Here is a 121,050-nt window from a genome sequence, read left to right as displayed (position 1 = left end):
TGCCCTTGAAGGAGCCACTGCCTCCCTCTGGGCCTTACCTCCCCAGCTACACAGAGGCAGCTGGAACCCCTGGCTCTGAGGTTTGGTGAGCCAGGGAGGAGGCCACAGCTGGAGACTCCTGCCCTCCACCCTCTTGCAATCCCCAGAACTCTAGCCAGGCTTCCCTGCACTCAGCTATTGCCCACTCCCCTTGGTCCTGGTCAGTTTATTACACCAAAGCCCATCTGAGCTCCTTACCTTCGGGTGCCCAGGCTTACTGTGAGGGTAATTGTGCTGCAGTGCTGATCTGAGGGGTTCAGGCATGGTGAGGGCAGCTAGGAGCCCACTTGGCTATATAAGGGGGTGAGGGACCCCCTCTCCCATGTACTCTCCCTTCCTGACACCTCAGCAGTCTGACACACAGGGGTGTGTAGTGCTCGCACAGTGATGTACCCTCAGCCCTGTATCCTCCCGCCTGGCGGGGATGAGGGAGATTTGCCTCTTACTTCTATCGCTAGCAATTTTTGTTTGTTCAACCGGCTAGTGGATTTTCAAAATGACTTTCAATGATTTAATAAAAAAATAATAAAAAAATTATTACCACTCAAAGTGACTTTCAGACTGTATTTATACATTTGTATTTGCATTTCCATTTTTGTGATATGCATGGGCCTCTATACCTCAAAGCCTAAGCCCCTTATGCCTAGATCTCAGAGTGGCTCTGATTGGGTAGAAATCTGAGCCTTGCACAGATGCCACGGGGAGGAATACTGTGACCAAGCTACCAGTAGGATGCCCTCATAGACTGAAGGTGACCTGGGACTCTGTCAGTCTCCTGCCTCCAGAACATAGGTGCACTCTGGGTGGGGAAAAGCCCTGAATTGTCTGATTATTCAGTTAAGGGGAAAATCCCTGAACTGAACAGTCAGGCCTCTCAGCAACAGAAGTTAAGCATTAAGGATACTCTTCTGTGCCCATGGGTACACCCACATGGTGCAACCCAGCTATCTTTCCAACCTGAGCCTGCGTCCCAGGTCTCTGCAGTGAGCACCTGCCATTCTGCTGTGATGGATGGAGCAGCAAAGCCCCCTCTGGCTGGAAGCTTCACTCCCTTTTTTGAGTGGGGGTTAAAAACAGATCCCCATTGTGCAGGACCGTGACATTTCATGTGTAACAGAGTTCTGCATCCTGCCCACCTGCTGCCACTGCACAGTCCTCTCCCACCCAACTCACCTGAAAGTAGGTTACTCCTCAGATCATATATTTTTGGCTATGAGTGTAAATGCAGGCTCAGCTCTGCATATACAGGTGAGCATGGCTTGTAGGAATGTGTGCATGTGTGTGCCCACACAAGGAACTTCATGAAATTAAATCAGATAGCTGAGTGAAGACCCATCAAGTTCCACAGGCCCATCACCCTCTGAGTCAAGGTGTGCATTCCTTCCAATGAGGACGACAATAGTTAGTCTGTTGGTAGGCTGTGTTTAGTGCTCTGAGCCATGAGACTCTCACCCTGTTTTTTTCAGTATCTGTTAGTGTCTTGGTGTAAGTGGTCCCTCAGGCTGAACGGTGAGGGGGAGGGCTGTCAGGGGTTGGGGAGAACTGGGCCACCCAAAGCAAATATGAGCCCTTACTCAGATCTCATCGCAAAGACCATCACTGGGTCTATCCATGCAGACATCAGGTCAGAAGCACTCAGGCTTTGGGATCTGCAGCCTCCTGGCTGGGCTGATCTTGAGTAAGTTACGTCACTTCCCTGCGTCTCATTTATTTCACCTGTCAATTAGGGATAATGATCCACTCTCCTAGCACATTAGATTGGCGTGAGAATTAGTCGAGATGCTGGGTGGGAAGCACTGAAGCACCAAGCATGGGGGCTGGCTCAACATGGGGGTGGCAGTGATCCTTAGTGTTAGGATGTAAGTCTCCTCAGTATGAGAATGCCACACCCTGGGAGAGTGGAGAGCAGGGCGTCCCCAGGAAGGAGAGGACCTGGACAGTAACCAAAGTTGCTTTGTGTTGGAAATAATTGTTGGGGAGTTCTTTGTTCTCTTTCTTATCCCATGAAGCTATTCTCATTTACATCCCTTATGATCTTTAAACTTCACATAAACAACGTAAGAGTTGAGAAAATTTCAGGCCTTTTAATCTCCTCAAATCTCCATTCTCCACCCTACTCCCTTCCTCCCCAGCATGTTGGTCACAGGAGACCTTTGTTAGTTGGAGCAGCAGAATGGTTTCTACTGAACCTGGGGAGGATGGGTGCAGGGGGAGAAGGCAGGACAGAGGGAGAGGGCAGCTTATACCAAATGATGTGTGTCCAGCCTCCAGGTGGGGTGACTTCAGTCACGGCACTGGTCGCCTCACCCCTTGCGGTCTGCCATGCACACCAGCCTTGCTGACCCTGCCTTCCTCAGGTTCCCTGAAGCTCTCTTGTCAAAATTGGCAGACACTTTTTGCTCAGTCTTGACCAACTGGCCCTCTTGGTGTCTCTGGTGCCTTCCTTCTTCCTCAGACTCCCCTTGGATTCACGGTCCTTTCCTTGCTGGGTCTTCCTGTTACTTGAGCTGCACCTTCTCAGTCACCTCCACCGCGCTCTCATCCTGGCTGTGTCCAGGTCCTGTCCCTGGTCCCCACCTTCCTCACTCCACACATTCTCCATCCTTTCCAGCCTCCAGCCTGCCCAACTTCCCAGCTCTAGACCTGCTATCTGCTAGCCTCAGGACAGTGCCACCGGGATGTCCCTATGCCCCTCAAACTCAGCCTGTCCAGAAAAGGTCTGGCAAGACCCAGGCCTGCTCCTGCCTCCTCCTTGTTCAAACTCCTCCATCTACAAACATTTTGGAAAATAATTTGGCATCCCCTATTAAAGTGGAATCTGTGTACACTCTCTGACCCAGCAAGTCTACCTGACAGACATGTGCATGTATGTGTACCAAAAGGTGTGTCCAAAAATTTCTTCCCATCCTAACTGAGAGTGAGGTCCCATCTCTACTAAAAATATTGATAGAAAAATTAGTAGGGTGTTGTGGTGGGTGGGTGCCTATAGTCCTAGCTACTCGGGAAGCTGAGGTAGGAGGATTGCTCGAGCGTAGGAGTTTGAGGTTGCTGTGAGCGAGGCTGATGCCACAGCACTCTAGCCTGGGCAACAGAGCAAGACTGTCTAAAAACAAAAAATTCTTCCAACTTGTATCTCCTTTTCTTTCTTTTTTTTTTTTTTTTTTGTGGTTTTTGGCTGGGGCTGGGTTTGAACCCACCACCTCCGGCACATGGGACTGGTGCCCTACTTCTTGAGCCACAGGCGCCACCCCAACCAACTTGTATCTCCTAAACCTATTAAAAATTTTAAAAGGAAAGAAGACAAAAAAAAAAAAAAAAAAAAAAAGAAAAGAAAGAAAGAAAGAAAGGAAAAAGCCTATCTCCCATGGTCCATTATATATTTATCTATTAGATCAATCTGGCTGTGTGCATTCACTATCCATCACCTCTACAACCCTCTCTTCACCTTTACCAGAACGTAATACCTGCTCTGGGAAATCCCTACATGTGGAAAGCCTTCTTTCAGCTTCAGCTTCAAAATCCCACCAGGAATTTTCTCCACAGGGACAATTTTATTACCTTATTCAGACTCTACACCTTAACCAAAGTGACCAGTCCCCACCCCGCGCTGTGTAGAGGCCTTATTACTCTCCTTGAGCTAAACATATTGCCCAGCCTAGCGTGACTACCCTCCTAACACTGACACCCAACCCCAAGCCAGTCCGCGGGCAAATGTTCTCTTTACGCTGTACTATGGTTTGAATGTTTGTGTTCCTCTAAAATTCATATCTAATCTCCAAAGTAATAGCAATAAAAGACACTTAGGAGGTGATTATGTCAGAGGGCTCCTCCCTTGTAGACTTAATGAAGGCCCTTGTGAAATGAAGGTCACATAGCTTTTTTTTTTCAAATGTGCATACTTTATTTTTTTTTTTTATTAAATCATAGCTGTGTACATTGATATGATCATGGGGCATCATTCACTAGCTTTACAGACCATTTACCAAGTTTCACATATACCCTTGTAAGATGCACCGCTGGTGTAATCCCACCAATCCCCTTCCCTCTACCCACCTCCCCCCTCCCTCCCCTCCCTTTCCCCCTTCCCCCTATTCTTAGGTTGTAACTGGGTTATAGCTTTCATGTGAAAACCCTAAATTAGTCTCATAGTAGGGCTGAGTACATTGGGTACTTTTTCTTCCATTCTTGAGATACTTTACTAAGAAGAATATGTTCCAGCTCCATCCATGTAAACATGAAAGAGGTAAAGTCTCCATCTTTCTTTAAGGCTGCATAATATTCCATGGTGTACATGTACCACAATTTATTAATCCATTCGTGGATCGATGGGCACTTGGGCTTCTTCCATGACTTAGTAATTATGAATTGAGCTGCAATAAACATTCTGGTACAAATATCTTTGTTATGATGTGATTTTTGGTCTTCTGGGTATATGCCCAGTAGAGGGATTACAGGATTGAATGGCAGATCTATTTTTAGATCTCTACTTGTTCTCCATATCTCTTTCCAAAAGGAATGTATTAGTTTGCATTCCCACCAGCAGTGCAAAAGTGTTCTGTTTTCTCCACATCCGCGCCAACATCTCTGGTCTTGGGATTTTGTGATATAGGCTAGTGTCACTGGAGTTAGATGGTATCTCGAGGTGTCACATAGCTTTTGACCCTCTTTTGCCCTTCCACCTTCTGCCAGGTCAGGACACAGCAATAAGTCACCACCTTGGGAGCAGATATTAGCTCTCGCCAGACATTGAAGTTGCTGGTACCTTGTTCTTAGACTTCCCAGTCTCCAGAAATAGGAAATACATTTCTGTTCTTTATAAATAAAAAAAAAAGAATGTTCACAGCACTCTGCATAATTAATAGCCACGAATTGGTGATCACCCAAACTCCATAAACGTCTGTGGATTCCCACAATAGCACAGAAAAACTACACATACAGAAAAACTCACATACAGCTACTGCCATTGCAGCGGTATCAAGGGATCTTTCAGACTGGGGGACAGCAAGAAAGACAGCAGAGTTCCTATTGGAAAATGCTACTTATATAAAATTCAAAACAGGCAAAATACATCTGTGCTACTAAAAGACAGGATAGTGTCCACCTTGGCAGCAGGAAACCGTGGGGGCTTCTGGATCCTGGACATGTTCCATATTTTGATCTGGATGCTGGTTCCATGAGTGTGTTACTTGTGAAAATTCATGAAGACGTATACTTAGGATATGTGAGATTTTCTGTATGTGTATGAATGAAATCTTCCATGGGTTTTGACTGCATTCAAGATAAGACCCACCAATGGCTTTCAAGAATGGTAAACACAAGTCCCTTCATGACCTGGCCTCTGCCTTCCTGCCTTCCTTCCTCCCACGACCCCCGCCTCTTCTCTGCTCTCACAGTCCCAGGGTATTTGGTGTTCGCCCAAGGCCAGATGCTGCCAGCTTCCAGGCTTTTGCACACTACTCCATCTGTCTGGAATGTTTTTGGCAGTTTATTCCATCTGGTGATACCCAGAGACTCCCCAACCTCTGCAGGCATCTGGTTACCTGCCTCAGCTGACTCCATAGTGCTCTCTTTACACCTGTAGTCCAGCATTTGCTCCTCTGCTGAGTATGGTTGTTACCACCTGTCCTCCCCTGTGAGCTCCATCTTGAAGGGACCAGGTCTTTGCTCTTGTGTCTCCAGCACTAGCTTACAGCCTAGGACAAGGTTAACTGTTGAAAAGGCATAAAAATCAAACCATATGTAATTACACACTTAACAAGTCATTTAACTGAGAAGAACAGAATAACAAAAAGGGAGTGTAGACTTTGGCTATATAGCTATTGGTCAGTGTCATATTTTAATATTTAGAATCAAGATGTTCCTGGAAAACCTGGAAGTCTGGTTGCCATGGATCTTGTCGTTTATAAGCTAATTCATACTATAGCACAAAGAGGTGAATACAAGGTCTGACAATTAAGTTTGCAAACTCACCCTAGAAAAAGTGCTACATACCCCATTGCTGGTATCACTGTGGTCACCACTGAAGTTCTCCCCTTGGCCATCTGGTGACTGTAGTGATATTCAGCAGTGAGGTATGTAGCACTTTTTCTAGCATGAGTTTGCAAGCTTACTTGTCAGACCTCATACAAAAATAGCTCTGATGGCCATTCTGGAAAAAGAGTTCCAAAATTGCTTGGCAGGGCGGATTATTTCCTAAGGGTAGCCCTTCACAGGTGACTGTTGGAGTGATATTCAGCAATGAGGTATATAGCACTTTTTATAGAATGAGTTTGCAAACTTAGTTGTCCAACCTCGGATGTCTACATTTTAAAAGAAGGGCCCTGGAAAGGCAACGTTGAACACAGTGGAATGGACATGTGGTGGCACTTCAGGCACAGTGGCTCCTTAGAGAGCACCTCCCTGCTTACAATGGTGCTGTTCTGAATGTCCATATCACCTTGGTTGTCACTCTGGAATACAGATGGGCAGTGGGTTAAGCCATGTTTTCCTGAATGAGAACAGTTACAGGCAGAAAATCACCTTGGAATCTCTGCCTGTGGCCTTCTTTACAATGTTACAAGCCTCTGTTGTCCTAGCAGAGTGAGGGGTCCCTGGGAGCAGCGGGTGGTGGGTCAGGGTTCTTGAGAAGGCAGACCCTGGAAGCGTGGGCTCTGGGGTTGCCTGAGAATGAAAACTAGCAAGGGTACTCCTAATTGCTGCAACGCCACATCCTTGGGGTATCGGGCACAAGGAGCTAAGGGGGAGTGAGGCTGATGCTGGAGGATTCATAGTCTCAAGTCGTAGGAAACACAGCTACCTTTTGAAAGGGGTGGGCAGGGAAGCAGGGAGAAGAGCCACCCTCGGGTGGGGATAGCGAAAGGAAGCACAGTTAAGAGTGGAATTGGGGTGTTTGTGGGCTGAAAGGAAAAGCTTCTAGAACCCTGAGGTGACCCAGAAGACGAGAGGGGACAGAAGTAAAGTGTTATCTTGAAGAGGATGGTGGTGCCAACTTCCATGGCAGGGGCCACGTGGGCAGAGCTGCCAGGTGAGGAGACCAGGTGCTATGCACCCTTATCTGAGCTTGCAGCAGCAGCAGTGGGATGCCCTTTGGAGGACGGTGATGGTGTGGCACAGGGCCCTGCTTCAGGTGACAGATTGCAGAAGACCAAGTTTCCATGCTGTGCTGCCAGCTGCCAGGAGCGATGGTTCCGGGGTTTCTTGGACACGAGTGCTAGCTCATTGGCTGGGAAAATCCCCTTTCTCACTGTGTAGGGTATTTTGGGGTCCTCTCCCTGAGAGAAATACCAGATTAGAGATCTGAGCAAATTTTAATTTAGGAAAAATAAAACACAGCGGCCCTAAATAGTAAGTTTGCTGTGTGTTTGACCACATATCAATTAGGAACTTCTTTGAATAAGAGACAGAATAATGTTAAAATACAAGTGATGAATCAAGAGAAATCTTTGCCACATATGTAAAAAGAGATCAATGTCTGGAAAATTGGAAGAACTCCTATAAATCAATAAGAGAGAGTGGACAACTCAACAGAAAACTGGGCAAAGTGTTTGAGTAGGAAAGTCAAAAAGAATAAAAAGAATTCATACGTGCAAAGATGCCCTCCTTTTTGGTCATCAGGGAAATGAAAATTTAAAAGGAACACTGATTGGGGAATGAGTCGTCACCTATAAGCCTGAGAAAGTTTGAAAATGTGAATGATGCTCAATGTTTATAAGAATTACTGGCCAGGTAACTTCATGCAGCTGTTTTGGAGGCCACCTGACAGACTCTATCAGAACTTAAAATACCCATACCTTTTTTTTGACTAGTGGATCTGAAAAAACAAAAAGCACATACCTTTTATTTATTTATTGTTTGTTTGTTTTTGGAGACAGAGTCTTATTTTGTCACCCTCGGTAGAGTACCATGGTGTCACAGCTCACAGCAACCTCAAACTCTTGGGCGTAAGCAATTCTCTTGCCTCAGCCTCCCAAGTAGCTGGGACTACAGGTGCCGGCCACAATGCCTGGTGCAGTTGTTTTTGTTGCAGTTGTCATTGTTGTTTAGTTGGCCCGGGCCGGATTTGAATCTGCCAGCCTCAGTGTATGTGGCTGACGCCGTAATCATTGAAAGCACATACCTTTATGTATGTGGCCCAGTGATTCGCCTCTTGCTATCTACCCCAGAGAAACACCTGCGTATGTGCACAAAGAAGAAAAGTACAAGGATGTTTATGGAAGCATTATTCATGATAGTGAAATATAGGAGGAAAATTCAAGAACAGAGATGGTTAAAGACGCTGATACTCTCACACTGTGGAATCCCATAGGGCACCACAGCTCTGTGAACTCACACTGACGATGTGCTCAGGAGAGGGAGGCCTGAGCATTTGCTTTCCTGGGCTGGCTTATGTCTTAAGGGACCTAGAGGCTGAATTGAGGACAGTGAACAGGTAGGACCAGAAGGGTAAAGGGCCCCCAGGCAGCGGGCTAGGTGGGGAATAGGGTGGAGACTATGGTTCTGCAGGTACCAGAGCCCAAGTGCAGTCAGATCAGTCAGGGTCACCCCTGAAGCCATGACCTGAGTTCAAGGAAAACCCCAAGTTCATTAGCTAGAGATCCCATGTGAAGAGCTCAAGAATTGGGTGGGCATAGGATGGCCCTGAACAGGCAGATGGCATCAACTGATATATGTCCACTCAGGGTGATCCTTTATGGAGGGGTTCCCCTCCTCTGAACCCCCATCTAGCTGAGAGGCAGGTGGAGGCAGAAACTGTCTGAGGGATGGAGCATTTTTATACAAGACAGACTGGAATTACCTTTGTTTGAATGATTAGATCAGACCAAACTTTGAACCAAATTAGATGATGTTTTGAAATTTTTTCTAGCTAACAAACAAGGTAGTTGGGGTGGGGGGATTTGGGGAGGGAAGTCAGATTAGTAACAAGCAAAATAATCCCAGCTTTCCTGAGTGCTGGAGAGCACCATGAGCTGAATTTTGTGACCCCAATGCAACCCATTTTGTTCATTCTGGTTCCTCTGCCCGGCAGGCTCTCCCTCCCTATTCCTTCTGGTTGGTTCCTACTCATCTTTCAATTTAGCCCTGGATCTGAGCTCAGGGAGCTGCCTTTGAACCCCCAGACTGACTTCCACACCCCTGAGGACCCCTTTGTCGTGGCACTTGGCACACTGTGTTGTCATGACTGCCTCCTCCATCAGACTGTGGGCTCCAAAGGGCAGAGACCATCTAATACTCACCCATTTCTCCTTAGTGTTAAGCACAGTATTTAGTTAATATTTGTTGACTCGATGAGTGCATAAATGAATGAATAAACAAGAAAACCGGAAAACTGTGTGACCTTGGGCCAGGCATTTCCCCTCCCTGAACCTCTGTTTTCCATCTGTGAAGCAGTGGGGGTGGGGAAGTTGGCCTTCTATCTGGCACTCCTGACCACCTGTCCTTCTGTCACAGAGCCCGACCATGGACCCAGAGTTGTCCCCACTGGGTCCATGGTCTCAGGAAATCAAAGAATGAATTCATGGGCCAGGAAAGTGAGCAGCCAGAAGCAGGTGTTTATTGATAAAAGAGAAATCCTCCAGCACAGTGCAGGGGTCCAGAGTGGGTTGCCGTTGTTGGCTTGAGGTGTTGGGGTTTTTCTACCTCCCCCTAGGGTCCCTCTCATTGGCTTGTGTCATTTTCATCCTGGGCCTTGACTGGTCCCCTCTTTCTTGGCAGCAGTCTTTTCACCCCTATACTTAGCAACTCCGGTCTCCCCAGTGAGGGACAGGGGCACGTCTCTCCTTACCTACTTCCTTTATAGGTACAGCTCACACCGCCAGCCACTGTGTTCTTGGCTGGGCTCCAAGTTTCCATGTGATTTTAAGTGGGCATCAGGTAAAGAGAAGTTAAGGGAACAAGAGTGGCTAGGGAAGGAGGGAAGTTAGGAGGAGTATGGGAAGCCTGCTACTCCTGGTACTTCCCTTTCTGCCCCAGCCACTCTTGTTCCCTTACCTTCTCTTTTCTTTCCCTGACTCCCTGACTGTGGTTCCCCTCACTTTTCCCCCTGAAAAGAAGAGAATTCAGCCTACTGTAACCTCCCTGCCCCCTCTGCCCACTCAGGCCTCCATGAAATCCGGCCATTTCCTCTCTGTAGACATGGCTTGTGTGTCCTCCTTGCACCCTCATCCCCAAGGGACCTGACAGTTTCCATGTGAGTTTCCACATGGGTGCGGTCACCACCTCCTTCCTAGTCCAGCAGACAGGCAGGCAAACTCCAGCTGAGGAGCTGCCCAGCCTAGTCCCCTTCTCAGACTCTCCTCTGGGTGTGGTTCTGCTCTATTCCTCTCTCCTTTGTCTGCGTTTCTGGCTGTTTCACGCATCTGGTTTTGTCTTTACTGCCTTTGTTCCCTCTGTCTCTCCACTTGCTCTGTGTATCTGTCCCTCTCTCCTTGTCTTTATTGTCCTGTGTCCTTCTCTCCTCTTTCCTCTCTCTGTCTAGACTCCTATTCAACCCCAGGAGCCCCCTTCCCCTCCACAGGCCTTATCCTCTCTGAGCTTGGCTGTGGGGAGGTCTCAGTTTCTCTGACGCCCCTTCCTGTCTTGTGACTCAGGCCCTGACAAGCCTGAATTCTCTCCCCACCTCCCACCCCTGTGGGGTGGTGCTCCAGGACAGCCCAGGGAGTGCAATGTATGCACACGTCCTCCTCTGAGGGGGAGAAGGGAATGGCTGTGACCCAGGGCCAAGGTCATCTTGGCCTTTACCTGGCTTAGATCCTTCCCACCCTGCCCTGCATGAAGCAGCCTGGGCCCTTTCTCTCTCTGACTGCTCTGGTGCCCTGGCCGGGAACAGCCCCCCAAACAAGGGCTGCACTCTTAGGCATCCAGGTGCTGCCTGCCTCCTGCCAGTCTGGGATATTAGCTATTTCAGCTGCTTCATTTGAGAGAAATTAGGCCCCAGACCCCAGCCTGAGGGATGTAAGAAAGTGGAATCATGAGATGGAGAGGCACAGGAAGAGAGAATAGAATGTGAAACCCAAGGCAGGAATCAAACACCTAAGATTCGGCTCTGCCCCTGGCCAGGGTTGGCCTTAGGAAAACTACTGCCTATTTTGGAGCCTCTTTTTTTTTTCCTTCCTGTAAAATGGGACAACAGATTCCCTCCTCATGCACTGTTATGGGAATTAATTTTTTTTTTTAGGGTATACAAGTAAGCAAGGATACCTGAGAAGGGTGAGGTCTAAGAGAACAGGTCTTCTCAAGGAGACCACAAGGTTACAACTGCAGGGTCCTCTCCACGGTGACTCAGCTCTCGGGAATTTGTAAACTTAACTTGGAAATTTCCACTTCTGTGAAATCCTGTAGTTCTGTAGGGGCGGGAATAGCATCTCCCATTTGATTCAAACTGGCCAATGAGAAGGTACCTGTGGGTTGGAACTTTTTGACTGGAGATAAAAAGGGAAAGACCAAGCCAGTCAGGGAGCATAGCCATTTGGAATTCTTCTATGCCATAAGCTCCCGGCCGGTGAATAAAGCCCTTCCTCTTATAAACGTGGTGTTTGGGTGCTCTTTCTCTCTCTGTTGGGCCTCATCTTCCTGCAACACAAGTATAAGTTTACTTTATATTAGAGGGAAGGAAAATAGTAGGGAAATTAAATGTTAAGACATGGATAAAATCTTTAACACTGAAAGATTTTATTATAAATGTTATTTGAGAGGGAATCTGACTTTTTAAAAACTTTATTTAAATTAATATGAGGGTACAATATTTAGGTTACATTGTGGAATCTGACTTTTTGGCAAAGGAGTAAGCTAGGAGTCAGGGGAGCTGTGTTCAAATTTCATCTATGCCTCCAGGGCTGCCCCAGGGGATGCTTAAAACAGATCCACAAATAGTGCAGGGATGAGGGGATGAAAGTGGAATCTCAGTCACTGATCACTGGTGGTCTTGGATACATCACAGTTCCTCAGTAAAACAGAAATATAAAACTTACCTTGCAAAGTTGTTAGGAAAATGAAATTAAATAAAGAATGTAAAGGTGCATAGCTGGTGCAATAAATATTAGCCCTTAAATTAAATTACAGTAATAAAAAACAAAACAAAACAAATTATGATAATCATAGTACAAGAATTAAAATGAAAAATGCAGCCAGGCAGAGTGGCTCACACCTGTAATCTCAGCACTTGGGAGGCTGAGGCAGGTGGATTGCCTGAGCTCACAGGTTCGAGACCAGCCTGAGCCAGAGTGAGACCCTGTCTCTAAAAATATCTGGGTGTTGTGGTGGGCGCCTGTAGTCCTAGCCACTTGGGAGGCTGAGGCAAGAGAATTGCTTAAGCCCAGGAGTTTGAGGTTGCTGTGAGTTATGACACTAGAGCACTCTACCAAGGGTGACAAAGTGAGACTCTGTCTCAAAAAAAAAAAATAAATAAAAGAAAGAAAAAGTATAGCGAGCTGGCTGTAGATTGCAGGGCCCTCACAACCTGGGGAACATTCAGAGAATGAACCCCCAACTGCTTCTCCTCCGTTCCTAAAACAGCCGTATTCCTTTCTTCATGCTCCGTTTGCCAGAAGTCATGTAGCCCTTTCTTTGGTTAACTATGCAGAGATCCTTGAAATCTCTAACTTCTTTCTCCTTGTCATATGCTAGCAAAGTTAAGTAGTAACCACTAAGTCACATAGTTTTTCGTTTGTTTTTGTTAACTATGCTGGGATCATTGTGATTTTTCCCTTCTTGCTTCTTGTCATATAATGAAATTGAGTAGAAACCATTAACAAGATGATTTGCCTTTGTTAAAGTCATTTACATTTTCCTATTGTACTGTAAGACCAAAACTGTGTCTTTTGTTTATGCTATTTCCCCATTTTATCTATGCTCCTCCCTCACCCCCCGACCCCAGCCCCACAACCCTATACAGATACTATAAAATAAAACTGATTTTACGCTTTGGAACTGACTGTAGCCATCAGCTCAATCAGTCCTCCCAGTCTCATTCTTGGTTTCCGAGGCTTTTCTTGTGCTGTATTTTCCTCATTCCCCACCAATTCCACTCTGGTTCACTCCCCTTCCCACACTGGTTTGCAACAAAAAAGAAAAGAAAAATTCACTATATAGGGATCAATTCTTACACAAAATGCTGGAATATTTATTTGTCCTATTTAAGCCCAAACTACTAAGGAGCATGGAAAAAGGATCTGGCTTGCTTTTTAGTGGCCCTCAGGCCCACCACAGATTGCGTGAAGGTACCTGGATATTATTTTTGCAGGTTCTAGACTAAATGGCCAGGGTGGCTGCTGAGGAGCTTGACATCCAAACCTAGAGAAACTGCAGCCTGCAGCAGGCCTAAGGAGGTCAGGGTCAGAGGCCAGTCCTGCCAGTGTAGGCCCAGGGGTGAGGCTGTTTCCATGACTACAGGCTCCACTCCTTTCTCCACGGTGAGCCTGGCACACCCTATCCCCAGGCTGGGCACCAGACTCCTGGGCCACCTAAGCATGGGCCAAAGTGGCATGCCAGACAGACCTGCCATTCCTGATTCTGAATGTCCTTGAACACATCTCACATGCCATCATGTCTGTGCCTTGACTCCACTGTTCCTGTCACTTGGGATGTGCAGCCCGGCCTTCTCTTCCATTAACATCCTGCCCATCCTTCAACTCTGTTGCAAGTCCCCAAGACCCTCAGAGTCAAAATGACTCACACGTCAACCTGATCTTGTCAGCTTGCCTGACTTAATGAACCTCAGTTTACTTGCTTGCAAATAGTGCTGTTCATACTGGCCTGTGGATCTTATGAGCATTTAGTGCAAAAACTCATATGAAAGTGCCCAGTATGATTTTGGCACCTAAATTCTTTCCTTATCTCCACACTTTTTCTCCAATAAAAAATTTGTCTTGCTTTCTGCCTCATGTTAGTTGGCATGTATTCTTGAATACCGAATTATTTCTGTCCCCCATACCTAACACAAGACCTGACTCACCACAACACCTGCAGAGGGGGGTGGCCATGGGCCTGACCCTCACAAGATAAATAGAGCCATGTTCTCTGAGCCTCATGCCATCCAATATGGGGAGCATTCTCTGTGCTTTATTCAATCATTTAACAAATACTTAGTGAGCATCTACCATGTGTCAAGTTCTGCCTGTGACACTTGGGTGACGTCAGTGAACATGTCACAAATCCTGTCCTCGTGGAGCTTGTTTTCTAGCAGAGGTAGCAGATGATAAACAGCAAACATAGTGAATGGTAGAAGGTGGCAAGTGCTATGGATGAAAATAGAGCAGTGCGAGGGCAGAGTGGGGAAGGGGTGGGATTATAATTTTAAATCACAGTGGTCACTGTAGGCCTCCTTAAAAGGACAGGTGAGTCAAGTTTTGGAAGTGGTAAGGGAGTTCACCATACAGACATCTGTAAGGAGTGTGTTCTTGGCCAAGGAACAGCCAGGACAAAGGCCTTAAGGTGGAGCCTACCTGGCTCCTTAGGGCGGAGGGGAACAGCAGGGCATCAGGGCATGAGGGTACTGGTTACTGTGGCAGTTCACCAGGACCTTATAGGCTGTCATAAGGACTTTGACTTAGGCCCCAAGTGACTTAAGGAGTCACTGGAGGTTTTGAGCAGGGAAGTGACATGATTTTACTTATGTTCTAAAACAGTGGTTCTCAACCTTCCTAATGCCTCCTAATGCCGTGAGTCTTTAATACAGTTCTTCATGTTGTGGTGATCCCCAACTGTGAAATTATTTTCGTTGCTACTTCATAACTGTAATTTTGCCTCTGTTATGAATTGTAACGACCCACAGATTGAGAATCGCTGTTGCAAAAGGATCACTCCTCATGGCTATTCTATGGGTTCAAATCCCAGCTCCACATCTTTGTAGCTGCATCACTGGCAAGCCAACTCACCACTCAGCTTCACTTTCCTCCATAAGAAAGTAGATTAATAATATGTGTCTAACAGATCCTTGGCAGAAATGTCTGTCTGCTTTGAGCCCTAAGAATAGCAGTCCTTCTGAGCAGTTGGTCTGTTTCAATCACATGAACACCACCGCTGTGTTTCTCACGCTTACTGGCTGCTGGGAAATTGAAAGTAAAGTGTCTGCTCTACCCAGAGCTAATGCAGTGGTCTTTAGGCTGTTCCAGCTTTATTCCTGCATTTATTTCTTTCACGTCTACTTTAAAATTTTGTCTTAAATGCTATGCCCTTTAAATAATTCCTTTGAAATAATTTGTCATCATTACAAAAATAATACATGTTAATGTTATTTTGGGAAATGTATGGAAAAGGACCATGAAGAAAATACATGTGTCTCAAGGATAACCAATTTTTATCTTTTTTTGTAGTGAAAAAGTATTTCTCTTCAAGCAATCATATAAAATAGTTGGGTATTTTGGGCAGGGCACAGTGGCTCACGCCTGTAATCCTAGCACTCTGGGAGGCCAAGGCATGTGGATCGCCTGGGCTCAGAAGTTTGAGACTAACCTGAGCAAGAGCAAGACCCCCATCTCTAAAAAATAGCCAGGTGTTGTGGTGGACAACTGTAGTCCCAGCTACTAGGGAGGCTGAGACAAGAGAATGGCTTGAACCCAGGAGTTTGAGGTTTCTGTGAACTATGACACCACCGCACTCTACAGTGGGTGACAAGGTGAGGTTCTGCCTCAAAAAAGCAAGGTTGGCTATTGCACACGAACTTTATGGACACCGTGTGTGTGTGTATGTGTGTATGTGTGTGTATATACATGTGTGCATATGGGCAGAAATGAAATTGAGCAATTAAACATTTCCCCCCTTCCTTCATGGTTCTCTTAACTCCATAACCTTGTCTTCACAGGTGGAACAGACAATAAAACTTTTGCTTTTGTGGTTCAAGCATAAGTAAACGACATATTTGGAAGAATTGATGAAGAGTCCATCTTCCCAGATTTCAGACCAGGCAAAGATATTCTGATGGAAGAAAAAGAGAATTGAAGGGAAGATGAGGGACTGTGGGTGCTCAAAAGGGGCCCTGCATTATTTGCCTTCTCCAGCTTTGTCCCAGGAGGAGGGTGCATGGGGACCAGCCACATTGAGGCAGAGGGCCACTGTGGAATCCAAGATCAGGGAGGACCTGTGCCCTCCATCTCTGCAGAGCCTGGGGTGGGGGGAAGGGTACTTGAGTTCCTTGCAGAGCACAGATATCTGAGAACAGCCCAGGCAGATGGGTTAGAGAGAGCTTTGCAGAATGTTCCTCAGCCCTGGAGAGGCTCAGGGGCAGGAGAGGGAGTCCTGGGCCCCTGGGGGTCGTGAGAAGTGATGGAGAGCCATGGGGAGCCTTGGAGAGCACAGCACCCAGGGGAAAACCTGGGTTCACACACCCAACAGGAATGATCACAGCATACCTGTGTGTGTAGCTGGATCAGTTTCCATGGCTGCAGTAACAAATAACCACGAACTGGGTGGCTTAGAACAGCAGAAAGGTATTCTCTCTCAGTTCAGAGGCTGAGATCAGTTTCCTTGTGCTGAAATTAACATATGGGCAGGGCCATCCTACTTCTGGAGGCTCTAGGGGAGAATCTCTTCCTCATCTCTTTCAGTGTCTGGTCTGCTGCATCTTTCTCTGTTCCACCTTCACTAATCCATTTTTGTCTTTTCCATTTCTGTCTAACCTCTCTGTGCCTCACTTTGCTCTCATAAGGACACAAGTGATTACATTTAGGACCCATCCAGATAACACATGGTAATTGTCTTAAGCACAGATTTTGCCATATAAGGTAATACAGTCTCACAGGTTCTTGGGATTAGGAAGTGAATATATTTTGGGAAAGGGGGTGCATTTTTATGACTATCACAGGGACCCTGCAGTAGCCAAGAAAGCTGCCTGACACTGAAGGGCTGTGTGGCTGGGGAGAAAACTTGACCAGGCAGTGACTAGTGAGGACTGCTGGCCAGGGCTCAGACAGCTGATGTGATGTCTCCGGGGATGCCACTGTAGACAGATGGCACTGGAGGACCTACCTATGGGAATAGGGAGAATGAGATGTGAGTGGGGGGTCCAGAAATGACTGAGATTAAGTTTCCACTTGACAGAGTGGTGCTTTGTAATAGAAACTAAATTTAGTTAGAGAAATAAAATGACCACATTTTTTGCACATCTGAGTGCTCTGCAATTGGAATCCATTACATATACCCATGGTCATACATACTCCCCAAAAGAGCTCTCATTCATAAATACTATTTTGTAGGCTAACTTTTTAACTTCATACAATGCAGCAACAGATTTTCATGTCATTAAATATTCTTCTACATCATTGTTTTTATGACTTGCCTTTAATATTCCATTTATTGACTATACAATCTAGTGTTTTCACGAAATTTTATAAGCTCCCTTAAATCCTTTATTTCTTTTTTGACACGATGGGAAATCGGTATACTTAGGAATATCTCACAAGGTAGGATTATGTATAATATATGCAAAATTTGAAATTGTAATTCATTAAAATCTGAAGTCATTTTCTTTGCCAAATTCCCTTCTCCATGATTTCTTATCACAGTAAAGGTATTGTTGGAATGAGAAACCTGGGTGTCACCCTCGCCTCCTCCCTCTGTCTCACACCCCCACCCACTCTACCCCCACCCGCACCCCGTATCTAATCAGCCTACAGGTCCCACCCATTCTGCCATTGAACCACTTCTGGGATCAGCTAGTTCCCTCCACCCTCGTTGATCCTCTCTCGGGTCAGGCCTGTACCGTCTCTCCTCTGCACTGTCCCATCAGCCTCCTCTGTGGCTGTCTTTGTGGTCAGCCGAAGCAGACCCTGAGACAAGGACTTGGTCAAGGAGTTTATTTGGGGGGTGATCCTAGGAGCAAATCCAGCAGTGGGGAAAGTGGGGAGAAATAAAACAGGAAGTGTGTGAGAGAAGTGAGCTCCACCCTACTGGGGACCCCAAGGTGTCTGTAAGGCTGTGCAGGCCCCTAGGAAAGCCCTTCTCTTTTTGGGCAGAGAAGCAGAGAGAGGGTGGCACTTGAGGCAGACAGCTGTCAGAGCTGTTTCTTGTGGCTGGGGTGTTCTTGGGCATGTAGAGCAGGGCATCGTGATATCTGTGATAATGGTCTCCCTCCTCAGTCACTCTCTCTCCTGCCCATCTCTGCCCGTCTCTGCCCTGCAGCTAGAGGACTATTTCTGAGACACAGTGTCTCAGGCTGCACAGGTGTGACCATGTGGAAGAAGGCAGAGGGGTGGGGAGACAGACTGGATCCCCCCGGGGCTCATTGAAGAGCTGCGGCTTGGTTCACCCTCAAGCCGAGCTGGACTGGGCTGGACTGGGTTGCAACAGGCCAGAGGTATGCAAGCAAACCTCAGGCCATCAGATTTTATTTGGTTCAGGGCAACGTTAGCTGTGAGTGAGGAAGGAAGGTAGCTCAGGATACCCAGGGCAGCCACTGGGAGTCCACACAGGCCATGGACAATCCACATGCCGATCCCTGGAGTTTACCTGTGCTTTCTGGCTAAGATATGAATGGTATGAAGATATATTTAACTCAGCATTAATGCCAATTAATATCCTCATACATGTCTGCAGAAAAAAATGCACTTTTGGAACATTGTCAATATTGGAAAATGAATGAACAAATGAGAATCTCGTGTGTATCATGAGATCAGCTGAGAATGCAGCTGCCTGGATGCTCATGACTTTCCCCAACAGCCCTGTGACTCACTTTACTCATGGGACTCTCAAAGAAGCTAGGCAACTCAGTTACCAGTCTAACTGGGAACAGGTTGTGGGGCTTGCAGCCATAGAAGACCCTTCTGTGTCCTCTTGAAGTCTAACTATACGCTGATTAAATAACTAGTCTGGCAGTCATTTCCTGGTGCCTGCATTGGGCCAGGCCCTAGGCTGGGACCTGGGACCCAGAGGTGGTTGAGACATAACTTCTGCTCTCAGAGGCCTTATAGTCAGGAGTGGCTAAGATGGGAGGAAGAGATCAGGGTTGTGATGGAGGGAAGCACAGAGGCCCCCAGGCGACTTGAGTCAAGGGAGACTTCCTAGAGGAGGTGACTATGAGGTCTTGATGAACAAGTAGAAATTTGCTGGGTAGGCACGATAGGGTACGGGAGAGAAGAGAGCATTCCTTCGACTCTATGTATAGAGTACGTACTCTACATATCACCCTCCCAGCCAGGTATTAGATGTATCAAAATGTTAACACAGGAGCTCTGCTACTGAGGACACTGGGTCCAGAGAGGCAAAGTGGCATGCCCAGAGCCACATAGTACATCAGGGGCAGAGTAAGGACTCAGACTCTCTAAGTCTGAACCTTCTGCCACCCTTCCTGGGCACAACTCTAGGGGACACACCAGGCAGCTGTAGAGGACACAGCTCCTACTCTGAGTGTGCCCATGAGGGTTTGTTGAGGTCACCCCTTTACCTCTGACTCCCCAGCACAAACAAATGTTGGATATGCCTTAATTTCTGTGTTATTTATTTATTTATTTATTTTGCCTCACCCCCCTCTCTCAGGTTGAGGACTCCGAAAGTGTCTATCCCCAAGGAGGGTCAAGGCAGCTGTCCAGGCGGGGTGGACCTGGAGGAAGGTTTTGCTGAGACAGCTGGAGAAAGCTAAGCCCAAGCAAACATGAGCAGCCCAGACATAGTGAAGCAATTGAAGACTGAGCCAGAAAGCAGCTGTGTCCCCTGCACAGGGCGGGTTGAGTTGGGGGAGGACAAAGCCAGAAGCAGGGATGGAGGCTAAAGTATATGGCGTTTTTTTAAACCTAGCTTTAGAAGTCACACAGCATCCTTCTGGTACACTGTTGTGCAAGGCAGTCACAAGCACCTGCCCAGGTTCTAGGGAAGAGGACATAAACTCTACCTTTTTCTGTAAACTCTACCTCTTTCTGCGGAGTGGCCAGGTTCTGAAGGGCATGTGCGATGAGAATTATTGTTGCAGACATCTTGGCCAAATTTGTGACACCACTTTGCAGTTTGTAGTTTCACTTAACAGTATGTTTTGATGAACAGAAGTTCTAAACTCACAGTAGTCAAATTTATTGCACGTCCCCATTTATGTTTATGTTTTTAATGGCTTAAGAATCTTTTCTTAGCGTAAGTTCATAAAGGAATGTTCTTATGTTTTCTCCTAAAATTAGCAAAAAAGTTGGCTCTCACATGTGAAACCCTTAATCCATCTGAAATTGATTTTTGTGTGTGGTTTAAAGTGCAGGTCACGTGTCATTTTTTCCAGAACTATCAGCACCATCCGGTGACTAGTTCTTTCTTCATCTGTAATGCAGCTGTCATTTATCAGGTTTCCATATGTGCAGAGGCCTATTTCTGGGGTCTCTATTCTGTTCCATAGCTCCATTTGTTTACTACTTCTGCCAGGAACCATGCTTTCTTAATTTCTATGATTTTATAATAAGTCTCTGGTAAGTAGCTGGTAAGACAGGTCCCCTCGCCTTACTTTTCTTTTTGGGGAGTATCATGGCCTTTTGGACATCTATGAAAAAAATGTTAGGACTGATTTGCAAAATTCCCCGAGAGATCCTTTGGACTTTTGGGTGGCGTGATATGGAATCTATAAATTAATTGTTTGATACTGATAATTGATTTTTTTTTTTTTTTTTGGAGTCAGAGCCTTAAGCTGTCACCTTGGGTAGAGTGCTGTGGCATCACAGCTCACAGCAACCTCCAACTCCTGGGCTCAAGCAATTCTCCTGTCTCCGCCTCCCAAGTAGCTGGGATTACAGGCGCCCGCCACAACGCCCAGCTATTTGTTTTGGTTGTAGCCATCCTTGTTGTTTGGCAGGCCCGGGCTGGATTTGAACCCGCCAGCTCAGGTGTATGTGGCTGGTGCCTTAGCCATTTGAGCCACAGGTGCTGAGCCTGATAATTGATTTTTTAAATTCATGAATCTAAAAGATGTTCCCACTTACTTTTTAAAGGTTTTTTTTGTTTGTTTGTTTTGAGATAGGCACCTGCCACAACACCCGGCTATTTTTTGGTTGTGGTTGTCATTGTTGTTTGGCAGGCCCAGGCTGGGTTTGAACCTGCCAGCTCTGGCGTATGTGGCTGGTGCCCTAACCACTGAGCTACAGGTACTGAGCCATAAAGGTCTTCTTTAATGTTTTTCAATAAAGTTTACAATCTTTTTCCATAAAAGCTTACATATCTTTCGTTAAATTTGTCTCAAAGTGCATACTAATTTTTGTTATTGTAGATGCATCTTTTTAAAAATTACATATTTGAACTTTATGTTGTATTATAGAAAGAGACGACTGCTTTTTAATTTATTATTTTCAGAATGTTATGGGGGTACAAACATTTGGTTCCATAAATTGCTTTTGTACAGTTTGAGTCAAAGCTGTAAGTATGCCCATGATTCAGAGAGTATGTGTTATACCTGTTAGGTGTGAATTTACTCATCTCCTCTCCCATCACACCTGCTTGATTTCCAGTGAGGGTTATTTATATGTGTACATAAGTGTGGATCAATTAGTTCCAGTTTAATAGTGAGTACATGTGGTGTTTTAGTCTTCATTCTTGTAATACTTCACTTAGAAGAATGTTTTCCAGTTCCATCCAGGTTAATACAAGAGGTATCAGTTCACCATTTTTTTAAATGGCTGAGTTGTAGTCCCTGGTGTACATATCCCACATTTTATTAATCCACTCATGTATTAATTGGCACTTAGGTTTTCTTCTACATCTTTATGATTGTGAGTTGTGTTGCAATAAATATTCGAGTGGTGCAGGTGTCTTTTTTTTATAAAATGTCTTTTTCCCTTTTGGCAAATACCCAGTAATTGGGTTGCTGGATCAAATGGTAGGTCTACTTTTACTTTTATGATATATCTCCATACACCTTTCCAGAGAGGTTGTACTAGTTTGCAGTCCCATCAATAGCGTATAAAGATCCCTATCTCGCCACATACACACCAGCATTTGTTGTTTTGGACTTTTTGATAAAAGCCATTCTCCCTGGAGTTAGATAATATCTCACTGTGGTTCTGATTTGCATTTGCCTGATAATTGAGACATTGACCATTTTTTCATATGTTTCTTGGCCATTAGTATTTCTTCTTTGGCAAAGTTTCTGTTCATGTCTTTGGCCTACTTTTTTAATGAGTTATATATATATATATATATATTTTTTTTTTTTGGCCGGGGCTGGGTTTGAACCCGCCATCTCTGGCGTATGGGACCGGTGCCCTACCCGCTGAGCCACAGGCGCCGCCCATTATTTATATTTTTTTCTTGCTGAATTGGTTGAGCTCTTTATAGATTCTGGTTATCAGCCCTTTATAGCATGTAAATATTTTCTCCCATCCTTGAGATTGTCCATTCACTCTATGAATTGTTTGCCATATATGGCTTTTATAATTTTGAGGTATCTTCTACCTATGCCTATTTTGTTAGGAGTTCTTATCACGAAAGGGTGCTGTATTTTGTCAAATGCTTTTTCTGCATCTATTGAGAGGATCATATGGTTTTTGGTTTTGCTTCTATTTATGTGGTGAATCACATTTATAGATTTACATATGTTGAACCATCCTGTGTTTCCGGGATGGGATGAAGCCCCCCTGGTGGTGGTGAATTTTTTTTATGGGCAGCTGCGTATGGACTCTTGGATTTTATTGAGAATGTTTGTATCTATAACCCTAAGGGATATTTGTCTGTAGTTTTCTTTTTATTGTTGTGTCCTTTCCTGCCTTTGATGTCAAGGTGATTTTGGCTTCATAGAATGAGATGGGGGAAGATACCTTCCTTCTCAATGTTATAAAGTAATTTCTGCAGTATAGGTGCCAGTTTTTCTTTGTAGGTCTAATAAAATTTGGCTGTGAAATCATGGGTCCAGGACGTTTTTGTTGGAAGACTTTTTTATTGCTGCTTCAATTTCATTGCTTGATAGTGGTCTGTTCAGGAGTTCTACTTAATTCTTATTGAGCCTAGGGAGGATGTGTAATTCCAATACTTTATTCATTTCCTCAGTGTTTTCAAGTTTATGTGCATAAATATTTTTATAGTACTCAGACATGATATCTTGTATTTCTGTGGTACTTGTTGTAATATCTCTTTTTTCATTTCTGATTGAGCTTATTAGGGTCCTTTCTTTTCTTTTTCTAGTTAATCTAGCAAGAGACCTGTTGAATTTTGTCTATTTTTTCAAAGAACCAAATTTCTGTTTTATTAATCTTCTGTATAATTCTTTTGGAATGATTTCACTTAGTTCTGCTCTGACCTTAGTAATTTTCTTTTCTGGTTTTTGTTTTGTTTTTTTGGGCTGGGGCTGTTTTTGAACCCACCACCTCCGGTATATGGGGCTAGTGCCTTACTCCTTTGAGCCACAGGTGCTGCCCATTAATTTTCTTTTCTTTTACTAAGTTTGGGATTGGTTTGCTCTTCCTTCACCAATTCTTTGAGATGATTCATTAGATTGCTGCTGGGTGATCATTCTGTCTTTTAGACATAGGCATTTAAGGCTTTGAATTTTCCTCTTAGGATTGCTTTTGCAGCATCCCACAGATTTCGGTAACTTGTATCCCCTTTGTCATTTAGTTTGAAGAATCTTTTGATTTCCATCTTTCCTCCTTTACCAAGGAGGTTCAGCAGTAGGTTGCCTAATTTCTATGACATTGAGTGTTTCTGTTGGAATTGATTGAATTTTATTCTACTGTGGTCTGAGAAGATACATAGTATAATTGCTATTTTTTAAGATTTTTTCAGAGATATTTTGTGGCCTAGGAAGTGATCAATCTTAGAGAATGTTATGTGAGCTGATGAGAAGAATGTATATTCAGTAGTTTTAGGGAATAATGTTCCGTAAAGGTCTGTTAGCCTCATTTGTTCAAGAGTCTTATTTAAATCTACTGTTCCTTTGTTTTCTATTTGGTGTTGAGATCCCTGGCTATTAAAATGCTGCTGTTTATCATTTTGTTTAAGTCAAGTAGGATTTGCTATATGAATTTGGGTGCACCTGTGTTAGTTGCATAGATATTTAAGATTGTCATGTCTTCTTGTTGAATTGTTCCCTTCACTAATATAAAATTATCATCTTTGTCTTTCTTTACTTTTGTTGATTTGACATCTATGTTATCTGATATGAGAATGGCAAAATCAGCTTTCTTTTGGTTTCCATTTGCATGTAATATTGCTTTCCATTGCTTCACCTTGAATCTAAATGAGTCTTTGTGGGTGAGATGCATTTCCTGAACAGAGTAGATACTTGGATTGTGTTTTTCTCAATCCATTCAGCCAGCTTGTGTCTCTTTAGTGGGGATTTCAAACCATTCACACTTATTGAGAGAATTGATAAGTGGGGTGGATTTCTGGTCATACTGTTGCATAGAACTTTAGTGCTTTGTTTTACCTTTTAAACCATTGTAGTATTTGAGCACTCAACTTTAGCATTTGGATCAGCACTGGTGGGCGCTGATCAGATATAATACAGATCTGAATACTTTCTATAGGTCAGGTCTGGTTTTAACAAATCCCTCAAAGTTTGCTTGTCTAAGAAAAATCTTTATTTCTCTCATATTTAAGAAACTTAGTTTTGCAAGATATAAAATTCTAGACTGGCCATTGCTCTGTTTGAAAAGACTGAGAATGGGGCTCAGTCCCTTCTGACTTTTTTTTTTTTTTGAGGCAGAGTTTCACTATGTCGCCCTTGATAGAGTGCCGTGCCATCACAGCTCACAGCAACCTCAAATTCTTGGGCTTAAGCAATTATCTTGCCCCAGCCTCCCAAGTAGCTGGGACTACAGGCGCCCATCACAATGCCTGGCTATTTTTTTTTTGTTGTTGTTATTGTCGTTTAGCAGGCCTGGGCTGGGTTCAAACCCATCAACCCCAGTGTATGTGGCCAGCGCTGAGCTACAGGCACAAGCCCTGACTTTTTTTTAAGGAAAAAAAAAACTGTATTGATTTGAAGATGACATGATTGTTTACATAGATAATCACAAGAAATATACAAAAATAAACTCAAAGAACCAATAAGTGATTTTAGCAGAGTCTCAGAAAACAAGACCACACTCCCAAATAAAATGTACTTCTTTATCCTCATACTGAACATTCCAAAAGTAAAATCAAAGACATAATACGACTACAGTCATTCAAAAAACATGAAACACACAGGTACACACATAACAATGCATGTATAGGTTTGGTATGCGAACAGTTATAAAATGTTGATAAATAGATCAAGAAAGAATTAAATAAATGGAGAGACATGTGTGTACCCCTTTATCTTAATTAATATAGCTACAAGTCCCTTCTGACTTGTAAGGTCTTAGTTGAGAAGTCTAGTTAAACTGATGGGTTTACTTTTTCTTTTTTTTCTTTCTTTTTTTTTTTCTAGAGACAGAGTCTCATTTTGTCACCCTCAGGAGAGTGCTGTGGCGCCACAGCTCACAGCAACCTCCAACTCTTGGGCTTAAGCGATTCTCTTGCCTCACCCTTCCAAGTAGCTGGGACTACAGGTGCCTGCCACAGTGCCTGGCTATTTTTGTTGTTGTTGTTGTTGTTGTCATTGTTGTTTAGCAGGCCCAGGCAGGGTTTGAACCTGCCAGCCCCAGTGTATGTGGCCAGCGCCCTAACCACTGAGCTATGGGCACCGAGCCAACTGATGGATTTTCTTTTGTAAGTTACCCAAGGCTTTCACCTTATAGTTCATAGGAGTTCCTTGTTCATGTTAACTTTGGCTAGTCTGATGACTATATGTCATGGTGATTGCCTCTTTTTTTGTTTTTAATTTATTTAATTTTTTATTTTTTTTTTGAGACAGAGTCTCACTCAGTCACCCTGGGGTTGAGTTCTATGGTGTCATAGCTCACAGCAACCTCAAACTCTTGGGTTCAAGAGATCCTCTTGTCTCAGCCTCCTGAGTAGCTGGGACTACAGGCACCTGCCACAACGCCTGACTATTTTTTAGAAACATGGTCTCACTCTTGCTTAGGCTGATCTCAAACTCCTGAACTCAAACAATCCACCCACCTTGGCCTTCCAGAGTGCTAGGATTACAGGCAAGAGCCACCACGCCCAGCCATAGTAATTGCCTCTTGGTGATGAATCTCCCAGGAGTACGTTGAGCTTCTAGTATGTGGATGTTCAGATTTCTACAATGACCTGGGAAATTTTCCTCAAGTATTCCCTCAACTGGGTTTCCAACCCTTGTGTATTTTCTTTTTCATCCTCAGAGATGCCTATGATTCTTATGTTAGGCTTCACTACATAATCCCATATTACTTATAGGCTTTGTTCTTCTTATTTCTCTGTTCTTTCTCTTTGACTACATGTTTAATTCAAAGGAGTTGTCTTCTAGGTCTGAGATTCTTTCTTTTGCCTGATCTACCCTATTTGTAAGGCTTCCCACTGTGTTTGTATGTCCTTGAATTAATTTTTTATTTCTAGAAGCTCTGCTTGATTTAAAAAAAATAATTCTATTTCTGTATTCATTTCCTGCATTGATTTTATGGTTTCTTTGGGTAGGATTTCTATTTTCTCTTGTATTTCATGGTGTTTCCTTAAAACCTGTATCAAAATTATTTATAAGTCATTTCAACATTCTTGTTTTTGTTGGTTTCCATTGTGCAGAATTACTGTTTTCTTTTGGGGGTGTTCTTTCACTCTGATTTTTCATATATCCTGAGCTCTTTCACTGATTCCTTCTCATCTGGAGCAGATTTTCTTTCTTACTTCTGGATTTTCTTTGTTTAGATCAGTGATTTTCAGCTGGCATACTGTGAAAAGATCTTAGGTATGCCACAAACATTTTTAAAGATCATTAAATAAATTATTTTTCAAAAGACATTCAAAGCACAGCAATTATATTCTTTTTCTTACTCCATTTTTTTATCAACATAATTTCAATGTGCTGCAGAAGTTTAACTATAGGTTTAAGTGTGCTGTGAGAGGAAGAAAAAAGGTTAAAAAACAATGGCTTGGATAAAGGCAACCTAATTTAATCTCTGAGAGAGTGGTGGTGCATGTAAGACTCAGCCACAAGCTATATGATTGAGTCAGTAAATGCTGTAAAGGGTATGCAAATTGAGCTCCCTTTCAGTAGTTGGTGCTTACTGGAAGGAACAAGCTGCAATGTTGATATTGTTTTATTTATTTATTTATTTATTTATATTTTTTAAGACAGAGTCTCAGTCTGTCGCCCTGGGTAGACTGCCATGGAGGCATAGCTCACAACAACCTCAAACTCTTGGGCTCAAGTGATTCTCTTGCCTCAGCTTCCCCAGTAGCTGGGACTGCAGGTGTCTGCCACAAAGCTGGGCTCATTTTTCTATTTTTAGTGGAGGCAGGGTCTCCTCGCTCTTGCTTAGGCTTCTGAGCTCCTAAACTCCTGAGGTCTAGCAATCCACCCACCTCGGCCTCCCAGAGTGTTAGGATTATCAGCTTGAGCCAGTCCCACCCAGTCCCACCTGTAATGTTGATTTTTGGTCCTGTGACCAGTTCTTGTCCCTCAGAAGAAGCACTTGATTGCCCCAGGTGGTGGGTGGGGCCCTGAAACATGAGGTGAGTTCTATTTCCTGCCACAGAAGAGGTAGGGTGGGGAGTATGGCTGGGTAGGTCTGAGTTGTGTGAGCTTGCCCTCAAGTTCCACCAAAGGTGACAGAGGCATCTGTTTCAGCAGGGGTCAAAGGTCTGATCCCAGCTTCCAGGCAAAGGTATCAGGGAAGGGCCACACTGGCCTTGCCCACTCACAAGTCTCTCCTCTTTGCCCCCAAGTGATACAAATGAGACATGTGGATAAAGGATTTAGCCTGTAGGCCCATCCCTGGTTCCCTGAAGACTAATTCTTGACCATGCCAGGGAGAAGCAGGTTGGTCCTGAGAGAGGATACCCGAGAAGGGTGAGGTCTAGGAGAACAGGTCTTCTCAAGGAGACCACAAGGATACACCTGCAGGGTCCTCTCAATGGTGACTCAGCTCTTGGGAATTTATAAACTTAACTTTCTGGAACTTGAAAATTTCCAAGTTCTGTGAAATCCTGTAGTTGTGTAGGGGTGGGAATAGCATCTCCTGCTTGATTCAAACTGGCCAATGAGAAGGGTACTGGTGGGGTGGAACTTTTTGACTGTTGATAAAAAGGGAAAGATCAAGCCAGTCGGGGAGCGTGGCCATTTGGAATTCTTCTATGCTGTAAGCTCCCAGCTGGTAAATAAAGCCCTTCCTTTTATAAATGTGGTATTTGGGTGCTCTTTCTCTCCTTAGGGCCTCATCTTCCTGCAACATTTTTGGTTCCCTGACCCGGAAGCGAGGTCTCCCCAGAGAGAACACGCACCTGGTAGTTGCTGCTAATCCTCTGAACACCGATGTGGGGGCCCCTGATTGCCCTGGGCCAAGTGAACCACTGAGCGTGCCAGGGAGGCAGTTTGGCCTCCCTGTGTGGATGCCTCAACGGGGCTGAGAAAGGACCCCCTTCGGCAGGTCTTCAAGGAGTCAAACACAAGGAGGAACTGGCACCTACCCAGGGAGACGTCTAAGCAAGGTATGATCTATCTGGGAGTCCCACTACAGTTTTAGTGGAAGAAGGAGCCTGATCAACTCCTTGGGCATTAGATCGCTGGCAGGTCTGTTGAGAGGTGTATGAGAGTGTGTGGATGTGGTGTGAGAGAACTCCGAGGGTGGAGTTAGACCTCCCTTCACAGGGCCTAGGGGAGTGTTAGTTTGCCTTCTATGGCTAAGTGGCAGCTTGAGTGGAAAATTGAGGCTGCCCAGGTTAAGAAATGGGTTGGAATTTGTGCATGTGAGTGCTTGGAGAATGACTGAGATGGGTAACAATAGGTGGGTTTTCTCCCCCCACCCCATTCATGGGGTGAAACGAATGTGTGAGTGTGTCCTTCTTCCATGCTCCAACTTTGCCCCCTGGATATTCTGAGAGAAATTGGAAGTTCCAGGTTTTCTGCTTTCTGTCTTTGGTGGCGGCCATGTGGCCATGCGGGTCTTGGGAGAAAATGAAAAGACATTAGAAAGGATGTTATTGTAGTTTTGTTACTGGAATTTCTTCAGTGAGTCTTTGGTCTCAGGAATTTGAGAACTGAGCCCGCGAGCTACAGATCAGTGATAAAATGGGATTTTGTTGGACTAAGGGGCATGCAGAGAGAGTGGAGAGTGCCAGAGCTATTGGCAGAGGGGTTGTGCCTTGGAAAAAGTTGTGGTTCCGGCAGTCCAGTGAGCTCTGGATGGCCCTTGAAAATCTGGGGGAGAGTGTGTAAATCTCATGCTGGGCAGGGCTGTATCCATATCAGCAACAGGTCACCAAGGTGAACAGCCTCTGGAAGGGGGAGGAGGCCCAGGTCAGAGGTTTCCTGCATGAGTCCTTTGTCTAGGGGTAAATAATTGGCCCTGAGAGATATTTTGGCCAGGACTTGGTAGATGGAAAAATACCTTTACAAACTGAAGGGGTGTTCTAGCAAATGAATGAATGCAGCGCCTCATCCTGGACAAGGTTACTAGGTCTTTGCGGTGGTTTTGGTCTGGGGAGGGGATTAGGGGGTGTGCTCCTTAGTCAGGGTGGGGCCATCCAAAAGGTTTTGGGCTGCTTTGTTCATGACCTTCCTGGGGCTCAGAGGGTTTGTACCTAGAGAGGGGAGTCTGATATCTGAGCTCACCTGAGCCTGAAAAATGGGGGTTCCCTGTCCAGCCCTGAGTGGGAAAATCCTGTATCAATATTATATCTCATAAAATGTCTCTCATTTGTAAAATGTAATAATTTGGTTGTTTAAATTGTTGGGGAAACTGGGTCTTTGTCAAAGGGTAAGATTCTTGCTTTTTAAACCTTCTGATTATCAGTTTGGGCGAGTGAATGGGTGACTTCATGATAAACTGGGATCCTGTTTTGTGGGAAGTGAGTTTTTGAGAGTTAAGAGAAATTAGACAGAAAGGAGAATGGCATTGTGTAAAGAAAGAATCTTGTGTGATAAATTTTGTCCTAAAAGAGAATAGTTGTGTAAGAAAGTGAAAGGCAGGGCAAAAGTGAAAAAAAGTTTAGAATGTTTGTAGGTTGTCTGTGCAGGTTAAATGAAGCTCATAAAAGAGAATTTGTGAAAGAATTTACATGTGATCCAGTTGATATGTATTTCCTTTAAAATCTTTCAGCTTGTAATCTTATTTGAACCAATGTTTTAGGCCTTTGATATTTGACAAACCTTCCAAAATCAAAACTCTAAATTTGGGGCTTGGTGCCTGCAGTGCAGTGATTGCAGCGCTGGCCACGTGCCTCGAGGCTGGCGGGTTCGAACTTGGCCTAGGCCAACAAAACAAAAATGAAAACAAAAAAACCACAACTCTAAATTTGGTGTTCTTGAAATATTAAGACCACTGAAAGTCATAGGAAAACAAATTAAACTTATTCAATTTATTAAAAATGTATAGGAAACAATGTCACATATGAAATGGTTATTAATTTTGTATGGGTTATGGTTATATATATGTTCCAATATTATAAAGCACTGGTCTGTCCTCACCTATAAAGCACTGGTCTATCCTAGCATACATTGTCGATAATAATTTTAATTCATCTTAAAAAAGAAAGTGTTTTTTTATGTAACTGGCTGAGTCCAAAGTTTATCCTAAAAAGAAAAAGAAATATTGAGAGAGGCTGATGAATTCTCTTGAATTCAAATTCCTGATGTCTTTGGAAATTGAGTACCTTTGGACTAAAAGCAGACTTTCAGAACATTCATTGGAAAGTTAACATGTCTATGAGTATTGCTAACCTAACTTCAAACAGAACAGAAATCAGTTACGTGGAACTGGGCTAGTTTGTTATGGCTTTTTGTTCAAAATATTGTTGATTCTATCTATGTTCTTTTTTCTAGAAGCCAAGAAAACCATTTTCTGTCTGTTGAGCTATTTGTAGCTTTTTAAGCAATGAATGTACTTATGAGCAGAATTTGAAACATGTATTTTTTCTCTCTCCTTGATTTCTCCAGAATTTGAAAGCCATTCGTAAGTATTCTTAATTTCTGACAACACATAAGTATCGCATAAGTTCAATAAGAATCTGTTTTGTTCTATAGGACATGATGAAGGCCCTGGTTATTTTATCAAGGCTTTGGCTGGAGTAGCATTTCCAGAGGTGTCCAGACTGCGTTAGGAATTCAGGTTGACTTTATAAGGCCAATTTAAAAAATGTCCTCTGGAAAACTGGCCAGATACCCATCAGTATAATTTCCTGATCTGTGGTAAGTAACGAAGGTCGCTTACTGCTGACGGGTCCAGGAATCAAAATGCGCTTGGGCACCTCAAGAGAAGAGGAATTTACCCAATGCATACAGGTATCTAATGGCATAGATGAAACCTGGGCTCATGAAAGGCTTTCAAGGAAGTCCAGCCTGAGATTCCTTATAAAAGGTTCCAGCAAAGCCAATTGTAAAGGAAAGAAGAGCCTCAATGGCTAATAATTAATTATTCTTACTGCACTTTGTGCAAATAATCAGACCCAGTATACTGAAGGTATAGTTTATTTTGGCAACTAATTTCATTCTGCTATAATTTTTCTTTAGTAAAGAGAGAAATTAGAGAGAGAAAAATGATTCAAAGAGAAAGGAGGCTGTGGCCTACCTATATTAAATCCCAGCCTTGTCTGTACTGTCAATTCATAAAATGAGACATAACTGTTTTACTAAATTGATCTGTTAAATGAGACTAAGAGACTGACCAAAGAGTCGCCTGTTGGCTACACTGGAAAAGTTTGTGTAGTAGTAAATATTATCTACTGTGTCTATATAGATACCTCAGGAAAAAATAAAACCTAAAATGAGAAATTCCCAGTGAATGGTGTAACTAACACTGCATCCTGCTGTGCCTAATCTGTATATTCTGCTGAGTCTGCTGCCAGCAGAAGTCAAGTGGCCCACTTGCTTGGACTTAAAAAGATGCCTTTTTCAGTATAAATAAGGCTGGCTCCAGGAAGCCAGATGCTGTTTGCTTTCCAGTGGGACAGACCAGACACGGAAACTGCGATCCAGTACATGTGGACCAGTTACCACAGGGGTTCAAAACACCCATGATTTTTAGAAAAGCTCTGGCTTGGGCGGCGCCTGTGGCTCAGTGAGCAGGGCGCCGGCCCCATATACCGAGGGTGGCGGGTTCAAACCTGGCCCCGGCCAAACTGCAACAACAACAAAAAAAATAGCCGGGCGTTGTGGCAGCCGGGAGTTGTGGCTACTCGGGAGGCTTAGGCAGGAGAATCGCCTAGGCCCAGGAGTTGGAGGTTGCTGTGAGCTGTGTGACGCCACGGCACTCTACTGAGGGTGATAAAGTGAAACTCTGTCTCTATAAAAAAAAAAAAAAAAGAAAGAAAAGCTCTGGCTTATGACCTCCAGAAATTCCTGGCTGAGGAATTAGAATGTGTGCTGTTCCAATATGTCAATGACCTCCTTTTAGGGCACCCTACCCAGGAGGGCTGTGCCCGAGGCATGGACTGTCTTTTATGACAACTAGAGGTATGTGGATATATAGTGTCCAAATGAAAGGCCCAGATTTACCAGCAGCAAGTACGTTATCTAGGATTTACTATCCGACAGGGTAGAGGTATCTAGGCATGAAATGGAGGCAGGTCATTAATTGCCTCCCACCCCCACAAACCAAAAGCAGGTTCGGGAATTCTTAGGCGCAGTCGGCTTTTGTCCTCTTTTGATCACCCAACTTTGCTGTCTTGGCTAAGCCCTTGTATGAGGCAACTACAGGAAAGGAAGGAGAGCCCTTAGAATGGGGAGGAGAACAGGAATGTGCCTTCTCCCAGCTAAAGATGAGGCTGATAAATGCACCTGCACTGGGGCTACCAGAGTTGGCCAAGCCCTTCACTCTGTATATTTCAGAGAGAGGAAAGATGCCTATAGGTGTGTTAACCCAGCTGGTTGGGTCCTGGCCAAGGCCTGTAGCTTACCTCTCTAAGCAGTTGGATGGAGTGGCATAAAGAAGCCCACCCTGCTTCCCGGGCTCTAGCCGCTACTGCTCTCCTTGTGCAAGAAGCTGATAAGCTGACTGTAGGGCAGGATCTCAGAGTGAAAGTACCCCACTCTGTGGTCACTTTAATGAATATGAAGGAACATTTTTCACTCTCTAATGCAAGAACACCCTGAACCCAGCCATGCTCCTTCCAGTCAGTGGAAGAGAGACTGAGCATGACTGTACAGAAGTTATAGATAACGTGTACTCTAGCAGACCTGACTTGCGTGACCAGCCCTGGACAGTTGCAAACTGGGACTTGTATGTAGACTGAAGCAGTTACATGACGGTGCAAGGTGAGCAGCGAGCTGGGTATGCAGGGTTACCCTAACAGAGGCTGTAGAGGCTAAGCCCCTACCCCAAGGAACATTGGCTCAGAAGGCTGAGTTAATTGCCTTGACTTGAGCCTTAGAACTAAGTCAAGGGAAACATGTGAATGCGCTTCTGACTCTCCAAGTATGCGGAACATTGTACAAGGAGAAGGGACTATTAAATTCTGGGGAAAAGGACATTAAGTATCAGCAGGAGATACTTCAGTTGCTAGAGGCAGTATGGAAACCCTGGAAGGTGGCAGTGATGCACTGTTGTGGACATCAAGGAGATGCTTCCACCATCACTAAAGGGAACACTAGGGTTGGTGCTGAGGCAGAAAGAGCTGCATCCCAACTGTACCAGGTGTCGTTAGTGGCTCCCCTCATCCCACGGGTTCTGGAGCTCTCACCTATCTACTTCCCGGGAAGAGAAGGAACAGTTGGCAGCAGAGAGGAGCCAGGAAATGGAGACAGAATGGATAAAGATGCCAGATGGACAAGTAGCAGTCCCTCAGGTTTTAGGAGCCCCCGTGGTGACAAGAGTATGATGAAGTTACTGGGCTGGTACCTCTACATCTCCCACCTGGCAGCCCTGGCCAAAACCATCAGTCTACAGTGTGTCACCTGCAACCAGTTCAACGTGCGCCAAGGACTGATGGTACCCCCAGGAATCCAGTCGTATGAAGCAATGCCTTTAGAGAACTTCTAGGTAGACTTTACTGAAATGCCCAGGTTTAGAGGGAACAAGTACTTGCTGGTGATGATCTATCAGACTTGGAATAGGTAAAAGCCTTCCCCACCAGGATAAAAAGAACTCCTGAAATAGTAAAAGTATTGCCCAGAGAAATCGTCCCATGGTTTAAGTTGCCATTCTGGTTTAAATTTGACAATGGGCTTGAAAGACTTGGGGCAGGACCCCCCACTCTGCCCTGAGCGATGACAACCCCAATCACCCACAAGAGACGGCACTTGATGCAATCAGCAAGAGGATTTTATTCCAGCATGCTGGGGCTTAACTCGCAACTCTTTTAGGAGCAGAGGAGTCAAGCCCTGAACAGCAGGTTTTACAAGCTTATAAAGGCAAAAACCACAAAGTAGGGAGGGGTAGCAGACATAGCAGGGGCTTTAGGGAGGGGTAGCAGACATAGCAGGGGCTTTTCCAGATAAGAAGAACTCTGGTTCATTACTCATCTGTCTTCAGACAAGATCAGCAGTTAAACATTTGCTTAGCTTTTTTCTTTCAGAACCAGTTACCTGTTATCTGCTTCAGCTCGGGGCTATTTCCTAGGACAGTTACAAAAGGTCACAATCTTATGGTAGGGGGCGAGAAGTGCTGCTACATGGCTGTTCCTCCCCCCCCTTTTTTGGATTTGGTAGTACTTTCCTTCATTCCCCCATTTGTTTTTTGGGAAGTTCTAATCATGAAACTTCTGGCTCTATGTATTCATTCTCATGGCTATCGTCCCGGCGGAGAGACTGGTAATGCTGTCTGAGCATTAACACTTGTACAGCACTCACTCTCTCCCGGATGAAGGTGACTATACAGTTGAAAATGCAGGGCCCAAAGGTAAGAATTAGAAGCAGTATGATAAGGGGACCTATTAAACTGGAAACGAGAGTGGTGAACCAAGGGGACTGGTTGTACCAACTTTCAAACCACCCTTGATGGGCCTCCCGGTCTCGTTGCCTTTTTTTCCAGTCTCTCCCTGAGTTTAGACATGGAGTCTTTTACCATGCCAGAGTGATCTATATAGAAACAGCATTCTTCTCTCAGTGCAGCGCATAACCCTCCATCTTTTAGGAACAGGAGATCGAGTCCCCGTCTATTCTGCAATACTACTTCAGATAAGGAGGACAGTGACTCTTCTAGTTTTGTGATTGATTGTTCTATGGTTTTTAGGTCCTCATCTACGGCTGCTCGCAGTTCTTCGAGATACTGTGGGGTCTGGACAAGCGCAGCCGTTCCTGTTCCTACTCCGGCCGCCACCCCATACCCATCAGGACAGCTAGGGTAATAGAGACTGGTTCCCTCTTCTGTCTACAGGGTCTGAGATAGAATTCTGCCTCGAAGGAACTCGCCTCGTGGTAGATAACTCTAGGTATTAACTGTACGAGGATACAGTAGTCTGCAGTGGAGTTAAACACTGATGAGGAAATGCACGGGGTTAGCCCTGTGCTGCAAGCCCACCATCCTCCTTTAGGGGGCACTAGATAATAATTGGTAGTGGTTGACGGGCTTTTAATGGTCTGATTACACAGATGCTGGTGATTTTTGGGGATCGTGCCTAGGCAAATGCCTCGCCCAGAGACTGCTGTAAGGGTGATCTTGGATCCCTGGTCACAAGAATTATGGGAGGTGGTATTTTGGAAGATACCCGAGAAGGCAATCCTTTCATAATAGGGCGGGCCTGAAGCTAGGCACAACCAGCAAGATTCGGTAAGATTAGGGTTGGAAGTATTGAGGACATTGAAAGCCCCCTGTATTAAGTTAAGGAGTCTCTGTCCGGTGCTTGGAGTCTCTGGGGATGTTACCTGGGGAGACAGTTCCGCAGGCGATGGGGCTGCGCTGGCCTTAGTTAATTGGGTGCTCCCTGGGGTCTGGGGCATACGGGGGGAAATAGGTGGCCTGGCTGGCGGCTGCTGTCCTGAGAGTACGATGTTGGGTCCTATCTGGACAGCGACGGGGGTCTCTATATTTAATTTGATAAAGAAAGTAAATCCTTTATCTCACCCTGACATATAGAAACGGAATCCCCATGTTCTTCCTTTTACCCAATCTCGGGCTTGCTTCCCTCTCTCCGTGAAGGAAATATTTAGGGGGTTTGACCCTGCCCTGGTACTGCTTCTCTTTATGGTTATTAAGTCCCAAGAGGAAATGGGGTGCCAGGAGGCCTGCCCAGTCGTTTCACATCCCCATTGCTTACAATAGAAATTTTCTATCCCCCCGCATCTGTTGGCCTGGCTTCTCGTTCTCCCATCCCGGGGACAGATATAGAACTCCGTTTGTCGCATCCGGCGCTGGGCGGGCAAGTTGCCACAGCCAGGGGCGTCTGCAACGTACTGGCCTTGGGATGTGGAGCCTTGGGTAAGCGAGCGCTTTGCCAAATGATGATCAAGGCTCGATGGAACCTCCTCAAAGGTCTCATCGGGGATATCCCAATTATCTAGCCCTGCTATTAAGGAGCAAATATCTGGGGTGAGGGACGGCCACCAGGTCCAAGGAGGGTCCTCTTTTGTAGTACTCCATACTACATCACCTGTCTGAGAGAGAACCTGCCAGGTTAATCTCTGGGGGGCATGGGGATTAGGACCAGAGCTACTTATCACCGGGAGTTGTATCAGCAGGAGCAGGGCTACTGCGGCGGATGCGGAGCTTGAGGGGGTTGTCCGTCTTTTCCACTTTCCACCCAGAGTCTGGCGGAGGTGCTGGTTTGACATGAGACGCTTGGATCCAGGCTGCGATGCCATCAACTTTTACTGCGGTCAGGGTTGTGAGCAGTACTAGGTATGGTCCTTTCCACCGTGGTTCAAGGTTGGCTGTCCGGTGGTGCCGGATGTACACCGAATCTCCAACCTGGAACTGGTGAGGTATTTGCATATCTCCGGGCTTGTAGGCTTCGATCAGCCGGCTCCACACTTCCTTTTGCACAGTTTCAAGGGCTTTTAATCTGGTGTATAGAGATTGAGAGGAGTAAGATTCTGGGGAAGGGAGGTGCTCCATGGCAATGAGCGGGGGGTGAGCTCCATATAGGATTTCAAAGGGGGTCAGCTTGAGAGTACTAGGGGTGTTGCGCACACGGAACAGGGCAAAGGGAAGGAGGACTGTCCAGTCAGTAATGCCAGTCTCTAAGGATAATTTAGTCATGGCCTCTTTTAGGGTTCTATTCATCCTCTCTACCTGCCCTGAGCTCTGGGGCCGATAAGCACAATGTAATTTCCATTCAAGCCCCAGGATTTTGGCCAAACCCTGACTAACCTGGGCAACGAAAGCGGGACCGTTGTCGGATCCGATTACTTTGGGTAGCCCAAATCTTGGAAAAATCTCTTCTAATATTATTTTGGCCACAACTTGAGCAGTCTCCCTCTTTGTAGGAAAAGCTTTGACCCATCCTGAGGAAGTGTCTATGAACACTAGCAAGTACTTGTATCCGTACTTAGCCGGCTTAATCTCTGTAAAATCTGTTTCCCAGTAGCTTCCAGGGCGATCCCCTCGGAGTCGTTTTCCCTGAGGTAGTGTGCTAGGCTGGGTGTTTACTAATTGGCAAGGTCTGCACTCTTTTACAGCTGCATCAACGAGCTTACTTAATTCTATAATATAGTATGGAGAGGACTGAACAATGGTTTTCAGATGCTTGGGGCCCAGATGGGTTAATTTATGAAGTTGCCTGAGAAAGGTGATTGCCTGCTCCTCAGGGAGGATGTTTTTCCCTTCCGGGGTTTCTCGGATCCCCTCTGGGGATTCTAGGTGGAGGCCTAATCTGTCCATCCTCTCGAGATCCCGTTCTGAATATTTAAAGTTTTTGATAAAGGGGGGGTACTATTTCTTTAAGGCTAGGCTTTAAGGTGTTTTCATATGGCGGTAGGATGTTGAGCCCTTGAGCCACTCGCTTAGCTTCTCGGTCGGCTCTTTGGTTTCCCTCGGCAACTCTGGACCCCCCTTTCTGATGTCCAGGGCAGTGGATTATGGCCACTCTCTTAGGGAGGTGAACAGCCTCCAGTAGACTTAGGATTTCTTCCCTGTGTTTAATTTCTTTTCCTGCTGAAGTCAACAGTCCTTGCTGTCTGTAAATGGCCCCATGGACATGGGCTGTAGCAAAAGCATACCTGCTATCGGTGTATATGTTAACTTTTTTCCCTTCTGCCAAACGTAAGGCCTGGGTCAAGGCAACCAGCTCGGCCTTCTGGGCCGACGTCCCTTCAGGCAGACTACTTGCCCAGATGGTCTGCTTATCGTCCACTACTGCCACCCCGGCCACCCTTTTACCTTCTATTGTGGAGCTGCTCCCATCAGTGAACCAGGTCAGTTGGGCATCCGGCAGGGGCTGATCACAGAGGTCCCTCCGAGTTCCAGTCTCCTCAGCCAGTACTTCTTGGCATGTGTGTAATACATCCTCCCGGACAGAGGTATCAGGTAGTAGGGTAGCTGGGTTGAGGATGACAGGCGAGCCAAACTGGACTCTGTCTTCATTTAATAGGAGACTCTGGTAATGTGTCATGCGGGCATTGGACAGCCACCGGTCGGGGGGATGTCTGATGATGCTTTCTAAGGCATGGGGGGCAATGACTGTCAACTTCTGCCCCATAGTCAATTTGTCTGCATCTTTTACCAGTACTGCCACTGCCGCCACAGACCTCAGACAGGCTGGCCAACCACCAGCGACGGGGTCTAATTTCTTGGAGAGGTATGCTACCGGTCTTTTCCATGACCCTAAAGGCTGCGTCAGCACCCCTCGGGCCACTCCTCTCTTCTCATCTACGCATAGGACAAAGGGCTTTGTTACATCTGGTAGAGCCAGGGCCGGGGCTGATAATAATGCCTTTTTAATGTTGTCAAAGGCCCGCTGTTGGCTGGCACCCCACTCGAAGGCAGTGCCTTCCTTGGTCAAAGGGTAGAGGGGGGCTGCCAGAGTAGCAAACCCCGGTATCCATAAGTGGCAGAACCCCGCAGTTCCTAAGAATTCTTGCACCTGGCGGGGCGAGCGGGGAACTTGAATCTGAGTCACGGTATGCTTCCTGGCTTCTGTTAACCATCTCTGCCCTCCTCTTAGGGTGTAACCCAGGTACATTACCTCTTTCTGGCAGATCTGGGCTTTCTTGGCGGAGGCTCAATATCCTAAGCGGGCTAGCTCTTCCAGTAACAGTTCTGTGCCCCGATGGCACTCTTCCTTTGTCGTTCCAGCTAGCAGTAAGTCATCTACATATTGTAGGAGCGTTACCTGAGGGTGGCTGGCGCAAAAGTGAGCTAGGTCTTGGTGGAGGGCTTCATCAAAGATGGTTGGGGAGTTCTTGAACCCCTGTGGAAGTCGGGTCCATATCAATTGCCCCGTCATTCCAGAGTCCGGGTCTCTCCATTCAAATGCGAAGATGTTCTGGCTAGAGGAGTGTAGTCGGAGGCAGAAGAAGGCATCCTTCAAATCCAGGACAGTGTACCAGATATGGTCCGGAGGGAGAGAGCTTAACAGATTATAAGGGTTAGGCACGGTGGGGTGGATGTCTTGTGCCTGCTTGTTTACTTCTCTCAAGTCCTGCACAGGGCGATAGTCTCCTGTGCCGGGTTTCTTGACGGGTAATAAGGGGGTGTTCCATGGTGACTGGCACTTTACTAGTATGCCCAGCTGTAGGAGACGCTGAATGTGAGGCCTAATCCCTTCCCGAGCTTCCCTAGTCATAGGATACTGGCGCACTGCCACAGGAGTGGAAGTAACTTTGAGTTCTATGACTACAGGCGGCCTTTCTGCGGCCAGTCCCATTCCGGCAGTTTTGGCCCATGCCCCGGGATATTTTTCTAGCCAGTCATGTACGAGACTAGTCCCTTTCTCCCGTTGCTTTTCAAAGAGTCTATGTTCATCCTCCAAACGCATGGTCAGGGCTGTTACTCTCTTATTCTGGGTTACTTCTGGGCCATCAGGAGTGAAAGTGATCTGGGCTTCCATTTTGGTGAGTAAATCTCTCCCGAGGAGGGGTGCAGGGCACTCAGGGATAATTAAGAACGAGTGGGTTACCAGTCCCACTCCCAGATCTACTGATCTTCAGGTAGTATCTGATCTTCAGGTAGTCCATGAGTACTGCTGATGCCCTGTGGCCCCTACAACCCAGGATTTTTTCTTGGAGATGGGTCCTGATGGTTCGAGTAGGACTGAGTGTTGAGCTCCGGTGTCTACTAGGAACTCAACTGGCTTCCCCTCCACCTTAAGTATTACCCTAGGCTCGGGGAGGGGTTCCGAGCCCCATCCCCGCTAATCTTCTTCTTCCTCTAAGGCCAGTACTTTCTTGGAGAGTTCTTTTTTTTTTTTTTTTTAAGGACATTCCCTGGCCCAGTGCCCCTTCTCCTTACAGTAGGCACATTGATCCTTATCTAACGGGACGCGGTTGCCCAGGCTACCTGACTTCTTAGTTCTACCTTGGGTCTGTTCCTGGCTCTTCTCCCCTACTACTGTGGCCAAAATCCGTGTTAAGTTTTTCTCCTGTCTTCGGTCTCTCTTATTTTCCCTTTCCTCTCTCCCTTTCTCCTTTCTCTGCTCTTTTTCTTCCTCAGTTTCTCTTTTATGGTATACTTTCTCAGCTTCCTTAACTAAATCCTGCAAGGTATAGTCCTGCAATCCTTCAATCCTCTGCAGCTTTCTTTTAATGTCTACAGCTGACTGCCCTATGAAAGTCATAGCCACGGAAGCCCTCTGTCCTTCAGAGGCAGGGTCAAATGGGGTGTAGCGCCTAAAAGCTTCCATTAGACGCTCAAGAAACACTGAGGGGGGTTCTGTGGCTCCCTGTATTACTTCTCTTACCTTAGCCAAATTAGTGGGGCGTCTTGCCGCCTCACAGAGGCCAGCCACTAGAGCCTGGCGTTAGACTGTGAGTCGCTCCCTGCCTTCTGCCGTGTTGAAGTCCCAGTTAGGTCTGGAGAGGGGAAAAGCAGCCTTGATGATGTTGGGGAGTTGGGTAGGACGCCCGTCCATCCCGAGTACATTCTTCCTAGCTTCTAGTAAAATCCTCTCCCTCTCTTCAGTAGTGAAGAGAGTCTGTATGAGCTGCTGGCAGTCATCCCATGTGGGCTGATGAGAGAACATCAGGGACTCTACCAGCCCGGTCAGGCGTTGGGGGTCTTCTGAAAAAGGGGGGTGATTTGTTTTCCAGTTATACAGGTCTGCGGAAGAAAATGGCCAGTACTGGAGGGGCTGGAGAGGAGGTGGTCCCTCATCTGTTGCCACCGGCAGGGGGGCCATATGCCCTCAGGGGCAGGGCAACAGTAGTGTCGGGAGACATTCCTCCCTGGTGGTGACTCCTGGTACCTTGTGCAGGCCCCAGTGAAGGTTCCCCCGGGGGTGCAGAGGGGGCAATTGCCGCATCCGGCGATGATGGTCCTCCCTGCCCCCCGACAGAAGCCAAGGCGGGAGGGTAGGGGGGAAGAGGGGGTGGAGGGTCGAGGAGAAGATGATCAGTCTGAATTTCCGGGTAGATCTTCTTAGGGGGGTCCGAGCTGTCGCCCCATTTTCTGGAACCGGAAGATTGGACAGCGAGCACCCGAGGATTAGACGGGGGCCTGGATGTGGCAGTCCACGGCCGAACCCAGGGGGGCGGATTCTGCACCAGGTCCTGCCAGACTATGATGTAAGGTTGTTGATCAGGATGGGCTCCCGGTCCTCTCTGAAAAACAATCTCTTTGATAGCAAAAATAAGAGATAAGTCAAAGGTTCCTCCTGAGGGCCAGCCAACGTTAAAAGTGGGCCACTCCAAGGAGCAGAAAGTCTGCCATGGGCCTTTTTTAACCTCTACTGACAGGTCATGACCTCTTCTCTTCACTTCAGTCCAATGATCTAGAGTCAAACTCAGAGGGGTTGTCACAGTCTGTCCCATTGTCAGTAGATATGTCAGAAACACAAATAACAGGAATAACAGAAATATTACAGATACAAGGACCTACCTACCACACTTGGTCCCTTACAAGCCTACAACAGAATCAGACGGGCGCGTTTCCCGTAATTTTTGATGGAACAACTGGACTCGATCAGCGCCCTTACAGCAGGAGACAACCAGGCGTCCCTGGTTCTCCTCAATTCCTGGGGTGTCCCCTAGGATTTCAGCCTGTGGTCCTCCAGGCACGTCTACCGACCACTGTCCGGCCACTCTCACGAGGTGCCGAATGGCTGCGAAATCGAAAGCGCGCACACAAAGTCAAACAAAGGACTGAAGACACAGACCAGACAGTTTTCGGGGTACCCCTTTCTTACCTCCAAGGTCGACTCTGCAGGTGAGGGGTGGTCATCAAATCCCGGGAGAGCCCCCAAATGAAAGACTTGGGGCAGGACCCCCCACTCTGCCCTGAGCGACGACAACCCCAATCACCCGCAAGAGACGGCACTTGATGCAATCAGCAAGAGGATTTTATTCCAGCATGCTGGGGCTTAACTCGCAACTCTTTTAGGAGCAGAGGAGTCAAGCCCTGAACAGCAGGTTTTACAAGGTTATAAAGGCAAAAACCACAAAGTAGGGAGGGGTAGCAGACATAGCAGGGGCTTTTCCAGATAAGAAGAACTCTGGTTCATTACTCATCTGTCTTAAGACAAGATCAGCAGTTAAACATTTGCTTAGCTTTTTTCTTTCAGAACCAGTTACCGGTTATCTGCTTCAGCTCGGGGCTATTTCCTAGGACAGTTACAAAAGGTCACAATCTTATGGTAGGGGGCGAGAAGTGCTGCTACATGGCTGTTCCTCCCCTCCCCCCTTTTTGGATTTGGTAGTACTTTCCTTCAGGCTAGCCTTCATAACAGAACTATGTGCAAATAATAAGCTAAAGCTTTGAATAACTTATAAGCCTCAAAGCTTAGACAGGGTAAAGTGAATAAACCAGGACTATAAGAGCAGAAATTGGTAAACTCTGCCAGGAAGCAAAACTTAATTGGATACAGGCCTTGCCACTAGTGTTGTTCAAAGAGGCCTCTGTCTATCCCCTGCAATTTAGCAGGAATTCCTAAAAGAACTTGGAAAGACAGAACTGAATAGATAAAAACCCTAGAAAGAGTGGCAAGGAAAATCTCCACTGGGGTAATTAACCATGTTCTGTTTAGTCTTTGTGTCTGTACATCCTTTTTCTCTGGAGGATCAAGGGGACCAAGTCTAGGTCTAGAATCAGAAACTGGTCTCCCTGAAAGCAAGGTAGAAAGGACTTTACACCAGCATCCTGACCACATGCACGGCAGCAAAGGTGGAAGGAATCCTCACCTGGAGTCATCACAGCTGGCTGAATAAGACTTCACTGCCCCTTAGGAAGTAAACGTAACTTTTAAGACAGTCAACATGCCCTGCTCCAGCCACATACTGGGAGCTGGCTGGTCAACACACGGCTGAAGCCTGAGGAAACTCCTCGAGGGACTTGTCTTAATTGGACTTTGAACTTTGGGAAAAGGAGGGGAAAATGTCACAGGGAAAAGTAAAAACTCATATGCATATTAGCCCACCACCACGGTACTATAAAGGGCTGAGGAGAGAACCGAAGACTCACAGTCCCTAAAACCTCAGTGCTAAAAAGTAATTAATATTGGCACCTGCAGAAACAAGCTGATATTGAGACCCCAAATTAAAATATATTGGAGTCTCAAAAGGGGGGAATGAGAGGATACCTGAGAAGGGTGAGGTCTAGGAGAACAGGTCATCTCAAGGAGACCACAAGGATACACCTGCGGGGTCTCAGCTCTTGGGAATTTGTAAACTTAACTTCCTGGAACTTGGAAATTTCCAAGTTCTGTGAAATCCTGTAGTTCTGTAGGGGTGGGAATAGCATCTCCTGCTTGATTCAAACTGGCCAATGAGAAGGGTACCTGTGGGGTGGAACTTCTTGACTGTTGATAAAAAAGGATAAAAAAGGAAAGACCAAGCCAGTCAGGGAGCGCGGCCATTTGGAATTCTTCTATGCTGTAAGCTCCCGGCTGGTAAAGAAAGCCCTTCCTCTTATAAATGTGGTGTTTGGGTGCTCTTTCTTTCCATTGGACCTCATCCTCCTGGAACAGTCCCAAGTTGTCCATGAAGTGCTGAAGTGGTTTGATGTCCCTCTGCCTCAGAGTGTGTCTTGCCCTGATGGAGTCACCAGGCAAGGGGTGCTAGGGAGGGCTGGCAGGCAGGGAGCTCTCAATCCAAAAACTCATCAGCCTGCAACAGGGTACCAAGAGGAAAGGCCTGAGCCCCACTCTCTGTGGTAGCTCAATTGTCTTTCTTGGCAGCTGTAAGGAGGGGAGGGGAAGAGGAGGGAAAGACATGAGCCCTACTCTTGGTGGAAGACCCCCTGTGGTACATATTCCAACTGAGGAGAAACAGTTCCTATAGCCTGGCTTAATCATCTTCCATCAGCAGCCTCAAGCAGTGTGGGGGAAGGAGAGGACAAGCGTGTGAATGTGATACATGATTCCCCCACTCAGGGCTGGACAGGGACCCCACCCCCCACCTCATTCTCTAGGCCCAGCTAAGCTCAGAAATCAAACTCCCGTCTCTAGGCATAAACAGGCTGCCCTCTCCAGGCCACATCCTCTGGGTTCTGGCGAGGTCATGAACAAAGCAGCTTGAAATGTTTTGCATGGTTCCAACTTGAGTAGGGAGCACACATCCTAATCCCTTCCCTGAGACAAAAACTACAAAGACCTAATAACCTTGCCCTAGGAAAGAGACTGCATTTATTCATTTGTTAATACAATTATTAAGTTTGTACAGATGTTTTTCCACCTATCAAGTCCTGACCAAAATGTAATATATACCCCTAGACAAAGGACCCATGTGGGAGACTTCTAACTTGGGTCTTCCTGTTTACCAGAAGCTCTGGTGCTTTTTATTCCTTCTGTATTCCCTTCTGTCCAACAAAATCCTATCTTACTACTGATCTGTGGTCCATGAATCCATTCTTCAAATCCCCAAGACCAAGGACCTACTGAAGAAAGAAATTCTGGTGACAAATGAGACAAAGGTAGGACTTTGGTTGTCTCTGTCCTCCTTTCCAGAAGGCAGGCCACCCAGACAGGTCAGAATCTGGGGTTACATAGATACAGTGGGGCCCAACAGTCTCCTGTGACTCCAGCAGTCTGCGCTAGAGTTGGGAAATATTTGTGTGGGAATGACCAAGATGAAAAATCAGGGGCTTGAGCTCCCCTGGGGAGGACAAAGGTGCACAGTGTATGGAGAAGCAATATGGTGCCTGCTATTTCATCTTGGGTCTGTGGTGATAGGAAGCAACCCCGAGGCACTGGCAGCCTGGTGCTTCATCCACAAAAAGCTCCCAGTTCACTGGTGGCAGCCAAGTTTTGAGTGTGCAAGGGTAGAAGAGCTTTCCATCAGCTCAGGAGCCCAGTGACTGCTAGAGATGTGGGGAAGGGAGAAATAAACCATCTCACTTTCCCTTCTCCATACACTCCCTTAGAAGTTGATCTCTGCTGATACCCTGCTCCTTTGTGCTCTGCTCTATAATTTCTTCCCTGGAATCTCTCCTATGTGACTTCTAAAACTAATTTTTTCGTCCTGGTGAAGATGCTTGCTTGTGTGAACAGTTGTTAAGTGTTGGTGCCGAAGGATGATACTGGAGGTTTCTATTTGACCATCTTTCTCTGCCACTAGGCACCTACATTTTATATACCCTATATTCACCCATCTTGCTAAACTGTAATATTTTAATTATTTCCAGATTTTTGTAGATTCTATGTAGATGATATCACCTGCAAACCTTGTACCAGATGCGAGTGGAATTATAGAGAAAACACCAGCACACTGAGTTCAAATTAGGTATGGGGTCCTTTATTGGCTAGCCAAGTGAGATGGATTCATATCCCAAATTCTTGGCAAGGCATTACAGAGGTAGGGGGTTTTTATACTCTTCTTTCAGTTGGGGAGGGGATTGGAATTCCTAACGCAAAGCAGTTTACAGAAGCAAGCGGTGAGGTTAGATCTATGGGGCAGGTGGTTAGGGGTCAAGCAATTACTAGGGGAGCCAGGTGTGGGTTTATGAGAGTCTGCAATCCTGGGCTAATCTGCCCTGTCTCCACAGGGTATGTTTATTTAACAATCCTTATTTAACAACCCATTTCTGCAAGGCCTAAGTGCTCAGGGACAGATTGTGATAAAGTGGGGGAATCAGATGGGGCAGTGCAAGATGGGGTCAATCTGGCCTTCTCAGAAACAATAGGAGTTTGGGGTTTTTTACTTTTATGTCTTTATACTTCTCATTTCTTCTTATTTTACTGTGTTGGCTCAGGACTCCAGAACAGAATTCAGTAGAAGCTGTGACAGCAGGAATCCTCATCTTTTTCCTGATCTTAAAAAGGATTTTACAAAACAAATTCAACATTGAATGTGATGTTTGTTTGTTGGATTTTCTTTAGATATTGTTTACAAAGTTAAGGAAGTTTTTGTCCCTTCTAAGTTTGATAAGAGTTTTGTTATTTTTAAATTGTGAATGAACACTGAAATTTATTGAGTCCTTTTGTATTCATCTATAAGATGAAATATGGATTTTCTCCTTTAATCTCCTATTGCCCAATGTTAATTAAGGTTAGGTTTGGCTGTGAATAACAGAAAACCCAAAATGTTTTAACGAACATAGGAGGAGTTTATATCTTTCTGGCACACAAGTATGGAGCAGACAATTCATGGGTAGCTTTGCAACTGTGCTCCAGGAAGCGCTCTGTGCCCTGGCTCCTCCACTGGTGCCCTGCCACCTCTCCAGGGAGAAGGCACTGTTGATTCAAGATGGCGCTGCTGCCAGCACAGCTGCCTGCCTTAGGGTATGCTGGCAGGGTGGGGCAGGGGCAAGGGGCTGACCAGCTGGCTCAAGAATGGCTCCTGGAGGCTCGGCGCCTGTGGCTCAAGCAGCTAAGGCGCCAGCCATATACACCTGAGCTGGAGGGTTCGAATCCAGCCCGGGCCTGCCAAACTACAATGACGGCTGCAATCAAAAAAATAGCCAGGCATTGTGGTGGGTGCCTGTAGTCCCAGATACTTGGGAGGCGGAGGCAGGAGAATCGCTTGAACCCAGGGGTTGGAGGTTGCTGTGAGCTGTGATGCCACAGCACTCTACCCAGGGCGACAGCTTGAGGCTCTGTCTCCACAAAAAAAAAAAAAGAAAAAATAGAGTGACTCCTGGAGGCTAGGCCCTAGATTTTGCTTGCATTTTATTTAGGATTTTTACATACATATTCACAGATTCTTTAAACTTAGGATTTTCTTTTACCACATCAACTCTGATTTCCTTTACCACATCAACTTTGGTGTGGAAGAGTTGCATGAATTAGAGGTTATTCATTCCCTGAAGGTTTGGCATTGTTTATACAAGAAAACTCTTCATCTTGGGAGTTTTATTGTGGGCAGATTAAAAAAAAACATTTTTGACAATTTGAAATTTACAGAAAGTTGCAAGTAGAATGCATATAATTTATTTTTCCTAAACAAATATTTTAGTCTTTCCTATAAACAAGGACATTGTCCTATATAACCAAAGTATGACCATCAAAATCAGGAAATGAACAGGTATTCATGGCTATCATCTATTCCTTAGGCCTCACTCATGTTTCCCGAATTGTTCTCATAATGTCCTTTGTAGTCAAAAGTTCAAAATCTTGAGATGTCGTGTCACTTAGTGTCCTTCCGGCTGAAACACTTCCTTAGTGGTTCCTTAACTTTCTTGATCTTGATACTTTTGAAGATTACGGACCAGTTAGTCTGCAAAATGCCCTTCAATTTTGGTTTGTCTGATGTTTCCTCATGATTGGATTCAGGTTTTGACTCTTTAGCAGGGATATTCTGGGGGTGATGCTCTGTTCTCATTGCGTCCTGTCAGGTGGCATGTGACTTCAATTTGTCATTACTGGTGATGTTTGCTTTGATCACTTTGATGGTGTTTGCCAGGCTTCCCCACTGGAAAATTACTGCAGAATATTATTCCTCTTCTATTTCTAATGATTAACTATGTTATGAGGAGGCATTCTGAGACTATATAAATATGCTGTTCCTCATCTAATTCTCCCTCCTTCCCTCCCTAGCAGTTTGGACTCATGATTTCTTATTTTATTCAGTGAGTTATGATCTGTCACTGTCATTATTCATTTTGATGCAAATGATCCAAATCTGATCCATGGGACCTGCTACAAGATCAATTGTGTGCCTTTTGTACACATCCCCGTCCTTCTTTGAGCCCTCATTTACTTCCTGGCATAGCAAGCTCTTTCAGGTTCATCTTATACTCTCCTTGCCCCAGGCCTGGAACCAGCCATTTCTGCAAGCAACCCTGGCTCATTTTAGAAGCCAAGATTTAAATGCTCATTTCTACTGGGATGTTGTTCCCAGGCTCTCTCAATGGAGAGAGCTAGAAAGCATATCTATCTGGAAAACCATGAATTCACACCACTACCTCCAAATTCAATTCAATACTAGAAGGTTAATTCTATTTTTTCTCTCTTTCCATGCTCATGACTCACTTTTCTAACAGTGAGCAACCTGGCTCCCATTGCTTTTAATATGCTTACTTATCTGGTCATGTATAACCAGTCTCCCATCACAACCACCATCCCCTCTGTGCGGACACCCTCCTCACTCTGCCTGTGCTCTGGCACCCGTGCCAGACAGCCACCCTCTGTGCAGTCCCAGGACCTGGCACAGGGAAGTACAGGCTGAAGTTTGTTCATCTGACCCACTCGATGTTCAGTCTTGCTTGCATAATCCCTACTTCAGAAGTTCAAGTCTTATCCTATGAAAATGCCTTTTAATTTGGAATGGTCACTGAAAAGGAAATCATGTGATTTCATAACTGGAGCAACTCTTTAAAAATATTGTCACCTAAAAGAAAACATGCAATTAAATATCCTGATGGAAATCTTGGAACCTCAAGAATGCATCGTTAGACTCCTCAATTGAGATGCCTTTCCAAAGGGTCTGTAACTTTGCAAGCAGGGCTTCTTGGGGTGGTTAAGCATCTTGATAAGTGAATTATTATTAAGCACACTCACTGTCACAAGGCTGATGCTGTGCCCTGCATCGGGGTCCCTGATGGAGAAACGTGGTGACTCCTGCTATCTGTGGCCATGGGTGTGGATTTCCATGGCTGAATGACATTTTGTAGGCCTGCCGGGTGCTTCATTCAGATTTACTGCTTCTAAATGAAAGCAGTTTGAACCAAATCGCTGGGCCCAATAGAGGAAGCCCAGGCAGCACTTGTTCACAGGACACTCGGTCAGTCTAACTACATCCCAGCCATGTGCTCTGCCTTCACCCCTTCTGTTTCTCTGCCCATGGCTGGCACCTGGAGTCTGTTGGCCACTGTCAGCCCCCAGCTCAGGGAAAGCCCAGGAACTCGCTGCCCTGGGTGCACCCTGTCCTGGGCCCTCTGCCTCCTCCTCCCCCACTCTCTCTCCTCCTGCTTCTCTCCTCTTGGCGCTCTCTATCGGCTCTCCTCTTACCTCCAAGATTCTTTCTCCTCTCACTCTCTTTGTTGCTGGTATTCTAAGCCTGATTCTGCCACTGACTTGCTGGGCCTCAGTTTTCTCAGCTGGAATATGGAGGGAGGGCTGAACTTGGTGGATTCCCAGGTCCCTCCTGGCTCAGCCCTGTCCCTGCGTGTCCCTGGCACACGCCCTCTCTTTGCACTCTCTTTCTGCTCCTTGCTGTTTGTCAAGCGCTATTTCCTCTCTGCCTCTGCTTCTCTTTCTCTCTCCTTTTTCTATGTCTTTATTTCCCTCTCTGCACATCTACTTTCTGTCATAATTTCCCCCCAGAATCTCTTTTCCTTTATCCCTAACCTCCCTTTTTTCTGCTTCTATTGCTTCTGACCCTGGCCCTCTCTCTAGCTGTCTACCTCTTCTCTGTCTGTGACAATCTGTGACAACTTTGTGCTGATTCTCCTTCTCATCCCATTACTGCCTGATCGCTGCCCCCAACTCCCTCCCTGATGCTACTTTCTCCATATGTCCCAGTACTGATGTTTCTGGGTTCCCACTCTCTTCCCTATCCCTGTGTAGAGCCCCCCTTCCCATTCGTGCCCTGATATAGCACAGAGAGCTGGGAGCTGGTGCCACGCAGCCCAACTGGAGCCAGGCTCCTCCCTGCAATGAAAACAGCAGCTGTGAAGCTGGCTCAGGAAGCACGTTGGGCCCTGCCAGCCACCTCTGTCTCAAGAAGTCTCAGAAAGTCAGACACAGCACTCAGATGGTGGGAATCCAGCCATAGCCCAGATGCAGGGTGTGAGGACCAACTCCACAGCACCCGCCACGCGATGTGTAGGTCATATGCGTGAGCATGTACCCCTCACACACGCAGCTCTGGTCGGGAACTGCTGCTGGTGCTTAGCTTTACCATGCCTGCTTCCTGTCTTTGGAGTCAACTCCAAATAACTTATTTAACTGAAAGCTTCTGGAGTTTGGAATGTGGACATGGGTCAAGACTCAGCAGGGAGAGAGCTTTCTGACCTACTTGTAGGTTAGGAGCCTGCTGATTCTGCACCTTGCAGCCTGGCCCCCATGCCTTCAAGAATCCAGATCTAACAGACATTCACTGGGCATCTGCCAGTGCCAGGTGCACCTGTCACCCCACACAAACCTCACAGGCTCCCTGGGACGCAGATGCATTTCACAGTTGGGGAGATGTAGGCTCCCAAGGTCACAGGCCAGGCAGAAGCAGAATTTTCAGCCCAGCAGAAGTCTGACCTGGCCATATGTCCTCTCCTACTGTGACAACCCAACATTGAAGATTTAACAGTGGGAGGAAGAGCTCAGAGAGCCTGCACAAGCAGACTATTGGCAGCTCATCCTAGTCCTAGAAAAGGCACAACAGAAATAACGTACGTCAGTTCTGCCATCTCAACAGGTGTCATGTTAGATTTGGGAGTTTTGACCAAAGGTTTAGGGCCTGATGTTTTCAGGGTGGGGAAGTTCGGCAGGGCTAACCCTTTAGAATAAGGGCTGGGGATAGACACGTCACAGGGGGCATAGTCTCAAAAGAAGCAAGAAGGCCCCAACAGGTGGCCTCAGATGTCAGAGTGAGACTTGACAGCCCCGGCTGTTTGGAAGTGTCCAGCTGATCAGCAGAGGAGGGGATGCCTCCTTCCCCAGCTCATACTCAGAACTCCTTGAAAGAGTAGGACCAGTAGGGTCCTCAGGTCCCCAGACCCTAGTGTTACTGCTGTGCCTTCTGTCCCACTTCTAGCCCATGATCACTACTATAAATGCCATGGTAGGCCAGCCCTGTTTGGGCACAGGGCCATGAAGAGGAATTTGGCAGAGCTTCGGGCTGCCAACTGTTGGCCCTGTGCCCTCCAGGGCACTAACAGGGGCCCAGGGGACAAATGTAGCTCTCTTTCTCGTTGCACTGCTGCTCTCTGCTTCTCGATTCTCCTATGTCCTCCTTGCTATTTGCTGCTGGCTCTTGGTCAGGTGCAGGTCCCTGCCAACCTGCCATCTGTTTCTTCTGTCCAGCTCCATCATTTCTCTGGGGACTGGTATAAGGGGGCAGTGGGTAGACTCATCAATCTGCTCGTGCCTAAGTACAGGGGCTGGATTCCCCTTCCAAAGCCAGTTGTGCCTCACCCTCCACCAGGCTGCAAACCTCTGCCTTCCCCACCAGATTATAGCAATCACCCTTATCTTGCTGGCACTAAATGCAGTGCTGGTGCAGAGTAGGAGACTAAGTCTCAAGAAGCTAGACTATTGATCAGGGTGTGCCCAGAGGAACTTTGTAAGAGATGAATGCAAAGATCACACTTGAGCCCAGGACAAGGAGCTGGGGCCATGTGCTGTGGGTAGAGAAGGCAGTCACCGCCCCCCCCGCCTCCCCCTCCCCGGTGGCAGATGGTGTTAGCCCACTCTGGGTGAACCACACTGGGGGCTGCTGAAACATGAAGATGGTCTTGGGCTGCAGCTCCAGCAGGAATGGCCTTAGACCAAGGTGGGTATAGCTCTGCTCAACTCTAGCTTGGTCTGCAAGTGAGTCAACAGGTCTGGATACTCACCAAAATTGAGGCCTTCTCCCAGTTTCCAGGCCAGCCCTCAGCAAACTGGCAGACCAGCTCAGGACGCAAAGCCTGGCTGCCATTTTGTGTTCTGGGCTGGACATTCCCTCTGCTCAGCATACTCGGGGAAACCTTTGCTTCAGGGAAACTGGAGGTTGGTTATTCTCTATTGTTTTTGAATCTGTGTAGAACTTTTTGCAGGTTGCCACCTGTTGACAAGCTTATTCTGAGACACCTCAAACCTGGCCTAGTCACTATGATAAATTCCTGGCAGGGACCAGGAGTGACAGAAACACATAAAATAAATGCCTCAGCCTCCTAAAATACCTCGTTAAGATGGCAAATTCACACCTAGTCACTGTGGGAGGTGCCAGTCAAGTTCCATATTAAAATGACAATTTCCCACATTACAGACTTATACTTGGTTGGCCTATTATGTGTATATTTGGGTGACCGGCTAGGCTCACTTAGCCTCTCAGTGTCTCTACAATCCTCCCAAGCCTCAGAGCAGCCCCCTCCCCAGGAGGGGAGGTCTGCATTCCCCAGGAACCACTTGTATTCTAATAGGATTTCCTCTATTCTTATACAAGTCTCCTTTGGATCCCAGAGTTCATCTTTACTTACCCCCTAGGGCTTGCTGGGTGGCTGAAGTTAAGTCACATAAGCCCCTCTCAGCCTCAAGTGCCCCAGCTGTGTGTGCCGAGGGCCTCCACCCTACCAAACACTCCTACAGTGCACCTCATTTATTTTCAAGCCCAGAAAGCACACTTATCCCATTTTACAAGAAAGCACAGGGTTCTGGGATGTGACGTGCTCTCCCAGGCCCCTGTCACAGGAGGTGGGTGCCAGGGTCTGTCTCTAAGCCTGTGCTTTTTACATCTCGCTCCTACACCCCACAGATGCTGACCTGGTCTTCTGTCCCTTGAGTCTTTCACGGATCAGAGCTGCCAATAGGCTACAGGCCGGGCCCCAGCTCTGACTCTGAGGTGCCCTCTGGCACGAGGCTGGTTACTGCCAAGAAATTCTAGAGTAGGCCAACTGTTGGCACCTTGTTGCCCTCTGCTGGAAAAGGCTGAAATACCAGCCTGAGACCACAGGGGTACAGTTTGTATCTTCTCCAGAAGAGCATTTATATCTTCATTCACCCCCGTGCCATTATCTTTTCATTTGCCTATCCACCTGCTCATCCATCTCCTAGACATCTACACATCCATCTATTCACCCACCTGTCCCTCTGCTGTGGTTTGAATGTGTCCCCCAAAGTTTATGGGTTGGAAACCGAATCCCATCGTGGGGCTGCTGGGAGATGAGACATTTGAGAGCTGTTTAGGTTGTGGAGGCTCCGCCATCATGAATGGATTTATGTCATTATCACTGGAGTGAGTTTTTTATTGAGGGGATGGGTTTCTTATAAAATAATGAGATTGGCCCTCTTCTTCTGTCCTCCCCACCTTTTCGCTCTCTCGCTCTCTCTCTCTCTCACACACACACACACACACACACACACATGCACACTCTTTCTCTCCATGTAAGCCTTCTACTGGGTTATGACACAGGGAAAAAAGCCCTCACTAGATGGCTTTGAAAAAAGCCCTTCAGTCTTGAACTCCTCAGCTTCTAAAACCATGAGGCGAATAAATCTATGTTCATTATAAATTACCTAGTCTGTGATATTCTGTTATAGCAGCACAAAATGAACTAAAATGCAATCTGCCCACCCATCCATCCACCCAATTTCACTCGGGTCTTGCAGGCATCATCTTCATTCACCAGGCCTCTCCTTGTAGCATCCTCATGCCCTCCTCTGACCTAGGCCCTTCATGAGTCTCAGTGATGCAGAGAAGAAAAAAGGTGCATCTGTGTGCACTTTTCCTGCTCTCAGAGCACCCTCACATCCTTTGTCCCCCCCAAACCCTAAGGAGCCTTAGGATTTCCATTGTGTTGATGAAGAAAGTGAAACCCAGAGAGGCCAAGCAGCATGATGCAGTTGAAACAGTCTTTGGGGACAGAGAGACTGGTTTCAAATCACAGCTCTGTCATTTAACAATTCTGTCACCCTGGGCAAATTTCTTAAGTTCTCTGAACCTGAGGCCCTCCTCTGTAAAGTTAACTCATCCGACTTGTACATGTTGTGTGTACAGCATGCACCAGGCTTGGCTTTGGAGGTACAGTAATGAGCAGGGCAGGAAAGGCCACTGTGCCTCTGAATCTGATGAGGCTTATGTGAGATGAGAATATATCACAGGCCGTGTAAATGCCACTAGTGTCATGTCATTGTTAGGTAAGGAAAGGATTTGAAGATGCCTTTCTGGGAAAAGAAAACATAGGGGTGGTTGACATTACGTTTTATGTAAAGCAGCCTGGATTGGGGCGGAGACGTGGGCTTTAGAGCTAGACCGCCTGATTCTAAATCCCAGCTCTGCCACTTCAGAACTGTGTGCTCTTCAGCAAGTAATAACCTCTTTGGGCTTCAGTTTTCTCTTCAGAAAAATGGGGATAATAATTCCACATATGTGTGTTACGTGTCTAATGTGGGCCAGGCAGGGTCTTGAGGACCCAGCAATGAACAAGGACAGGGAAGGCCTGTTCTGTTCATAGGAGTATGATGATTAAATGGGTTATTATATGCCAAGCACATAGAACAGTCCCAAAAAGGAACGTATGCTGCGTGTTTGTGAAGGCGCTGTGGATGTTATTTACTTGTACTTTCTGTGTCTTCTTCTCCATGACTACCGGTCTGATGAGGGGAGAGGAGGAAGGCTTATCCTGTAAGCAGAGAAAACAGAACAGCAACCAGGGTGTGGAGGTCAGAGTGAGGCAATTTCCTGGGCTCAGCAGGGCAGGGGCCTTGGCAGTGGCAGGGCTCACAGCAGGGAGCGTGCAGCGGCTGGGCAGTGGACGTGTGTGAGCAGAGCATGGGCGGGAAAACCACGGGGAATTCCTGCCCTGGATCAGAGGTGGCACCGAGCCACATCAAGTTCCTCTCTCGGCTGAGAACCTCATTTTTCTGGGGAACAGTTGGAGTGGCCTTTAACGCCCCTGGGGAGGCCCACAAGGTGAAGAGGAAGCAGCCGGGGTAGTCCTGCCTGCTGGCGACACCCACCAGAGCAATTGCCTTGTGCTTGTGACTACGTCTCTGCTGCACCTGGGAGACTGGTGGGCGGCATGACCGCCCTTCCTGAGACTTGCTCCTAGTCCTAGACACACCTGTCATTCTACAGCTTGCTCCTGGCAAGTTGCCTCAGTGTGGCATAGAGACAAATCTTTCCTGTCATGCCCTGCCCGGACTGTGGACTCCTGAGCGAAGTGCATGGTAGTTGGTGTGCTAAGCTTTCAGTCCGAGGTGGCTTCCCATCATTATTAGGTAACTAGAGCATAGCACCATACTCTGCTGGCCTCTCCAAGAATTAAGAGGCGAGATGCTTCTTAGAGCATATGGCACCTGCCTTGCACAGGGGTATCAGTTGTTCCTGTTACCTTCCTGGAGGCTGTTTCCTCATCTGTAGAATGGGGACAATAAATACTAGCAGGTTGAAAATGCAGACTGAACCACGTGACCCCATAGCCGCTCCCACATTACCTGCCCGTTGTTTTTAAACTCCTGAGCCTGGTATTTAAGGCCTTTTCTTATTTGGTGCCTGCAAACCCCTCTGGCCTCATTCCCTGCCACGTCCCCAGCCACAGGAAGCCTGGCATTCACTCTGCCTAGCACTGTCACTCTCCGTGCCTGCAGACGCCTCTGGTATTGGTCTCCTGTTTGCTTGGTAAACTGTGGTGGACACAACAGACGTAGCCGAATGACACCTCCTCCGTGAAGTCTTTCTTGCCTCTACCCCAGGCAGTTAGTCCCCTCTTCTGGGCTCTGCACACACCTTGTATTTTCTTCTAACAGAGCTGTTGCTGCCACAGATCTTTCTCTGTGGAGACAGATACCAGACAACGGCCCCTTCAGGCATGAAATCTATGACTTATAGGGCTGTACACTCAGGAAAAACTGGTTTGAGGGTCGAGTTTCATCAGATGAACCCTGATGAGACCACAGCTTTAAAGGTCTTGGGCATTGGGTGGACACCAGGGTGGAATATTGAGGAGGGGCCCTTGCCAGAGGGCCTGGCCCTGTGTGAACCATGTGAGGAGTCTTGGGAGGTCTCTGAGCACCCAGTGGGGAGGCATTAAGCCAGTAAGATGGACAGACTCCAGAAATATGGCGTGTTTCAGATTAGTGAAGACTTGGGACCAGGCCGGAGCCCAGGGCTACCTGTCAGCTATGCACATTGACACTGACCTTCCTCCGGGCAAGCAGCCAACATCTTCACGGTGCTGCTCTTTTCTCCATAGATGGCCTCCTTCCTTCCATCTGCTCCTGGGAGAAACCTTCCTTTCTTCAAGGCCTGGCTGGACAAAATGCAAACCTGCCCCTCGGGTGCCACAGGGCAAGTGGTTGTGCTGAGATCTCCTGTCCAGATCCTCTCTCCACCCCTAGCCACCCTTTCTGGGCTGGGAGCTAACTGAAGGGACAGTAGCAATGGCGCCTTTTGCGCCTGGTTCTGCTTGGGTTTGGCTGATGAGAAACCCTGGCAGCAGATCAGAGGGTGGGACACACAGGGTTGGATTTCTATGTCCCCGAGAGATGCTACAGACTGGCTGTGTCCCTGCTCCTTCCAGGCAGCCAATTCTCTTCTTCTGGGCTCCTGAAAACTTCTTCCTCTCAGTCCTTTGGGCCTGGGGTGGCAAGAGTTCTGCTACCATTAGCCCTGAGTTACTGTGACATTCTTGATGGTACCCCTGCCCCCACTTTTATCGTAGGCCTTTGTGGGCAAGGCTTCTCAGAGTTATCCTGATTTGAGTGTGCCCTCAGTTTCTGCTGGGACCCTGCCTGGCCCTAAGAAGCAGACCCTTATTCTGAAGTTGGCCTGGTCTTACCTTTGTGCCATACAGGGATAGACGCCTTGGTGGAGTAAATAGGATACAAGTGATTTATCATTGTGGTAGCAAGGGATGCAGTGCAGGTCGCAAGGCCAGAGTGTCAGGTGGCTGTGGCACTTAGCCACTGTGGCAACAATACTGGTTGTGAAGTATTGTTGGAGACACCTGGCTGCTTCTCACAGCCACATATATATGGAATAAGAAACTTAAAATTATGGCCATATAATTGAGAACATGTGAACAGAAGATTTCCAGGGCAGCTTGAAGGAGTGCAAGGAAGGTGTAACAGGGGAACGAAGTCAGGATCTAGGTAAAGGGTGCAGAGTTGCAAGACAGCTCCTCCCCCGCATAGTATCTCACACTAAAGGAAGGGCACATATATGTGTTTGGCACATATAGAAAGAAAAATTCTAGGTCTGTTGGGTAGAAGCCCAGGCTGAGTTATGAGCCCACGGTGCCTCACCTCCTACCCACCCCCACTCTGAGCAGCCCCTGACAGAGGGGGATTCTGGGTCCTTGGGGGAAGGCATGTATCGTGAATCTTCCTACAGGAGCACCTATGACAGTTACCAGGGAGACCATTTTCTGGGAAAAGGAAATACCTGGACCACACAGGAGTATACTAGACACTGGCTCTGAGGGTCACTGATCTAGGAAGAACAGAATGCCCCAAGGGCTGTTGGTAAAGTATAAGAAGGGCAGGTAATATATACAATCTCGGCCTGAGACCTTCTCATAGAGGATTCGGCAGGATTATGCACCTGTCCTGAGGTTATTTTCCCAGTTCCAGAGAGAATGATGGGAGTAGATATACATGGCATCTAGCAGAATTCACATATTAGTTGCCTGGGTGTGTATTGAGGGTTATATGGGGCAGGGATCAATAGAATCCTTGAAGCCGCTCCCTACTCAGCTTCCCCCACCCAAAACAGTGAGTTACACAGCAAAGCAACACTGTGTCCCCCAGGAATGGCAGAAATTAGTGTGCGCATCAAAGACTTGACAGAGACAGGGACTGTAATTCCAATCACATCCTCATTTAACTTGCAAAAGCCAGATGTGTCCTGGAGAATAATAGTAGATTGTCACAAATTTACTTAGTGGGTGATGTCGAGCGAAGCTGTCATTCTAGGTACCTTTTACAGGATCGAGTCAGCAGCGCTCCTGACACCTAGAATGAAGCCATTGGCCTGGTAAATTTTTCTTTTCTATTCCTATCAGTGAGGAAAATTGCAAGTGGTTTGCAGGGCAACAATATGCCTTTATTTACTGTTTTGTCCCTGGAGCTATGTTACCTCTCTAGTTCTCCACCATAATAGAGCTCAAAGGGACCTTGAATCACTTGGTATCCCACAGAACATCATGCTGGTTCATTACATTGATGTCATTTTGCTAATTGGACCTGATGTGTAGGAGGTAGCTGGCATTCTAAATATCTTAGGGAGGGGGGAGAGAAGGGGAAGGAGGGGGATTAATGGGATTACACCTGCGGTGCATCTTACAAGGGTATATGTGAATCCTAGTAACTGTGGAATGTAAAGGTCTTAGCAAAATAACTAAGAAAATGCTACAAAAGCTATGTTAACTAATGTGATGAAAATGTGTCAAACGATCTATGAACCAAGTGTATGGTGCCCCACGATCATACTAATGTACACAGCTATGGTTTAATAAAAATAAATAAAAATTAAAAAAATAAATAAATAAATAAATATCTTAGTGATGCATACCCAACAGAGGGAGCTGTACCTGGCAAAAAGTCAGAGGGCTGTCACATTAGTGAAGTTCCTAGAGCCACGTTGAGATATCCTTTCTAATGGGAGAGACAAGTTGTGGCACACTGTACCACCCCATCACATGGAAAAGGACATAGTGCTTAGTGAGGCTGTTGGATGTTGGAGGTGATACACCACCTGTCCCATTTGGGAGTGTTGCTCTGACTCATTTATCAGCTGTCCCATAAAGAAGCCAGTTTTCAGTAGAGCCCAGAGCAAGGAAGGGGCATGCAGCTGATTCATGGAAGCTGCCCTGCCATTGAGCCTTGTGACCCAGCAGACCCAGGGTATCTGTGGCAGGCAGTGGCTATATGGAGCCTCTTACAAGTTCCAACAAGAAAATGACAATGCCGATCCCCAGGGTATTAGAACAAAGCCATATTTTATTTTTATTCATTTGAAAAGCAGCTTCTGACTTGCTCCTGGTCCTGATGGACACCACCAGATGATTTTGAGTCTTATGTGACTATTTAACAGAATTGACAGTAGAACTGGGCGTTATCTGATCCACTAAACCAGAAGATTGGCCACGTATAGAAGCATTCCTTAACGAAATGGAAGTGGTAAATATGAGACCAAGCTGACGGCTCAGGGTGCCATGGTAACTATCCCTATCTTTTTGGCATTTCTCCCTCAGCCAGTACCTATGATCTCATGGGGAGTTTCTTATCACCAGTTAGTAGAGGAGGAAAAGTGTGGCTCTGGTTTGTGGATGGATAGCATGGCATGCTGGCACCAGCCAGAAATGGATGGCAGCTGTATGACCTCTCCAGTCAAGGCTGGTCCTGACATCCAAATGGTGAAGGGAATCAGTCCCGAGGCAGGATTTCAGGGGATTTATCCCGTTGACCATTTGGGGCTGAAGGAGAGATGGCCTGTGGTACTTATTTAGTTTGACTCACGGGCAGTTGCTATTGGGCTGTCTAGCTGGCCAGGGTCTTGATATAAACAAAATTGGAAACTGGTGTCAATGAGGTGTGTAGATGGGCATCTCAGAATAGTCACAGCGTGTGAAGATGTATTCCCCACATGAACGCCCCAGAGTGCACCTATGGCAGAAGCTCTCTACACCTAGGGGAATAAGATGGCGGATGGCCGTCAGTCAGCTTCGTCCCTCAGCACCCCCAGGTCTTCCCCAGTGGACCAGAGTGGCCATGGCAGCCAGAATGGAGGCTAAGCACGGGTTCACCAACATGAACTTCCACTCACTGAGGCTCATCTGACTACTGCACAGCTGAGTGTCCAGCCTGCCAGCAGCGGAGACCACAGCTCAGCCCCCAGGAAAGGGGAGCCAGTTTGTAGGCACAGAGGGGGCAACATACTTTTCCTATTCACAGATACAGAAATATAACTGTGCATGGATTTGCTTTTCTTGCCCACAGTGCTCTTTTCAGAACCCTTGTTTATGGTCTTACATAAGAGATTGTACCATATACACGTATTACTATGGCATCCTAGACTACATTGCCTCTGATTAGGGGAAGCAGTTAATGTGAAGGAACTGAGTCGATGAGACAAAAAGAGTGAGGCCACTCCCATCACCCAGAAGCATCTGGCTTGATAGAAATACAGAATGTCCTATTACAGAATAGCTTAGTTACAGACTCAGCTAGGAGATGACCTCTGTACTTATATTAGTGGCCAGTCAGAATGCATAGTCTGGGAACCAAGGCCTGAAGATAGGAATGGCTTTCCTCACTAGAAGAATGTTTACTTCTTATGCCCATGACCTTGGACTCAGTGGTTTGGAGTACCTGGTTCCCAGGGGAGGAGTAGTTCCTTTAGAGAACGCAGTAATTCTTCTGATTAATTAGAAGTTGAAACTACCCCTTGGCCATTTTGGGGTCCTCAGGACCCCGAATCAATAGGCAGAGAAAGGAAATCACTATATAAATACCAAGTGATGGATAAGGAAATCTGGTTATTGCCTTACAATGGGGGCAGGAGGGATCATGTCCAGAACCTAGTACATAACCCCCTAGTTAAGCCCCTTCGTACTCCCTTGCCCAACAGTCTTCGTCAGCAGTAAACAAGGAAACTCAATAGACCAGACATCTGATCTGAGAATTCAGATCCTTCAGGAAGGAAGATTTGGATCATCTCACTAACTGGAGAAGTCTGTCCACCGCTGTAAGAGGAATGGTGGCTGAAGGCAGCTCTGGTTGCCGATTCAGATGACCAGTCAGCCACAGAGGTGGGGATTGTAGCAGCCATGTGTTACAGTAATTGTTTCTTCGAGTGCTGAATGCTGAGGAGAATGTGGTGACATTTATAAACTACATTAATTAGTAATTTATAATTAGTAATTAACATTACTTTTTTTAAATTATGAAAGTTTTCAAATATTCACAAAAATAGAAAGAATAGTAAAATGAACCCAAGTACATCCATGACCTAAATTCAGAAATTTAGGGTTTTTTTCATACTTTATCATTCCCCCTTTTTTTTTTTTTGTAGAGACAGAGTCTCACTGTACCGCCCACGGGTAGAGTGCCGTGGCGTCACACGGCTCACAGCAACCTCTAACTCTTGGGCTTACGTGATTCTGTTGCCTCGGCTTCCCGAGCAGCTGGGACTACAGGCGCCCGCCACAACGCCCGGCTATTTTTTTTGTTGTTGCTGCAGTTTGGCCGGGGCTGAGTTTGAACCCGCCACCTTTGGCATATGGGGCTGGTGCCCTACTCACTGAGCCACAGGCGCCGCCCTATCATTCCCCTTTTTATATAATAATTTCAAAATAAGCCCCATCTCAGGTCCTACATCTCAGGTATGTAGGTTCACCCCAACCTACATACTTCACTATACATGTTTGAAAAAAACGGCCATAAGCACATTGCCCTTCTCATACCTGACACACTTAAGCATAACATTGCATCAGCTAATGCCCAGTCCATATTCAAATGGATCATCTAAGCACTGTCTTGACATTAATACATTTTGGGGGGACTTGTAATATGAAGCAATATAGAACACAAACCTTAAAAATGTTCATACTCTTACCCAACTTGGCTATTCCTGAGGATTTATCATAAGAGAAAAATTCAAAAGATGACGAAAGCATGATATTCTTTAAAGAATTATTCATAACAGTGAAAATTTGTAACAGTACAGGTATTTAGCATATCAGTCAGGGTATGCCTGGAAAACGGAGCCCTCGCCAGTGTCCAATGTGGGAAGTTAGAATGGAGGTGGGATTACAGAGGCACTGGGATATGAAGCAGTGATGAGATGACAGCAGCAGGAAGCCTCTACGACCCCTTTGATGAAGGGACAAAGTAAAGAAGGAGGTGGCTACATTGGGAGGGATGTCTGAAGAGGCCAGACCAGGGAGTAGACAGCCATCACTGGGACACTGTCAAAGTAAAGAAGGGGAGAAATTCCCTGGCTTCTCCATTCTCCTGTCCTCTAATCTCCAGCAAGTGTTGCCTATTGGCTGAATCCAGACAGAAACTGGCTGAAGAAATTGGCAGGTTGAATCCAGCCAGAAAGCATGCTGGGATGGATGACCTCCCCTGTATACAGAGGTGTCCCCTGCTCCCCTGGGAGCTCAATCAGTCTAGGAGGTCAGGGACTGGATCTGAGAGCAGACATGGCTGGTACACCAATGGGGGCCCTAAAATCCTTCCAGAATAAGATTAGAGCTAATTAAAATTACTGACCCAAAGGTGATTACTGTATAGTCAATTCTCTGTATCTACAGGTTCCATATCCAAGGATTCAACCAATCACAATTGAAAATATTTGAAACAAAAACATCTGAACATGTGCAGACTTTTCTTCTTATTATTCCCTAAATAATACAGCATAACAACTATTTAATTAACATTTACATTGTATTAGGTATTATAAACAATCTAGAAATAATTTAAAGTACACAGGAGGCTTATACCATTTTATATTGGTGACTTGAGCATCTGTGGATTTTGATGTCCGTGTGGGGTTCAGTGGAATGACTGTACTAACTTATGACACATCCACTCAAAGGACCATTTAAATTATGACTATAAATTATAATTATTATGTAGCAATATAGAAAACACCTATACTGAATTATAATATGGTATTATTACTCTACTTTTCTTTTTTTTTTTGAGACAAAGTCTCACTCTGTGCCTTGGGTAGAGTGCCACGGCATCTTCATAGCTCACAGCAGCCTCAAACTCTTAGGTTCGAGTAATCCTTTTGCCTCAGCCTCCAGAGTAGCTGGAACTACAGGCACCTGGCACAAGATCCAGCTGATTTTTCTATTTTTAGTAGATATGGGGTCTCACTCTTGATCAGGCTGGTCTCCAACTCCTGAGCTCAAGCAATCCACCTGCCTCAGACTCCCCAAGTGCTAGGATTACAGGCGTGAGTCACTGCACCTTGCCTGTTTTTCCTTTTCTATAGTACCTATCACGTTCGAATGCTAAAAATAAATCTACTTCTCATGTTTATTTGTTGACTTGCACACCCCTCCTTCCTCTAGAAAGTGAGTTCTCTGAGGGGCAAAAATCTCTGATGTTTTTGTTTGTTGATGAAGCATGAGTGTCTAGAATAGTGCCTAAAACTTGGAGGGGGATGGGAGGAGATGACGGGAATTCAGAGTAGGAGGGTTGAGGGGGAGGGAGGAAGGTGGCCCTGGCTGACTCCTTCACCTAGGTAGGAGAGAGCAAGTGGAGGAGGGAGGGATGAATGTCCATTGCACCAAGGTCTCCATCCCCTCATAAGTGTTCGCTCCAAAAGGGAAGACAGAAACACTTCCATTATAATTCTCAAGGACTTGGTGTGGTGATGACCTACAGTTAGCCCCGCCACTTCATATGTCCGTGCCCTTGATCAAATTACTTAATTTCTCTGGGCCATTCTTTCTTTACCTTAAAGTGAGAATGATGCTAATTACCCATCTCAGGGGGTTGCATGCATAGGACCCAGCACGAGGACTGGCACGGTGGTGCTCAACAATGCTGGTTTCTTTTTTTTTTTAATTTAATTTAATTTTTATTTATTCTTTAATTTAATTTTTTTCTGTTTTTTTTTTTTTTTTTTTTTATTGTTGGGGATTCATTGAGGGTACAATAAGCCAGGTTACACTGATTGCAATTCTTAGGTAAAGTCCCTCTTGCAATCATGTCTTGCCCCCATAAAGTGTGACACACACCAAGGCCCCACCCACCTCCCTCCTTCCCTCTTTCTGTTTCCCCCCCCATAACCATAATTGTCATTAATTGTCCTCATATCAAAATTGAGTACATAGGATTCATGCTTCTCCATTCTTGTGATGCTTTACTAAGAATAATGTCTTACACGTCCATCCAGGTTAATACGAAGGATGTAAAGTCTCCATTGTTTTTAATGGCTGAATAGTATTCCATGGTATACATATACCACAGCTTGTTAATCCATTCCTGGGTTGGTGGGCATTTAGGCTGTTTCCACATTTTGGCGATTGTAAATTGAGCTGCAATAAACAGTCTAGTACAAGTGTCCTTATGATAAAAGGATTTCTTTCCTTCTGGGAAATCTGGGTAGATGCCCAGTAATGGGATTGCAGGATCAAATGGGAGGTCTAGCTTGAGTGCTTTGAGGTTTCTCCATACTTCCTTCCAGAAAGATTGTACTAGTTTGCAGTCCCACCAGCAGTGTAAAGGTGTTCCCTTCTCTCCACATCCACGCCAGCATCTGCAGTTTTGAGATTTTGCGATGTGGGCCATTCTCACTGGGGTTAGATGATATCTCAGGGTTGTTTTGATTTGCATTTCTCTAATATATAGAGATGATGAACATTTTTTCATGTGTTTGTTAGCCATTCATCTGTCGTCTTTAGAGAAAGTTCTATTCATGTCTCTTGCCCATTGACATAAGGGATTGTTGGCTTTTTTCATGTGGATTAATTTGAGTTCTCTATAGATCCTAGTTATCAAGCTTTTGTCTGATTGAAAATATGCAAATCTCCTTTCCCATTGTGTAGGTTGTCTCTTTGCTTTGGTTATTGTCTCCTTAGCTGTACAGAAGCTTTTCAGTTTAATGAAGTCCCATTTGTTTGTTTTTGTTGTTGTTGCAATTGCCATGGCAGTCTTCTTCATGAAGTCTTTCCCCAGGCCAATATCTTCCAGTGTTTTTCCTATGCTTTCTTGGAGGATTTTTATTGTTTTGTGCCTTAAGTTTAAGTCCTTTATCCATCTTGAATCAATTTTTGTGAGTGGGGAAAGGTGTGGGTCCAGTTTCAGTCTTTTACATGTAGACATCCAGTTCTCCCAACACCATTTATTGAATAGGGAGTCTTTCCCCCCAAGGTATGTTCTTGTTTGGTTTATCGAAGATTAGGTGGTTGTAAAATGTTAGTTTCATTTCTTGGTTTTCAATTCGATTCCAAGTGTCTATGTCTCTGTTTTTGTGCCAGTACCATGCTGTCTTGAGCACTATGGCTTTGTAGTACAGACTAAAATCTGGTATGCTGATGCCCCCAGCTTTATTTTTGTTACAGAGAACTGCCTTAGCTATACGGGGTTTTTTCCGGTTCCATACAAAACGCAGAATCATTTTTTCCAAATCTTGAAAGTACGATGTTGGTATTTTGATAGGAATGGCATTGAATAGGTAGATTGCTTTGGGAAGTATAGACATTTTAACAATGTTGATTCTTCCCATCCATGAGCATGGTATGTTCTTCCATTTGTTAGCTTATTCCTGTACTGCAGAAATTATTCCAAAAAATTGAGGAAGAAGGAATCTTCCTCAACACATTCTATGAAGCAAACATCACCCTGATACCAAAACCAGGAAAAGACCCAAACAAAAAGGAGAATTTCAGACCAATCTCACTTATGAACATAGACGCAAAAATTCTCAACAAAATCCTAGCCTATAGATTACAGCTTATCATCAAAAAAGTCATTCATCATGATCAAGTAGGCTTCATCCCAGGGATGCAAGGCTGGTTTAACATACGCAAGTCTATAAACGTTATCCACCATATTAACAGAGGCAAAAATAAAGATCACATGATCCTCTCAATAGATGCAGAAAAAGCATTTGATAAAATCCAGCATCCTTTTCTAATTAGAACACTGAAGAGTATAGGCACAGGTGGCACATTTCTAAAACTGATTGAAGCTATCTATGACAAACCCACAGCCAATATTTTACTGAATGGAGTAAAACTGAAAGCTTTTCCTCTTAAAACTGGAATCAGACAAGGTTGTCCTCTGTCACCTTTACTATTCAACATAGTGCTGGAAGTGCTAGCCAATACAATTAGGCAAGACAAGGAAATAAAGGGAATCCAAATGGGAGCAGAGGAGGTCAAACTCTCCCTCCTTGCTGATGACATGATCTTATACTTAGAGAACCCCAAAGACTCAACCACAAGACTCCTAGAAGTCATCAAAAAATACAGTAATGTTTCAGGATATAAAATCAATGTCCACAAGTCAGTAGCCTTTGTGTACACCAATAACAGTCAAGATGAGAAGCTAATTAAGGACACAACTCCCTTCACCATAGTCTCAAAGAAAATGAAATACCTAGGAGTATACCTAACGAAGGAAGTGAAGGACCTCTATAAAGAAAACTATGAAATCCTCAGAAAGGAAATAGCAGAGGATATTAACAAATGGAAGAACAATGCTGGTTTCTTTAGTGCTGGCCCATCCTTTTCCTTCTTTCCAGGAGTCCCAGCCAGGTCAGGAGCTGTCCGCAGTGCTGAAGACATCCTCTTCCTTCATCCCTCCCTCCCTCCTTCATTCTCTCCTTCCTTTCTGCATGCAGCTCCCCAGAGCTCCAGGGTCTGAACAGATTTAATTTTCCAAGTGGCTTCTTCGGGCCCCTGAGGAGGACAGGGAGGGAATGAGCCACAACGAGGCACTGCCTGGGCAGGAGTCAGGAAGCAGGGGTGTGGGAATGGGACTTTCCTCCCATGTCCAGAACCTGTCTGAGAGCCTGGTTTGGGGACCCTGGTGCAGGAGTCTCAGACCCATGGACAAGCAGTGAGGCGGCTCTGAGGGTGCAGCACAGCAGGTGGGTCGGGGGAGCCAGCTTGGAAAGAAGGCAAGAGGGACGGGGGTGGGTCAGGAAAGTGCTCCTTTGCTTGAGGGGCCAGAGGGGCACTGACTCTAACAGGAATCCCTCCTTCTCCCTCCCTGGGTTCCTTTTTTGGTCATTCACCATCCCTGTTTTGATTATTTATCTATTAATGCAGCTAAAGGCGTTTCAGTGGTCCTGTGAAGCTGACTGGCTGCACGAGCTTGGCTCCATGAACCAAGTGAGCTGTGGCTAACCCTCAGCACCAATCTCTCAAGTCTAAAAATACAAATGGTCCCCTCTATGAGGACTGCACATTAATCTGCTGTGCCCAGAGGCAGATTCACATGCTCTTGATGACAGGAAGAGGAGGGGACATGACCAGCTTCAGACACGAAAATTACCTGTCTTCTGATTTTTGTTGACACACCGAACATCAGATCTGAAGGATTGTTGGAGACATAAACCTCTAAACCAAACTCTCTATATAACTAGGAAAACTGAGGCACAGGGAGGAGTATGAGCTTGGTTCCACAAATCAGTGGTAGAGCTCAGGCTAAAAGCCGCTCCTGCTTTGGCAAGATGCTGGTCTGCTGAAGGGTTGAGGACTCTGTGAGTCCCTGCAGGCCACTGACTGTAGAATTCTTGGGACACTTAACAGGACCAGGGGAGCCTGCTGCTGTTTTGTGGGACCAAAGGAAGCCTCATGTCTCTTTGTGCTTCTGTAACCTCATCTGTACCCAAAGGAACTGGTCTAGAAGTTTCTATCTCCAAGAGCCTTCAATTCTGATATTCCAGGTGTCAATAAAAAGAGGCTTTTTGTTTGTTTGTTTTTGTTTTTTTTTTTTGGCAGGAAACAAAGCTCCAGTCCCAATTCAGCCCTAAGTTGGCGAGACCTTAGACAAGTTGCTGTTCTTTTGAAAGTCACAACTCCCTTCTCTGCAAAGGGAGGTAAAAAAATCTCTTCTCAGAGCCTCTGGGAGAACAAAGTAGAGTGGAATTATGGGTGCTTTGGAAAGTAGAAACTGAGGGGAAGTGGCTGTCATTATCAGCAGCCTATGATCGTATTCTCAACCAAAAACCATCAGCTCTCTTTGAGTTCAGGACTCACGCCACTGGTCTGAGGGATTCATCTTAAGGGGTGGATGGAGTTTTGCTTTTGTTTGTTTGCAGTGTTTGGCCAGGCCTGGGTTTGAACCCACCATCTCTGGTATATGGGGCCAGTGCCCTACTCCTTTGAGCCACAGGTGCTGCCCCGGGGTGGATGGAGTTTATCCTGGCTTCTAAGAGGCCAATTTGAGCATCACAGGAAAGGAGAGGCCCAGAGGCTCGCAGAGGAGACTTGAGCTGTGAGGACCATAGTGCTGCAGGCCAGCAGGGCCCAGGGGTGGTCAGCCCTGAAAACTGACTACTTTGCAGATCAGAAAGCTGAAGCCCAGAGTGGGGGAAAGGGAAAGTCTGGTCCAGCTCTTTTTACTCCACAATACTTGTCTTTCCTTAAATATCTAAAGATGATGATGATGGCCATGGGGTGATGATGATAGTAAGAACTATTCCACTTAGTAAGTCCCTGCTTACTCAGTCCCCACTGTATAGACTCTACATGTTCTAGTTTTCACGGCTCTAGCAGATATTTATTCTCACCTCCATTTTACAGATGAGGCTCAGAAGTTAAGTATCTTGCCCAAAGTTAAGGGCTAGTGAGTGATAAAATAGGTGGATTCTTCCATATGATTCCAAAGCCCTTCTATTCCTCTGCACAGATCATAATTTGTAAGGAGCTATCCTACGCAGACCGTCGCTGCTGGTGCTTGGAGGCCGACTCCTACTCTCCTGTTCTACATTATCACTTAGGGTAGGAGTTTTCCCCCGTGAAGCCCTCTGTGAGCCCCTCCTCAGCCCACAGAGCCCCCCATTGGTCCTTTTTGCTAAGCTGGCACTTGTGGTCAGCCCTGCCCTCGTCTGGGACCTGACTCTCTACTAGCCTGACAGCTTCTTAGGGTTATATTGGACCTTTTCTTTTCCATGGTGGTGAACAGCCAGCTGCATACGTGGTGTGGGGAGAAAGACGGCTTGGTCCTGCGGGTGGAGCATGGGCAGTGGCAGAGACGCAGCAAAAGCTATGTGGGAGTTCCAGGGTTTCAGGGTGGACGTGAAGATGGGATAAAGGGAATGCCACAGTCTAGACGTCCTGTCAGGGAGGTCATGTGGGGAGGGGGCTGAGCTGAACAGACATGAGACAAAGCCTGTCTTTGTACTAACTCCATGTCAGGCGCCCTTGGTTTCCGTGCAGTGGGGATGGAAAGGCCCCTTTGTCTGACCGGGTCTGTGAGTGAGATCAGAGATGGGACATGACCGTGCACCGTAAACCCTCTGGTCACAACTCCCCCAAGTGCCACCCTGGGTGAGCTGCCCGTACCTACTGTGTGCTTCAGCTACAAAAGCCCTTGGGGCCAGCAGAGTCGATGCAGCAGAGTTGGATGGTGCTGGGCCTGGAGGGCACAGGCAAGGGAGGCTCAGAGGGCACCAGGGGAACTGGGCCTCCCTTGGAGGACAAATAAGGGAAAAATAATGGTGATAGGTTAAAAGTGTTAAAATTTTTGAACACCAAAGTACCAGAGACTGTGCCATCACCAGAATGACCCTATGGAATAAGTTGAGGCCACATTTTACAGAGGCTACATTTTACAGCAGGAATATGAGGCTCAGAAAGCGTCAGAGGTTTGGTCCACTGTCACACGGACAGGAACCTGGGAGCCAGCTCTGACTCCACAGAGCACTCACAAAGGGGCAAAACTTGGGCCCAGAGCTTCACTTGGGCCTCACGAGGTTGAGAGCCAGTCCTGGGGGGAGGGTAGGCCCCCAAAGCTGTGGGGCTTTTAGAGATCATGGATCCAAGTCCCTCATCTTACCAGAATGGAGACTGAGGTTCTGAAAGGGCTGTCTTCCCCACATTCACACAGGAAACACTGGAAGAAATTGCTAGAAAGAAAATCATGTCCTTATCCCCTTCTTTCCCAGGACTACAGGGGGGGCTTGACCCCTGAAGATAGAATTGGGATGCTACTATACAGGAGGACCACCCTGCCCTGCCAGGGCCCGTGGGGGTCCACTCTCAGTCATCCAAGGAAAGCCCCTTTCCCACCACTTCTCTCTGTGGTGGTTAGGGGTGTCCTCCTGTGGGCTGGCTCCTTCTCCCAAGCAGCCTGGGGAGCAGAGACCTTCACTGTAGGGGTGCTAGGTCCCTGGGACTGTGATGCCATCTTTGCCCAGGCCCTCCCCAGAGAGGCTGCCCAGCTGGCTGTGGACAGAACCAACCAGGACCCCTCACTGTTGCTGGGCTCGCAGCTGGCTTCTGTGGTTCTCCCCACAGGCTGTCACACCCCTGATGCCCTGGCCACATTCCTGGCCCACAAGAACACTGTGGCTGCTTTTGTGGGCCCTGTCAATCCTGGCTACTGCCCAGCGGCAGCCCTGCTGGCCCAAAGCTGGGGCAAGACCCTCTTTTCCTGGGTGTGTGGTGCTCCAGAGGGAGGAGGTGAATTGGCACCCACCTTGCCTTCTGCTGCCCAGGTGCTGCTCTCCATCATTAGATACTTTGGCTGGGCTCACCTGGCCATTGTGTCCTCTCACCAGGACACCTGGGTGGCCATAGCCCAACAGCTGGCCACAACCTTCAGGACCCATGGGCTGCCTGTGGGGCTGGTGACCTCTTTGGGACCTGGGGAACAGGGGGGTATGGAGGTCCTGAAGCAGCTCTGCACCGTGGATGGCCTGACACGTAAGTACATTCAGGTGTCTTCCTCCTGTGGGCCGCCTGAACTGCATGTGGCTACCTTGGGAGCTCCTGGACATCAGACACTGGGCTGAGCACCTGACAATGGCCCTGCCTTTAACCCCACAACAGTCCTATGAGATAAGGCCTGCTGAAGTTTCTATTTTTCAACTCAGACATGGTAAGTCACTGGTCCAGGTCACATAGCTGGCCAGCAATGCAGCTGGATTTTCAGCTCTGAAAAAGTGTGTGTTGTGGAGTGGGGGCAAAGAGCATCCTTAGTCATGGCCTGGTAAAATGAAGGGAATGACAGCACAGCAGTGCTTGAACTCAGGAAAGGAGTTACAGGCATTCTTAGTTTTGTGGAGTTAGAATCAAAACCATCATAGATTGGTTGATTGATTGATTGATTGATTCCTGCATTTATCAAGCATCTCTCATACTGGTTGTTGGGTGCCATAGTCAACAGGGCAGTTAGCTGATCTTCAGAGGATGTCTATGTAGTGGGGAGAGAGAAGTCTAAGCAGGTGGCTATGATAGAGAGGTTAGAGCCATCCATGGAGCAGAGGCCTGAAGAGCCAGAGGAGGGATGGAGTAGGCCCTGGGGGATCTGAGGAGGCTTCTTAGAGGCTCCTTAAGGAACTAGTTAGCCAGGGAAAGGAGAGGAGTGGGAGAGGGGAGGTGTAGCACCTAGAGGGCAGCAGTTGTCTTAGGGATAAGACCCTGTGAGTTGTGGCCCATTTAGTTCAAGAAATCAATTTGATGAATCAAGACTAGCATTATGAAGAAAGCAAGAGAGTGGAACAGAAAAAGAGAAGAATAGAATTGAGTAGAATAAATTAAAATAGAATGGAATAAAACTAGTAAGTACGATGAGAGTTCCTTGCAGGGAGCAAGGGTTAGTGGAGGAACTTACCAAGTGAAACTTCCTTTCAGAGTACTCAAGTTTTATGAGTATTTCAAGGTCCATGTGTTTCTTACTGTGGGCACAGTCTGCCTGATTTCAGCTATCTCTAGGGACATGTGGAGGAACTGACTGGGCCTCAGCCATGAGGAGCCCACGTCTAGTGGGGGTGGGGGCAGGTGTCTACACAGGGAATGGAGGAACCCAGAGTCTAAGGGAGCCAATCTGCTTGGGGGTGGGAAGGACTTCGCAGAGGGGGTGACATGAGGGCAGGACAAGGCAGAGTGTGACAATGAGAGGCTGATGGCAGAATGGAGTTGAGGGGGAAAGGCACTCATGCAAAGGAGTGGAGCTAGCAGCTGGTAGGGCTAGAAGCACAGGGAATGGTTCAGTTCCGCGTGGCCGGTGTGTGGCAGCAGTGGTTGAGACCACAGAAAACTGCACCCCCAGCTGCAGGGGATTGCGTCCAGCCAAGACGCTGGTGTCCGGGAGCCAGGGGCACGTTCTCTGGAGTCAGATTGCCAGAGTCCCACTGCCGCCTCCTCACCCCGCTGTGAAAACTCTCTGTGCTGTAATTTCTTCGTCAATGACTCCAGGCTGATCAAAGTCCCTAAATTGTAGGCTTACGAAGATGGGCTCGCCAACTGCAGAGCAGGGCTGAGAACAGCGCCTGTGCACAGTGAGCACACCTGAAACTGGCGCTCCGCCGGGGGCCTTCCTCCCCAGTCATGTGGATCAGCACCCCCTTGTGGCCAGAGGAGGGATGGAGTAGGCCCTGGGGGAACCGGGCGTTCCACAAGAAGCTGCCCAGCAGCGCAGATAGGACACAGGCCTTGGTTCTGTTCCTATCCTGTCCTAGTGGGTCTCCTTTGGAGGGCGCCTACCACCCCACCCAATATCCAGGACATGGAGGGCGTGGTCCATGGCTCATGGCCCACACAGCACAGCCACCCAGGGGCTCAGCTGAGGCCAGGACTCCAGGCTCCAGACTCCATGTGATGAGGGTCTCAGGCTCCAGCAAGGAGACCCTCAGCCTTTCTGGGTGGATCCATTTTTCCAAGTTTTCTGGAGAAAGGGTTGCAGTAGGAACCTGGGCCAGTCCATTACAAATGGCAGCCTTTCATTGCAGTGGCTGCATTGCAGTGGGACCCAGGCCGGAAAGAGAGAAAAGCTGTAGAGGTGGTCCAGTGTGGCTGGAGCAGTGGAGTCTCCACTGCTGGAGAGAAATTAGATGCTGTGAGCCTGTCCTGGAGCCTGGGGATAAAATTAGATGCTGTGATCAATAGCTGTTTCTTTTACTAAGGGGAAAAGCAAATGTACCCACAAGCAAGACATGGTCTACCATGCAGCAGAATGTTACACAGCCATGAAAAGAAATGAAATACTGACATCTGTGGTAAGGCTGAGCCTGGAAAACGTTCCTCTAAGAAGCCAGACATAAAGCACCACATATTGTATGAGTCCATGTGTAAGAAGTATCCAGAATAGGCAAAGCCATAGAGACAAGAAGTAGATTAGAGTTTGGGGTTAAGGGGAGGGAGGAAGAATTGGGAATGACTCATAATGGGTACAGGATTTCTTTTCGGGGTGGTGAGAATGTTCTAGAATTAAATGGTGATGGTGGTTACACAACTTTGTGAAAACACTAAAACCACTGGATTGTACACTTTTTAAAATAATGGGTTTTATCTCAATTTATCTCCATATGGGGATTATCTCAATTAAAAACAAACTCTTAAAAAGAAAAAAAAAAAAAAAGATTACAAACTGGGAGCCTGCCTGGGTTCAAATCCAAACTCTTCTACCATGGTGGTTATATATCCTGGGGTAACTCCCAAACCTCTCAGTGTGTCAGTTTCCTCATCCATAAAAGCAGAGATAATGGCAAACATAATTCTTAGTGCTCTGTACTATTGGATGACTAAATATTTGGGAAATTACTTTAAGACAACACATAGAAAGCTGTGAATACCTATTAGCAATTGTCAGGGCCAGTGGGGAGGGGTAGGGGTAGGGAAGTTGGTCAAAATTATTGAGTGGGAAGGCTGAGAGGACCATATTAATACAAATCTACCCTCTGTTAAAGGGATACTTTTCAACAGATGGAGTCCACATTGGGTGACCTTGGCCATTATTGTTATGAGGGTTGGGGAGCAGACCACCTTTACCCAGACCAATGTCTGAGAATTTCAAGCTCTTCCAGGGCCTCAGAACTCTGGGCTTCAGGGAAGGCCACGGGGGAGCTGGGGCCGTGAAGGTGACCTTGATATCTTTTCCCCCAGTTGTGGTGCTGTGCATGCACTCAGCACTGTTGGGGGGCTCAGAGCAGACTGCCCTGCTGAGCCATGCATGGGCCGAGGGCCTGGCAGATGGGAGGATGGTCTTCCTGCCCTACGACACGCTGCTTTTTGCCCTGCCCTACCGCAACCGCTCCTATCCGGCCCTGGGTGCTGGCGGGCCCCTGCAGAAGGCCTATGATGCAGTGCTCACTGTCAGCCTGGAATCCAACCCTGCAAACGATGCCTTTACTGCTGCCAGGGTGGGTGGAGAGGTGGCTTCCCACCTGGAGCCAGACCAGGTAGGTCCCTGCAGACCCCCCCTAATGCCCTGAGGGTGAGACATGGACAGATGTGCATGCGCTTCTCACCCATGCCAGGACCTCCTTCACTGTGGGCACAGGGCCTGTCTCTTTTTGACAAAGTGTCTTTCTGCCTAGTCCCTCGGTATAGTCAGTCTCTCTCTGTGTCATATGTGTGTGCACTGTGTATGTCATAGGTATGCATACAGTAGTTCCCCCTTATCTACAGGGATATGTTTGTTCCAGAACCCCCAGTGGATACCTAAAACCACTAATAACACTGAACCCTTATATGTACTACATTTTTCCTATACATAGGTACCCATGATAAAGTCTAACTTACAAATCAAACATGGTAAGAAGTTAACAATGACTAATAATAAAATGGAACAACTATAACAATAGACTGTAATAAAAGTTATGTAAATTGGGTCTTTCTCAAAATATCTTGATATTTTCAGGCCACGATTGACGGAGAGTAGCAGAAATTACAGAAAGGAAATTACGGAGTAGGGGAGACTACTGCGTGTCTATGTACTTCTCTCTGTCTCTCTTCTTCCTTGTCTCACTCACCCTTTTGACCTGCCATGTCAATTCTCTGTGTCTCTTTTGCTGCTTTTTTTTTTTTTTTTTTATCCCCAGCTCTTTTGATCTCTGTCATTCTCATTTCGGCCCCGATGGTCTTTCCTTGCAGACATTCTTCCTCTCCTGGCTCTGTGTCCTTCTAGCTAATGATAAAGGAGAAAGTGTTGGGAGTGCAGAGAGCCGGGGAGAGGGGAAGAGTCTCTGAAGTCACTGCCAGGAATCTGGACAGTGTTTGTGACAGGGGAGTGGCTACTGGCCTGGGTTAGGCTGACAGGACACAGCTGAACACAAGTCTCCCTTGGGAGTTCTGCTTCTTGGTGATAAGAAGACAGTAGTGTCTGGTGGTGGTGACAGGGATGCAGATGCTGATGGAGAGCCATTCGATCAGTCATTCATCTGACAGATGTGGACAAAGTCCCTTTCATGTCACTGACCTGGTGATGAACAAGACAGACCTGGACTTCAAGGAGCTTCCATTCTGTTAGGGGGATACAGACAATAATCAGGTCATCAGATAACTAAATTCATGTAGTGATAATGCTACCAAGGAAAAAGAACAGGAAAAGTGGCAGAGAGTGGCCAGAACGGAGTAATGAGCAATGAGAGAGGAGTGAGCAGGGAAGCACTCTCTGAGAAGTTGGCTCTTGAGCTGAGCTCAGAATGGTAAGGGGCCAGCAGCTGAGGATCCAGTAGAAAAGCAGCCAGGCAGGGGAAGCAGCAGTGCAGAGGCCTTGTGGCAGGGGGAGCGCCACTTGCTGGAGTAACAGGCAGGAGGGAGTGTGGAGTGGCTGGACTGTCACAGGTGATGGGGGGATGGATGAGATGGGCTTGGGGCCTGAGCATGTGGGGCACTATAGGCCAGAAGTCTGCACTTACGGGAAATCAAATGGAGACCACCAGTGGTCTTTAAGTAAGAACTGATTTGATTTATACATTTAAAAAATCACTTTTGTTGCTTTATGAGGAAGGAATAGCTTGAAGGGGGCCAGAGGAGGCAAGGAGTCCCTTAGGAGGCCCTGTGTGGTCTAGGTGAACACTGGGGGCTCAGACCCAGCTGGCAGGTGTAGGGGTTGAGATGGGGACAAATTCTGAAATAAAGCCCCAAGGACTTGATGATGAACTGGAAGAGAGAAAGGAGTCGGGGTCAAGCCTCAGTTTTCAGCTCGAGAAACTGATTAGGGGAGTTCCACTTCCTAAAGTGGGGGGAGGTGGGGAGGATGGGGTTCAGTGTGGCAGAACCAGGCAGAATCTCCTAGAACCAGGACCTTTGCTTTGGATATTAGGGTTGAGATGTCTGCAAGACATTGGGATTGGTGATAGGCCTTATGGTCGTGGCTATGGGGGCTGTGAACCTGCTGAGGTCCTGTGAGGTTGGTGAGAGGGCCAGGACTTGGAGATGCCTGGGGGCCCTATGCCATGGAACTGGGGAAGCTTCTCCTCCACAGGTGTCCCCACTCTTTGGGACCATCTATGACGCTGTTGTCCTGCTGGCCCATGCCCTGAACCGCTCTGAAAGCCATGGGGCAAGGCCCTCGGGGACTCACTTAGGAGACCACATAGGATCTCTGGACGTGGCTGGCTTTAGCCAGAGAATTCAGACAGATGAGAAAGGGAGGAGGCTGGCCCAGTACATCATCCTGGACACAGATGGTCAAGGAAGTCAGCTTGTCCCCACTCACATCCTGGACACAGGCACATGGCAAGTGCAGCCCCTGGGTAGAGCCATACACTTTCCAGGAGGAGCCCCTCCATCCCATGACTCCAGCTGCTGGTTTGACCCCAACATGCTGTGTGTGAGAGGTAATTCATCATTCATCCACCCATTCACCCATCCATCTATCCATGCCTCCATCATCCATCCACCCACCCATCATTCACCCATTCATTCATCCATTTATTCATCATCAATCATCTATCATCCAACCATGCATGTATCAATCCATTCATCCATCTATCCATTTATGCATCATTCATCATCCGTCCGACCATCCAGGAGCAGGTGCTTAGGAGGGACTTTGACACTTCATTGAGAAGACTGAACTAGGGATACCTCCCCTCAGTTGAGCAGGGCTAGAGCACCTCCAGAGCACGCTCCCATCTCTCAGCTCTCCTATACTTCATCATGGCTTTGTGACTAGGCTGTTATCTTCTGTTGGCGCCAGTAGAAAAGTGATGCTTGGAAAGATTTGGTGGCTTGCCCAAGGTCACACAGGGAGGTGGTGGCTGAACTCATGCTGAGCCTGAGTCAATAGATTCCAAGGGTAGGATTCCTTTTTCTCATGACACTAGGAAGTGTGAGACATGGAGGCATGCACCAGTCTGATTTCATCATTTGTCCATCCAGAGTATCACCTGTGATGAAATTACACTGACATATACAGGTGTAGGTATGTAGAGATGCTCACACACTGTATATAAACAAGTGCTCACACATCCCTGAGGCACACTTAGTTACCATGATTGGTGGAAAACTCAGATTTGCCAAGCTAGCTGATGGCCCTGCCCTGCCCTAAGCCTCCTCATCCTCCTCCCGACCCAGGCTCTGCCATTCCCCCAGCACTGCTCTGTGGATAGGACCAACTCCCTATGTTTCCCTAAACACACACCACTTTCCTGCCTGTGTTGATGTAAGCATTTTCCTGTCCCTCAGCGCTGCCCCCCACCCCTCGCCCGCCACCACCCAGCCTTGCCTGGCTGACTCCTATTTGTCCTTCAAGGCCAGCTCCATAGTTAAGGTTGGGGCCCCTCCTTGTGTCCCCACAGCCCCCTGGGACAGTGCATCATGTACATGGAATGGCTGTGAAGTGCTGAGGAGGAACTGTCCCCAGGCTACATGAAGTACTAAGAAGTCTCTCTGGAGAGGGAGAACCTTGAGGAAGCCTTGACTAAAATGTTCATTTGTCCCTCTTTTCTTCCACAAATGTTGATGGAGGACCTACTGCCCCAGGTGCTGTGCTCAGCCCTGAGGGCATGGGAGTGAATGAAGCAGAGTCCCTCCCTTGTGGAGCTGGTGCTCTTAAAGATCAGACCCAGGTTCTGCTCTCCAGGGGCATTGGTCTGGTGGCAAAGACAGGCCAGCGAGAGGCACCACCACACAGTGTGGTCAGAGCCATGCCAGGGGCAGCCGGGGGTGGGTTGAGCCAGAGATTTTTTTTTTTTTTTAGACAGAGCCTCAAGCTGTCACCTGGGTAGAGTGCCGTGGACACCAGGGGTGGCACCTCCAATTCTTGGGCTTAAGCCATTCTCTTGCCTCAGCCTCCCAAGTAGCTGGGACTACAGGCGCCCGCCACAATACCTGGCTATTTTTCGGTTGCAGCTGTCATTGTTGTTTGGCGGGCCTGGGCTGGATTCGAACCCGCCAGCTCAGGTGTATGTGGCTGGCGCCTTAGCTGCTTGAGCCACAGGCACCAAGTCGAGCCCAGAGATCTTTACAGCTCCCCTTCATCAGTCCTGGCTCACAGACTTCACCCCGGGGTAGGTTTTAATGAACTCGCTTAATAAGCCAATCAGCAAACACTTACGGGATATCCACTGTGTGCTAAAGTTGGTGCTGAGAATTGAGGTGATGGCAGAGAAGATTCATGGTCACTGTCAGGACCCATGATGGAAAGAGAAAGAGGGTAAAGGCAAATGGACAGGGCCCTAAGAGAGGGCACCAGGGGTGGCAGGACCCTGAGAAGTAGCACCAGCCTGGGAATTTGTCTTCTCCAACATTCCACTGCCTGCACACTTGTCCAAACCCTGTCCTCCCTCACTGGCTAGGGCAGCAGTCTCCCCATGGCCTCCCTGTATGCCCTTGGCCTCATCCTTTGAAGACATAATCGGATCTGCTTCTCTGGCCCCTCAGATTCTAACTCAGGACTGCCATAGTTAGCACAAATACAGCTAGTCAGGTAACAGGATTGAGAGACCAGAAAGCAAGGGCTCTGAGACCAACATATTTAGGATTGCAGCTCAACACTGCTGCTCACTAGCTGTGTGACCTTGGGGAAAGTTGCTTACTCTCTCTGGGCCTCCATTTCTCCTCTGTAGATAGGAATAAAGACCTAGCATCCTCAGCTGCTTATCCCTAGGGGCAGGCCCTATACTTTCATGTCAATTAGAAGGTGCTACTTGGGTCATGTTTTCTCAATGAGACCCACGCCCCAGGTGGCACTTAGAAGCCCAGGGACAAGCCAAGCTTTTCCTATGGGAAGATGTGGCAGGGAGAGGGGAGGATACACCATCCTGGGCTGGATTCTCTGACTCCCTATGTCCTGGTGTTGCGTTGGTAAGAGAATTCGCTGCTGCCTTTGTTTTCGCTAAGGGTTTCTTGTCTTGGAATGTTGGAGCTTAGAGATGCATTTACATACTGCTTTTTGGACTTTGCCTCATTTCTCATCTCTTTTACAACAAAACTCCTTGAGATAGCTGTTTATACTCGCTGACTGACTGGCTCCTCCCATTGACTCTCTCCCACCCCTCCTTGACATGAACACTCACAATGAGGTCACCAGCGACCCCGTCACTGAGTCCCTTGACCAGGGGTCTGACTGCTCTTTCCTCCACATAGCCGGCCCCTTGCCAGGGTCCCCAGGGTCCAGCCAATTCGCATTAGCTCCTCTGGCTGAGCACTTTTGTTCTCTCTGTCTACACTCACTCCCTTGGTATCTTGTCCATTCTTGTGGCTCCCAAATTGGCATCCAGCCTTGTTCTCGCTTCCTAACACGTATGTCCAGCTCCCTACTCGACATTTCCATTTGGATGTCTAGCAGGCATCTCAAGTCAATGAGCCTGAAGCCAAACTCCTGATGGCCCCCAGCCTGCCCCAAACAGTCCTCCCCATGGGTAAAGAGAACATCCCCAGAGCTCTGCACCCCCACCCCAGTCTAGCAGCGCACGTTGCAGGCTTGTTTAGCACCTGCCCAAGCCCAGAGCACTGCCACCACTCCACTGCCTGTACCCTAACCCAGGCCCAGTTCCCTCTCACTAGCTAGGGCAGCAGTCTCCACAAGGCCTTCCTGCATTCTGCCTTTGACCTGACCCTTTGAAGACATGATCAGATCTGCTACATCTGCAGAGCCTCCCACTTCACTTGGAGAAGAGCCAAAGTCCTCATTAGCAGACTTCTTGGGCACTGTCCCCTGTCACCTGCCTGCCCTCCTGCCTTCCACTTGCTCTGCCCGGCTACCCTGGCCTCTTAGCTGTTCCTGGAACGTAGCTACATGTTCCTGCTTCCCAGCCACTCTTAGGGCTGGAGTGCTTCTCCATCTCATGCCGTCCGGCTTGTCCCTTCGCCTCTCCAGAATTTGACTCCCGTCTTCCTTCCTATGAGCCCTGGGTGAGAGGCAGGATGCCACAGCCAAACTTCCAGGGTTTTGGGTTTTTTTTTTTTTTTGTTGTTGTTGTTGTTGTTGAGACAAAGTCTCAAGCTGTTGCCCTGGGTAGAGTGCTGTGGCATCACACCCCCAACTCTTGGGCTCAAGCAATTCTCTAGCCTTAATCTCCCAAGTAGCTGGGACTACAGGCACCTCCCACGATGCCCGGCTATTTCTTGTTGTTGTTGCAGTTGTTGTTGTTTAGCTGGTCTGGACTGGGATGGAACACGCCGGCCTTGGTGCATGTGGCCGGTGCTGTAACCATTGTGCTACGGGCACCGAGCTGAGCCGTGGCTATTTTTTTTTTTTTTTTTTTTTTGCTGCAATTGTCATTGTTGTTTTAGCTGGCCCGGGCTGTGTTTAAACCCACCAGCCTGGGTGTATGTGGCTGGCGCCCTACTCACTGAGCTACAGGCACCGCCCCAAACGGCCAGGGTTTGAACCAGACTCTGCCAATTACAGTTACTTAACCTCTGTTTCCTTACCTACAAAGTAGGTCATGAGATCATGACCATAGCTATTTCCAAAACTTATCGGGAGGGATAACTGAACTGAAATACATAACATCCTTAGCATAGATGCCTAGAACAATGCAATGTACAACTGTAAAATAAGTACCAGGAAGTACTTAAATTTCACAGTGCTGTGCTGCTCTTATTATTATCTGGACTCAATTTAGATTGGGGAATCACAAGAGGGGCAGGCAGAACAGAGTTTGTCCTTTAACAAAAGGAAGCAGGGTAAGAAGCAAGGAGGGAAGAAGAAATGGCCCTTCCTTCTGTGACGGTGAAGGTCACTGTTCTCTCTCCAGACTGGGACCAGGCATTTTCCCACCTCATCAGTTCTTTATGGTGCTGGAGTTGCCCGAGCAAAGTAGCCCTCCCCACCTTGCCTGTTTAGAGGCCCTACACAGCCTCTCTGTGTCCAACTCCTGACCCAGAGGCTGGAAATTTAGATTCACTATAAGAAGGGCTCTTCTAATAGTCAGAGCCATCCCACAGTGAAACTGACTGCCAAAGCAGGTAGTGAGTAGCCTGTTGCAGGAGGCATGCAAGAAGTAGAATGACACCAGACAGGGATCCATGTCACCATTTTTATCCAGCACCTGCCCTGTCCAAACCTGTGTCAGGTGTCAGGCCTGGCGAGAGGACAAGAGGAGTAAGGCCAAGACCCTGCTATCCCACTGCTCTTAGTCGAGTGGGAGGGGCCTGACATGTGGGCAGACAAAAGGCCACCACGTGATCAGGACTATAATGGGGTCTGGGCAGGATCTGTGAGCTCTAGGGAAGGGAGACCAAAGTGCAGACACAGACAGCAGTGCTGTGGATCACTGTCTGTGTGTCACAATCCATCCACAGGTAGGACTTCCCCAGCCAGGGGCTATTCTGGGCCTTGGCCCTGGTGAGGAGGCTGGGCAGGGACTGCGTGCCCATTTCCAAAGGAGGAATTGAGGGAATGAGTGACTGCAGAGCTGTCCTCAATGTGTGGTGTTACTGTAATGACTCCAGTCTGTCCCTGCTTCCCTGGCAGGTGCACAGCCCCCGGACAGCCTCTCCATGCTGGCGCTGGCCAGCCTTCTGGTGCTGGCAGGAGGGGCCCTCTGCTGCCTCATCAGGTGAGACTCTGCACCTGAGCCTGGCTCTGCCTCTCCACGCACCACTCCCCACCAGAGATCTCCCTGCTGTGGGCACAGCCCTAGAAATCTGCTTTCCCAGCCTTCGTCCCCTGGGCACATGGGGCCCCTCTGTGATCGTGCCGATTCTAGAGCCTTGGCCCTATGTCCTGGTGTTGCGTTGGTAAGAGAATTCGCTGCTGCCTTTGTTTTCGCTAAGGGTTTCTTGTCTTGGAATGTTGGAGGACTTCTCAAGGCCCTAGGAAGGTCCATTTGAGACTTGAGGGGGAGGAAGCCTGTGATCTTGGACAGGACTCCATCCCTGGGCTTCAGGCTTCCCTCTATACAATGAGGGGCTGGGATGATGCCCAAAGGCCCTTCAGCTTTGAAAACAATCCTCCCTGGGTCTAAGTTTTTTTTGTTTTTTTTTGGCCGGGGCTGGGTTTGAACCCGCCATCTCTGGCATATGGGGCCAGCGCCCTACTCCTTTGAGCCACAGACGCTGCCCGGGTCTAAGTTTTTCTGTGTTCCTGAATCCAGACCATTGCGAGCCTTGGCACATCTGGAAGGGGGCAGCCTTCCACTCTCACCCCTCACTGTGCCACCGCCAAGGCCTCCAGGCAACTTGGGGGAATGCTGAGGCTTAGGCTAGCAGGGGCATCAGGCCCTGGGGGTCCAGACCTGAGCCTGAGGCTCAGGAGCTCTCTGGAGACAGTGCCCAGCTGGGATTATTGGGGAGACAGAAATGGAAACAGGGATAAAAACAGAGGGCTCTAAGTCAGAGGCAGGGCCAAGCGGCCAGCCGAGGTGGGGGTGATGTTTGCATTGCCCACTGCCCTGCCCTTTCTCTTGCCTTCAGATTGGGTATCCAGCAGCTGCGGCTGGTGCGGGGCCCTCACCGGATCCTGCTGACAGCCCAGGAGCTCACCTTCGTCCATCGGCCCCCAAGCAGCTGGGTATGTGGGGCAGGGGTTAGGCTGGGAGGGTAGGAAGGGGACTAGGGTCTGGTCTGGGCTCCTCACCATTCCCTCCCCCTCCAGAGGCTGCATATGGGCAGTGAGTCAAGAAGTGTGGCAGATGATGGGAGCCTGAGATCCGTGGCCCAAGGATCAGCAAGGAGCCTGCCAGCCACTCAGGAGTCCACCAATGTTGCCCTGTACCAGGTGAGGGCTCTGCCATCCCCACGCCCAGGCTGGGGGTGCTGCAGTCAGTTTGGAGAAGCTGAGGCTAGCCCATAGCCTCTTGGGCCTCTGTGTGCCCAACTCCTGTTACAGAATGGGAAACAGTCCTGGGTAGGAGCAACGACTTTCCTGGGTCACTCTGACCAAGTGCATAGCAGAGTTGGGAGAGGGAAGCAGAGTTCCCAATGCCAGCCCAGCATGGTTCACAATCTAAGCCTGGGAAACAACCAGTTCCAGGAGACTTGGCCCTGGGCACTGCCAGAGTGTTCCTCCCCAGGGCCTTTCTCAGTGGCCAGGGACAGCCCAGGTCACCCTCCCACCTGCTCAGGCAAGGCGAGATGCTGGGTTCCCATAGGCCCTGGTGTGTGGGGGCAGCACCCAGCTGAGGATAGCTGTGGGCAGAGGCTAGGCCACCAGCCGACAGGGCATCTGGGAAGTCAGAGGTTGCTGAGGACATTGCAACTTCTCAGGTACTGTCACTCTCAAATTCAACAGTCCACTGGGGCTACAGTTCTCCTACGTAGCGACTCTCACAGTTGACAGACCAGGCTAATTGTTTCTACGGGAAGCAACATGAGACTCTTCCCCCTCCTTTCCACCTGTCCCCTGGGGAACCCCATCTCTTTGCTTCTGAAGAGAGGCTTAATGATGTGCAAAGCGTGTTTTGTCTGTTATCTGAGTTAGCTGACAGGCTGCCAGTGAGCCTGAGGAGGTGAAGCCCGTCATGGATGCGAGAGAGGAGGCCACAGTTACATCTGCCCTGGGCCAGGTCATAGCAAGGGTAGGGCCCTGACCTGAGGGCTCTCTTTCCCTAGAGTCCCTGGGTCAAGACACCCCAATGCTTCACAGGGTTAGGGGTGTCATGGGTGCCTGGGGCCTGCGGGGCAAAGCTGACATCCAGGCTGGGAATGTGCAGGCTTCATAACCACCATCTCATAAGCCCCGGAGATGTGGGTGGGTGCTGTCAACCTCCCTTCACAGACTTTGTACATGTAGCTTGGAGAACTGATGTCACCTGTCCCAGATCACAGAGCTAGAAAGAGGTGGAGTCAGCGAAAGCCCCTGGCTCTGCCTTAGGAGTGCAAGTCTACCTGCTGTTTCCACTGACCAGGCTCTGCCACAGCCAGGGAATAGCAGCAGCTGAACTCCCCTTGTTCTTCTTGGGCAGGGAGACTGGGTGTGGCTGAAGAAGTTTGAAGTGGGCCCAGCCCTTGACCTGCGCCCCAGCAGCCTCAGTCTCCTGAGAAAGGTAGAGCTGCGAGGGATGGGTGGGGAGGAGAGGGGATCTGCTCAGGGGAGGCTTACTGGTCTGGGTTGGTCCCTGTTCAGTGTGGAAGCTTCTGGCCTTCAGAAGCCAGATCCTGTCATCATGATCCTGTTCATTGACAGCACCTCAATTGTGGCTATACATGGTCACTGTCACCACTACACACGAGCATCCCTAAAGCCATGTTGCCACCCCAATATGACCATGTTCAAGCCCACCAGGGACACAATTCTCTTCATCAGTAGTATCACATGGCATATGTCACACCATCAGGGGGCCTCACCCTGCACCCTCCCTCCCTCTGTCCACCCATCCCCCTATGAACTGTTTATTGAGCATCACTTATGTGCCGGGCAGTGCTCTGGGCTTTGAGGATACACAGTGGGGAAGAGAGACAAGGTTCCTTCCCTCGGGGAGATACCAGTCACATGTCATCACACAAGCACCTTCACTCCTGAGATCAGCACCATTTTGGGAGACACTGTGGCATGGAGGACGGAGCACTGGACTTAAGTCAGAAAGACCCCTGATAGAATCCTGCCTCCATGGGGCACTTCCACTTTTCTATAACATGGAAGTAGTGATGTCCACCTCCAGGGAAGTATGAGGGCTGCAGAGAATATATGAAATAACCCAGAACTGTTCCTGGCAAGCAACATGCTTTCAATAAATGGTGAATTTTATTATTATTCCCAATAGCTTCACTACCTGAAATTAAGTTCAGAGAGATTAGGTGACTGAGGTTAAGTTAAGCATTTCCCACTGGGCATCTTGCAAGAAATGTGAGTAGATGTTTCTTAAAACAAAATGTCCTATGTGTGGCCACGTAAGTTTGCATTGCGTGGGTGGCCGTAGTTCTTCTCAGAACCTTTCATAAGCTGTTCTGGTTATCTTTCACTGTGTTAACAACTTACCCCCAAATGGAGTAAAATGATAACCATTTTATAAGATCTTATAATTTTGTAAGAAATTTGGCAAGGTCTCAGCTGGGCAAGTCTTTCATTCTGCTCCATATTGGTTGGGGATCACTTGGTGGTATTCAGCTGGTAAATGGGTGTCAGAGGCTGGCAAACTATGGCCCACAGGCTAAACCAGGCCCACTGCCTGCTTTTGTAAAGGCGTATCGAAACACAGCCATGCTCATTCCTTTATGTATTGTCTATGGTTGCTTTCATGCCTCAGTGGCAGAGGCAAAGGGTTGTGACAGAGACTATATGGCCCATGAAGACTAAATCACCACATATGCTAATATGCTTGTGAATCTCTGAGGGGGAAGAGTATATAGCCCCCCACTTAATTGCCCCTGAACTCTTTTTGTGAGAAGGGCCTGTGCCAGGCAAGGCTTCTGTCTTTCCTGCTTTGCCAAACGCTAGTGTTCCTGGTTGGGTTTGAGCTTTCTAACTTGCTGGGCAGCCGTCAGAGAGGCTTCTTTCTACTTATACTTGACCCCTTCTGCTGTGCCTGGTCCTCCTCCATCCCTTCATCTTGGGAGATAGAATCCATACTATTTTCAGGTCCATGGTATCACTCAGACTAGGAAATAGGCACGCATGCTTAATCTGTAGAGTTGGCCACAGTTCATTCACTTATTGCTCCATGAAGCTTTCACTCATTCCTTCATGCTTTCACTCATACTTCCATCCATTCACCCATCCACCCTCCATCTACCATCTATCCATCCACTGTGTTTCCATCTATCTATCCAATATATACCTATCCACCAGTTTTTCGACCCCCATCCAACATCTACACCCATTCATCCACTCACCATCCATCCACCCATCTATCCACCTACCATCCATCCACCACCTGTCCATCCACTCATCCACACCCATCATCCATCTATCCACAACCCACCATCTATCCACTCACCCATCCACCTACCATCCATCCACCCACCTATCCACACTCATCCATCCACCATCCACCACCTATCCATCCACACATCCACCCATTCTCGAAGGATCCCTGAGGGCTGCTAAGGTGCCCATTGCCCTAGCAGATGCGAGAGCTGAGGCATGAGAACGTCACTGCCTGCCTGGGCTTTTTCATGGCCCCTGGGGTTAGTGCTCTGGTTCTAGAGCACTGCCCCCGGGGCAGCCTGGAGAACCTGCTACGGAATGAGGCCCTGCGGCTAGACTGGACCTTCAAGGCCTCCCTGCTGCTGGATTTGATCTGTGTGAGAACCCTCCCCAGACCTGGAACTGTGGGGGGGGGGGGAATGGGGAGGGCAGGAAGACCAGAGAGGCTCAGATTTCCCACACCTGGGTTCTCCTGCTTCGTCTAACTGAGGGTACCTAAACAGTGTGGCCCAGGGGGAGGTGAGCAGGAGGGCTTCCTGGGGACTGTGGGAATTCTGAGAGCTTCTCTTATTTAGCATAGACCTAATGGACCTCCATATGTGCACCCCAGGGCATGCGGTACCTGCACTATCTACGTTTTCCCCATGGTCGCCTCAAGTCCCGAAACTGTGTCGTGGACGGCCGCTTTGTGCTCAAAGTCACTGACCATGGCTATGCAGCTCTCCTGGACGCTCAGCAGGCTCCCCAACCCCAGCCAGCCCCAGAAGGTCAGCTCAGGGGTGGGCAGGGAGCTGCCAGGAGGCTCTGAGGTCTCTGTTTACACCAGGTGCTGGTAAGGCAGGGGAAGCAGGGGAGCATTTTCTGTGATGTGACCTCGAGTCAATCCATCCATACATCCACCCAATCATTCTTTCTCTCTGAATGAACCTTAGGCTCTTTACCTGTGAATTGGGGAGAATAGAAGCCCTTACATCCTTCCAGGGTTCAGGGAGGGGCTAGGATGCCACAGCTGTGAAGTGCCTGGCTCAGCCACATGGTCAGTGGGTGACGTCGGGCGGCCCTGCCCTGTGATTGCAGAGCTGCTGTGGACGGCTCCTGAGCTGCTGCGGGGGCCTGCAGGCCCCAGGCGGGGCACCCTCAAAGGGGACGTCTTCAGCGTTGGCATCGTCCTGCAGGAGGTGCTGACTCGAGGCCCGCCCTACTGCTCCTTGGGACTGTCAGCAGAAGGTACGGGATCCTCTCCCCCCCTAGGCTCAGCCCTGGCTGGACTTTCTGCGTGGTTGGGGAGGTCATCAGGAAATGTAGGCCTGAAAATAACCACAAAGACACACATACCTAAAGTATAGCTGGATTTGATTCACATGAGAACTGGGTTTCCTTGACTTAACCCTATGGACCCCACTGATCCATACCAATGTAAGCCCATTCCTGAATTCCCCAGCAATGTTTGTATTATTTCGCTTACTTATCATTATTTACCATTAATCCAAGAATATCTCTTCTCAATAATACTCAGTGTCAGTAACTAATAAGTAAGTGAACTGGTTTTGCTAGTTTAGTGGGCTCTCAGGGTTAAGCCACCTTAATGAGCATAGGAAATACAGGAATATAGGAAAAGACATTCAAACTGGTCTTCCAGGATTTCTAGTCCAAAGCACAGGTATATTTCCACAACTCCACCAAAATGGCAGCTGACCAGTCCAGGGGCTAATGACATCAATTTCTGGGTGAAAACCCCAGCCCTTCCTTCCTCCTCCGTGTCACTGCCATGTCTGCCTTTGGTCATGCACCTCGAACCCAGCACAGATTTTGTGTCTATACAGACCTCAGTCCTACCCCAGTGTATTACTTACACGAATCCTCTGACCTTACATAAATCCCTTACCCTCTCTGAGCCTTAAATTTTCTCATCTTTAAAATGGGAATCAAATAAAAATGGGCTAGATGCCCAGTCACATGACTGATATGGCTAGGCTCGGGGTCACCTGCTCAGGTAGGGCTCCTTCAAGAGCATCTCCCTCCCACACTTCTGGGTGTCCAGGATAATCACTCTTACCTTCCCCACTGTCACCTGGCTTGTACATATTTTCTCTTTTCTGGCCCCAGTACCTGGCCCAACTCCAGAAATGTTTCCTCCCTTCTATGATCTTTGTCAGGGCCCCCTGTACCCCAGGCTGCTCTTCCACTTGTCTCCCAGATACCCTGGCACCTCAGCCTGCAGTACAGAACAGTGACTGAGCCGAGCCCTCCATCCCCTCCCACCCTGACAGATAATCTTTAATTTACAGGAGGCCCAGCCCCACCTCTTTTCTCTACTATAGCACTGCCCAGTGAATAAGGAACATTCCAGGCCACAAATTTATGAGTTGGAGTGGTGAGAAGGAGGGGGCTTTATCAGGCCATTTGTTCAACGCTCCTCAGCTGCCTCTGAGAAAGGGAAGGCCAGTCCAGATGGGATCTGCTAGCCCCACTCCAGGCAGGGACCTAGTCCTGGAACCCTCTAGCCACCCTTGGATGGGCTGTCAGTCCAGGGCCTGCTGCCCCCCGGGTATGCTTTCTCTGGCCTGAAGGAGTACAGGAGTAAGGGTACAGGATTTGGAGGACACCCCACCCTAAGCCAAGCTCCATACCAACTCACCTGACTACTTTGAGTAAATCTCTTCTAGGCTCTAAGCCTCAATTTTCTCTCTGTAAAATGGGGTACCTGCCTTCCAGAGTAGCTACAGGGATTTGGTGAAATGCTTCAGACAAGGTGTCTGGCACACAGTGATGCTGGATAAATGGCTGCCTGGGTGGGTTCAGCGGTGTGTAGTGGGGATGCTCTAGTTCTCTCCTGACTCTTGATCCTATATGTGTCGGGCACTTTGCAGTTTCCAACGCATTTTCTATGCAGCGTTCCATCTGACAAGCCCGGGAGGTGGGCAACTGCCTGTTTTCCAAGTTAAGTGATGCTCAGAGAGGGGAAGGGACTTCTCAGAAGGGAAGCAGTGAAACTGGGATTCAGGTGGAAGTTCCCTGATCCCAGCCCAGTGTTCTTGCCCTAAGATCTCTAAATCATCACAGAGCACCCCCAGGCCCCCCAGATCCCCCAAGCCCCATGGAGCTGGATGTGCAGCTTCCATCAGTCCTCAGCATGGATGATCAGTGTCACATTGGGTGTGACAGCATGCCGGGCACCACAGAGGGAGCCTGAGGCCAGCCTTGGCCTGGGGCAGAGGGGCAGAGGGTCCCAGCATGTTCACCTACACAGACTCCATTTTAATGTCAAAAACTGTTAGAGCCTCACATGCTACTATAGTATTTGACTTTTAATATCTGCTGACTGAGAAAATACCCAATGACAAAATCTGCTCTGAAGTCAGCACACTTTGAAGTGGATTTGTATTTTATTCATTACCGTGCCATCTGCATACTTTTGAAAAATAGTTGTATATGTGAGCATGGGCTGTATTATTAGTTCCATCTGCACACACTCCTTTGTAAGCGCAAACAGCTGCCCAGACGCTGTTCTCTGAGGCCCTCGGGGTCTGATCCCGCAGGCTGGGAACCTCTGGGCAGAGGAAATTGTGCAGGCTGGGTGAAAACCAGGCTCCATTCTAGCGTCTGCTTTTTACTAGCTGTATTTGGGTGCCTCCTTCACCCCTAGGAACCTCAATTTCTCTGTCTATAAAGAAGGACTGTGGCTCATGCACTCTCCCCAGTAAGGAGGCCCACTATGGGATGGGGAGGGGACGGAAATCCAGAAAAAAGTTTCTCCTCCCTGGCTCCAAGGGTTTCCTCCTCCCTCACTCATGAGGAGATTAACCTGCTAATAATGTTATTATGCCCATTTTATAGGTGAGAAAACTGAGACTCGGAAAGCGATGCAACTTGTATAGAATGTAAATGATAATCTAGAAGTCCCATTCTAATCCACTGGCCCCAGAGCATGGAGTCAGCCCTTCCTCCTCCCAGTCTACTTTAGAATCTCTCAGCTCCCCCAGGCTCCCCAACAGCCTCCCAAGGCAGGGGTTGTAGTCATCAGTTGTTAGGTGGGGAAACTGAGGCACAGAGTCATGGCAAGTGGCTGAGCCAGCACTAGAACTTTGGGCTGTGTAAACTTGCCTTGGTCTGGTGTGGGGACAGGATGATCCATGGCAGAGGTTACTTTGCGGAAATAACCATGATGATGATGAGGATGGTGGTAAGTGAGCGATCTTGTTCACACTTGTTGAGAGTTCACACAGGTGGCAGGGCTGGTGGAAGGAGCCACAGTGTCAAGATTTCAGGCCCATTGTTGGGCATGGCTGGCAACAGAGCAGCAGCAGGGCCTGGGGGTTGGGAGAGCTTGCTAGGTGCCAGGCACCTGCTGCCCATCCCCTCCTCCCTCCACACCCCTCTGGAGAAGGCAGTTTATTAAACTCATTTCACATATAGGGAGACTGAGCCCCCGAGAGGCCTATCTTCTCCACCATCTCATAGAAAGGTGGTGGCAGGTCTGGCCACCCTTGGGGCAGCCCAGGAAAGCGGCATTGCTGGGCTCCCTGGCCAGCCCTGTGGGGGCAGACCCTCAGACCCAAGCCACATGGGTTTATTGCAGAAATCATCAAGAAGGTGGCATCTTTCCCACCCGTGTGCCGGCCACTGGTGTCCCCTGACCAAGGGCCACCCGAGTGCATCCAGCTGATGAAGCAGTGCTGGGAGGAGGCTCCAGAGAACAGACCGAGCCTGGACCAGATCCACACCCAGGTGAGTGCTCCCAGAGGAGCAGGTGCTCGTGAGAAATGGCCCATTCATTCAGCTTGCTTTGCCCATGCTGTCCCTGTGACCTGGGAACACCATGTGATAGGGCACAGTCCACCCCCTAAGAAGAGCTTTCTCGGGGTCACGGGCTCCTGGGACATTTGCCCAGGGGCCTTTCTGAGTGCCAAGCCCTGTACTGATTGCCACACTTCCTTCAATTGATCCTCAGGACACTCCTCTGAAGAAGCAGTATTATTATCTTGGCTTTGCAGGAGAGAAAGGAGGCATGGTGAGGGGAGGGCACTTGCCCAGCAGACGTGTGAAAGTGTCATGGTGAAAGGAGGGACAAACCCAGCTTTGTCCAACTGCAGAGCTGCGCTGGGAACCCCATCCTGCATCGGGCCTCTTGGCACCTGGGAAGAGAGGCCATCTGTGGCCCTGGAGACAGTGCTGCTTCCTCAGTCAGTGAAGGAAAGATGTGAGGGCCCCTAGGGTGCCCCAGGCCTGCTTTGGGGACTGCAGTGGGAGAGGCGAAGCAAACCTGTGAGAGTCTGCATGGCAGCTGGAATGTGTGACTGATCCAGACAGCTGGTGGCACCCTGGGGCCAACTCATCAGCCCTAGGCAACAGCTTCCTGCCTCCCCTTCCTGCCTTCCAGGCCACAGTGGAAAGTTACCAAGGAGAGGTTCAGTGAGGGGAAGGGGGCAGAGGGGGCATCAGGAAGGGTCACGAGGGAGTGAGAGGCTGCAAGGCAGACAGAGGCCCATAAGCATCCTTTGAAAAGTCCTTCCACATCCCCTTCCCCCCCTTAGCTGCAACATTGGGGTGGCGCCCCACTTCACAAGGATGAACACCCACTTCTTCCATCTTCAGTTCAAAAGCATCAACCAAGGCAAGAAGATCAGTGTTGCTGACTCCATGCTGCGGATGCTGGAGAAGTATTCCCAGAACCTGGAGGACTTGATCCAAGAGCGGACTGAGGAGCTGGAGCTGGAGAGACAGAGGACAGAAAGACTGCTCTCTCAGATGCTCCCTCGGTGAGTGGCCCCGACGGCTTGAGTGTGCCACTAGCCTTGGCTCCGAGGGGGACCAGAAACATAGTGGGTGCTCAGCAAATCTGGGTTCCATGAATTAATTCAGTTCCTTCAGTCGTGTTTATTCATCCAACACGTTTCATAGAGCCCTCACTATGTGAGGGACTGGGCTGGGCGGATGAGTATTGGATTTCTTCTCTCTCACCCTTGGGAGAAGGGAGTGGAGCACAACGCCCTCATCTCACTACAGAGGAAGTAATGAATTCACTGCAGGGCAGCTAGCACATCAGCAGGTCTGACTCAGATCCCTGGATGCTCAACCCAGGATTTCCTCCCAAATATCCCTCCCTACCCCCCAAACTATAAAAAAGAGGTCCTTTCATCTTGTGACTCTGGCCCCTCCCATCCCTTCAGATCTGTGGCTGAAGCTCTGAAAATGGGGACAACTGTGGAGCCAGAGTATTTTGATCATGTTACCATATACTTCAGTGACATTGTGGGTTTCACTACCATCTCAGCCCTGAGTGAACCCATTGAGGTGGTGGGCTTGCTCAATGATCTCTACACACTGTTTGATGCTGTTTTGAAAAACCATGATGTGTATAAGGTAAGAATACTAGGAGGCTGACATTCCTCACCAACTTCACTACTGCGTCTATCTTATACATTTACTTCCATTCACTTATTTATATGTTTGTATCAGTTAGCTACTGCTGTGTAACAAATAACCCCCTAACCTAGTAGTATAAAATGATAAGCATTTATTATTGCTCACAAGCTTATGGGTCAGGTGGAAGGTTCATCTGGACCCACTCATATGTCTGTGGTCAGCTGTGGGTAAGGTAGGCAGCTCTGCCGATCTTAACTGGATTCTCTCACATTTCTGGAGGCTTAGGTGGGAGAACTCAGTACTGGTTGATGATGTCTATCATCATTCAGCAGGCTAGTCTGGGATTGCTTCCATGGTGTAGGCAGGGTTCTGAGAGAGAGTACACAAGCCTCTCCAGATGTAACCTGGAATCAGGCGCATTGCAATTTCTGCATTTTTCATTGCAGTTCATTGCAATTTCTGTAAAATTTCATTGTATTTTATTAGTCAAAGCAAAAGACCAGCCTAAATTCAAGAGGTGAGGAAACAAACTCTACTTTTTGATGGGAGAAGCTTCAGAGCCACATTGTAGTGGGGTGGATGGAGAGGGGTGGAAAACATGGGCCCTTTCGCATTTAACTGACCACAGTATTCATTAGCTCATTGTCCGTCTACCCATCCCTGTAATGTTTATATTGGGAGGCTCTCCTACCTCTAACCCTGTGCTGGGCACGGGCAGGGGACTCAGCTCCTGTTCCTACCCTCAAGGGGCTCTCAGTCCTGTTTGTACCAGATGATGACCAGCAGTGAAAGTGATGATGTGGGGAGGAAGAGAAGGCAGAGAGGGCCACAACCCAGCTAGGGGGGCAGGTGTACAGCAAGGAAGGCTTCCTGGAAGAGGTGCCATCTTCTCAGCATTGTCCACTCTGGGCATGGCAACTCTGGCAGGAAATGGGGGGATAATGTGCTAAAGCCTGAGGCTTGAGAGAGCCTGGTGATTGTGGGGACACTGAATGGGCTGGGATGATGGGCATGAAGGAGGCAGCAATGCAAGTGGGGAGGAGCATTGGAGAGGGCAATCAGGGGTCTCCGCAGAGCCACCAAAACCCTCCTTATACACCTCTCAGTCTTGGATTTGAGTCCCAGTCTGGCTACCAGCTTCTCTGTGGCTTTGGGCTAATGGCTTCTCTCTGGGCCTCTTTTTCCTTGACGGTGGATAGGACTAATGATCACAGTCATGGTAGGTTCACAGAAGATGGGAAGTCCTATCTACCAAGTAGAAGTGTGTGTAAACTATGAGATTGTGAGGGGAGTTGCCCCCTACCCTCTATTCCTCAGCTCTTCCCTGGTGCAGGGACCTTCCCCACCCTGCCCCTGTTCCTAATCTCATCCAGGAGCTGGGACCTGGGGGTGGCTTCAGATGTGATGGAGAAGGTGGGGAGGGAAGTCCCAGGAAGCAGCCATACCCAGGCTCCACTGGAGATGGGAGCTGGGAGGTGGGGTGGTGGGGTGATGGTGGGAGGCCCTGAGGGCTGGGGCCAGGTTGGAAAGGATGCTCAGGAAGGAAGTTTCCAAGGACAGAATGAACTCTTTGAGGGGCCAGGCTATCTGCCAATAGCATTATTTACAGTATCCCAACAATAATCAACACTTATTGAGTACTTACTCTGTAACAGATGTTACACAGTATTGGATTAGTATTCTTTCTTTGTTTTTTTGTTTTTGGTTTTTTTTTGAGACAGTCTCACTATGTTGCCCTCAGTAGAGTGCCATGCTGTCACTGTTCACAGCAACCTCAAACTCTTGGGCTTAAGCGATTCTCTTGCCTCAGCCTCCCAAGTAGCTTGGACTACAGGTGCCTGCCACAATGCCTGGCTATTTTTTGGTTGTAGTTGTCATTGTTGTTTGGCAGGCCCAAGCTGGGTTTGAACCCGCCAGCTCCTGTGTATGTGGCTTGTGCCCTAGCCACTGAGCTATAGGCTCTGAGCCTGGATAAATATTCTGATCCTAAGCCCCCTCTCCAGGGAGGTTCCCCATCCCCACAATGTGGATGTCCTCAGGATCAAGCTGCAGCTTCACAGTGGCCCTCCAGGAGCTGCCCCACCTGCCTCTCCAACCGCACCTCCAGCCATCCCACCCCTGCAGACCTCCAGATTCCTCACACAGGGGCTGCTCTCTCTAGCCACCAGGCCCTTACACATGCTGCTCTCTCCTCTGGGAACACCCCTGTCCCTCCTCTGCACCTGGCTCTCCTCCGGCATCTTTCTGTCTCAGGCTGTGCTTCTCACCCTCCCAGACAGGGTTAGGAGCTCCTCTTTGATGCTCTCCTCACTCCTCCCGCATAGCACTTTATGGATTCACCATAAATCACTGCTTCCCTGTGCCTGCAGTGTCCTCAGGAAACATATGTTGATTGAGAGAGGAAGACACTGAAGCCCAGAGAGGGAAGTGACCTGCCTGAGGTCACACAGCTGGAAGGCAACAGAGCCAGGACAGGAACCTGCTATATCCACCATAGGTGCTCTGTGCACTGCCCCACACTGACTAACACTGACCTGAACCACCAAGATCCCAGGGTGTGGCTGCTCCCCCACCCCCGCCCCTGGTCCCCACTCGGCACCCACACCACCACCCTGGCCTGTTCTTCCAAGGCATTGTTTAAGCTTCCCTCTTGTCTCCAGAGCCATCCCGGCCCCATAGGCACCAGGAAAAGATTTCTCATCTCTTCTCGCTGAGCCCCCCAGCTTTGATCTGCCCTGAGTCACCCCAACCTTGTCCCTTCTTTCTCTGCTAATCTTTTCTCACATATGTCCCTCCCAGCTCTGAATCATGCCTTCTGATCTGCTCTGAACTCTGGCCAAGAGGTCTGCATCTTTCTGACAGAGTGAGATGAAATAAAACAAGGCCCCCAACTCCTCCAGATGTGGGGAAGCAGGAGGCCCCTTCCTCGTGATGTGCAAGCACATCTCTCATCACTCATGCCATCCGCCTCAATTTCCCCTCCATCCCCAACAGGATCTGGTTACTGTACTTTTATCTGGTTTGTATTGGAAGGCAGCCAGGCAATCGTTTCCTGGTTCCTCAGGGGTGTGCAGTTCCCTCCCAGCACTCGCTGAGTGAGCATTTTTATGGACATAACTCCAGAGCAGAGCCCCTGTGAGCTCTGGGGGAGGGGAGGACTTACCCCAGCCACTCAGCCCCGTGTGAACCTTGCCCTGGCCATACTGCTGCGCAGCCCTGGGGACATCACCTTTCTGAGCCGCAAGTTCTCTGTAACAATAAGAATGAAAGTGCTTATGTTTTAGGATTGTTCTGCAGATTAAGAAAGGTGAGAGAAAGTGATATCATTCATTCATTCAGTGTGTGCCAGGTGCTGAGGTCTCCCCCTGCAAGCGCAGAAGGGGCAAGACACCGGCATTAGTGCAGCATGTGCAGGGGGCTAACTTGACCTAGGGATTTTCACACAGTATCTCTTTAACCCTTTCAGCACTCTTCAAGGATATAGATTATTATCCTTACTGTGCACATGAGTACACAGGCTCAGAAAGGATATGTGACTCGGCCAAGGTCACTGGGCAAGTCAGTGGTGGAGTTAGAATTCACATCTGCATTTGTTTGTGTGGAAACCTTCATTCTCACCTCTCCTCTGGCTGTGTTCTCCTGTCTGTGAAAGGAGCCACAATCCTCACTTGAAGCTGAGAGACCACCATGACAGATGTCTTTAAGTCTGAGCTCCAAGCCTGTGCCTTGTCATCTTTCTGTCTGTAGGGTTGAAGGAGTGATCACTAATTGTGTTACACTTTCCCTTCCAGAAAAGTCAGGCAGGTTACAACTTCATCAGCTCAGAGAATATCGTACAGATGTGTTGGCTACCGCAGGGCTTTCTACTTGCTTTGCCCCAGTCTGGACTGTGGGGGACTCATGTAAGGCAGAGGGGGGTCCCCAGAGTGGGAGCACTGCCCTTGAATCATAGCTGCACACCTGGCAGGCTGGTGGTGGGGCCAGAGAGCATCAGGTCTCTGGAGCAGGACCCAGCCATTGCTTACTTCACGTCTGTGTCCCCAGAACCTAGAACGGGGCCTTAGGAACAGGGAAAGGTGCCTAGGAAATGTATGTGGATCAGTTCAGGAAGTAAAGATGGAACCAGCAGGTGAGAGGCAAGTTTCGACTCAACTCAACTTTTGAAAATCAGAGTTGCCTCAAGAAAGAAGTGGTTACCTCAAGAAGAGACCTTGTCATCAAGGGATGTGAGCAGGCAAGAACAGCACTGTGGCTGGGGAGACAGGGTGGCTGAACATTTAAGCCCCTTCCCATTAGAAGATTCAGGGAGCCTATCTTCTCCAAAACCATGAGGTGTGTGTGTGGGGAGACAGCAGCCTCTATTTGGCATTGGTACGCTTGGTTCTTTAAATACTTCACCTCAAAAAAAAAAATAATAAAATAAATAAATACTTCATCTCTAACATTCATCCCGTATAAAAGAAAATTGCACAGGTGAAACAGTCTGCCAAGGTAAGTGGCAGAGCCAGTGTTTGAACCTACATCTGTCTGATTCCCAAATTGGCATTCTTTCCAAGACACCTTGAAAAACCAGCAGGGTTTGGAAAATAGGAGGTGTCCAATATATATGCACATTTCCAGATGACACCTTGATCTGCCACTGTGACCTTGTGCAGATGGGGTACCCAGGTCTGCCACTTGGAGCTCATTCTAGATTCTAGAATCAAAGAATCAAAGAATCTCATAGCCTGGGGTCAGAGAAAAAAAAAATGGTTCTTTGCAATACAGACAAAGGTGATCTGAAATATACAGATCTGATCATTGCTAAAGGCCCGGCAGGAGACCCTCAGGGTGTGTTTGAGCTTTTGAGAGGCAGCCTTGTGTGGCAGCATGTGGGACAAGGTGGGAAGGGTATGTCCTTATGCTGGAATGTGAAGATTGTGACTTCTAGGTGGAGACCATCGGGGATGCCTACATGGTGGCATCGGGGCTGCCTCAGCGCAATGGGAACCAGCATGCAGCCGAGATCGCCAATATGGCCCTGGATATCCTTAGCTCTGTGGGCAACTTCCGGATGAGGCACGCGCCTGACGTCCCCATTCATATCAGAGCTGGCATGCACTCAGGTATGGGTCAGATCAGGGCACCAGCTGGGAACACCCCCAGTGGTATGCTCCTGGATTTCTGATATTCTAAAGCTGTCATCAAAACAGTTTGTTTCTTTTTTCCTTATATTCTTTTAAGATACTAACATGTTGTAAATCAAAGAATCAAGATTTGCATATCTTTTCTTTTTGTCTCTGCATCTGTCAAGGTCAGTTAAGTCCATGTTGAGAGGTTGATAGTCTGATGATCTGTCGGCTGAGAAGCTGATAGTCTGATGGAAGAGGCAGGGCAGAAACCTTGTGGCCATGCAAACAACTAAATGTTCACTGAGATGGGTCAAGGAGGCCTCAGAGTCTGTCATATGCCCATCCCATGCCCCCACATGTTCCTTTCTCCATGGCTGCCCTCACCTGCAGGATAAAGTCCACACTTACTCCCCCCGTCACTCCGAAGTGCCTTGCTAATAACCTTTCCAGCCTCATTTCCTGTCACTCCCTGCATGGCCCTCCATCCATACTCAGCTTCTTGCAGCTTCCCACAGCCCATGGGCACTCTGCCTCTGTACCTTTGCACCTGCTGTTCCTTGCCCACTCATTATCTCATCCTTCAAGACAGCCCATGTATCGCCTCCTCCAGGAAGAGCCCTGGGGTGGGTTAGGGGTCCTTTTTCTGGGCCAGCACATCCCTGATGCTTCCCTCATCATAGCCTTGCTCAAAGTTTACACATCTTTCCCCACCAGGCTGGGAGCTGCCCAAGAGCAGGGACTGGCTCTGATTTATCTATTCCCCACCCTCAACCCTAGCCCAGAGTCTGGCACAGACATCATCTCCTCTCTACATGTTGCTGGAGGCCCCAGATAGCATTATTCTCACCAGGATGTGCAGTGGGTGTAAGGAGAGGTAAGGCTGTCATTGGGACCTCTCTGTGGTCTGGGACCTGTTGAGGCTCAGTGGGCACATTTGCGTTTCAGGGCCCTGTGTAGCTGGGGTCGTGGGTCTCACGATGCCTCGGTATTGCCTCTTTGGGGATACCGTCAACACTGCATCCCGGATGGAGTCCACAGGGCTGCGTGAGTATTTCATACCTCTGTTCTGCCTGGGGGAAGGAGGCCTCTATCCCAATAACCTGCGCAGCCTGGTTGTTCAAAATACTGCTTAGTAACCAAATTGCCACCTCATGGCAATATACCTTAGTTGTCAGTAAAGCAACTGCAAGGAGATGATGTATGTTGTTAGTTCTTTTAATTTTCTATAGAGTTGTTGTGATGATCTCATGAGGGATTTAGCTGAGAAAATAATGACTCAAGACACAGGAAACCTGAGTCCTATCCCTAGCTCTGCCACTATCCTGTTTAGTATCCTTGAGCAAAATGTTCTTCCTGTAGGCCTCAGTTTCCCCATTGTACAAGGAAGAGACCTTTTAAAGTTTTGTTTTTTTCATGGCCACATGCCAACTCCTACTATGCTGGGGCAGCCCCAACAACACCACTGTATGCATCTCCAACATTTTTGGCCCATGAGGGCAGCAAGAGCTACTCTGATGGTTTTGTTAGTGCAACTGAAAATGTTGACAGCCTTTGCTTCGGGTTATATAAGTTGTGTGCTGCCTTAATGTTGTTCAGGGCACATCCTGCATTACCAGCCATAGCAGCCCTATTGGAGAGTTCTGCTCTTAAAAGAAAAATAAAAACTGCTTTTCTTCTCTGATTCAGCCTTCACAGATTCCCCTATAAGTGGAAATTATATTTCTAGGGGCTCTGGCTTCATCTTGAGCTCCTCTTAACAATCAATTTAATTTGCTTTCCTTGAGGCCTCTTTTCATGGCCAACTATCCAGAGGGACACAGGACCAGAAGAAGGGTACAGCATAAATCATAATGTGTGTTGGAAACTCTAGCTGTTGTAGGCCCTTGATGATTTTACCAGATACTGAGTGTGGTGCACTAGGTGGTGACTTGATTACAACCTTTCTTCTTAGCATACAGAATTCATACTAGCCGAAGCACTGTCCAGACACTGCTCAGGCTTGATGAAGGCTACAAAATTGACATCAGAGGTCAGACTGAGCTGAAGGTAAGAGAATTTCCTGGTCCTGGTGGGAAAAGTATCCAAGAGTCTGGTTTCTGTGGACAGCAGGAAAAAGCCTCCTCTGATTGATGTGGCTGCCTGGAAGATGTAGCTGATCACCTCAGACATGTCCTCTGTGTGCCCCAAATCTTAAGGAAACATTTCTACCTGGGAACCATTTTGCTTTTTGTGAAAGGAAGGGACAGGAAGGGCACTTTTATTGATGCTCAACACATATCAACATATTTCTTTAACTATAAAATGGGGACAATGAGTATCATTGTTATAGTATCATTTTATAGTTAAAGAAATTCAATTAGAGAGGCAAAGTGACTTGTCAAAGTTACATAGCTCCAAAGCTTGTGCCTTCTTCATAGCACTGTTGGACTCCTACTTGTCCCTCAGAACCCTAGTTCAGATATCACCTCTTATCGAAGCCTGTCCTAACCAGGAATACCCCTCCAACAGTGACTGTCATGCTTCTCTGTGGGTTCACCAGTCCCACAACCAGCCCTCTGCTGTTACTGTGTGATGTAGGGTTGTACTTTTCCATGAGCACCCCTAAGGCAGAGAAAGGTCTATAACTGCTGCATTCCTTTTCATGCTGACACTTGACAGAGGCAACGGTACAATATCCCAGTGAATGATTTTTTTTCCTTCTATCTCACTTCCTCTTATTCCTCCAGTTCCTCAGCTAGACCCAGGCCTGGTAGGGAGACTGGAGAAGCCTAGTTTACAGGCCCAAGGATGATTTGGCCCCAGAAACTGGGTACTTCCTAGGACTCACTTCATTACATTGTGGAATGTTAAAGCAAGAGGGTGCAGCACAGAGAGGGCCAGCAACTTGTCCTTGGCCACACAGCCTGTGGAGATCATCATATGTGGAATCCTTTGCACTGGGCAGTTAGGTTAGGGAGAGTGAGCTGGAATAAGTCAAGATAGACATGTTTTGTTCGCCGGGGGTAGGCACTGGATGTCCTGAGGAACAGAGGACTCTGATGGCAGAAAGGGCTGCCGAGAGCTGTGTGGAGGGAAGCACAGCAGCCTCAGGATCTTCAGGCCTGGGGGCTCCAAGGGGCTATATCCATCCCATAGACCCTTGGTCCAGGTGAGGCACGGAGCCTCCAGACCAGCCGGCCCTGACTCCAGACCCCCTTGTGCCCCTCACTCCCAACCTTCAGGCAGCTGCACTCCTATCCCAGGAAGCCCGCCAACCCCTTCAGGAGTGAAGCTGGAGAGAACCACAGATGATAGAATCCTGGAATCTTGGCATTCTAGACCTGCAGTCATAAAGTTCATGATGTCTTATTTACGTCTCTAACAGATAAATTTAACTTATTTAATCCTTCTAACAACTTCAAGAGGTACTGAAGAACCTGAGGCACAGAGAAGTAAAGTGCATTGGCCAAAGTCACACAGCTAGGAAGGGGCATGGGCAGGACGTAGACCTCGGGGCTCCAGGCTGCTCTCTATGGAGCTGTTGGAACCACACACTCTGCCCTTGCCCTTCAGCTTGAGAAGGTTTGGGCAGGGAGGGGCCATGCCTGTCACCTTTTCTCTCTCTTTCAGGGGAAGGGCACAGAAGAGACCTACTGGCTGGTGGGGAAGGCAGGCTTCCCCAAACTCCTCCCCATACCTCCGGACATCAAACCTGGGTAAGAGGGATTTCGCAGAAAGCTTGGATTCTTTTATTTTAAACTGGATATTTTTTATTTTTCTGATTATTTCACCTACCTGGTACAGAAAACTTGAGAAATACAGAATTCTTCAAATAGTCACTAGTTAGCATCTTTTCCCTCCTGGGAGATAGCCACTGGTAGTTGGTGCACAGCGTAGCTCCTGCCAGCCTGCTTTGGATGCGCCTGGTGTGCGCGAGGTCATGCCACCTAGGTGATCTCCCGTCCTGATCTGTGTTCTCAGCCCCCTGTCCTGAGCCCCTTGCTGTGTTGTTGAGAGTACTTTATAAACATGCTCATAGTGACCGCATCAGGATCACGTGGGCATGCCAGGATTTGCAACGCCCGTCTCTTAAGCTGAGTGTGTGGAATCTCTCTGTTCTGAGCTGACTGTAGGTAACGCATCTGTTGCTATTCAGACTATTTCCACAGATGAAGAATTTTTAGATCAAAAGGGCACCCACGTTTTAGGGGCCATGTGAAGCAGATTCTCAGAGAGCCTGTGCCTGCCTGATGGTTTGGCCCTTTCCTCTGTCTTTTTCTTTAGAAGCCCTTGTCTGTCACTCGGGGCCACATGACGGGTTTGCAGAAAGCAGCCACTTGCCCCTTTTGAGTGCTCCTCACTCGAGCTTGCTGCTCCTCCCTCTCTTCTGTCCCATCAGTGGGCCATCTACAGAGGGCTGGAGGACAAGGGACTTGGGTGTTGTTGATTGCCAAGAAGGTCCCAGGGACCACAGAGGCCAACGAGCTCATTCCACCAGTAGGGAGGCTGTGCCTGGGGGTCGGGGCAGGGCCCGCCTGGCTGCTCCAGCATGACCACATCGGAGCTGGAACTCAGGCTTGTTGTCTCCCTGCCCAGAGTTTTTCCTTCATCAGAACTTCCAACTGGCTCCGCCCAGCACTTCCAGGATGGCCCCCAACCCAAGCCCTCCCCTTCCCATCTCTCAAAGACAAAAAATGTGTGGGACACTTATGGGATCCTGGGAAAAGACTAGGCTTGAAGCAGCCCAGGCTAGCATCCACCCGACAGACAGGACTGACGGAGACAGGGCCCCCTCACCACAGCCAGGGGGCTGAGGCAGAGAGTGCCTGAGGGGTTTACCCTGGTCATCTCTAAAGCCCCCCACCCACATACACAGTGAGGTTCAGAGGGACTCTCAGCAAGGAAGGGGGTGGTGAGTGGAAGAGCAGACACACACAGGATGAGAGAACACCCCAACGCAGCCTTTTCACAGGACATACCAGTCTCCCAGGCGCAGAACCAGTTCCTGCTCACGGAAAGGCCTCCACAGCCCTGGGCCCTTCCCCTCTGCAGAGTCATTGCATGGACAGCCCAGGGGCAGGTGGTGTGGTAGGAGGACAGGGCTTGGCCTAGGGTTGTGACCTCTGGGCTCAGTTCCTGAGGGTCCCGCTGACTCCTCTGTTGGAATCCTGTTCTCTTCTCTGTGTCCTAGCCACCCAGCCTGGCCCAGCGCACCAGTAGAAGGCACTGCGGCCCTTTCATCCTGCCCCTTACATAGAGGTCCCCTCCTCCAGCCTCTCTCTACTCACCTCCTGCTGTCCTGAAGAACAAGCCCTCCTCAACTTCTCAGATCTGCTGACATGAATCTTACTTCCTCACCTCTCCCTCTGTCCCCAGCCCCGTAGTCTGAGCCGGTAGGCTTTTCTGAAGGTCACCCATGACATCCCCAATGTCGCTGGCTCTGTGAGCAGTGTTAGTTCTCAGCCTGCCTACCCAGCAGCACTTCCCCTTCTGCCCTCCTGGAGACTTGCTCTTCCCAGCCTCCTCCCAGCTCAGCCTCCTGGGGCTCCCCATCGCCCCTCCCCCCTCCCTCCTCTGCACCTCTGAGTGCTAGGCTTTCATCCTCCCCTGCCTGGGGTGTCCCTAGCTGCCCAGGCTAAGCCCCTCTGTGCTCCAAACTGGTCCTCCTGGCTCTCCCATAGCACTGCAGACCTGAGAGGGCTGCCTGCCCTGAAAACCAGTCCTCCTCCAGTTCCTTTCTCTGGCCAGTCTTACTGGCCTTGGCCAGAATGCCCGATCCAGTCCTAGTCTCCTCATGACACCCACCTTGTCTCTAATCTGCCAGCAAGTCTGAAGCTTCAGGAACCTCCAGGCAGGCAGGGGAGAGTCTCTGCACCCACTTAGGCCAGGGGCTCAGATCCTGCACACACGTGCTCTGCCTCCATCAAACGCCCTTCCTCTGGCTGGCTTCTCCACCCCCACGCCTCCACCCCAGTCCCTGCCTCCCAAAGGCCCTGCTGCAGGGGCTCCCAGCCAATTTCCCCTCATCCACTCAGGCCCTTCCATCCTATCTCACAGTGATCTCTTCAAAGCATAAATCAGTATGAAAGTTCCCTCTGGGCCGTCCTATCACCCTGAGCTAAAGCTAAAATTCTTTCCTGAGTCTCTGAGGCCCTGATGCTCCAGCCAGTACCTACGCCTTGGCCTGGTTGCCCATGCCACCTCCCACTGCTTCCCACCAGCTTATGGGCCTCCTCACTTATCTCATAAAACACATGGGCTCTTCCCACCCAGGGGCCTCGCTCTGCCCTGGAATGCCCTGCCCCTTCCTATTGTGCCAGTCTCAGTTCAAACACTGCCAGCGTGGCAGTCCCCACAGCGCTTGTTACCACGGCCGTTCCTTGTTCACCTGTTGATGGAACTTCCCTGCCCATGCAAGTCTCCCGAGATCCTGGACAGCCGATGCACCTGCACATCTGTCCATAGGTGTCCGGCAAGCAGAGAATGTGACCTCTTCACGTTCCCATGCACCAGCCACCCCACTGTCATGTCCCCTCTGTCCAGCTCTGTCCCTGAAGGCAGTTCTGGGAAGCCCAGCTCCCAGACCTCGCCTGGCCCCATCCTGGGACTGGGAACTGGCAGGCCTGGCAGCCAATTGTCATCGCAAACTCCCTCAGCTGATGACTTTTCCATTCCTGAAACTTCAGAAAGTGCCAGAAATGTTTTCATATTCTTGGCTCAGGGAGGGAGGAGAGCAGAGATCAGTTGCAATGAGCACCACCCAACTTGGGAGCCTCAGAGACCTCCAGGCAGGCTGAGGAGACTGTACTCAAAGCCTGCACATGAGCTCAGAGGGTACATGCACACTGCCCTTGTCATGGGCTGGAAACAGTACCATGTGCCCCTCCACTCGACTGGAGTTGAGGTCACAGAGACACAGACACAGATCTCTGCAGGAGGGGCTTAGGGCATCAGCTGGATGGGAACTTTGAGCTGCATTTATAAAGCAGTTGCTAAATTTTTGCCTAACTTGTATGTTATAACCTGGTTTGTATTTTTTTAAAGCCAAGTTTTCTAAAGATGCTTTTATCCTCACATTATATATTTTCTATATCAGCAGAAGTTATTTATCTTTCTACTTGGGGCTGTTTGGAGACCAGTAGAGACTGGGGAGGGGACAAAACCCCCTCCCCCCCAGCCCTGTTTTGGTGTAGCTGCCATTTCAATTAGCAGTGTCCACAGAAGCACTTCTTGTCACTCATTATGGATACATTCCACAGAGTAGTCCCTTCTGTGCCCTCTGACCCTGCCCAACAGGCACAAAAGAGTCCTCCACCAGGTTGCTGTGAGGCCCTGGCCACCACTAGCCTTGCTCCCTTCTCCCTGTAAAGGCGATGAGCTGGCTCCATGCTGCTCCTGGCACCTGTGGGCAGTAAATCAGGAAATGAAAGTGTGTGCAGGTGGGAGTTCAGGGTCCCCTGGATTTGTAGAAAACCTTGAGAATCACAGAGCACCTCTCCCCATGGCCTCGCAGCCTCCTGAGTTCATGTCCTGTGTAGAGCACAGAGTTTGGCCGGGCCCCATCTCCCAGAGGCCATTGGAGATGTGTCAGCAACTGTCTAACCTTGGAAAATAGGAGTGCCACCTTTCTGAGCCTCAGTTCCTTAAAGTGCAAAGGTGGGGAGGATGGCAGGGCTGCCACAGGGAGCAGGGAAACAAAGGAAGCAGAAGGAGCTGCTCGTCGCAGTGTGGAGTTGTCAGTGTCCGCGACTCCTTTTCTCAGTGGCTGCTTTATGTGATTCTTATCTTTCCTTTTCCCCTAGAGAACCATGGCAGGACCTCATAAACCAAGAAATCAAGGCAGCCTTTGTCAAAGCCCGCCAAGACATGGCTGGGACCCAGAGCTCAGGGAAGCCTTGGGCCCCATCTTAAGGAGAGGAGCAGATGGGGCAAGTGCCGGAGAGTCTTGTACACGGACACGTCTACACCCCTCCCTAAGCCACTTCCTTTAAAGAATTCCTTGCAGAGCTCTCTGGTGACCAACTGGTGCTCATTAATAAGTATCCTGGAGCGATATTAATTGATGCATTTCTGTATGAATCCTAGGAGACTAAACTTTCCTCTTGACACAAAAATAATAAAAATAGAAATATTCCTTTCCTTTCATGCAGCACTTTGTTCTTGACAAGTCATATGCAGAGCGCTTATTATTATGGGAGCTCATTATTCCTCACATCAAGGAGCACTGTCCCCATCATACAGCAGCGGTGCCCAAGGCCTGGAGAGAGGAGGTCACCTTCCACGTGGCACTGCTGCCCCAAGCAGGAGGAAGACTGGGACGAAGAACTGAAGCCAGGCAGCCCAGGGCACTAGGCTCAGCTGGGCTACCTACTTGCATGGCATCTCTTCTCAGAGATGTTTTGTCATTGGAAGGATTCAAAGAGTTCCTAACACAGCTTGGCTGGCAGGAGATGCTCAGGCTGGGCTGCCTCCTTCTCGTCGCTCCTCCCCAAGGCAGGCCAGGCTTTCCGGTGTCTGTGAGCACTGTATTGGGAGTCCAGGCCTTGGGGGCTGGAGGAGATGAAAGTGAGAATTCCTTGGTTCTCAGAAAAATGAGACTCCTGTATTACCAAAAACAAACAAACAAACAAAAAACAGAGCCAACTCCTTAAATTGGCTTCCAGCATCAAAGAATACTCAGTCCCTGCGGGTGATTTCAGAACAAGCAAGATCAGGCACACAGGGAATTCATTTCCCCAGCTACAGGGTGAGGGCTGGGGCCGGGGGCAGGTTAAGCCCAAAACAAACTCATCCTTCTTCAAAAGACCCCTTGGGAAGGGGAGCTGGCACTAACACTTTGAACTGGAGTCCTTGGGAAAACGTTGTAGCTGGAGGCTGCTGTGCCCACAGAGGCCCGGATGCTTGTGTGTGTGCATGTGTGTGAGCGAGAAGAGGCAGGTGGAGGATGTGGAGGATGTGTGTAGACGTGGCTTTGGGAGATGCCACTGACCGTTCCAACCTGCACAACTTTGGGCCTAATCTTTTTATGCCTCAATTTCCTCAAATGCAAAATGGGGCCAGTCATTCTTACCTCACATACTGTCATGAGAATGAAACCAGAGGACTGTGGAGACACAATTGGCCCCACAGGTGTGTTTCCGTAGGGAGGATCTGAACATGGGTGCCTGTAAATGTGCGTGTGATCACATCTCTCTGTGTGTGGCCCAGCCATGGAGGGGGATGGGGGCAGAAGTGTGGCCCTGGTTCCTCCACAAACCCTCTGGCAGCCCCCTTTAGGCCTGTGGGTTTTCTCTTGGGGTCTCAGTTTCTTCACCTGTGAAATGAGCATTTGGTATACGTGGCCAAGGAGGTCCCTCTGTGCACAGCTGTGCGTCTCCGTGAACATCCACGGCGCACGTGTGGGCAAAGGGCACCCTGGCATGGTGGGCAGATGCAAGGAGTCCAGAATTCCCACCAGGATTCAGCTTTCCTGTGGCTAGGGACTGGAGGTTTGTGTCCTCTGATATCCTATGTTGAAACCCCAATCTCAATGTGACAGTATTAGGAGGTGGGACCTTTGGGAGGTGATTAAGTCATGAAGGTGGGGCTCCTGGGAGTACCTTTCCTGTCCTCATGCAGAGAAGCCAGAGAACTAGGTAGTTGCCACCACCGTGAGAGGGCGCAGCCAGAAGATGGCCCTCTGTGAAGCAGGAAGAGTGGCCTCACCAGAACTTACCCTGTTGGTGCCCTGATCTGAGAGCACTAATCTCCAAAATGTGAGAAATATATGTCCATCGTTTAAGCCCTCCAATCCGTGATCTGTCACGGCAGCCTGAGCTAAGATACCCATCATCAGATGTGTGGCCTGGACTGGACAGTGGTGTCTTGAGGCCTTCTGTTCCTCAGTGCAAGACAGAGACCAGGCCCCTGCCCCACCTGCCTCACGGGCAATTGTTAGATCTGGCAGCAGAAGGGTGTGGTACAGATGTGACTTAGGGTGCATGTGTGTGAACAGACCTGCATGACCTTGTGTACACTGACGTGTATGTCAGAGCTCAAAGGGCCCTTAGCAGGCAAGTGATAGTGAACCTGAGCCTGTGCCTCTGGACATGTAGTCACTGTGTCTGTGTCTGCATGTATGTGCTTGTCTGTGGATATGTGTGTGCGTCTGCTGTTTGTGTAAACACGCATTTGTGTGTTCGTGTGTGTCTGTGTGTACACATCTGCACTTGTGCAATGTTGGCTTGGTACGCCTGCGGGTATGCAGCTTTAGCTGTGCACATTATGTGTCCAAGTATGTCTTTTTGGGCGCCAAAGTCTGGGGCAGTGGCACATCAGCTTGTATCTGAGCATAAAATGTGTGTCTGAATGTGTGATGTGTGTCCCAGCTTGTGTGTGTGTGTGTGTTAGGGCATGCCTGGATCCAGCCACAGGTCTTCTTGCTCAGGGGCCCTCCAGAATGACAGTACAAGGGAGAAGCTCCTGCCTCTCTGCCCATCCTCTGAGTTGTCCACACTGAGAGGGGCTGAGTCAGCTCTGAGCTCAGAGGCTCCTGTTCAAACCCTGCTGAACTTGGGGGCTCCAAAGCTGAAACACTGCATTGAACTAGGCCCAGCACACCAGGTCCTTACCTCTCCCCAACCTTCCTTTATCAGCCAGAGACAAAGGAGGAAGGCCAGTGTCCACCTGGGCCCTGCACCATGCCCCAGCCCAAGGCCGAAGCTGGGCTGGCAGCTCTTGCGAGAAGCCAGCCCAGCATTTGCATGAGCTTCTGTGCTTGCGCCAGGTGTGATCCCAGAAGTGGAGCCCCAAGTCATGACTTTCATGATGAGTCAGTGCCCAAGAAGTCCCCTTAACGTCCCCCCAGCAACCTAGGGCAATCCTCCTGTCCCTTGGGGTTGATTCCCAGCAATGAGATATTCCTGGCTTTTCTAGGGTATTGTGCTCTCACTATGACAGACGGGGTCAGGAATTTCCAGAAGGTTCTTGCAGAGCTATGTAATATGGAATTGTTTGGTTCCAGGTTCTTCAGGTGGGCACAGTTTGGGACGGACTCCTTAGAAAAGTCCAAACACTTTAGCCTGGCATTCAAGGCCCTACAGGCTCTGCCTCACCTCCTCTTTCCCCTGCACACCCAATTCTTTGGCCGTGGAGACAAACCCCTCATGACGCCACACCTTTGCTATTGCTGTTTTGTCTACCTAGATAATCTTATCTTTTTTTCAGCACCTGACAAACACATACACATCCTTCATCTAAAATGCCACCTCCCTGAAACCCTTTCCCAAACCTCCTGTGTGTAGAATTAGTAGTTGCCATGCCTGGTCCTCACCTGACAACAGCAACTGTATCTACCTTATTCCTTGAGTCCAGTGCCCAGGTTGAGGTGTGTACTAGGAGGTTGAATTGATGGATGAACAAATTAAGGAACTAAGTAGTCCAAAGGTTTCTAATGAGCGATTGCCCTCCTGCAATGCCAGCTCCTGAGGTCACCTGCCTCGTGTCTTCCGCACCTGGGCTTGGGTGATTTCGTGCTTAGTTGGGATCTTGCACACCAGACACAGGCAATGTGTCGGCTGGGGCTTCCCTTGATGCTCTGTCTCTCCTCACCAGGCCCCTCATGCCACCATGGACGCCGTCACTACTAGCCCCTGCACCTGTCTGAATGTTCTTTTATGCCCCCCATTTCCCCTCCTCTAGCCAGCTCCTTTCCTCTCAAACCTATCTCCTCTGTGCCTCCTCGAGAAAGCTTTGCCTAAAACTCTCCCTTCTTCTTTGGCTCCTGTGCCCTGGGCCATCCTGCCCGGCACTGATAAAACTCCGAGAGGAGACCCACTGGCTGAGTGGTGTTGCTGAGTTCACCGGGCCTGTGGGATGCCCCAGCCTGAGCTCCTTCTGGAGGGCTGGCCATGACACCTCTTGTTCTGCCTCTGATCTGGACATCCTTAAACAAGTTCCTGCTGCTCGAGGCTCCCCACTGGGACGTGCACAGGCTTGAACCAAATTGCCGTGTTCCCAGACAAGTCCCAGAGACTTTCAGAAATCCGCTAGGGGGCAGGCAAGTCATTCCAGAGGAAGACACGAGCCCCTGCAGCAACCTGGAGATTCCTGGACCGCTCCTCACCCCAGGCTCCCTGGGCATGGCTGCCCTGCAGGGAGGGTGGGTGGGATACACCAAGTGATGGGGCACCTCACGGGGCAGGCTTGCCTGGGGAATCTTCCTGACTGAAGAACCGTGAGAAGACAGCAGGTCTCAGTGTTCTGTCTCCATCCAAAGGCCCTGCCCAAGTTAGCATGTGTCAAAGGTCTGTCCAATCTCCAGAAACTTACATTTTCTGCCAACTAGCAGTGATAATCTTACACCTGCTTTCCTGGATACCAGCTCTTGGGCCTGCCCCACCCTCTCCTGGGAGGCAGACGTACAGACAGGAGAGTGAGGCTCTTGTTGGCAGTTCTCTTCCCAGACTGACTTGGACCTTCGTTCTGGACTCCAGACCCAGATGCATCTCTGATTTGTGGGCATCTCCCTGGTGAGCCCCAGAGCACCCTGACTGCACTCTGCTGGGTCCCCTGGCCTAGAAAGGGGTGAGGATCCCTTCTCACAACACTTCCCCACCACTCCACAATCAATCACCATAATGGTCTCTGCCTCTGTCCCAGCCTCATCATCTCAGTCCACAGCATGGGCACTGGCCTTCTTGCTGGTCCCCTATCTCCATTCCTACCCCATCTGTCTGTGGCACAGACCTCACTACTTTCCTACCTAGCATGTACCCACTGCTGGCGGTTAAGGGACTCCACCAAGGAACTGCTGCTGACTGACCATCCCCACCATCTCCTTGACCACCCAACCTTCTCCCACCCCACCCCCAAGTCCATCTTGTCCTCTCTAATTACTCAAGACCCCCAATTTCAACCTAGGGGGGTTTATTATAAAAAGTATTCCAAGTATTCTGGGGGGTTATAATAACCCTCCAAGACCTTGGAAGCAGTGGCCTGGAGACTGTAACCCTCCTCTGTGTCCAGGTGCAAAATCCTGGACACCATATGCAGCTTGAGAACCATCGCTGTACCCACTCAGCATATTTGTAGAATTATTTTTACACACATAGGCTAGGGACAGCTAGCCACGGGGCAGTTCTGTTCTCCCTGTGTGTCTATCTTGAACCCACACTCTGTACTTCGATACAGACCTAAAACCAGTTCCAACTCCCCAGTGTACCCGTGAAAAATGGAGAGTTGGTGAGGACTTCCTGGGAGTAAAGAAGGGAGTACTTCACAGCTCACCACACAGCCCAACTTCATAAACTCCCATAAACCTCAATTCTCCATCCCAGAGCCCCCCGGTAGCTGCCTCACCTTTCCCTGTCCTCTTCCTGCCACCCCTTTGTCCCCAAATCCCCTGTTGTCTATAGCCCACTGGCACCCAGCCTTGGCTTCCTTGTTCACTGGCAGTTACACAAAGCGTAACTACAAGACTAACCAAAGGCCCAGGGACTTTTTAAAGGGCTGATCCAAGTCTTCCCAGGCACTGTCTTCAAGGCCCCATGGTGGGCAGCCTATGGAAGGGTCTTTATGTCACTGAAAAGAAGAAACTATCAGAATATGGATGGGATGTCTGCAATTTACTCCTCACCATAATCATGCAAGGTAAATCTTATTCTTTCTGTATTTTCAATGAAGTTGCTATGATGCAGTCCACCATTACCCAGCAAGCCAGTGGCAGAACTGGCCCTCAACTCCAAAGCCCTCCCCCCACTATCTAGCCACACTAGCCATCTTATGGGCTATAGCTTCATACTACACTAAAAAGGTGACATAGACATGGTCACCAGCTGCAGAATGAGGCCCAGCAAATGGAAATGGGTGAGTTCTCAGGTAAGGTTCAGAGGAGTAGGCAGGTGAGGCCAAGGTCCTAGGTGAAGCAGATTCCAGAGTGTGTGGTGGACAAAGGTCAAGGTCAAAACCTGCAGTGTAAGTGAGGCCATAGGAGAGTGAGACAGCAGGGAACCCCTTTAACTCTGGACACCCAGAGCCCTTGAAAGGGCTACTCCGGGCCCTCCCTAGCACTGGTCAGGCTGTATTCAAGGTGATCCCTTGGGCAGCCCGAGGAAAGACTGTCTTCTCATTTCCACTGCCACTGTTAACTCGTCTCTTGGCCTCTTGGCCTCAGAAATGAAGAGCCCCTTCAGCTAGTGGGCTCAGCTTTTTATTTATTTATTTATTTTTATTGGCTTGGAAGCCCCACCAGGTAGTGCCTGCAGCCCTCACCTTTGGTGACTGTAAATGAGGTGAGAGAGGGAGACAGAGAGAGAGAGAGAGAGAGAAGAAGGAAGGAAGGAGGGAGGGTAGAGGAAGGAGAAAGGGCAAGAAAGGGGAGAGGGACGTTGACTGAGCACAACTGGGAGAGAGCAGGAAAGGAGAGAGGAGACAGCAGAGGATGTATGTGGGTGCGTGATATAGAATTTGGCCTGTGTGAGTAGTGGAAGAGACAGGAAAATGGGAAGTATGACATGTGCTTGGACACCACCCACCCACCCCCAGGGCCATCAAAGGCTTTTTATTAAGCAGGAGAGTGACCTGATCAAACCTGTGTTTTAGAGAGACTCCATCTGGCTGCCACTTGGAGGATGAGGGAGGATGAATGAATGGGAAAGGAAGACCCTGGGCCAGGAAGCTGTCCTGGGGAGAGGGCCAGGAGAGAAAACGCCAGGCCAGGGCAGGAGCAGGCAGCCAGGAGCTTCCACATTTAGAGATTAGGCGAAGAGAGGAGGAGGAGCAGGGGTATTTGAGAGGATCTTGAGGGAGATGCCAGAGAGGAGAGAACCAGGAGAGGGCATTCCAAGTGGCCAAGGAAAGTGAAGCTGTGAAGGAAGCTGTCACATGGCCCGTCCATGGAGGCCGTGGATGAGCTTGTTGGAAGGAAGAGCTGGAGACAGGGAGGAGTGTTGGCAAATGGAGACAGTGAGAGCTCCCATGTGGTCCAGATAGGAGGAGATGAGAGCAGGTGCTGTAGCCGGAGGGGACCTGGCAGGCTGGAAGGTGCTTGAAAGCGGGCATTCTGTGCTGGCAGGAGAGCTTGCAGTAAGAGGGGTTGCTGGAAGGTTCCCTAGGCAGCAGGAGGTGAGGCATCCACCCTATCAGCAGGAAGCATGGCTTGTCCACCAGGAGGATAGGCGGGCACTGACGTAGGCAGGGGAAAGAGCAGGCAAGCAGGCAGAAGTCACACAGCCCAGGAGATGCCAGAAAGCAGCAGTTCTGAAGGCCACATCACCTTTCCAAACTTCCAAACCTAGAAAAGGGGACTAAATTTGGGAACAGGTGTCCCCCACTCAGGATCCACAGCCCTGCATTCCAAAACCCCAGCCCCAGCCAAGTGTCCAAGCTCACAGCATCCTGTCTGGATTAATCATGGGGTCCCTGGGTGGCCACGGCAGTTTGACTTATTTATGCCAAACTGTCCTTTCCCCTGCTTTTGTTTTTACACCTCAGAAATCAGCCTTAATGGAAGCCACTTGACTCACGTGTGGTCTGCTTCCAAGAGAATCAGAGTCCTGAGCAATGTGAGACAGCAGGCTGGTATCCATGAGTATGCGTGTGTGTGTGTGTGTGCTTGCGTGTCTGTGTACGGGCATGTGTGTGCACACAAACAAGAGGCCATCCATGCTCCACATGTGCTGCGTGAGCCGCTGGGCTGGGGGAGCACAGGTATTTTAAGTCTTCCCTATAGGAAGACATACATGTACAGGCTGTGAGCAGTGTTTGTGTGTGGTATGTGGGGGTGTTTGTGAGTGCGTTGTTTGTGGGGGATGTATATGTCATGCGTACATGTCTGTGATGTGTTTCTCATGTGTGGGGCATATCTGAGAGTTCAGTTTGTGCAGGGTGCGTGTATATCTATGTGTGATGACTGTGTGACTTGTGAGGGTGACTCCGAAGTGTTTGTGAATTGAGATTTTTGGATGAGGTTGAAGCATACTTGCTGTTTTCATGAGCCACAGCCCTGAGCATCCTGTGTTGCCTCTGCGGGCGCATATGAAGGATGGGGGGGGGAGCTTTTGCAGGTGCACTCTGTCAGGGGCCCACATGTGGCTCCCATCAACAGGTGGAAGAATGTAGCAGGAGTAGGGGGTGACAGCCCAGAACAGAAGAAAGGGCAGTCCCCACCTTACCAGCTCCTGGCTACATGACCTTGAGCTAGCTACTACCCCTGCAGAGACTCGGCTTCCCCGAAAAGGCAGAGAGTGGCTGTCAAAAACTGCAAACCCTGACCTAGCCAGGGATCAGCAGGGTCACCACAAGCGATCCCATCGACTAGTGAGTGGCAGACTCACAGAGCTCACTTTTCAAATCACTCCCATCATCCATCATCTGTCACTGCCCCCACTTACTGAGCTCCCAGAGGTGAGGCTGCCAGACCAAAGTCACACAAAGTTGCAGTGAGCAGCCCAGTGAGGGTGGGACCATAGGTGGGTCTCTCTCTGAAACCAGCCTGCTTCTTCCCCCACTGCCCTCCTCAGGCCCCGCTTCACCCACCTATGAGTTTAGATTCTTTGCTCTTTTGGCTGATTAATGCTCTGTTGGGTGGCATACATTGGAGTATAAGTGAGGAGGCACAGGAACCCTGCTGCCTGGCCTCATCTGTACTGGCCATGCAAGCTTAACTTAATTACTTAACCTCCCTCTCTAGCTTTCCTCATGGGTGATCTGCAACACAAGTAGAATAGTAATAATGATAACAATAATATTTACCTAATTGGGTGTAATAAGGACTAACAACATGAAAGGAGCTTTAGAAGCCCCCCTGGCCTAGCCTCTTCCCTTCTCTACTTGAATTTACTCCTGGTAAGAAAGATTAATAATCCCCTTAACCATAACGCTAATACTTCATTCCTTCATTTCTGTAGCCCAGGGAGGGAGGGGTTATTTTTACGTCCATTTCATAGAAGAAGGCTGCACGGGTGTAAAAGCCCGGGGCCAGGGCTTGCACTGAGCCTCGCCACCAAGCCTGCCGGGCCCCTGTCCCACTGCTTCTCCCAGGTGTCCACAGACTGGCAGCATCAGCTCCACCAGGAGTCTGCTAGTGGTACAGACTCGGGCTGCCTTGGATCTACTGAACCAGACTCTCTGGGGGGGTTGGGGAGGGTGGGGGCAGCTCAGTAGTCTGTTCTGACAACCCCTCAGGGATTCTGATACTAAAGTTTGAGAAGAACTGGGCTACACCTCTGAAGAGGTTGCTACCTGAACCTGTGTGAGGCCTAGGGAAGAATGTGGGGTGGGTAGAGGAGGATCGGATTCTCAGCCTACTGGGTGACCCCAGGCCACGTCTTCACCCTCTCTGGGCCCAGAATCTGCCATCCTTCTCGAAGTGGAAGAAGGTTAGCAGACAGGATTCTCTGAAATTTCAGGAGGTGACTACTATCTGTGGGGATCACCTGGTACCTGAAAGCTGGCTTCTTGAAGCTCTGCCAGCACTCGGGCTTTGGCCACTCCCAGAAAGACAAGACTCTACAGCCCACTGAAAGCCCAGCCCAGGGATAAGCCTGAAATCCTAGTCTGAAGTTGGGAAGGGGCCTCCAGGGACCTATTGGAGGCAGGTCTGCCCCCATGGGAGTGCTGCCTAGGCCCCAGCCCATTCTCACACGGGAGCAGGGCCCTGTCTGAGGAACTGGGGCAGGGGCACCTCTGCCCTGGGTCCCCCGAGCCTACAATGCTAGGGTGTCCCTGACCCAGCTCCCCTCCCAGGCCAGGACTCCCAGGACTAACTCAGCTGGTCGTTGGTCTGCCACCACTGGGAGCTCCCTTTACCAACAGGTCCTTTCAGTCAACCATAGAATCACAGGCCCTCATGTGAGAAAGATGATTTTTATACTACTCAGCTTTCTACAGTATTCTCATCTCCTGAAGGCCCCCTGAAGTTAGCAAGATGCCTGTCTCCATTTTACCCGTGAGGAAACTGCACCGGCAAGGGGACAGTGACCAGCCCAAGGTTATGCAGCTCTCTGCAGCAGGGTGGTCCTCACAGCTGGCCGGTCACCTCTGTTCGCAGTAACGCTGGCTTCAGGGGCCCATGTGTTTATAGCCACTTCACCCTGGGCTTGGCTCTGTTTTCTTGTTGAAACCTTAGAGATGATACTATGTGATCTCACAACCAAAACCAAAACCCATGCTAATAAACCCTGGATTCTCAAGAAAAGGGTATATCAGAGTTAGCCTTCAAACGGTTAAAAAGGAAGAAAAAGCTGCACCGTTCAAAGGCACCAGGCCTCAGCTTCCCAGCAGCCTGGGTGCTGCGGAACGCTGCGGTTTCACGGTCCGCGGCTCAGCATAGTCAGGCTGTGGAGACTAGTCCTGCCCTGCCTGGTTCACCCAGTCTCAAATTCTCTCACCTAACTCTCTACCCCCTCCCCTGGGGCCTCTGGGAGCCTCCAGATCCTTCAGCCACAGTAGTAACTCATAGGGCTCTGAAGCAGGAGCCTCCCATGTGGCAGCCAAAGGGGTTCCTGGGCCCTCACCAATGCCTGCTCTTCTTGCCTTGGTAACTCCAAGCACCACTGTGAAGGGTGATTTGTGCCCCCAGTGAGAATAGAAAGCCAGCCAATTAAGTCCTTGGCCACGTGTGAGGGCCTTGGAGCCTGAGGACTCAGATGGAAGTGCCTGCTATGCCCTGCCTATCAGCTGTGTGACCACCTGCAAGTCAGAATCCCTCTGTACCTTGGCCCCTCTTCTGTGAAAGGGGGCAGCAAGAGTGCGCTCCTGGTCGGATGGCCGTGGGAAGGAAATAAGTACCTGGCACCAGGCCTGGACCAGCAAGCCCTTATGATTCCCATTAAACAGACCAGCTATTCCTCACAGCAAGAGATACATCACCCAACATGTTATAATGTCCTAATAGTAGCCTAATAGTAGGCTATCCCTTTAGGAGGTGGCCCGTAGCTGGTATGATCTGAGCCCATTTGCCATAGGGAGAGGGAGGGGCGGCTGGGGAAGATCAGGGGAACCCAGGGTTCTTCCTTAGAAGGCAGAGACCTAATAGGGGAACTCCCTGACTCCCAGGGGCCCATGTGGGTGTTGGGCACAGGGAATGAGGGCAGCCACATCTTTGCACTGAGATCTGGCCTGGGAGTCAGGAGACCAGGGTTCATTTCCTGGCTCCAAAGCTGTGTGACTTTGGCCACTTACTTCATCTCTCTGAGCCTTAATTCCCTAGTCAGTAATTGAGAATAAAGACATCTAATCCAAAGGCTGTCTATGACTGTCTTTACTCTGATTTGCCACATGAGATGAAGGACTGGCCCATAGTATATGTTCTGCAAAAAAGCAATGAAAAATAAATTGGAGGTCTAGGATGCCATAGTCATTCTCACTCTGATTCTACACTTAGATGAGAACAAAAAGGCTCAGAAAGGTTTAGTGACTTACCCAAGGTCACACAGGATGTGCACATCATTGCCTTTCTGGGCCATTAACTCTGACATAGGACTCTCAGGTTTCAACCTTGCCTGAGGCAAAAACCACCCAGGGAGCCTGGAGCCTGACTTGAGGCCTAAGAGGGTTGTCATCTCAGAATGGTAGTCCTGAGGACACAGGAAAAGATGTGGCTCTTGTGTTCACTGACAGGTACATCAGGGGATGGACCCTTTCCATACAAAGCACCACTGTGAAGTCTAAGTTATAGATCATGGGCTGTCCAGTAGCTCTCCCCAATTCTAGAGGGGTGTGAGCAGGAGTTAAGAAACACTGGGCAGAAAGCTGGCCTTGGTGGCCCTTAAAAGAAAGTACCCTCGGGCGGTGCCTGTGGCTCAGTGAGTAGGGCACGGGCCCCATATGGCAAGGGTGGCGGGTTCAAACCCAGCCCCGGCCAAACTGCAACAAAAAAATAGCCGGGCTTTGTGGTGGGCGCCTGTAGTCCTAGCTGCTCGGGAAGCTGAGGCAAGAGAATCGCGTAAGCCAAGAATTAGAGGTTGCTGTGAGCCGTGTGACACCACAGCACTCTACCCGAGGGCGATACGGTGAGACTCCGTCTCTACAAAAAAAAAAAAAAAAAAAAAAAGAAAGTACCCTCCACATGGCTGCCAGGCAAATCAGACCCTTCTCAGTTCCCACACACCCCTCCTCCTCAGACTCAGCCTGGACCTCAGGCATCCTCTGTTTTCCCATCCATCTCCCATCTGGTCTGGGAGCTCCACGAGGGTAGGTGTTGGATATTTTCATGCACCAGCTATCCTGCCCACCAGAGAATGAGGCCATGTTCCCTGAGCAATATCATGGGCCAGACCTGCCAACCAGGTACTTTACACATGTTGGCACATGTGATCTTCATCCAAGAAGTGCTGTTGTTAGTCTCATTTTGCAGATTGAGCAACCTGTCAAAAGTCATACAACAAGCACTCTGGGAGGCTGAGGAGGGTAGATTGCCTGAGCTCACAGTTCAAGACTAGTCTGAGCCAGAGTGAGACTCCATCTTTAAAAATAGCTGGGCGTTGTGGTGGGCGCCTGTAGTCCCAGCTACTCAGGGGGCTGAGACAAGAGAATCACTGAAACCCAAGAGTTGGAGGTTGCTGTGAGCTAAGATGCTACAGCACTCTACCAAGGGTGACAAAGTAAGACTCTGTTCTCCCCAAAAAAGAAAGTCACACAACATCATGACTGTCATGGCTGCCGAAGGAGTAGAGATGAAGGAAGGGGTGCTGAGTGTGTGGGGTTCCCAGCTTCTAGCCCCTGGTCCCCAGAGGCACCTGCAGTGGGCGGGCAGGCTTGGTTGCCCATCTGTCTCCAACTCTTGGGGAGCCCTATATGGGCACTGAGTAAGGTAGAACCCCATAAACAACCACAACCACAGCCTCTGGGGGCATGTGGGACATGGGCGACTCACCTCCAGCCCACCCTACCTCAGCCCCGCCTTGCCCCAGCCCAGTGGTTTCTGCTTGGTGGCAGAAGCAGCAGCAGCGCTCTTGGGAAGAAGCAGCGCTCACTCAGCCTGGGCCAGGAACTGCCTGAATCTCATTCAGTCATGCTCTGCTCAGCTCGCACTGCAAGGTGGCTGCGAAGCACTTTCCTGGCCTTTTGGCATCTTAGACAAGGACCTGGTAAAGGAAATCCACAGGGTACAGCAGGAGTACCCAAAAATCCTGGCTGGTCCATCCAAGATCCCCTCTGAGCTCTAATTCTCTGTTTGGTCAAATGGAACCTTAGTGTTTCTGTCTGTGAAGTGGGGAAGATATTAGTTACTTCTTGGGGTTAGTGCTAAACTCCTGTAAGCGTAAATCTGAGGCCTCGTGTGGATGATAGGGAAGGGGGAAGTTCAGATACCCTTTCCAGACCCTGGTTCTGTACCTGTACCTCCTACCCATCCCCTCTATGCAACTCCCCTCCTCCTCCTTAGGAAAGCCTTTCCTGATTCCTTTCTCTGTTTGGTCAAATGGAACCTTAGTGTTTCTGTCTGTGAAGTGGGGAAGATAGTAGTTACTTCTTGGGGTTAGTGCTAAACTCCTGTAAGCGTAAATCTGAGGCCTCGTGTGGATGATAGGGAAGGGGGAAGTTCAGATACCCTTTCCAGACCCTGGTTCTGTACCTGTACCTCCTACCCATCCCCTCTATGCAACTCCCCTCCTCCTCCTTAGGAAAGCCTTTCCTGATTCCTTTCTCTGAGGCTACCTAGGTCAAGGTTCTGAGCTACCTGCTTGTCCTCTCTGAGTTAACGCCAAATGTCCAGGTCTGTCTTCACAAGTGGACTGGACAGGGTGAAGAAAAGACAGCACATATAGCCTTCAGGGAATCCAGCCTCGTCTAAGCCTAGCTTTACTCTGATTTGCCATAAAGCCTTGGGTGGTCACTCTCATGCCTGTAAAATGGAGCACCCTGCCCCACTCTCAAGGCCGCTGAGCACCAGGGAAGAGAATCACAGAGGAGGAGGAACATTTTATTCTTAGAACTAGGGCCTGAAGAATGGCCATGACCTCCCCTCCCCCAGGGTCCTCCATCCTGGAGTCCATACCCGGCAGGGCAGAGCATGTGGTAGGGTCAAGGCATCTAGAAGGGAGGCAGCTTTGGGGAAGATCTGTTTCAACTCCTGAATTAAAAGACAAACTGTCTTCCAATTTTTGCGCAGTATGTAAAACTTTCAGGCAAGATGATGCCAAAACTGGCTTGGACTCAGTTTTGTGGACAGATTGGGCCCAAATCCCTGATCTTACAAACCGTGTGACTTTGGATATGTCACTTAACCTTTCAGAGCCTCTGTTTCTCCAACCATAAACAGGGGCCTTCCTAGTCTCGGACAATCAGTTTTTATTTATATTCATTGTCCCCTGCCCTTAGCCTCAGTTTCTCCACCTGAAAACTGGAGACTTATGATGCTGTTTCACAGGCTGTGTAAGGGTCTGGGAGATGATGAAGGAGGACTGGTTTAGACACTACAGCATAATCCAGAGAGGGGAAGTGACCTGCCTGGATGCGACAGAGGGATGGCTGTGGTGCGGGGGAACCCCCTCCGTGGCCGCCCAAGGCCAGTTAAAGGTCATTTCCTTCCGCATTCAGCCCCTTCACCTCTTCTGTGCCCCCCGCGTAAGTGCAGCGGTGTCTGCCGCTGGGAAATTGGGGCCAGGCCGGATTTCCTCTGAGGACTTAGGGCTCCAAGAGCCACCCGCCTCCCGGCGCCCCCAGGCTGCCAATTGCACGTGCGGGGGCCACCCGGCGCTTCCTTGGCGACCCCTCTCCCTCCTGGCCCCTCATCCCGTCTCCTTGGCCCCCTCTCCGCCCTTTTGCTGCCGAGGTTCCAGCGTGAATAAGATGCTTCACATACCCGCGCCCCACCCCGCCCCAGTTCCGGATAAACCGAGTCACACGCGCCGGGCGCTAGGACCCCGCGGCGTTCGCCAATGGGGGGCGTGGTAGGGCGGGTCGGCCGGAGAGGTATTTAAATTGGAGCCGGAGTCCCGCCGGCTCCGCGGGCTCCTCCTCGGGCCGTGACCCCGGGGTCTGGCGTCCGGTGGGAGCGGGGGCTAGGTTTGAGCAAAATGTGCCGAGGCTGCCCAGGAGAGGAGCTGCGGCTGCGCTGAAGCAGGTAGGAGCCGCCCAGCGGGCGAAGCTGGCCAGCCCCTCGGGGAACCGACTGTCCCGCGCCTTCGCGAGCACTGAGCACTGAGCCTGGCTGGGACTGGTGTATTGGAACGACCCCACCAGCTCTCGCCTGCCACCGCCCCCACTTCGCGGGTAGACTCGGGGCTGATCCTCTCTCAGCCCGGAGAGGTTTCCAGGGCTCCCGTCTGCACTGATCTTTCCCGCGAAGGGGTGAGGCCGGCATTCCCATTTGACAGCTGGGAAAACAACAGTATAAAGACCTGGACTTGCCCAGGAACACACAGGTGGTCAGGGGCAGACCAGGATTTGAATTCAGGTTTCCTACATCCCTCCCTTCCCTGCCCAGCGCGGGGCTGCCATCCTACAGTACTAGGCAGCCTGTCTGTCTCTTGTGGTGGGGGTGGGGGGTACCTGCCGCTCAACAAGGGGCTCTGAAGCCAGCATTTTTCATAGGTGGTAAAATGTGAGGGACCCCCACCCCCACCCTGAGCTGCCTGAAATTCTGCCATCACAGCCACATTCCTTTGGGTTAAGGTCTAATTCCCCCGTGGGATGCACATGTCTCCAGAACCGGGCTTGCCCTCAGTGATTCACTGCTCAGCAGCTCTCCCAGGACCCCGCTCTGCCAGTCATCAGATGGAGGCCCAGAAGAGGGAGAGGGAGGACCGCAGAGCCCAGCTGTGAACTAGGCTGCTCTGCTCCAGAGCCTGTGTGAGGGGTCAGTCCTGGCTGGGTTAGGGAGGGAGATCTTGGCTGGTGTAGTGGAAACATTTGCTTTGGAGGCAGATGGACTAGATTCTGATCCTGACTCTGCTGTTAGCTGCCTGTGTGA

At 48.7% G+C, this 121,050-nt stretch overlaps 2 protein-coding genes across 6 annotated transcripts in view; both read left to right on the top strand.

Moving 5' to 3' along the window:
• The first annotated feature begins 27,751 nt into the window (after nt 1–27,751).
• On the top strand, nt 27,752–105,250 carry LOC128564534 (guanylate cyclase D-like). The gene is made up of 21 exons (XM_053559979.1): nt 27,752–27,811; nt 28,203–28,479; nt 68,404–68,495; nt 69,662–70,505; nt 73,602–73,897; nt 75,928–76,282; nt 81,370–81,454; nt 82,311–82,407; nt 82,492–82,614; nt 83,801–83,881; nt 85,902–86,078; nt 86,312–86,468; nt 86,779–86,928; nt 90,281–90,429; nt 91,297–91,460; nt 91,872–92,064; nt 96,998–97,172; nt 98,124–98,222; nt 99,130–99,224; nt 100,788–100,873; nt 104,960–105,250. Exons 4-21 carry the CDS (start codon nt 69,701–69,703, stop codon nt 105,066–105,068), a joined length of 3,396 nt encoding a protein of 1,131 aa, XP_053415954.1. The 5' UTR covers nt 27,752–27,811; nt 28,203–28,479; nt 68,404–68,495; nt 69,662–69,700; the 3' UTR covers nt 105,069–105,250.
• Nucleotides 105,251–120,084: 14,834 nt separating this feature from the next.
• Nucleotides 120,085–121,050, top strand: part of LRRC32 (leucine rich repeat containing 32) — a 12,827-nt gene continuing 11,861 nt past the window's right edge. For 3 of the 5 annotated variants that reach the window (XR_008374281.1, XR_008374280.1, XM_053562149.1), the window contains exon 1: nt 120,085–120,201. The gene's annotated coding sequence lies outside the window, so the exon portion shown is untranslated. Of the gene's footprint in view, nt 120,202–120,222; nt 120,429–120,752 lie in introns of those variants that run through there. The other 2 variants (XM_053562147.1, XM_053562148.1) reach the window with 2 other exon arrangements.

This window comes from Nycticebus coucang, chromosome 14, assembly GCF_027406575.1.
Source record: "Nycticebus coucang isolate mNycCou1 chromosome 14, mNycCou1.pri, whole genome shotgun sequence".
Taxonomy (NCBI): domain Eukaryota; kingdom Metazoa; phylum Chordata; class Mammalia; order Primates; family Lorisidae; genus Nycticebus; species Nycticebus coucang.
This window is presented reverse-complemented; position numbering and strand designations above follow the sequence as displayed.

Bases quoted from the DNA above. Each gene is read 5' to 3' on its own strand.
- LOC128564534 (XM_053559979.1), top strand. From the start codon at position 69,701: ATGCTACTATACAGGAGGACCACCCTGCCCTGCCAGGGCCCGTGGGGG. The intron at 82,408-82,491 runs GTATGTGGGGCA...CTCCCCCTCCAG, and splicing joins ATCGGCCCCCAAGCAGCTGG to AGGCTGCATATGGGCAGTGA. The intron at 86,079-86,311 runs GTGAGAACCCTC...TGTGCACCCCAG, and splicing joins TGCTGCTGGATTTGATCTGT to GGCATGCGGTACCTGCACTA.